General features: G+C 46.0%; 1 protein-coding gene across 1 annotated transcript; it reads left to right on the forward strand.

The window, feature by feature from the left end:
- Nucleotides 1-1,484: 1,484 nt before the first annotated feature.
- On the forward strand, nucleotides 1,485-110,551 carry LOC132836704 (gremlin-1-like). Its single transcript, XM_060856108.1, has 2 exons — nucleotides 1,485-1,647; nucleotides 110,061-110,551. The coding sequence occupies exon 2, from the start codon at nucleotides 110,062-110,064 to the stop codon at nucleotides 110,548-110,550; it is 489 nt and encodes a 162-aa protein (XP_060712091.1). The 5' UTR covers nucleotides 1,485-1,647; nucleotide 110,061; the 3' UTR covers nucleotide 110,551.
- Nucleotides 110,552-144,179: the final 33,628 nt, after the last annotated feature.

Genomic DNA, 144,179 nt, shown 5'->3' on the forward strand with positions numbered 1-144,179 from the left:
CCTCCCTTTTTTTTTTGCTATGTTTTGAACGAGGATGCTTTTTATTTAAAGAAAAGCAAGTTCAGTGAGCAAGTTGAAGGCCATGTGAGAAGGAGTGGGTAAGGGGCAAGCAGAGATTTACCTCACCCTGACGTCAGGAACCTGGAATCCAGTGCAATCTCTGACCCAGGTGCCAGCGCATACCGTCAAAAATTCTCAATACTCAAACTCAAAAACAAAAATAAAATGCAGGAAATATAAGCCTGTGACAGCTTTAATCGTTTTCTCTGAGGCGGAGTCACCAAACTGCAGGGTAATTGGGTTTGTTCTGCTCTAGTTGCCATCCAATTCAGTCTGGAATTTCCAGCATTTTACAGTCTTTCCCATTTGAGGTTTACGACTTGCTCAGGTTTCTGTTTGGCTCTGTGATCCTGGCCAATATTTCATAGAGTCACAGAACCATACTGCATGGAAACAGACCCTTTGGTCCAACCAATCCACGCCAACCATGTTCCCAAGCTAAACTAGTCCCACCTGCCTGCTCCTGGCCCATATCTTAGATTAGATTAGATTCCCTGCAGTGTGGAAACAGGCCCTTTGGCCCAACAAGTCCACACTGACCCATTCTCCTCTGACTAATGCACCTATTTAGCATGGCCAATTCACCCTGACCTGCATATTTTTGGACTGTGGGAGGAAACACCCCCAAATATTTTTTATTCATGTATTTGTCCAAATGTCTTTTAAATGTTGTAACTGTCCCCGCATCCAGCACTTCCTCGGGAAGTTCATTCTGTACGCAAACCATTCTGTGTGTTAAAAAGTTGCCCCTCATGTCCTTTTAAAATATTTAAACCACATAAAAGCAAAGATCTATGCTCATTGATATTTTAATCAGTACATTTTAATACAGTTATCCATACATTTCAATATAACTATCCGCATTGATAATCAGAACTCATAGCTAGAGAATTCCTATAGGGAAGAAAATCTCATCTCTTTCTGAAGCGGCCCCCAACCCCTATTACTAAAATTTAGCCCATGTTCTAGACTCCTCAATCAGGGCAGAAGTAAGCAGATTATTCTGACAGGGTTAGATGGCTGGTGTGGATCATACACGCTAGCACAGACAAGAGGGGCCGAATGGTCCTTTTGTGTGTGTGAGTGTGTGTGTGAGAGAGAAACCTGTACATATTTGCCGGGTAATGTCGTGTAAAATCTCCACCGAATGAGACGGTCACGTTGCAATCTTTAGATTTCACTGGGAAACTCTGTTCCAACGTGAGTCGAGACGAGCGTGGGCTGTGGGGGGTGGGAGGTACGGCAGACGGATCTGAACAGTGTCCTGGCGTTTGCCTTGAGTTAATTTTGGTTTTGGGGAGGGTGGTGTGGGGGGTGTTATAGTGGGAATGGGTGAGCCCTGAGGGCTGGTGAGGGACAGAGAGCCACAGGTGAAAGTAACAGCAGGAACCCAGTACTGTCTAGGAAGTGGGAGGTGAAATCGGACACTAAGAAGGGGAGGGAGAAGGGTTGCTGCCTTTAAGGATTGTTGATCCACACTCAAGACACTGTCTCTCTCTCTCTCAGTGCGGGATACATACAATTCAGGCAGTCCCACCTTGAATTACAGGCACACATCTGTGGGGCTGTGTCCCAGTCAAATAACAGGTGAGCTCTGAAAATAATTGTCTTATTCTAACTGGAAAAGTAAACATTCATCCTCTCCTAGAATTAACACTCCTTTTAGTTTTCAGGAACGTAGCAAATGCTGCAGGACAGCTTAAAATAGCAACGTGTGTTTATCAAAACATTGACTTTGCTAATCATAACTTCACTGTTTACCACAAATATCTTATAAAAACAAAACATCTTGCTTTTTGTGAGCAGATGCCAAATTTGTTATCATTGTCACACTTGGATTTGTTTTTCCATTGTAGCAGTATATTTTCCAAATGAGCCGCGTTTAAAGTTGGCATTGTCAAAGAGGTGACTTTCTGTGTTGTGTATGTCCCCCCACCCCACTCTCCGCAGCGATACTGAGCAGGATCTGTTGGATCCGTGACCGTTCCTGCTAATGTTTTTTCTCTCTCTAGCCGAAGTTCTGTCTCAGCTCCTGTCTTAAGGATGATCAAGTGTACAGCCGCGCCGCCCCCCCTCCATAGATATCGGTCGTTGCTCTGCACCTCCTTACAGCGTTGGACACGGAGAGCTTATAATAGTTTGTACTGTTCCCCCTCCAGCCGAATACGTTCCCAGGTAGAGCTAGGAAGAGATTTACAGTTTTTTGCTCAGAACTCCTTGTACCTGGATTGTTCAATCAGTTCTTTTCTATTTCTCTCTCTCTCTCTCAACTTCCATCTGAATTTCTCACTTCTATCTCTCTCTCTCACTCTTCTACTGCTTACTTGTCCCTCTGACTGACCGTCCCTCCCCATTCTCTCTCTTCCCCTGCTCTCTCCATTTGGTATTTCTGTGAAACAGCCCCATGGGATCCAGGTGACCAGGTTGTGAAAGGATGGGTTTTCCAGGTACAGGTTCATAGTCCCTTGAGGGTGCAGTCACAGGGAGATATGGTCTATATGGACTTCAGTAAGGCGTTCGACAGGGAATGGTTAGCAAGGTTAGAGCACGGTGGCACAGTGGTTAGCACTGCTGCCTCACAGCGCCAGAGACCCGGGTTCAATTCCCAACTCAGGTGACTGACTGTGTGGGGTTTGCACATTCTCCCCGTGTCTGTGTGGGTTTCCTCCGGGTGCTCCGGTTTCCTCCCACAGTCCAAAGATGTGCAGGTCAGGTGAATTGGCCACGCTAAATTGTCCGTAGTGGTTGGTAAGTAGGGGAATGGGTGGGTTGTGCTTCGGCGGGTCGGTGTGGACTTGTTGGGCCGAAGGGCCAGTTTCCACACTGTAAGTAATCTAAAGCATGTGGAACACAGGGAGAACCTTGTAGGATAAAAGGTTGGCATACCATGAAGGGCCTGTGCTGTGCTGTACTGTTCTATGTTCTAAACTTGGCTTGAAATTAGTCATGCTGGGGGATCATGTTGATTTTCATTCTGTGACTAGCAGTGTGCTGCAAGGTTCGGTGCTGGGTCCACAGCTTTTTGTTATTTCCATGAACGATTTGGATGTGAATACAGAAGGTATGTTTAGTACGTTTGCAGCTGACACCAAAATTGGAGGTGTAGTGGACAGCAAAGGAGGTTAGCTCAGAGTACAACGAAACCTTGATCAGATGGGCCAATGGGCTGAGGAGTGGGCAGATGGAGGTTGATTTAGATAAATGTGAAGTGCTGCATTTTGGAAAGGCAAATCAGGGCAGGACGTATACGTTTAATGGGTAAGACCCTGGGGAGTGTTACCGAACAAAGAGACCTTGGGGTGCAGGTGCAGCTAGACAGGGGGAGTGAAGGAGGTGTTTGGTATGCTAGCCTTCATTCATCATTGCATTGAGTACAGGAGTTGGGAGGTCATGTTGCACTGGACCTTGGCTGGGCTACTTTTGGAATATTGTGTGCAATTCAGGTCTCCCGCTATAGGAAGGATGTTATGAAACTTGAAAGGGTTCAGAAAAGATCTACAAGGATGTTGCCTGGGTTGGAGGGTTTGAGCTATAAGGAGCGGCTGAAAAAGCTGGGGCTGTTTTCCCTGGAGCGTCGGAGGCTGAGGGGTGACCTTATAGAGCTTTATAAAATCATGAGGTGCATGGATAGGATAAAGAGACAAAATCTTTTTCCTGGGGTGGGGGAGTCCAGAACTAGAGGGCAAAGGTTTAAGGTGAGAGGGAAAAGATTTAAAGGGGCAATTTTTTTTCACACAGAGGGTAGCACGTGTATGGAATGAGAAAGTGGTGGAGGCTGGTACAATTGCAACATTTAAAAGGCATCTAGATGGGTATATGAATAAGCGGGGTTTAGAGGGAATGCTGGCAAATGTGACTGGATTAGGTTGGGCTATCAGGTCGGCATGGACGAGTTGGACTAAAGGGTCTGTTTCTGTGCTGTACATCTCTATGGCTCTATGATCCTATGACGAGAGAAGAACAATGAATGGTGACCCGGCTAGTGATACCTACGTTCAACGAGTGAATAAAAAGTGATCAGTTTGCCCCCACCCACATCCCATTCCAGCACTGACCCATCTGGATCAGGGGTCATTTGAAGGGTTGGGTGGCTGGGTGACATAGGAGAGGGTGTTATGCTCTCCCTCCCACTGCCTCGAGTCTCTCCATGTGTTCCGTGCCCTTTCTGAGGGACATAGACAAGGTAAATGGGAAGAAACATTTCCCCTTGATGGAGGAATCAGTGACCAATGGGGCAAAGACGCAGAAGGTTTCAAGGAGATGTGAGGAGAGTATTTTTCACCCAGAGGGTGGTGGGAATCTACCAGCAGCGGTGAGAGAGGCATCACATTTAACAAGTATTAAGACGGGTGCACTTGTGATGCCAAAGCTATAGAGCAAGTGCTGGAAAATGGGATTAGAATGGTCAGATACCCCCACTGAATGTCAGGGGGTGGGGGTTAGCATACTGCAGATGGGCATTGCCTGGCACTTGCTAATCGTCAAGAGTGTGGCGCTGGAAAAGCACAGCCGGTCAGGCAGCATCCGAGGAGCAGGAGAATCGACGTTTTGGGCATGAGCCCTTCTTCAGGAATGAGGTAAATGTCTTTCCTCATTCCTGAAGAAGGGCTCATGCTTGAAGCGTCGATTCTCCTGCTCCTTGGATGCTGCCTGACCTGCTGCGCTTTTCCAGCAACACATTTTCAGCTCTGATCTCCAGCATCTGCAGACCTCACTTTCTCCTTGCCAGGGTCCCAGGTTCGATTCCAGCCTCAGGCAATTGCCTGTGTGGAGTTTGCACTTTCTCCCTGTGTCTGCGTGGGTTTCCTCCGGGTGTTCCGGTTTCCTCAGGCAGCATCACACTCTCGCCTCTGATCTCCAGTATCTGCAGTTCCTCACTTTCACCTAGTTGCTAACTGTCAGCCATTTGTTTTTAACTGGCATAGACCGGATGGGCCAAAGAGTCTTTTTCTGTTCTATGACTTCATTGCCTACTCCATTTACATAAGCCAGGGTCTCCCATGAGAGGTCTGGGATGGGATGGGAGGTTTGGGGTTGGTGTGGGAGTGGGGTGTGGGGAGGGGGGATGTGTGAGGAGCAGGGTTGAGAGTCTCCTGCTACCCTAACCGAAATCCTCATGGTATTTGTTGCTGAGATCGAGATCTGAGTGGAGCAGTGGAGGTCAGAATGGAAAGGGGCAGGCTATGCACAACGAGTGCCCTGATCCTGGGTGTTTCGACTCGGGTGAGAATACTCCAGCTGGATCATCTTTCCAGCTCCCAGATTTGGAGGATCTAGTGATCGCTAATTGTCGGTGCTTCTCCAGTGCCTGAAGGTTCATGTTATCCACACCATGGGACAGCACGGTGGCTCAGTGGTTAGCACTGCTGCCTCACAGCGCCAGGGACCTGGGTTCGCTTCCAGCCTTGGGCGACTGACTGTGTGGAGTCCCCACATTCTCCCCGTGTCTGTGCGGATTTCCTCCGGGTGCTCCGGTTTCCTTCCACAATCCAAAGATGTGCAGGTTAGGGTGAATTGGCCATGCTAAATAGCCCATAGTGTTAGGTGCATTAGTCAGAGGGAAATGGGTCTGGGTGGGTTGCTCTTCGGAGGGTCAGTGTTGGGCCGAAGGGTCTGTTTCCACACTTTAGGGATTTTAACCATTCCAAACAAATCTAACCTAATCACGTGCAGGTTCGGGTGAACTGGCCATGCTGCATTGCCCATAGTGTCCAGGGATGTTTAGGCTAGGTGCATTAGTCAGAGGTTAATATAGGGTAGGGAAATGGGTCTGGGTGGGTGACTCATCGGAGAGTCGGTGTGGACTTGTTGGGCTGAAGGGCCTGTTTCCACACTGGAGGGATGCTTATCCTAATTCTAATTCAGCTCTGATGCCACAGACACATGGAGATCACTGCTAGCGCCCCCCGCCTCCCCCCCCCCCCCCCCCAAAACACACAGCGTTCATCTCAGGTTTGGTTCCCAAATCCAATTCTCCTCGTGTTTGGAGGGGTAGATTCTCAAATCTGAGAGTAAGGTCTCGTACACCATAAATGAGGGTGGGACTCTCACAGGAACCTATAAAATTCTAACAGGACGAGACCTGGTAAGCACAGGATGGATATTCCCAATGACCAGGGAGTCCAGAACTTGGGGGGGGGGGGGTCACAGTGTAAGGATACGGGGGGAGGACTGAGATGGGGAGAAATGTCTTCACTCAGAGAGTGAGGAGCCTGTGGAATGCTATGTCACAGAAAGTGGTTGAGGCCAAAGCATTAAATGTTTTCAAGAAGGAGTTAGATTGAGGTCTAAAGGTTAAAGGGTATATGGGGAGAAATTGGGAACTGGGACTGAGTTGGATGATCAACCGTGTGATCTGGTACTACAGGCTTGAAGGGCAGAATGGTCTACTCCTGCTCCGATTTTCTGTATTTCTATGAATGTATGATAGAGAGCACCTCACAAACCAGAGTGTTCCGCAAACCATTGTTTCTAATTCCTCCCCACCAACACTTCAGTGATCCAAAGACTAACCAATTCTCATTGGTACCTTTTTACAAATTCACCCATGGGATGTAGGCATCGCTGGTTGGCAAACCTTTGACTGCCTGTCCCTAATTGCCCCTTGAGAAGGTGGTGAGTTGCCTTCTTGAACCGCTGCAGTCCACCTTTTGTTGTTTGACTCAAAATGCCACTGGGGAGGGAATTCCAGGATTTTGACTCAGGGATAGTAAAAGAACAGTGATATATCTCTAACACAGGATGGAGAGTGGTTTGGAGGGGAACTTGCAGGTGGTTGTGTTCCCATGCTCTTATACTTCTAAATGGAAGTGGTCATGGGTTTGGAAGGTGCTACCTGAAGATCTTTGGTGAATTTCTGCAGTGTATCCTGTAGATGGTACACACTGCTGCTCCTGAGCATCGTGCTGGAGGGAGTGGCTGCTTGTGGATGTTGTGCCAATTAGGTGGGGGCTGCTTTGTCCTGGATGGTATCGAGCTTCATGAGTGTTGTTGGAGCTGCCCCCATCCAGGGGCAAGTGGGGAGTATTCCCTAACACTCCTGACTCATGCCTTGCAGATGGTGGACAGGCTTTGGGGAGTCAGGGGGTGAGTTACTTGCTGCAATATTCCTAGCCTCTGACCTGCTCTTGTAGTCATTCTGTTTATAATGGTAGCCCCAAGGATGTTGATAGTGGGATGTTCAATGATGGTAACCATGAGCATTGAGTGTCAAGGGATGGGTCTTAGCTTGTTTTTAATTCATTCCCAGGATAAGGACATTGTTGGATAGGTGATATTTATTGCCCATCCCTAATTGCCCAGAGGGCAGTTTGAGAGTTAACCACATTGCTGTGGGTCTGGAGTCACATGTAGGCCAGACTAGATAAAGATGGTTGTTTTCTTCCCTAAAGGATATTAGTGAACCAAATGGATTTTTGCAACAGGTCAACAATGGATTCAAGGTCATCATTAGACACTTAATTCCAAATTCCTTTTTATTGAGTGCAAATTCCACCATCTACTGGGGTGGGATTCGAACCCTAGCTTCCAGAACCTTCCACAGTCACTGGATTCACAGTCTTGCAATAGTACCAATAGGCCATCACCTCAAAAATGATCTGACTTGAAATTTGATGGTGTCTTATTGGTGATGTTGTTCGGATATTGTTCGGATCTTATAGTATTTGAACACAGGCTGCTGAACAGTCTAATGCCAGGAGTAACTTTGGTGGTGCCTTTGGGAGAGTTTTACCTCAAAGAGATGTTTGAGATGTCGGCTGAGATGCTGTTTTCCCACTTTACCGTGGAATCGAGCAGCTTAAGTAAAGAAAATGACTTGCTCATTCTGACCTACGTTCAAGAAACTGAACTCCGCACTTGTAAATACAGGAAGCAATTAATGATATTCAGCACATGAGTGGAGGTGAGGGGCAGGGAATTATGTAAAGCATATATTACATGGAAGAATATACCGTGATGTTTCAGGGTGATGTACCAGATGCTGAAGGGGAGAAGTGGGCAGCATGTTTGCTTTTCTGGGAGATGCACTAGGAGTCAGTCGCTGTTTAAGAATCAAGGGTTGTCCATTTAAACAGAGGCAAGGCTCGCAAAGTTCTTTCAGATGGTCATGAACTCTTAGAATCCATCTCCTGAAAAGGGGTGGGGGTGCAGTCTTTGAGTATTTTTAAGGCAGAAGTAGGTAGATTCTTGTTCAGCAAAAGGGGATATGAAAGGTTAATGGTGTGGGGTTGGGGGAAATGTGGATTTGAGGTTATGATCAGATCAATATGCTTGAGAAAAACAGGGTGCCATGGTGGCTCAGTGGTCAGCATTGCTACCTCACAGTGCAAGGGACCTAGGTTCAATTCCACCCTTGGGCGACTGTCTGTGTGGAGTTTGTACGTTCCCCTCATGTCTGCCTGGATTTCCTCCCACAGTCCAAGATGTGCATGCCAGGGTGCATCGGTCATGGGAAGATGTCCAGGGATGTGATGGCTAGGTGGTGTAGCCATTGGAATTACAGGGATAGGGCAGGCCTGGGTGGGATGTTCTTTGGCCAGGGTGGGGGGGGAGGTCAGTAGTAGGGGTTCTATGATCCGTTGTATTGAATGGCCAAGCAGATTGACCTACTCTCGCTCCTTGGTCATATATTCATAGCATTGCTACACTGACATTGTCTTAAAGTAGTTTCAGAGCAGAATTTTCACAACCAAAGATTGGAGAGATCACATGTAGACAATTCTTCGAAGTTTACATCACATGTAGACAGGGTGGTTAAGAAGGCATTCAATTGCCTTCATTGCTGAGACCTTTTGAATATAGGAGTTGGGACGTCATGTTGAGGTTGTACAGGATGTTGGTGAGGCCTCTTCGGGAGTACCGTGTACAGTTCTGGTTGCCCTGCTATAAGAAGGTGATTATTAAATTGGAGAGAGTTCAGAAATGATTTACCAGGATGTTGCCAGGTATGGAGGGTTTGCATTATAAAGTAAGGCTGGATAGGCTGGCACTTTTTCCAATGGAACATAGGAGGATGAGAGGTGACCTTGTAGAGGTTTATAAAATAATGAGGTATGGATAGAGTTAACAGTAGTTCTCTTTTCCCTAGGATGGGGGATTTCAAGACCACAGAGTCATTTGGGACATTTAAGCGCCTGCAATTTCTCCAGAGGGGAAATACAATGAACCAAGGACTAATTAAAAGAGGAATGGCCAATGCTGCCTTTCTAGGCGGGTAATTCTCCAGAACTCTGCTGGGGTCGGTCAATGGGAGATGTCTCTGGCAGAGAGGGCCAGGCTATTTCTTTATATTTTTAAAAATATACTTTATTCATTAAAAAAATCTTTATACGTACACAGTCAGTAGAGCAGTTCAGTTCTGTGCATTCCTTGCTTGCAGAATAATCAAAATCCCAAGACATTTCTTGCTTGTACCAGACCATATTTATATACAGCTGAGGCACCGGGAGGGTCCAATAACTGAATGGACCCCCATTGCACTTTGGTAGAAAGATCTCAGTCAGTCGTCTTTTCCCACTGCGCTTTGGCGGCAGCTGCCCCCACGTTTGAGTGCCTCTCTCAGCACCTTGGAGTGTGCCAGTCTGCAACACTGGGTTGAGGTCAACTCCGTGTTCTGGAAGACCAGCAAGTTTCGGGCAGAGCAAAGAGTGCCTTTCACCAAATTGATGATTGCCCAGGGGCAGTCAATGTTTGTCTCAGGGTGCATCTCATGCAACAGGGCGTAGAGCACAGAGTCACAGAGCTGTTCGAGATGAACATCACCAATAACCACTGCATCTCCCTCCAGACTTCCTCTGCAATGGCACATTCCAGACAGGACCAGGCTAATGCCCTGGGGATTAGATTAGACTTACAGTGTGGAAACAGGCCCTTCGGCCCAACAAGTCCACACCGACCCGCCGAAGCGCAACCCACCCATACCCCTACATTTACCCCTTACCTAACACTACGGGCAATTTAGCTTGGCCAATTCACCTGACCCGCACATCTTTGGTCTGTGGGAGGAAACCGGAGCACCCGGAGGAAACCCACGCAGACACGGGGAGAACATGCAAACTCCACACAGTCAGTCGCCTGAGGCGGGAATTGAACCCAGGTCCCTGGCGCTGTGAGGCAGCAGTGCTAACCACTGTGCCACCGTGCTGCCCACACTGTGCCACCCTTGTGTGGAAATAGGCCCTTCGATCCAACAAGTCCACACTGACCCTCTGAGGAGTACCCCAACCAAACCCATTTCCCATTACTCTACATTTACCCTGATTAATGCACCTAACCTACACATCCCTGAACACTATGGTAATTTAGTGCAGCTGCAAATGTGTTGCTGGTCAAAGCACAGCAGGTTAGGCAGCATCTCAGGAATAGAGAATTCGACGTTTCGAGCATAAGCCCTTCATCAGGACTTTCCTGATGAAGGGCTTATGCTCAAAACGTCGAATTCTCTATTCCTGAGATGCTGCCTAACCTGCTGTGCTTTGACCAGCAACACATTTGCAGCTGTGATCTCCAGCATCTGCAGACCTCATTTTTTACTCGGTAATTTAGTGCAGCCAATCAAGTGTATTGAGTATAGGAGCTGTGACGTCATGTTGCCGCTGTACTGGACATTGGTGAAGCTACTTTCAGAATACTGTGTTCAACTCTAGTCTCCCTGCTATAGGAAAGATGTTGAACAACTTGAAAGGATTCAGAAAAGATTTACAAGGAATTGGAGGGCTTGAGCTATAGGGAGGGGCTGAATAGGTTGGGACTCTTTTTCCTAATCTAATCAATCTACCCTAACCTACACATCCCTGGACTTTGGGAGGAAACTCACGCAGATACAAGGAGAATGTGCAAACTCCACACAGATGGTTACCTGAGGCTGCAATCGAACCCAGGTCCTTGGCGCTGGGAGGCATCTGTGCTAACCACTGAGCCACCGTGCCACCCCACATGGGTTCGAAACCCACCGGGGCAACCAGGATTTAAATTAAATTAATCAATAGAATCAGGAATTTGAAGCTAGTTTCAGTGACGGTCTCCTTTGAACTATCATTGAGTGTTGTAAAAACCCATCTGTGTCACTAATATCCTTCAGGGAGGGAAATCTGCTGTCCTTACCCTGGTCGGGCCTACACATAAATCCAGGCCCACAGTGATGTGGCGGACTCTTAACTGCCCTCTGAAGTGGTCTTGTCAGTCACTTAGTTTAAGGGCTATCGGGGATGGATCATGAGTGCTGGCTTTGCCAGTGAGACCCGCATCCCATGAAGGAACAAGTTGAAAGGAAAGGATTGCATTCTCGGAGTATTGTGGCCCAGATGTTAGACTGAGAGTTTATCTCACTGTCCTGGTGATCGTCTTCAGAAGGCGCTGGGAGGATTTTCTGAAAAGGCAAATCAAATTTGAAATTCGTATGTCACATTGAATCAGAACGCCTTAAATAGGTAACATCTCCTCGCTCACACTAATGTCCCCAAAAGGGGCTGTTCAAACCCATAACAATACAGAGAGTCAGAAGCAGTCTCCATTAAGGTGAATCATTCATTGTTTATATGCTAATCAGAGACCTAGAAGCATTCAATTGTAAAAATTCTGTTCTATATTTTCGATGAATTAGTGCAGCAGTAGGCCATTCAGCCCTTCAAAGTCAAAGAGTGTGGTGCTGGACAAGCACAGCCGGTCAGGCAGCATCCAGGGAGCAGGAGAATCGACATGCTCAAATCGTTGACTCTCCTCCTCCTCAAATGCTGCCTGACCTGCTGTGTTTTTCCATCACTGCACTCTCGACTCTGATCTCCAGCAACTGCAGTCCTCGCTTTCACCCATTCAGCTCCTCAAACCTGGTCTGCCATTCAAGAAGATTATGTGTTACTGTTCCAAATCCCACATTCTCAGCTACCCTTTCATTCCTAGTTAGTTGTTGTGTATCTGGAGTCACATGTTGGCCAGATCGGTTAAGGACGGCAAATTTCCCTCCCTGAAGGACAATAGTGAATCACTATTTGTTGGAAAAGATGTCATTTGAAACACAGTCACTGTTAGACTAATTTTCTGCATGAAAGTCAAATTTCATAGTTTGCAATGGTGGGGTTTGAACCCTTGTCCCCAGAATTAGGGGCTAGATTACCAGCCCATTGCTTATCACCTCTATATTACCAGGTCCCTATTGGCACAGGCCAGATGGCTCCTGACTGAAAATTGTGGATGAGCAGATTCTATTCCAAGGTATTTGCTTCTTAAAATAAAACAAAAGAAAAATTGAATCAGAAATTCCCAGGAATTTGACGCAAGTTCAAAAAATGCTAGGAATGCGAAATAGATCCCTTAACATTTGAGTCAAGGGAACTGATTTCATTTCACAGAGTCATCGAGTCATACAGCACAGAAACAGACCCTTCGGTCCAACCAGTCCATGCCGACCACAATCCCAAACTGAACTAGTCCCACCTGCCTGCTCCTGGCCCATATCCCTCCAAACCTTTTCCTATCTATGTACATATTCCAATGTCTTTTAAATGTTGCAACTGTACCCTCATCCACCACTTCCTTTGGCAGTTCCTTCCATATACAAACCACTCTGTGTAAAAAACAACAGTTGCCCCTCATATCCTTTATAAATCTTTTGCTACCCACCTTAAGAATGTGCCCCTTAATCTTGAACTCCCCCATCTTAGGGAAAAGACCCTTGCTACATACCTGTGCTCCTCATGATTTTATAAACCTATACAGTCCTCAACCTCCAGTGAAAAATGTCCCATTCTATATTTTTATAACTCAAACCTTCCATACTGGGCAACATCCTGGTAAATCTCTTCTGAACCCTCTCCAGTTTAATAATATCCTGCCCATAGCAGAGTGACCAGTAAACAGTACTCCAGAACAGGCCTAGGAGAAAGTGAGGACTGCAGATGCTGGAGATCAGAGCTGAAAAATGTGTTGCTGGAAAAGCGCAGCAGGCCAGGCAGCATCCAAAGAGCAGGAGAATCGACGTTTCGGGCATGAGCCCTTCTTCAGGAAGAGGCCTCACCAACATCCTGTACAAACTCAAGATGGCGTCGCAACTCCTACACTCAAAGGTCTGAGCAATGAAGGCAAGTGTGGATCGATCAGTACATCTTAAGAGCTAGGCGAAAGTGAGGTCTGCAGATGCCTGAGATCAGAGTCAAGATTAGAGTGGTGTTGGAAAAGCACAGCAGGTCAGGCAGCATCCGAGGAGCAAGAAAATGCAGTGCGGCAGATTATTTTATCTGCAGTCACTATCAGTTTGTTAAACTAATTAGATTGATAATCTGTCGTTTATTGAATTTACCGAAGTGTCCTTTTGACATCAATACAATTAATACACACAATGGTTAGCCAGTTATTTCCCCACTGCCTTAGGAAGGTTATATTATCAAATGGAACATTTGGAAGTCATTCCGAACGTGATGTTGCGAACTTCAGATGACAGCAGATAATTCCTGTCCTCACTTGAAACGTTGGTGTGGAATTTAGAAATGCCGAACAGTCAAATTTGATTCAGTGAATATCACGTAGGTGAATTGAAAACATTCTTCCTATATTTGTTTCTCATGGTTCCCTCCCTTTTGGAAATGTTAATAATTCAAAATGTGGGAATTTCTTTTTTTTAAAGTACCCATGAAAGAGATAATTTTTATGCTCTGAAAGTCAACTCCACTGTTACCTTGTTCAGTGACATTCTCACTCCAATTCCCCTCTTTCATCAGTTTTCAGATCCTATTTAACCTCCCCAATTCACTTCTTGTTTTTTTCTGTCCTATGGTTATACTGTGTTTAGCTGTAATGTAACTTTTTTAAAAATTAATTTCTCTATTCTGTAATTAAGGATTTTACCGAAGTACTCTCAACCTAAGATGGTGGCATGTGTAGGTGACATGGTTAACCTGTGACTGAAGAAGCTGTACCCAGCTACTGTTGTACCTAAGATGGCGCTGTTAGTGGTCACTTAGCAACCTTTCATTTGAAGACATGTGACAATGAAGCCAATTCAATTCAATTCACTTGTCTGTTTGATTCTGAGACTGTACATCAGGTTGTAGAGCAGGAATAGGCCACTCAGTCCCAGGAGGGCTGAGATTCAATAGGATCATGGCTGCTCTGTGACCCAAGTCCCCATGCTATCTTCTTCTTAACATCTTCCTTTCACCAAAATCGATCAATCTCAGGTTAACTTCAACAATTGACTCTTTGGAGGGTCGGTGTGGACTTGTTGGGCCGAAGGGCCTGTTTCCACACTTTAGGGAATCTAATCTAATCTACAACAATCACCAATGTTTCTCAGACTGGGTCTTCTAAGACCTTCACTCTTGAGAAGGACAAGGGTGGTATGTACACAGGAATACCACCTGCTGGAAGTTCCCTTCCAAACTGCACACCATTCCAACTTGGAAATATGTCTCTGTTCCTTCAGCTTCACTGGGTCAAATTCCTGGAATTCCCTCCTGGACAGCCCTGTGGCTTTCCGCAATGCAGCTCATGACCATCTTCTCAAGTGGCAATTAGGAATGGGTGATAACCAGCCAATGTTGTCCAGGTTAAAAGGATGATCCAAACAGATGTAATGCTAACTTGTGTGACTCTTCTTGAATTAATGTTTTTGGAAAACCGCGTTGAATTCTTTCCCTGCCCTAGGAAAGATGCTGTGAAACTTGAAAGGGTTCAGAAAAGATTGACAAGGACCATGCATTGACAAGGACCATGCCAGGGTTGGAGGGTTTGAGCTACAGGGAGAGGCTGACTAGGTCGGGGCTATTTTCCCTGGAGCGTCAGAGGCTGAGGGGCATGGAGAGGGTAAATAGACAAGGTGTTTTCCCTGGGGTGGGGGAGTCCAGAGTTAGAGGGTTTAAAATTAGAGGGGAAAGATTTAAAAGGGACCAAGGGGCAGCATTCTCACTCAGAGGGTGGTGCATGTATGAAATGAATTGCCAGAGGAAATGGTGGAGGCTGGTACAATTGCAACATTTAAAAGGCATCTGATTGGGTATATGAATGGGAAGGGTTTAGATTAGTGACTTTTTTGGCCACAGCCCCACCCCAGGAGCTATTCTCACGTTCCAGGGCTCCCCTTTTCAAAGAGGGATACAACATGACCAGATGGACAGAAAATCATCTGTTATTGGACACCAAGAAACACGTACGTTCTGACATACTGGACAAAACTTCAAAAAGAGACTTTATAAAATTAAACATCTCTCAAGGCCGAATGCGATCCTTGAGCCTGGTGATTTTTCTGCAAGTTTAATGATATCGGGCTCCAAATCCGACAATGACAGTTGGAGGTCGCCTCTTGTTCCAATACCCTTTCTGTTCCTGGATTTTTGTCAAGGAAATTACCTTGCAGAATTCGCTCTCAACCAAATATGTCGAGGGAAAGGAAATAAAAAATATTTGGGCATTTTCCGTACAGTGTTGGAAATTTATTTGGCAGATCACTCTTGATCCAATAATCTTTTTGAAACTGACTGAACTGACAACAGGCAGTTATATCACAGTTATATAGCTTGGAAGGTCATAAAACTCCCTTGATTTTCTGCCTCAACTTGGGTGGATTGTACTTCAAATGGATGCTACTATGAATAGAAAGATATTATAAATGGGAGGGAAACTATTGACTCCAATGAAGGTTGTTGCTTGGGTATTTCATCGGTTCAGTTACCAGGGCTCACAAACTCTTGGGGCTCCCCTTCTCACAGTTTTCAGTCTGTGGCCCCCTTCAAATGTGCCAGGGCCCCTAAGGGGGCCATATGGCCTCCATTGAGAAGGGCTGGTATGGAGGGATATGGTCCAAATGCTGGCAAATCAATACAAGTCAGACACACAATGGTTAGCCAGTTACTTCACTGCTGCCTTAAGAAGGTTATGTTATGAGACGGAACATTTGGAAGTCACTAGGATTAGGTTAGTTTAGGATCTCTGTTCGGCATGGACAAGGTCTGTTTCCATGTTGTACATCTCTAATTACTCTAAAATTCTGTTTCGGCATGATTCTGGAAGACTACATCTCCACCAAGGTCAGTCAGTCCTTCCTAAGGTGCAGGGCACAGAACACAATGCTATCAGCTCCATCTGGAGTTCTATACAGTTACCCCACAACTCCTAACTCCATGTGCTCTAGTCTACTCGATATAAAGGGCAGCACAGCACTAGTCTCTTAGATTAAACTCTCTACCTGGCAATAGTGAGGACTGCAGATGCTGGAAACCAGAGTTTAGATCAGAGTGGTGCTGGAAAAGCACAGCAGGTCAGGCAACATCTGAGGAGCAGGAAAATCGACATTTCGGGCAAAAGCCCTTCATCAGGAATCAGGGTCGATCAGGAAACATCGATTTTCCTGCTGCCTGACCTGCTGTGCTTTTCCAGCGCCACTCTGACCTTGATTTGATTTTGGTGGTTGGTCAGTTGAACTGTAAGCATCCACCAGACATTCTTCCTTAAATGGTGCTACAAGTATCCATAGCAACCCTCTAACCAGGGTGGACAGTGCCTCAATTCTGTAAGGAGGTATCTTTGACAATGAGGCATTTCTTAGGGACTGTACTGAAGTGTCAACCGAAATTGTGTGCTTGACCTCAAACTCAGCCATCAGTTGATGACCACAGAAGTAGTCAAAATGCCAACTGATTTGATCTGAGGCTACAATTGCCCAGGTGTCACTCAAGCCAAATTAACCCAAATGTGTAAACTTCCATAACATTCAGTTGTGGAAAAGTCGAAGGCTGCTCGCTGGCAGAGGGTCAGGTGGCACTACTGGGGAGTGAAAATTCAGGGCAGGTTTGAGATAAATAGGCCACTTACTCATACAACTCCTGTAACACAATGAGCCTGATGTGACAATTGGTCATGGTTTCATGGCTAACGTGATTGGGGCTAGCTGTCAGTTTTAGATTCTTATTCATTGAATTTAAACCCCACCAGCTATTATCACACAACACCAGGTTTTTTTTTAACTTTGTACACCCCAGTCCAACACCAGCATCTTCAAATCATGACCAGCTACTATGGCAGCGATGGTGGGGTTTGAGCCCCTGGCCTCAACTTGCTGGCCTAGGCCTCTGGATTATTGGTCAACAAGGCCATCATCTCTCCCTAATGTGGCCTAGTGCTTGAATTATGGAAGGATAGTTTGCAGGCATAGCAAGTAATCAGGAAAACTAATAGGACATTGTGCTTTAGAGTGAGGGGAATTGGAAAAAACTCATTATCCCCCAGTTTTACAGAGCACGGGTGAGCCCACATTGGGAATACTGTTTATGGTATTGATCACAGAAGGATACTAATATGTTGGATGAAGTTCAAAGAAAGTTTTCTAGACCAGTCCTTGGAAGAAGCAAGTTATGGGGAAAGGCTGGACAGGCTGGGCCAGTATCCTCTGGAGTCTGGAAGATTTAATTGAAACAGATAAGATCCTGAGGGGAGTCGACTCTGTGGATGTGGAAAGGATGTCCCCTTCTTGTGGCAGAATCTAGAACTAGGGTACAACGTCTAAAAATAAAGGACGCCCATTTAAAACAGAGATGAGGATCCCATTTTTCTCTTTGGAATTCCCTTCCTCAAAAGGCATTGGATGCAAAATCTTTAAACGTTTTGAAGGCCGAGGGAGATGGATTCCTGAGGAGCGAGGGAATGAAAGGTTATCAGGGGATATGCAGGAATGTAGAGTTGAAGAACAAATCAGATCAGCCATGATTTTATTGTATCGGGCGAGCAGGCTTGAAGGGCAGACTGGCCTCCTCTTATTCCTCGCTCATGTGTTTCCTTTGCCCTCAGTTCGTGGGACCGAAGGGGTAACTTTTTCACACAGAGGGTGGTGCGTGTGTGGAATGAGCTGCCAGAGGAAGTGGTGGAGGCTGCTACAACTACAACATTTGAAAGGCACCTGGATGGGTATATGAATAGGAAGGGTTCAGAGAGATATGGGCCGAATGCTGGCAAATGGGACCAGATTAGTTTAGGATATCTGGTGGGCACGGACAAGTTGGACCGATGGGTCTGTTTCCGTGCTGTGACTCTCTGAATCTGTGCTCTGTCCGGTGTGTTTTTTTAAAAACACTTTTCATTTGCTTTAGTGGAAGTTTACATATTGTTTGAGATTTTTCTTTTTGTCATGGTGTGTTTAAAGATAAAGGCGTTACATCCCTTTGACAACTTTGAGATAGTCGTGAAGTGGAGATGACATAGATATGCAATTTTGCAAATTAAAAACAGGGCGAGGCCATTTGGCCCTTTTAGCCTGTTCCAACACTCAATAAGCACATGGCTGATCCAGTACTGGCATTGGCTGCTCAGTTGACATTAACAGCAATTCATCTTCATTCCAGAGGTATTTGTGACGTCTTTCTGTGCACAGTTTTCTCCCACTTTTGGACAACACTTTTGGAAAGGGCGTTGGCATCTTTTATTTGGCTCTGTGCGAATTGTGAATCTTTCTGCCTTAGATCCCGTTCTCACCAAACAATCACCACACTTTACCAAGAATAGTCACTGGCTATTAATCAGGCAGGGGAGCATAAACTAATTTGACCCTCTCTGACTGTTGTATCACCCCTGCAATGTCACCCTGTGTGGATTAATTAGCAATGGTGGGGATGGGACCTCCACCTGAAATTTGGCCACCCTGAAATGTTAAGTCCAATTTATAAACGAGAGAAGACTGCAATGTGTTATTCTGAGGCCACAACATAGTCCCTGAGCGGCTAGAGAAAAGAAAATAATGCAAATGCCCATCGGATCACCTCCTCTCCCTTCCACTCTTCCTTGTACCAAGATAGGGGCAGACATCGTGGGTCCAAGTGCTGCCCAAGGCCTCAACTTGAGCACGACAGGTGTCCGAGAGCACCAGTTATTGAGCCCTGACGCACTCTCCAGTTTCCCTGTCCCAGACCCTGGCCCAAGGGTCTGTGTCCAAAATGCAACCTGTTTTTCAGGCCACTGATGTAGTCTGGTGTAACAAATGGACAAGGAACAAAAGGAGGACATTTGGTCTATCAAGTCTGCACCCCTATTCAATAAGATCGGGGCTGGTCTGATTTTAATTTCAACTCGACATTCCCGCAGATCCCCCAATAATCTTTCACCCCTTGGTCGTCAAGAATCTCTCTCCCTCTGCCTTAATAATATTTAAAGATCTTGCCTTTGAGGAAGGGAATTCCAAAAATTTACATACAGACAGGGAGGGTTAAGAAGGTGTTTAGCATGCTTACCTTCATTGCTCAGACCTTTAAGTATTGGAGTTGGGACGCCATGTTGAATTTGTACAGGACATTGGTGAGGCCTCTTCTGGAGTACTGTGTCCAGTTCTGGTCACCCTGTTATAGAAAGGATATTATTAAACTGGAGAGGGTTCAGAAGAGATTTACCAGGATATTGCCCCAGATTGAGGGTTTGAGTTATAAGGAGAGGCTGAATAGACTGGGACTTTTTTCACTAGAGAGTAGGAGGTCGAGAGGTGACCTTATAGAAGTTCATAAATTCATGAGGGGCATAGAAAAGGTGAATGGCAGATGTCTTTTCCCTAGAGTGGAGGATTGGAAGACTGGGAGATATTTTTAAGGTTAGATTAGATTAGATTACTTACAGTGTGGAAACAGGCCCTTCGGCCCAACAAGTCCACACCGGCCCGCCGAAGCGCAACCCACCCATACCCCTACATTTACCCCTTATTTAACACAATGGGCAATTTAGCATGGCAATTCACCTGACCTGCATATCTTTGGACTGTGGGAGGAAACCAGAGCACCCGGAGGAAACCCACGCAGACACGGGGAGAACGTGCAAACTCGTGAGAAGAGAAAGATTTATAAAGGACATGAGGGCAACTTTCTTTTCGGAGTCGTGTGTGGAACAAATTTCCCGAGGACGTGGTGAAAGTGGGTACAGTTAGGAGGTTTAAAAGGCATTTGGATAAGTACAGGAAGAAGAAATGTTTGGAGGGATATAGGCCAAGCGCGGGCAGGCCGGACTAGTTTAGTTTGCAATCGTGGTCAGCATGGAGTGGTTGGACTGAATGGTCTGTTCCCATGCTGTATGACTATGACTCACAACCCTCAAAGAAAAACTGTTCCCTCATCTCTGTTTTAAATCGGTGTCCCTTATTTTTAAACATTGCCTCCTCGTTTTACAGTCTCCCACAAGAGGAAACATCCTTTTCACATCCACCCAGTCTTGTCCCCTCAAGGTCATTTCTGTTTCAATTAAGTCATCCTTGATTCTTCTAAACTCCAGAGGATGAAGGGCTTTTGTCTGAAATGTCGATTCTTCTCGTCCTCGGATGCTGCCTGACCTGCTCTGCTTTTCCAGCAACACACTCTCAACTCTAATCTCCAACATCTGCAGTCCTTACTTGCATCCAGAGAAGATAGGCCTAGTCTGTCTAACCTTTCCCCATAAGGTAATTCAAGCATTTTAGTAAATCTTCTCTGAATTACTTCCAATGCATTAACATCCTTCCACAAGTACTGCACACGTAGTCTCACCAATGCTCTGTACAACTGAAGGATAAAAAAAATCCCATTCTTGCATTAAATTTTGTAATAAGATTCTATTGAGCTGAGTTAGGAAATTTTGAAGGGATGTACTAAGCAGAAAAATAAAATATGCCAAAGATATTTTACGTCAGAGCAAATGAAGTCATTAACAAAGGGCCAAATGTAAAAACTTTGCAGGGAGTGGTTAAGAAATAGTCGGGAGCAGGGTGTGTGACGAAGGAAAGGCAAGATGATTAGAGAATGGCTTGAACAGAAAATGTGGTTTAGATTAAAATTGCTGATTTGAGCTGAAAGCCGAACTAGTGTACACAGGTTGAAGAAGGTCAGTTTTGTGCGGACCGACTTGAAACTGGGAGCAAGTGAAAAATTGGTCAGGGTGAAGAATGTCGTGAACAAATAAGATTGGGGAGCCAATGTGCGGATAAAGAATAAGGCAACAATTACATTTTAATTGTAAGTGAACATAAATATCTTTGGATGAAAGTGACTAAAGTGAGCTGGAGAAATGAAGTTCTGGGTTGCTAAGGCAACATGTGGCACAGCGTCGCCTAATGGTCAGAAGCCTGCATTGACAGTGTGACGGACAAAGTGTTTACATACAGTTTCAATCTCGATATAGGATTACGTGGTGGATGATGTTCTCCTGATTATGGAAACTGCAGAGAGCACCATCGACTAAAATTTCCCTATTTCCCAACGGCTCTATGAGTTTTCTGCCAATGTGTGGTGAATAATTGGAAGATCTCCACAAAACTGTTCTCTCCCCTGTGTTTTATATTATAATTCTTGATGGGGGGGGGGGGCATTGTTCTCATGCAGTCATGGCACAGTGAATAACAAATACACAGTGTTACAAGACGTTATAGAGATATAGATATTAATATTACATTGATGCATTGAATTTCCCTAATTCACTACAAGGTTGCCAGTAGAAGTCTGGTGATAGTCATAGAGTCATAGAGATGTGGCAGTATCAAAACAGCCCCTTCGGTCCAACTCATCCATACCGACCAGATATTCTATGTTAATCTAGTCCCAATTACCAGCATTTAACTCATATCCCTCTAAACCCTTCCTATTCATGTACACTGATATACATCAATTCTCCTGCTCTTCAGATGCTGCCTGACCGATTGTGCTTTCTCAGCACAACACTCTTCAAACCCCATATCCCTCTGAAACCTTCCTATTCATATGCCCAACCACTTCCTCTGGCGACTTGGTCTGTACACACACCACCCTCTGGGTGAAAAAGTTGCCACTTAGGTCCCTTTTAAATCTTTACCCTCTCATCTTAAACCTATGCCCTCTAGTTCTGGACTCCCCTACCCCGGGGAAAACACCTTGGCTATTCACCCAACTGTGTCCCTCATGGTTTCATAAATTTCTGTAAGGTCACCCCTCAGCCTCCGACGCTCCAGGGAAAACAACCCCAGCCTCTTCAGCCTCTCCCTAAAGCTCAAACCCCCCAACTCTGGCAACATCCTTATAAATCTTTTCTGTACCCCATTCAAGTTTAACAACATCTTTCCTGTAGGATTACCACAGATAAGTTTTGTGATAATAATGTGAGATGAGGGGACTAAGAGCATGTGGCATCTGGGTAGATGGAGTTAAGATCCAGATCAGCATGTTCTGATTGAATGGGGGAACAGTATCAAGGGGCCGAAAGGTTGTGTCCTCACCTTATGTGTCCTTAAATAATGCCTCTATGTTCAATTTTGCAGTGGAGGTTATAACTGATTATAGTATCGGTTTTGACTCCCGTTGTTTGCTATTTGCTATACCTCCATTTTGGGAAAGATAGCAGGTTCTTGCAGTGAGAATATGCTGAGATATTTCACCAACAGATACGAGTATGGAAGGACAGATAAACGAAAGCCTAGTCCATGAGATGGATTTTAATGAAGAAGATAAATGTGTAAAGGAGAGGGAAGCTTAGGAAAAGGATTGGCAAGAGTAGGATCTGAAGGCATAACTGGTACTGGTGAGGCTGCAGTGTTCAATGGTCCAACTGATCTGTGTTTGATTAAGTTAGTCTCCAAAGTCCAGGTTCAATACACGGTGGGAGTTGAGTAGCCAGAGACCAAACATTATGTTAAAGCCATTGAACAATACAGAGGGAAAAAGGAAAAAGGTTGTCCAAGTGTTGGCAAATGGAACAAGATTAATTTCAGATAACTGGTCAGCATGGACGAGTTGGACCGAAGGGCCTATACATCTCTATGACTCTAGATATTCGATAACCATTCTGTAAACAGTTGGTAGCTTTACCCAGACCCTATGAGAAACATAACACACCTGGGGGCATTTCCAATGGGAATGACAATAGAACATCATGCACTTCCATTGAGTTACTAAGACCATTCAGTGGAATAACAATGTTACATTTCATGTTCGGCTCACCATGTGTTTAACATGCACGGAAATCTGTCATTTTGATGGGTCGGGTGGCAATACAAATCAAAACATTTTGAGATATTCTGTTTCTAAAAACTGTGCTTTTACTTTCAACGATGTGGTGAGGGGCACAGCAGGCTCTATAATTTGTTATTGATGCCTTGCAAGCACTGAACCTCCCATTTTGGGTATCTTTTATCAGTAAGATGTTTGCAATTATGAAATAACTTTCAAATGTTTTATATGAAAGTGAGGATTGCTGCATTGAATGTGAACTTCAGTGAAAACTGTTTTATAATGTTAAAAATCACGCAACACCAGGTTATAGTCCAACGGGTTTAATTGGAAGCACTAGCTTTTGGAGCGTCGCTCCTTCATCAGGTGGTTGTGGAGTACACAACTGTGAGACACAGATTACTTAGATTAGATTACCTACAGTGTGGAAACAGGCCCTTCGGCCCAACAAGTCCACACCCACCCGCCGAAGTGCAACCCACCCATACCCCTACACTTAACACTATGGGCAATTTAGCGTGGCCAATTCACCTGACCCGCACATCTTTGGACTGTGGGAGGAAACCGGAGCACCCGGAGGAAGCCCACGCAGACACGGGGAGAACGTGCAAACTCCACACAGTGAGTCGCCTGAGTCGGGAATTGAACCCGGGTCTCTGGCACTGTGAGGTAGCAGTGCTAACCACTGTGTCACCGTGCATCCCACAGACTTTATAGCAAAAATTTACAGTGTGATGTAACTGAAATTATACATTGAAAAATACCTTGATTGTCTGTTGAGTCTTTCATCCGTTCGAATACCATGATAGTTTTACTTCTTTCATGTGTAAATCACAAAACGCCAAATCATGACTGTTTTATAACAGTTAGCATTTCTTCAGAATATGCCGAGCTCCCTTTAAGTGCAGCACAGGATAGTGATGGACTAGTTGGCTGACTTAATCCATGCTGGTGTATAGGCTTCACAAAAACCTCTTCCTTCCCATTTCAACACAGCGGTATCTGTTTCATTTTCCTTTGTGTGTTTATTGAGCTTTAATCTTAAGAGGTTCCAGAAATATAGAGGGATCTAAACAGGCAGGAGTTTTACTTACCAATGCAATTATTGCCGACCTAAGTATAGAATAAAGACAAGAGCAGTACTGCTGTATGGCAGTAGTGTAGGGGAAACAAACAAAAAATTGAGATAACTTGCCAATTTGAAAAGGGAAAGGGGTTAACCAAATGCATGCAGGTAGTGGTTTGGACAAACTGGACACTGTACAGTTTACCCTGAGTTCTGATGAGCTTCCTACTGCTTACAAAGCCTCCTAAATCCAGGACTATCTGCACTATCATGATCAACGTTGCAGGCTTGCAGAGATTAGCCATTAGAACATTGGGTTTGCCACAATAGAATTGATTTGGTATCAAATGCCCGTTGCTAACATTTCTTCCGAGTGCTATTACAACATCAAAGCTAACCTCTACCTTCAGCCCAGGAATGGCACTGCTGGGTAGCACAGCTGCCTCACAGTGCCAGGGACCCAGGTTTGATTCCACACCCTCCTGGAGTTTGCACATTCTCCCTGTGTCTGTGTGAGTTTGCTCTGATTTCCTCCCACAGTCCAAAGATGTGCAGGTCGGGGTGGATTGGCAGTGCTAAATTGCCCGTAGTGTCTGGGGATGTGCAGGCTGGGTGGGTTAGCCAAGGGAAATGTGGGGTTATAGGATGGGATGGGGTGCTGTTTGAGGGTCAGTGTGCACTTGATGGGCTGAATGGCCTGCTTCCACACTGTGGAGATTCTATGATGGTCACTTCTCGGTCATCGAGCAACTGTTAAGTGGTTGATGTTATGAAGCAGCCATCTGCTAGCTATTAGCATCTCCTTATGAATACCTTGCTGGGCAGTGTGACTATGATCACATGGTGCTTTCAGAGTGTAGCCCAGGACTTGGCCCAAATCCTTTTCTGCCGTGAGCCCTTTGGATTGAGTTGTACCATGGAGTACAGCCTGGACACAGAGTCTTTAATATGGGGAGACTGTGAGCCTCCACAATTCAATAATTGGTATCACCAAAGCTAAGCAAAATAAGGAATGATCTAGCTAACCAGAAAACATTCTTGCTCTTATTAGATGTATCAAAAGGACTAACAAATTGATAATTAACTTGCTTGGCCACTTCATAACACATTTTCCCTGACCGTCAAGTCCTGGAGTGGGACTCGAACTCAGAGATTCTGTTCCAGAGGTAGGGACGTTGCCTACTGTCCCACAGGAGCTTTGCTGATCAAGAGAGATAGTGGAGGCTTCTGGATTCTATGCATGTAGGATTTCCCTTACTGGAACTCACAAACAGGATGAATAAAGGGGTGAGTTTATCCTGAAGAGATACTTCCCCACTCCTTTTCACCTCAGCAATAAAGGGCTGCCTCACAAGGTCCCACTGGGAACCTTCTCAGCCCACCATCGATTAAAGGTCACCTCAAGACTTCAACTCCCAACTGGCCTCAATACCTGCCTTTCCAACAGCTGGGAAGAGAATGGAAGAGATCTAGAAGACCCTTCAGCCCATCAAATCAGAAACAACCACCTCACTATTTCCCAGCACTTGGCCCATTATGTTGGCATGGCAAATGCATGTCTGAACATATCTCCAATGTGATGAGGCTTTTTGCTTCTCCCAGCCTTAGAGACAGCAATTTCCAGATTACCACCACTCTGAGTGAAAAAAAACTTCCTCACATCCAGTCTAAACCTCCGGGCCCTTCCCTTAAATCGATGTCTCCTGCTCATTGATCCCTCCAACCAGGGGTAAAGTTTCTTACTCTTTGCCCTGCTTATGCATCTCATCATTTTATCCATCTCGATCATGTCTGTTCTCAATCCCCTCAGCTCTGAGGAAATCAGTCTCAGTCTGTCCAATCTCTCTTCATAACTGAAACTCTCCAGGCCAGGTAACACTCCTCTCCAATGTGATCACATCCCTCCTAAACTGAGGATTCCAGAACTGAACATGATGCAAAAGAGGTTGGTCCTTTGTCTAGTGAGATCAGACGATCTGCCGACCATTTTGGGAGTTGGGGGGAGGGGTTCTATTTGCCCAACCTAAGGCCAGTTGGAGGCAAGAATGTGGGACAAAGGTGTGGTGAGCAACTCTGGGACCCACAGGATGCTGGCCTCTGATTGGCCATCAGCTTCTGGTGAGGCAAGACTTTAGCATCGAGGTCTGTGAGTCACCGAGAATCTCACTGGTCATCTCCCGAGTACCTGATTGGAGCTCGATCTGGTGAGACCTCCCAGTGGGGACAGGGAGTCAGTTGCAAGTGAGCACGCCTGTCCTTCACACACCCAGCATCAGCCTCCACAATCCAATCTCGCCGAAGCTCAGAGAGATAAGCAATAGTCCTCAAGAACTCAAAATTCCTCCGGTTCGGGGATTTACTTCATAAATCGCTCTGTTTCTCTTTCCTCTCCTTGTAAATCTAGTTGTTTGATTGCCAACTTCTCTGGCAATGTTATGAAGGAGATGCGATTAAATCTGTTCCAGGTGCTATATCAATGTAAGTTGGCTTTGTTTGATTTTGTACATTGCGTCCAGATGAAGTTGTCCATCAGATGTCACCCTGTGTCCTGAGGAGAAGTTGAGACAGCTCTTATCAGGGACAGTAGTTCAGTGCCACACAGATCACTGGGGGGAGTGGTGTTGCAGGCCAGAACTCCCAGTTCAAATACATTCTAAAAGTGATGTTGGTCGCAAAAATAGGAAGGCAGGTTATTATTGGAATGGCTGTAACTGAGAGGGAGGAATGTTTGGTGAGACCTGGGACCCCAAGTGCACCAGTTGCTGGAAGTAATAGTTAAGATCTTAAGAAACAGAGAGTTCACAACCCAATACATGGTAGAATTCTCTGATTAAAAAGCTAGTCTCATGGTCATTGTTACACAGGCCCACCAAGTGCGTGCGGGTGCAGCGGGCAGTAGAGAAGACACACGGTCTGTTGGCCTACACAGCGAGAGGATCCGAGTCCAGGAGCAGGGATGTCTCACTGCAATTACACACAGGGCCTTGGTGAGGCCACACCTGGAGTATTGTGTGCAGTTCTGGTCTCCTTATCTGAGGAAGGATGTTCCTGCTACGGAGGGACTACAGTGAAGGTTTACCAGGCTGGATGCTGGGATGGCAGCCCTGACGTGTGAGGAGAGGTTGAGTCGGTTGGGATTGTACTCACTGGAGCATGGAAGGACGAGGGGGATTCTCAGAGAAACCTATAAAATTCTAACAGGGGCTAGACAAGGTAGATACTGGAAGGATGTTCCTGATGGTGGGGGGGTGGGGGGGGTGGGTCTGGAACCAGAGGTCATAGTTTAAGGACAAGGGGTAAACCTTTTAAGACTGAGATGAGGAGAAATGTCTTCACCCAGAGAGTGGGGAGCCTGTGGGATTCACTACCACAGAAGGTGGTTGAGGCCAAAGCGTTGTGTTTTCAAGAAGGAGATAGATATAGCTCTAGTGGCTAATGGGATGAAGGGATGTGGGGGGAGGGTGGGGTTAGGGTATTGAGCTTGATGACTGGCCATGATCATATTGAATGGCGGAACAGGCCCGAGGGGCTGAATGGCCTACTCCCGCTCCTATGTTTCGATATTCATATGTCCGTGGAGTACCCTTGGCATACAGCGATTGACAAAACACCACTCAGTAAGGATCCATTAATTCCGTAAATCTGCTTATAATTTTTAACCCTTGGTCTTGTCACTTTTACGATGAGTTTGTTGCTGTCAGTTTCTGTGAAACTTGGAACATTTCCGTGGAGAGTGCGTCAAACCGAAAGGGACCATTAAAGTATGTCTGCACTCTCAGCAGTTCAGAAAGAGCCAATTTGACTCTGTCTCTTGCCCTGTCGAGGACTGTCACAAGAAAAAAGCGGTTCCTTTGACCTCCAATCTGGCAAATGCGTCCTCTTGGCTTCTCCTGGTGAATCAGTTGCACAGAGCCTTTGTTGTGAAGGAGATAAATGTAGACAATTTTATGAGCTTTCGTCTGTGCCTCCTCCTTGATCATGTATTTTTGAGCCACATGCCTTATGACTGATATAAGGTTGTTTATTAATTTAATAACTTGTGATGCTTTGTTTAGTTGTCCTTTCTTTTTAAGTTCTTAAATGGGATGTGGACATTTGTTGGCCTGTCTTAATCAGGAGGCCATCCTCATTAGTGTGGGACTGGAGTCACCTAGGCCCGACCAGGTAACAGCAGTAGATTTACTAAAAGACATTTGTGAATCAGGTGAGCCTTTGTAACAATGGCTGCGTGGTCACGGCACTAACATTTTAATCAGAGAATTCTACAGGGTGCGATTTGATCTTAATTATTACCAGTCATTGAGTCAAAGAGCACGGAAACAAACCCTTCTGTCCAACCCGTCCATACCGACCAGATATCCTAAACTAATATAGTCCCATTTACCAGCACCTGGCCCATATCCCTCTAAACCCTTCCTATTCATATACCCATCCAAATGCCTTTTGAATGTTGCAATTATACCCAGCCTCCACCACTTCCTCTGGCAGCTCATTCCATACACGCACCACCCCCTTTGTGAAAAAGATACCCCTCAATTCCAAATTAAATCTTTCCCCTCTCACCTCAAACCTATGCCCTCTCAAATTGGATTCCCCGGTGAAATAAACCTTGGCTATTAAACCTATCCATGCCCCTCGTGGCTTTATAAACCTCTATAACCTCCCTCAGCCCCCGACGCTCCAGGGAAAACAATCCCAGCCTATTTAGCTTCTCCCTGTAGCTCAAACCCTCCAACCCTGGCCACATCCTTGTAAACCTTTTCTGAAACTTTTCCAGTTTAACATCTTTCTTATAGCAGGGAGACCAGAATTGAATGCAGTATTCCAAAAGTGGCCTGTACACGTGCAGTATGACCTCCCAACTCCTATCCTTAATGGACTGACCAATTAAAGACAAGGGTACCAAACACCACCCTCACCACCCTGTCTACCTGTGACTCCCCCTTCCAACTCAGTTAAAAATCATACAACACCAGGTTATAGTTCAACAGGATTATTTAGAAGCAGGTGGTGGATGAAGGAGCAGCGCTCCAAAAGCTAATGCGTCCAAATAAACCTGTTGAACTATGACTTGGTGTTGTGTGATTTTTAACTTTGTATATCCCAGCCCAACACCGGCATCTCCATATCATGACCTTCAAACTACTACCTCTCCTATTGTTAGCTTGTAGACACCAGGCTGAGATAATAGTAGATTGTTATCATTTACCATCGATTCTCTTTGGCCAACGAGCTAGTTAGTTTACTGAGTTCGTCCTCCACAAATGCAGTGCCCCCTTTATACAGCAGGCCCGGGATCTGTAAGCTCACAGAGCAGTATGACAATGGATTTCCTCCCCTACATGATGTGAATTAAACTGTTAAGTTTTTGCAACAAGCAAACAGCTTTACGCTTATTTTAACTCAACACAAACCCCCACAAACTGCAGACTCACTCACCCCTTCATCCACCCACCCTGACTTGAATTGAATGATTTATTGTCACTCGTATTTAACAAATAAATACATTGGAAAGTGTAACATGGCGACGTGTTCCGGTGCCATTTTGAATTAGAGAGAAGATTAAGATATAACTAAAAACAGAGTTCTTCCTCCCTTCTCATGCTCCACTCAATATTGGGGTGTGAAGTCTCCATATCGGGCTCCGTGCCCACCAACTCCCACCCACCCCCACACCATGACATCATAGTCCATTCCAGGCATCCCGCTCTAGGGCCACCATCGCCATGACCACACTGCCACCAGGACCACCGCATGGGGCCTACCACGCTGCTGCCAATGCAACTATAACGGCCGTCAGTTTGGCCGAAGGACTGATGTCGGGTCTAATGCATCACCGCAGCTAGACCCCAATGAAATAACCCCCCAGAAGCCGGTATCCCATCACCAAGTCGCCCTTTATTTACACGCGGAGAGTCCTTGGCATTGATCTGGCTCCCTCAGAGCCAACTGTAATGGCATTGTGGGTCAACAGTGGGAACTGCAGTGATTCAAGATGGCAGCTCACCACCACCTTCTCAAGGGGCAATTAGGGTCAGGCAATAAATGCTGGATCCAGCCCACATCCAGAAAATTCAAAATATTGGACTGGGTTGTTAATCTAACATTTAGCAGTGTCTCAAAGACATTTTTGTTGTGGTAATGTCACTGGATTAGCAATCCAGCGGCTCAAGTGAAATGTTCTGGGGCATGGGTTCAAATCTCACTGTGGCAATTTTTAAAAAAAATGTTGACTTTTTTTTCTAATCAACCTGTTCCAAAATGCTATTACACACCTCTGCTGCAGGTGAGACCTGAACCTCCGAGTCTAGGGACAGAGGCACTATACCACTTTTATTTTACCAACCAACTTGTTCAGAAATGTTGTTACACAGCTGTGGAGTAGGTGAGACTTGAACCCTTGCCTCCAACCCTGCTGACCTCCTTCTTCAAAGACCACAATTTCCCCCAAGACGTGATCGACGATGCCCTCCACCGCATCTCCTCCACTTCCCGCTCCTCCGCCCTTGAGCCCCGCTCCTCCAATCGCCACCAGGACAGAACCCCACTGGTCCTCACCTACCACCCCACCAACCTCCGCATACAACGTATCATCCGTCATCATTTCCGCCACCTCCAAACAGACCCCACCACCAGGGATATATTTCCCTCCCCTCCCCTATCAGCATTCTGAAAAGACCACTCCCTCCGTGACTCCCTCGTCAGGTCCGCACCCCCCACCAACCCAACCTCCACTCCCGGCACCTTCCCCTGCAACCGCAAGAAATGCAAAACTTGCACCCACACCTCCCCCTTACTTCCCTCCAAGGCCCCAAGGGATCCTTCCACATCCGCCACAAATTCACCTGCACCTCCACACAAATCATTTACTGCATCAGCTGCACCCAATGTGGCCTCCTCTATATTGGGGAGACAGGCCGCCTACTTGCGGAACGTTTCAGGGAACACCTCTGGCACACCCGGACCAACCAACCCAACCACCCCGTGGCTCAACACTTCAACTCCCCCTCCCACTCCACCAAGGACATGCAGGTCCTTGGACTCCTCCATCGCCAGACCATAGCAACACGATGGCTGGAGGAAGAGTGCCTCATCTTCCACCTCGGAACCCTCCAACCACAAGGGATGAACTTAGATTTCTCCAGTTTCTTCATTTCCCCTACCCCCACCTTGTCTCAGTCAAATCCCTCGAACTCAGCACCGCCTTCCTAACCTGCAATCTTCTTCCTGACCTCTCTGCCTCCTAACCTGCTCCGGCCTATCACCCTCACCTTGACCTCCTTCCACCTATCGCATTTCCAACACCCCTCCCCCAAGTCCCTCCTCCCTACCTTTTATCTTAGCCTGCTGGACACACTCTCCTCATTCCGGAAGAAGGGCTGATGCTCGAAATGTCGCCTCTCCTGCTCCTTGGATGCTGTCTGACCTGCTGCGCTTTTCCAGCAACACATTTTCAGTCCTACCACTGCACCACAAGAGGGCTCTGCTAGCAATCGTAGGCCATTTGGCCAGTCAAACCCATTCTACCATTCAACATGGTACTTTGACAGTGAAGTAATTAGAAACTCATTTTATTAATAGTGACAACTGTGAATGGTTGTGAAATTCAACTTGTTCACTAAATCTACTGTCCTCAACTGGCTTGATCAACGTATGAGTCCCGACCCAGAGCAGCGTGGTTGACTCTCTTAAGTTCCTTCTGTAATGGCAGAGCAAGCCATTCATGCAAAGGCAAGTAGGGATGGCCAATCAAGGTTAGTCAAGCCAACGATGGCTACCTCCCAGCAGCCACCACTCTGCTGTACCCAGGCATTGAGATGTGCATGAAAGCCTCACGCATGTCCAGTTGGTCCAAAGGCCCATTGCAGTGCAGTGCTGCATTTCCAAATGGGCCAGTCCACCTCAGATTGACCCTGGTGTTGGAGAAAGACCCTCAGGCCTCAACAGTACATCGGCCCTGTTGGATCTCTCAGGAGCCGTATTTACAGCTCCTCGCTCAGAACTGGCAGGATGACAAGACTTTTGGCAGGTTACAAGAGAAAAGTTTTCTCCAAGATTTTTTGGGTAACACAGTGCAGACAAAAGAAGATGCCAGGTTTCCTGTAACAAGATAGCTCCTCCATTAAATACTGGAAGGAGCACTTTGGAGAATAGGGAACAGTCTCTGGGTTTTAAGGACACTGGCGTCAAAATGCCTTGCAGTGTTGTTCTCTGAGATAATAATCCGAATTCCTGCGTTTTACTGGGGAAACCGTGTCTGAGTTTAACACAAAGAGGAAATAACCACAACGCCCGCGATCGAGTCTTTGCTCTTTTACTGCTTTCACAAAGTTGAGGAGAAGTGGTACGAAGAAACCTTTTTATGCAGAGTTTTGCAGGAAACCTGCTGTCACAAGCAACAGTAGTATCTTAAAGAGGATGCTATATAGACTGAAGGAGGAAATAGAGGCCTAGATGACACAGGGTAACACGACGTTTGGGTGGACTATAAACACTGACACACTACCGTTGAGCTGCTGCTGAACTAGAATCACAAAATCCCTACAGTGCGGACTCAGGCCATTCAGCCCTTTGAGTCCACACTGACCCCCCCATGAGCATTCCACCCAGACCACCCCCTTATCCTATCCCTGCAACCCTGCATTTCCCATGGTTAATCCACCTAGCCTGCATATCACTGGACACTGTGGGCAATTTAGTAGGGCCAATCCACTCTAACTGTTGCTTCATTGTAATTCAAAATTGAAATTGATTTTTATTCATTTGTGGGATGTGGGCGCCGCTGATTGGGCCCAGCGTCTATTGCCTGTCCCTATTGCCCCTTGAGAAGGTTGGGGTGAGCTGCCTTCATGAATCGCTGCGGTCCACGTGCTGTGGGTTGACCCACAATGCCCTGAGGGAGGGAATTCCAGGACTTTGACCCACTGACTTTGAAGGAACGGTGATATATTTCCAAGTTAGGATGGTGAGCGGCTCAGGGGGAATCTTGTAGGGGGTGGTGTTCCCATGGATCTGCTGCCCTTGTCCTTCTAGATGGAAGTGGTCGTGGGTTTGGAAGGTGCTGCCTGAGGGTCTTTGGTGAGTTGCTGCAGTGCATCTTGTAGATGGTACACCCTGCTGTTACTGAGCGTTGGTGGGGGAGGGAGGGGATGTTTGTGGATGTAGTGCCAATCAAGCGGGGGCTGCTTTGTCCTGGATGGTGTCGAGCTCCTAGAGTGTTGTTGGCGCTGCCCCCATCCAAGGGCAAGTGGGGAGTATTCCCTCACACTCCTGACTTGTGCCTAGTAGATGGTGGACAGACTTGGGGGAGTCAGGAGGTGAGCTGCTCGCTGCAGGATTCCCGGCCCCTGACCTGCTCTAGTAGCCAAATTTGAAGGGAAGCATGGACTAAGAAATATTGAGATTATTATTGATATAGCATGAGAATATATGCTTGTTAAAAGTTCTGTTGCAATAACATTAACCCACATCCTTTTGTGAATATTTAAATATTTTGAGTAAATGGCGAATCCTGATGATTTCACAATTAATATATTTAGAATGTACAAGGTTGCTTTTTTTACCTCTTCATTCTTTCATGAGATGTGGGCGTTGCTGGCAAGATCAGTATGTATTTATTGCCCATCCCTAGTTGCCTAGGGAACTGAGTAACCTGTCAGACCGTTTCAGGGGGTAGTTCAAAGTTAACCCCATTGCTGTAGGTCTGGAGTCACACGTAGGCCAGAATGGGTAAGGATGGCAGATTTCCTTTACTAAAGGACATTAGTGAACCAGATGAGTTTTTTTTGTTGGCAGTGATTACACAATTAGGAAATGTTAAAGTCCAGACTTTAGTGAATTAAAATTGCACCATCTGCCATTGTTAGGATTTGGACTCATGTCCCTCAAATGGTACTCTCAATTACTAGGGTATTGTCCCCCAAATGCTTTAATTTTATTTTTAAAAGGCCTGCAAGGACTGAAAATGTCAACTTCTGAGTAAATTTGGGTGATGGTGAGTTATTTGTCATCCTAGGCAATGAATTAGCCAGGCTGTCCCACTTTCTAGGAACAGGTGGGGGGGGGGGGGGTGGGTTTGACTCAGAGTGTCACGTTTATGGAGGGAGGTAGGGAGTCACTGTCGTCAAGGGGGTTTGGTATTCCGAGACCGGACTCCGCTGCAAAGCACTTGAACATCCCCAGCCCTGTTCTTCCAGTGGACTATTCTGCTTCTCAAGAGGTGCAATTTTTTTTTTAAGCTTCAAGCATAAGGTGCTAAACCCACCGTGGACCACCGTCATATCCATGACAGACTGCACACAGAGTTAAAGCTCATAAAAATAGCTTCCAAAACTTTAGCAAGGCCTTGGTCAAGGTTCCCCATGCTAGACTGAATAGCAAGGTTAGATCACATGGGATACAGGGAGAGCTAGCCAATTGGATATGACATTGGCTCAATGGTAGGAGATAGAGGGAGGTGGTAGAGTGTTGTTGTTCAGACTGGAGGCCTGTGACCCGCGGTGTGCCACAAGGATCGGTGATGGGTTCAAGGTTGCTCATCACTCCTTTAAAGGATTGGGATAAGAATATGGTTCATAAGTTTGTGGTTGACACCGGAATTTGTGGTACAGTGGACAGTGAAGAAGATTAACTAAGAGTACAAAGGGATCTCAATCAGCTGGACCAGTGGGTCGAGGAGTGGCAGTTGGAGTTTTAATTTCGATAAATGTTACGTGTTGGTAAGGCAAACGAGGGCAGAACTCACACAGTTAATGGTCGGGCCCTGGGGAGAGTTGTCAAACAGAGAGATGCTGGAATGCAGGTACGTAGTTCTTTGAAAATGACGTCACAGGTAGACAGGGTGGTGAAGAAGGGGTTTGGCATACTTGCTTTCATCAGTCAGTGCATTGAGGTGGGTTGTCATGTAACAGCTGTACAGGACGTTGGTTAGGCCCCTTTTGGAATATTGCTTAAGATTCCGGTTGCCCTGCTATAAGAAGGATATCATTAAATTGGAAAGGGTGCAGAAAAGTTTCCAGGGATGTTACCCAGACTGGAGGGTGTCAGTTTTAAAGAGAAGCTGGGTGGGATGGGACTTTTTTTTTACCGGAGTGTATGATGTTAAGGTGTGGCCTTATAGAGGTTTATAAAATTATGAGAGACATGGGTAGAGTGAACAGCCAAGTCTTTTCCATAGGGTGGAGGAATCCAAAACGAGAGGGCATAGGTGAGAGGAGAAAGATTTAGAAGGGATCTAAGGGGTAATGTTTCCTCACAGAGGGTGGTGCTTGTATGGAATGGTCTGCCAGCGGAAGTGGTGGAGGCTGATACAATTACCGCATTTAATGCATGGGTATATGAATAGGAAGGGTTTGGAGGGATATAGGCCCAACGCAGGAAAATTGGACAGGTTGAGTTTGGGATCATGGTCGGCATGGATACGTTAGGCCAAAGGGTCTGTTTCCGTGTTGTATGACTCTCTGACTCTAATGGTTTAGATTAGATTACTTACAGTGTGGAAACAGGCCCTTCAGCCCAACAGGTCCACACCGACCCACCGAAGCGCAACCCATGCATTCCCATTCCCCTCTATTTACCCCTTCACCCAATACTAAGGGCAATTTAGCATGGCCAATTCACCTAACTGGCACATTGGCGGCATGGTGGCACAGTGGTTAGCACTGCTGCCTCACAGCGCCAGGGACCTGGGTTCAATTCCTGCCTCAGGCGACTGACTGTGTGGAGTTTGCACATTCTCCCCGTGTCTGCGTGGGTTTCCTCCGGGTGCTCCGGTTTCTTCCCACGGTCACAAAGATGTGCAGGTCAGGTGAATTGGCCATGCTAAATTGCCCGTAGTGTTAGGTAAGGGGTATATGTAGGAGTATGGGTGGGTTGCGCTTTGGCGGGTCAGTGTGGACTTGTTGGGCCGAAGGGCCTGTTTCCACACTGTAAGTAATCTAATCTAAGTAATCTAATCTAATTTTTAGATTGTGGGAGGAAACTGGAGCACCCGGAGGAAACCCACGCAGACACGGGGAGAATGTGCAAACTCCACACAGAGAGTTGCCTGAGGTGGGAATTGAACCCAGGTCTCTGGCACTGTGCCCATGGTGGGGCAGATGAACCCATGAGGAGTATTACGTTACCACTACGGCCCCTAGTCTGCTGCTGGTCTGAGTAAATTAATCATAGAGTAGTTCCAACATCAAAGGAGGCCAATCAGCCCATTTTGAGCAAACTATCTCTCTGCAAGTGCAACTCTTGGACTCTCACTCCTCTGCATTTGACTCAGAGCCCAATGCACATTTTCTCGTCTCATAATTATCCAATTCGCTTTTGAAAACCTCCACTGAATCTATCTTAACCCTAATCAGGTAGTGCATCCCTCCCCTAAACACTCAGGATTGCCTCTGGGTCCAGAGGACTACTGCTGACTTGCTTCTGACAATGCTTGCTGGGAAGTACTATCAGCAGGAGAAGATGGCCGCTGTGACAATAGCCCATTGATTCACTGATGGGACTTACAGCCAAATGGGGTGGGCTCATCAATCGAATCAGATCCTGACGCAGTGGGGCATCCTGTTGGCATGCTATCATCTGGATAAGCTCATCATTTGCTGTCCATTCCTTGTTACCCTTGGGAAGGAGAGGGTGAGCTGTCTTTGGCAGTTCATGTGATTGTAAGGACACCTGCAATTCTGTTATGGATGGAATTCCAGGATTTTGACCTAGTGAAGGAATGGTGAGGTGTTTCCAAATCAGGATGGTGCCTTGGAGGGAACCTGTTGGATGGTGTTCCCATGTACCTGCTGCACTTGTCCTTCTAGCTGGTAGAGATCATGGCTTTGGGAAGGTGCTGTCTAAGGGGCCTTGATGATTTGCTACAGTGGATCTTGTAGATGGTACACACTGCTGTGACTGAGCATTGGGAGTGGAGGGAGTGGATGTTGAAGGTGGTGGATGGGGTGCTGATTGAACCAGCCATTTCATGTGAAAAGGTTGCGTCTAATGTTAGGAGAGGGAGAAAACAGTTTTTAATGGTGGAAGGATCCAGAAACCATGGACACTGATGTGGCGCAGCTGTGGTGCAGTATTGTTTGGGAGTAGTTAGGAATGGAATGTGTTGCCAGAGAGTGTGGCAGAGCCAGACATAACCATGGCTTTAACAGGAGAATTTGGAAATTATTTGAAGAGGGCAAATGGGCAACACCGCAGGTAAAAGGCAAGTCAGGGGCGAGGTATCCTTGGTGGGGGAAGGGTGTGTGAAGGGCGTTATTAGTTGGGGGTTTAAGAGTTGAGGGGTTTGAGAGGATGAAGGGAAGGTTGAGGGATGACTGAAGTAGGAGTTGGGGGATGAGAGGGTGAGGAGGGGGGGTTGAGGTGGTGGGGGTTGGGGGTGAGTGAGGGATTGGAGGGGTGAGGATTGATTTGGGATGAAGGAGCCGCGGTTCGGGGTGGTGAGGGAGGGGGCTGGTTCAGTGGTTTCTACCTCCAGAACCTCAGGGACTTCCCAGCGGATGTCATTACCAAAGAGTTACTCTCAAAGCCGAGGTACCTTCGTAACGTCTCCAAAGGAGCTTGGCCTCTTTGTACACAGCAAGATCCCACATGCAGCACTGCATGAAGCACACAATGTGTTATAAGGAGGTTATGATTAAAGAAAAGATTGTCCGGGACGTTACCGAGAGTGGAGGGTTAGAAGGAAAGGCCAGATAGGCTGGGACTTGCTTCCCTGGAGCGTCGGAGGCTGAGGGGTGACCTGATAGAAGTTTATAAAACCATGAGGGGCATGGATAAGGGAATGACAAGGGTCTTTTCCCTATGGTGGGGGAGTTGAAAACTGGGGAGCATGTTATTAAGGTGAGAGGAGAGAAATTTAAAATAGACATGTGGGGCAACCTTTTTACGCAGAGATGGAATGCACTTCCAGAGGAAGTGGTGCATTTGGGCAAAGTTACATTGTTTAAAAGACATTTGGTTAAGTCCATGAATAGGAAAGGTTTGGAGGGATGTGGGCCAGGAGCAGGCAGATGGGACAAGTTTAGTTTGGGATTGTGGTCAGCATGGACTGGTTGGACCGAAGGGTCTGGTTCCGAGCTGTATGACTCGATGACTGTGACCTCCTGACAGCTCTGCCTGAGAAACTCATGAGCAAGTGGGAACAGTCAGGTTCATCAGGCTGATGTCTAAGAGCTGGTTACTAATAAAGTCACAGTTGAGATCAAGCCCTGTGCTCTCATATCATCTGCACAGGAGGTGGCTGCTGACAGATAAGTGGTGTTGGGGAGTACAGGCGCTACTTGGAAAAAAAACCTGGAAAAGGGGGTGGTCCTGGAATCTCTTATTTCTGAGAAGCAATCTTATCTCCTCAAACTAAATTTCAAAGCACCCTGCCCTGGGATACATACACATTGAAAGAAATAGTGACGAGGAAATGGTACTGGAGTTAGTGTGGCCTCCTAACAAGCTGGGGATTAAAACTAGAATGAGAAAAAATGAAGGTCTGTCAAAATGGATTTTCCATAGATATTTATTCTGCTGTGGGAAAACTGACTTGATTTGCACCAAACGTACAAATCTGTGCGAATTAGGCAGAGGAGTAGGCCATTCAGCCCTTCCATTCAGATCATGCCCAGTTTCTCAGCTTCCTGCTGCTAGCCACTAACTTCCTCAAGAACTGACCTAGCTTAGTTTTGAAAATATTCAATGTCCCCACAGCTCTACCAATCTCTGGGGAAGAGCGTTTCAAAGGATCATGACCCCCTAAGTGAAAAGAAGTCTTCCTCACCTTTGTCTTCCATGAGGGAGCCTTTATTTTTCAATTTTGCCCTCTATCTCTAGCCTCTCCCGCAAATGGATATCCATACTGTCAAATTGTTTCCAGATCTTATATTCAATAAGAATATCCTTTCATCCTTCTGAAGACAAGTGGATGTAGGTCCAAACTGTTCAAGCTTCCAACAGTAGATAACCCCCAATCCCACTCTAGAGGGGATATATTTGCATTTACTTGGACATTAAGTAGCAATGACCCATTCAATGGTTATCCCAAGCTCAGTAGCAAGAGTCAAAAAGTGTGGTGCTGGAAAAGCACAGCAGGTCAGACAGCATCCGAGGAGCAGGAGAATTGTCATTACAGGCATAAGCCCTTCATCAGAAGAAAGAGTGGAAAAGATCTGTCACATGACTGAGCTGTGATGGCTAATCTCAACTTGGGCGTTATTGGTTTTATGATTCCCCCTGAATGAGTGCGGAGAGAATTTGTCCCAGCATCCCTCTGATGACCACCAGCTCAGATGGAGGTTCCTGTAGGCCGAAGGCTCTTTGGTGTCCACCATTCCACATGATTTACCGATCTAAGGAGGGGAGGTTAGGTGGTGAAATATTTCCAGGGTTAATTCCAGTTGGGTTGGCAACCCATGTCGCAGGAGAGAGGAGAATTGGCCAAGAGAAATGTAGCAATGACAAGAAACAACGCAGGATCTTTCAGGCCCGAGGAGGTGGACCTGGTGGTGGGAAGGCAGCCAATAGGTGGCATCGTAATGCGATGGCATCATGAAATCCTGACACCAACCGGCCGCCACCCAAATTAATTTCCGGACAGGAAGATCTGAGCTTCCTTCCCAACCCAGTTCCTGCCTGGGCTGTAGGGATCACAGCCTCCAGGTAGAAAGAAAGTGGGCTGCCCATCTGACTGGCAGATTTGAGCAGCTTGCCCATTGTTGGCATGGGGTAATGGGAGCATTCAGTCCGTGCCAATTTGTGAACGATTGAGGGACAGGGACAGAGGGAAGGGGGTTAACCACGAGACCTGCCCTGGGTTTAACTCAACCCAACTGTAACCTCCCCTCACCCACAAAGCAGCTACCTGACACCTGGTTTCTCAAGGTGTTTTTTTTATTATTGTCCTCTGGTGACATTTACCAGTCTCCTCTGTGGTGCTCCCCAGGGTGTGAGTTGTGAGCCTCTGATTGGCTGCCCACTGGGTGGAAATTCTGCCCCACCCACCACCTCCTCTCCACGGAGCCGGGTGAGGGTATAGGTGCCAATTCTAGAGAAAGACCCACAAGTGCCCTCCAAACTGCCTGATCGGATGCAGAGACTTCCTGTGATGAGTGAGATCAGATGATCAAGGGGCAAGCCACCCAATGAAAAGGGAAAAATGGAAAGTTCTAGAAAAAAGCTCATTCCAGCAGTAACTGCGGAAAGGGAGAAAAACAGAGTCAATATTTCAGGTGGGAGCCATTTCGTAAGAACTGGGTAGAAAGGTTTCTGTGCCTTGGACAAAAATACATCTCCTCTTTATTTAAAAAGAAAATGCACCTATTTGCATTTTGAGGTGTACCCCTAGTGTACAGAAAGATGTTATTTATCATCAGGAAATGTTTCTTCCCCCTCGTATTAAGGTTTTATTCCTGGAAGGATATCTTCAGTGATGGGACCCAACTGCTGTAGCCAAACAGAGGGACGCGAAGTAGGTCAAAATCAAGTTTGCAAAAGTACTGCAGGGAAGCTGCAAGAAGTGTAACAAATCAAATGGATTCAAATTTGGCAGGTGGCGCATAAAGTGAGAAAAATACAAAGTCAATTTTGGCAGGAACAGCAGATAAAAAAAACAGTATTTAAATGGAGAGGGGTACAGAATGAAATGATCGAGAAGGATTTGAATATCCTCATACAGGAATCGTGCAAAAACAATGCAAATTATTCAGATAGAAACTATAATATGGGCTGTTTGTCCAAGCAGGATGGAGTGTAACTGTAGGGAAATCTTGCTACAACTGTCCAGGCCATTCACATCCAGAAACACCTGACTTGAGAAGTGTGAAAAAACAGTCTGGTGAAGTTCCAGGTCTCTGATTCCTGGGAAGATTGGGTTTATCTTATGGATAAAGGATAAGCAGGTTGGAGACAATAGGAATTCGGCACCAGCAGGAATGTCAGAAAGCCACAGTCAGAAGGACAGTGAACCAAACACCTGGAGAAACTCAGCAGGACCAACGTGACCATGATCTTTTTGAATGGTCGTTAGGGTTTTTTTTTCCATTCATTCATGGGATATGGGGGTCACTGGCTGGGCCCAGCATTTATTGCCTGTCCCTAGTTGTCCCCTTGAGAAGTGGGGGTGAGCTGCAGCCCACCTGCAGTAAATTGGCACAGATTGTTCTGAGGGAAGAAATTCCAGGATGTTGACCCAGCGACACTGAAAGAACGGCGATATATTTCCAAGTCAGGATGGTGAATGGCTTGGAGAGAATCTTTCAGGAGGCGGTGTTCCCATGTATCTGCTGCCCTTGCCCTTCGAGATGGAAATGGTGATGGGTTTGGAAGGTGCTGTCTGAGGATCGTTGGTGAATTTCTGCAGAGCATCTTGTAGATGGTAGACCTACCGCTGCCGAGCGTCGGTGGTGAGCGGAGTGGATGTGGTGCCAATTGAATGGGCTTCTTTGTCCTGGATGGTGTCGAGCTCTTTGAATGTTATTGTTGAAGCTGCCCCCATCCAGGTCAAGTTGGGTGCATTCCAAAAGGCCTACTCCTGCTCCTGGTTCTTCGGATCCTATGTTTTAGTCAGGTCCTCATCAGAAATGGAGTGATAGGTTGAAGTAATTTTACAAAACAATTGTGAAGATGTGTGATTTAAGCTTTATTGAAGGGAACTAATTTTGAGGTGGATGCAGTTTGGGATTCTAATGTGATGCTGTGTGGAGCTCAGAAGTGGATTTGACCCCAGATTTACAATGTACCCATCCTCTCATTCGACTGATTGGGGGCTTCATAGTCAGATTGCAATGCTCTCTCCTTGCTGGCACCTCTTCCTCATGTATCATGAGGATTATTGGCACTTCAAGACAGCTCTGAATCTGCACACTCAGTCTGTTGCTTTGTACATTCTGTTTAAATACAGTTATCTTCTGAATTCCCCTCCTGTGCTGTCACAGTCCAGTGCAACACACCATGTTATCAGAAAAAAGGTGACATTAGTTCCTGTTTTGGGGGGGTGGGTGGGGGGGGGGGGGGTAACTGCTTCCCCTTGTTCCAGTCAGGAGACAATTCGATCATTTAGGACTGAGATGAGGAACAATTGGCTTGTGACTCTTTTGAAATCTCTCACCGCATAAGATCCAGGGAGTTGAGTTATTGAGAATGTTCAAGAGTATGGTTGATGGATTGCCTAATAATAGACTTCAAGGGAGATGAGGAAAGTGCTGGAAAATGGCTTTGAGATAGAACTTAGAAACCCGACAGTGTGGGAACAGGCCATTTAGCCCAACACATCCACACCGACCTCCAAATAGTATCCCACCCAGACCCATTCCCCTTCCCTAATAGTCTACATTTACCCCTGACTAATGCACCTAACCTACACTATGGGCAATTTAGCATGGCCAATCCATTCTAACTTGCACATCCTTGGATGTGGGAGGAAACCAGGGCATCCAGAGGAAACCCACACAGACACGGAGAGGATGTACAGACTCCACACAGACAGTCATCTAAGGCTGGGATTGAACCCATGTCCTTGGTGCTTTGAAGAAGCAGTGCTAACCACTGAGCCACCATGCTGCCCTATAGAATCTCTACATTGTGGAAACAGACCATTTGGCCCAACAAGTCCAAACCAACCCTCCGAAGAGTATCCCACCTTGACCCCTACCCAATTACTCTACATTTCTCATGACTAATGCACCTAACCTACACATCCTTGAACACTATGGGCAATTTAGCACAACCAATTCACCTAACCTGCATACCTTGGACTGTGGGAGGAAACCGGAGTACCTGGAGGAAACTCACCCAGTCACGGGGAGAATGTGTAAACTCCACACAGACAGGCGCCTGAGGCTGGAATCGAACCCAGATCCCTGTGGTGCTGTGAGATAGCAGTGTTAACCACTGAGCCAACATGCTGCCCTGTTGAGGATCAGCCATGAACTAGATAAATGACAGAGCAGGCTGGGGGGGGGGCCCTAAATGGCCTATTTGTATTCCATCTTCCTTCCCATTTTTGTGTTTAGTGGTAAATAAGGCCTTCCTTCGTTCGATGGCCGACTGTACAAGACATATCTGGCAGTAGCATTATGAAGCCAAAGGAAAATGAAGTAGGCCTCATCTAATATATTTTGTCCAGTTCTGGCTTCCCAGTTATAGGAAGGATATTATTAAGCTGGAGAAGGCTCACAAAAGTTTTACCAAGATGTTACCAGCTGTGGAAAGTTTGAGTTATAAAGAAAGCCTTGATAGGCCAGGGCTTTTTTTTACTGGAACATAGAAAGTTGAGAGGTGACAGTATAGAGGTTTATAAAATCATGAGGAGTATAGGTAAGGCTAATGGTAGTTGTCCTTTCCCTAGGGTGGGGGAATTTCAAGACCGGGGGCACATTGTTAAGGTAAGAGGAGGGAGATTTTAAAAAGACACGAGGGACAAATTTTTCACACAGGGGAGGGTTTGCGCGTGGAATGTACTTCCTGAGGAAGTGGTGGATGTGGGGACAGTTACAAAGACATTTGGATAAGTACATGAATGGAAAAGGTTTGGAGGGATATGGGCCAGGAGCAGGCAGGTGGGACTAGTTTAATTTGGGATTATGTTCGGTGTGGACTGGTTGGACTGAAGGGTTTGTTTCTGTGCTCTATGACTCTGACTCTATAACCAAGAGATGGGTCATATACAGACAGGAGGGTGACAGTACATCCTTCAATCTCCTAAATGACTGACACTTGCTCCAAGTTCAAGGCCTCAGCTCTAACGCTAACCACAAATGGCTTCATTTAACAGCAAGATAAGAGACATCACTAGCACCTAACCTTCCTGGAAATCTGAAAATCAGAGTTTATTTAGAATCGCCTATGCTACTCTTCTGGGAATCTTATCTGCTAAAAGCACAAATAGAGTTCCAGTTATATGAGGGCAGCTTACTGAGAAAATTTATACAATAAACAGTCAGTGAATTAAAGCCAACAGGAGAAACACATTCACAGAAAAAATGACAGTGTTTGGGAGCCATTCAGATATGACACAAGGATAATGTTGATTCAATTGTAAACAAACAACCCTGGTGTAGATAATAAGCTCAGTTCCCACCCCTTGCTGAAATAACTCCACAGAAGGCTGGTATTCCTGTCACCAAGTCCCCCTTTATTTACACATGGACAGTCCTTGACACTGGTCCGGCTCCGTCAGAGCCAGCTCTCAGAGTGAACAGAATCTCTGACCCTCCTGCATCTATCTGTCAGCCAGGGCTCCCTTATTGGACCAGGTTAACAGCCCCAATCAGGGAACTCACATTCTATGCGGTCACCCGGCTAAGCCCGTTGCACTCGTCAAGAGTGTGAATGGCCTGCTGTTCTGTTCACAATGCTCTTGCAAGGCAGGTTGGCCAAGAAACTAGGAGCTTTCACTGCTCTTCATGAAATAGCAGAGAATCAAAACCCAGCTGTAAAAGAAGACAGGCTCTGGGCCTTATTGTGTCCTTCGTGAGGTTAGCGGTGAGGGGAACAATGCACTGCCCCCTCAGGTGTGTACAATAGTCTAGGCTCTAATGTGGGTCTTCATCCTGTAGCCAACAACCTTCAGTGAGTGGACAATAGCTCATATCGATATCATGCTTTAAGATTACTTACACTGTGGAAACAGCCCCTTTGGCCCAACAAGTCCACACCAACCATGGCCAATTCACTTGACCTGCACATCTTTGGACTGTGGGAGGAAACTGGAGCACACCCACACAGACACAGGGAGAACGTGCAAACTCCACACAGTCAGTCACCTGAGTCGGGAATTGAACCTGGGACCCTGGTGCTGTGAGGCAGCAGTGCGAACCACTGTGCCACCGTGCCGCCCACAGGTTATCAAGTAAAATGTGATAGAGTCATACAGCACGGAAACAGATCCTTCGGTCCAACTCACCTGTGCTGACCAGATATCCGAAATTAATTTAATCCCATTTGCCAGCACTTGGCCCATTTCCCTCTCAGGAGAAAGTGAGGCCTACAGATGCTGGAGATCAGAGTCGAAGAGAGTGGCGCTGGAAAAGCACAGCCGGCCAGGTAGCATCTGAGGAGCAGTAGGGTCAATGTTTCAGGCATTTCCTGATGGAGGGCTTATGCCTGAAATGTCGATTCTCCTGCTCTTCAAATGCTGTCTGACCGGTTGTGCTTTTCCAGCACCACATTCTTCGAACCCCATATCCCTCCAAACCCTTCCTATTCATATACCCATCCAGATGCCTTTTAAATGTTGCAATTGTACCAGTCTCCACCACATCCTCTGGCAGCTCATTCCATACACGTACCACCTTCTGTGTGACAACGCTACCCCTTAGGTCCCTTTTAAATCTTTCCCCCTCTCACATTAAACCTGTGCCCTCTAGCTTTGGGTTCCCTTATACTGGGGATGTTGGCTATTCACCTTGGCTATGTCCCTCGTGTTTTTGTGAACCTGTGACTCCTCAGAGACAGCAGCTTGAACTCAAGGGTGGTTGAAAGTTGTATCGCAGAGAAAGCCAAGCTGTATTTACACGGAAAACCCAATGTCAGAGAATGGGTTCATGCCAATAATTTCATCTCAGTTCCAGCTCTTGTGGTTTATGGTGTTGGCTGTGTTTTCATGATTAGATCAGAGGGAAATCATCTTTTCCCAGTCTTTCAGTCCATTCTATATTGAACACAACAATTTGAAGCTTCACTGCTTGTTCCCTGGCTCTCCGAAATCATAGGGTGAATTATCATGAACTGTCCCGAAAGCCATTATATCTTTTTCTTGACTCGCACTTTCTAGGGCAATCCAGGGCAGGCAAATTGTGAGCTCTGTCTTATCAGAAGTCTGTTCCTCAGAGATAGCACGCAAACTCAAGTTACAGAGATGTAGGGACATGTGAGGTGGAAAACATCTCGTGAATCATCCTTTACTTCCTCATTTCACTCTGCAACATTTCGATCTCATGCCTATTTTACCACGCACTCCCAACTGCTCTGCAATCTCTTTCTTAATAATGGACTCCAAAATCACACCAACAACTAAGGTCTCTAATTTCCCACCTTCTGCCTCCCTCCCCTCTGAAACATTAGCCATCCTCTGGGACCCTCCCTGACTCCAGTGACTCCTACAATCCTTCCGCAATCTCCTCAGTTATCTCCTGCAGAACCCTGGGGTGCCGTCCATCCAGTCTGTGTGATTTGTCCACCTTCAGACCTTTCAGCTTCCCCAGTACGTTCTCCCCATTAATGATCACTGCACCCATCTCTGTCCCCTGACTCAGTTGAAATTCTGGTAGGCTGCTGGTGTCTTCCACTGTGAAGTACCTGTTCAAATTCTCCACCATTTCTCTGTTCCCCATCACTCCTTCTCCAGCCTCATCTTTCAGTAGCCGAATGTCCACTCTTGCTTCCCTCTTACCTTTTAGATACCTAAAAAAGTTCTAACAATCTTCTTTTGTATTACTAACTAGTTTATCCTCATATTTCATCTCCCATTTATTGTTTTTTTTTAAGATTAGATTAGATTACTTACAGTGTGGAAACAGGCCCTTCGGCCCAACAAGTCCACACCGACCCGCCCAAGCGCAACCCACCCGTATCCCTACATTTGCCCCTTACCTAACACTAGGGGCAATTTAGCATGGCCAATTCACCTGACCCGCACATCTTTGGACTGTGGGAGGAAACAGGAGGAAACCCACGCAGGCACGGGGAGAACGTGCAAACTCCACACAGTCAGTCGCCTGAGGCGGGAATTGAACCCGGGTCTCTGGCACTGTGAGGCAGCAGTGCTAACCACTATGCCACCGTGCCACCCACGGCGCCCCGTGCTGCCCCTGTTGTCCTTTTGCTGCTTTTTCAAGGCTTGCTAATCCTTTGGTTTCTCACTTGGCATGATTTTCCTTTTGCCTTTATGCTGTCCCTGAGTTACCTTGTCATCCATGGTTACCTCTTCTTCCTTGAGAGAAATTTCTGCTGTGCCTCCTAAATTACTCCCTGAAACTCCTACCGTTGCTGATCCATCATCTTCCCTGCTAGGCTCCCCTTCCAATCACCTCTGGCTCCACCTTTATGTCTTTGTACCTACCTTTATTCAATCGTAATGCCATTATATCTGACTCCAGCTTCTCCCTCTCAAGGGGGAGTTCTATCATATTGTAGCCACTGGCCCCTAGGGATTCCTACACTATAAGTTCCCTAATCTAGTCTAATTTATTACACAATCCAGAATTGCCTGTTTCCTAGTGGACTCTACCACAAGCTGCTTCAAACAAAAACTCTTGAAGAAATTCCAGAACTTCCTTTCTTTGGAATCCACTACCAAGGTGATTTTCCCAATCCACCTGCATATTGAAATCCCCAATGATTATTGCAATAGTGCCTTTTTTTAACAAACCTTTTCTAGCCCCTGATCTATTTCCACCCCACATCCTGACTACTTGTACACATCTCCTATCTGGATGTTTTTTTAGATTAGATTACTTACAGTGTGGAAACAGGCCCTTCGGCCCAACAAGTCCACACTGACCCGCCGAAGCGCAACCCACCCATACCCCTACATTTACCCCTTACCTAACACTACGGGCAATTTAGCATGGCCAATTCACCTGACCCGCACATCTTTGGATTGTGGGAGGAAACCGGAGCACCCGGAGGAAACCCACGCAGACACGGGGAGAACGTGCAAACTCCACACAGTCTGTCGCCTGAGTTGGGAATTGAACCCGGGTCTCAAGCGCTGTGAGGCAGCAGTGCTAACCACTGTGCCACCATGCCGCCCATCCCCCTGCAGTTCCTCAATGCCACAGATTCTCTGTCTTCTGAACCTGTATCAGTTCCTGCTGTTGCTTGAATTTCAATGCTTATTAGCAAAGAATTGAATCCCTGCACTGTGGAAACAGGCCATTTGATCCAACACGTCCACGCCGACCCTCCAAAAAGTTACCCACCCAGACCTATTCCTCAACCCTATTACTCTGCATTTACTCCTAACCTATACACCCCTGAACACTATGGACAATTGAGCATGGCCAATTCACCTAACCTGCACATCTTGTGGAAGGAAACCCACACAGACATAGAGAAATGTGCAAACTGTACACAGACAGTGGCTGGAATTGATCCGGGGGGGGGGGGGTCGCTGGTGCTGTGAGGCAGCAATGCTAACCACTAAGCCACTGTGCCACCCCAGGATAGCAAAATAGCCCCAAACTCCCTCTGCCCATAGGCCAGCCTTTTTGATCCTTGGATATCTTTCTCCCAGCCCTGATCCCCTTGTGGACACGTCCGTGTGATACCCACAATGTGATACTTGCTAATCTGCACTACAACCTCATTTACCTGGCCTTGAATCTAATCAGAAGGTTTTTCGCACAGCCTCCTATCATAATTCAGGATCATAGGATGACAGGTCAACGTGTCTCCCCCTTCTACCATCTGCCACTTTCAGACTCAAGTTGGTGACTGGCATTGTGGGCCTTAGCTCCTTACATGGGTTTCTCAACCGACTAGAGGGGGACTTGGCATATGCGACTATATACTTGCCATATAGTGGCATATCCACAATCCAGCATATCACCAATGAAGGTCTATGATTCCAGATCTTATAAGGTTTGGATGTTGGCCTCTTGGATGTAAATTAGGGAACTGCCCAAGTACAGAGCAAGCTAGATGGGAAACTTAGAGCAAACAGTAATAACATGACACAGAATGGAACAGTCAACCAGTTGGTTTCCACCTGTAGAGTCAGTAGGTGATGCTGTTGCTCCTATCAGGTATTGCAACCACGCTTGTGATTTGTAGTGTCGTATCATCATACAGCACGGATATGGACCTTTCGGTCTAACCAGACTATATCAAACATGTTCCCAAATTAAACTAGCCATATCCCTCCAAACCTTTCCTATTCATAGTTAAAAATCACACAACGCCAGGTTATAGTCCAACAGGTTTCGTTGAAAGCACACTAGCTTTCATAGCACTGCTCCTTCATCAGGCTCCGAAAGCTAGTGTGCTTCCAATTAAACCTGTTGGACTATAATCTGGTGTTGTGTGATTTTTAACTTTGTACACCCCAGTCCAACACCGGCATCTCCAAATCATTTCCTATTCATGTACTCATCCAGATGCCTTCACAACTGTACCAACATCCACCACTTCCTGTGGCAGTTCGTTCCACACACAGACCACCCTCTGCATAAAACGTTGCCCCTTCAACGTCCTTTTTTAAATCTTTCTCCTCTCCCCTTAAGTTTTGAGCTCCTCCACCCTTGGGAAAAGAGCCTTGCTATTCACCTTATCTATGCCCCTCATGATTTTATAAACCTCTGGGAGATCATTCCTCAACCTCCAAAGAAAAAAAAATCCCAGCCTATTTTTTTCACTTGTTCCTGGCGACTTCCTGGTCATTTTGTTTTCTGGGCCCTCTCCACCATTCAAGAGATTGCCGCTGAGCTGATCGTCCCCAACTCCAGCTGCCTGCCTTTTCTCTCAATCCCCTTACTGATTAAAAATCTGTCTCAGCCTTGAACATACTTAATGACCCAGCCTCTATACTGAGTAAGATGGTATGGGAATGGGTCTGGATGGCCTCAGAGGGTCGGTGTGGGCTTGTTGGGCCGAAGGGCCTGTTTCCACACTGTAGGGATCCTATGATTCATTGATAACGAATGAAGGTCCAATCAGGATGGAGCGTGACTTGGATCGGAACGTAGAGCTGAGTGATGCCACCAACGTGCCCACTGCCCTTGCCCTTCTAAGCAGTGGGAGTCTTGGATTTGGGAGATGCCAAGTGGTGAACCTCAAATTATAACCTTTGTAATCACAGAAACTGCTTGCACTCCAGATAGCAGAGAGTACCAACTCCGACGGGATCTCAAATTGAGAAATCAGCCACGTGTTTAATGCAGAAGGTTCAGTAAAGAACGACAAGCAACGTCAGGAGTGCAGCGGGAGTTCCAACTGGACACTTACGTGAGATCTGTCTGACCCCTGCTCTTCATCGCTGTCCTACCAAACAGTTTTGTCCTGATCCAATTCACCCAATCCAGCGCCTGCTTTAAGAAGGATGTTATTAAATTGGAGAGGATCCAGAAGAGATTTACCAGGATGTTGCTGGGAATGGAGGGTTTGAGTTATAAGGAGAGGCTGGGATGTATTTCACTGGAGGGGTGACCTTATAAGATCATGAGGGGTGTAGATAAGGGAAGTAGCAAGGGTCTTTTCTTTAGAGTAGGGGAGTTCCAAATTAGGGGAAATATTTCTAAGGTGGGAAGAGAAAGTTTTAAAAATGACACTAGGGGCAACTTTTTCTTCACAGTATGTAGGATGAACTAGCAGAGGGAGTGGTGGATGTGGCTACAGTTATAATGTTTGAAAGATATTTGGAGAAGTTCATGAATAAGAAAGATTTAGAGGGATATGGGCCAGTAGCAGGGCAAGTGGGGCTAGTTTAGTTTGGGAATGTGGCCAGCATGGACTGGTTGGGCCGAAGGGTCTGTTTCCATGCTGTATGATTCTATGACATTAGATTAGATTAGATTCCCAACAGTATGAAAACAGGCCCTTCGGCCCAACAAGTCCACACCGATCCTCCGAAGAGTGACCCACCCAGACCCATTCCCCTACATTTACCCCTGACTAATGCACCTCACACTAGGGGCAATTTAGCATGGCCAATTCACCCTGACCTGCACATCTTTGGACTGTGGGAGGAAACTCACGCAGACACAGGGAGAATGTGCAAACCCCACACAGACAGTTGCCCGAGGCGGGAACATGTCCCAAGACATATCGAGTGAGAAGAGATCCGCAATGAGGGTGGATGCTTTATGTGTTCATCTTAAATTCTTTGCCTGAGCCACAGCCTTTGTGACAGCGAGACAGATCCTGAATCCACCTCTGGGGGTGGGGGGGAGGAATGGGGGCCAATCTGATTCACGCCGGGATACCTATTAGCTAACCCCCTTTGCCATGGCAACGTGCATGTTTCCATGCGTGTGTTAAACATGAAGAGTAACAGTCGAGACTGCAATGGGATAATGGTGTGTACAGCGTAATCTGCCCCACTGTTGGCACAATATCTGTTATAGTCGTGGTTAGCAGAGCAGTTGAGATACTTTCGGTAGATACACTGACACCAATCCTAACATTGGTGTTTGTCTAACTGCCTGATACCACGTCAGGAAAGATGCCTCTCAGCAGAAGAGAGGCTGTTTTACAAAACAGTAAGAGTTGATTACATTGCTCTTAATAACTGTTTACATTACATCTGAGATATATGAGAGTCTCTTGTGAAATTATTAGGCTCACATTAAGAGTAAATACACACACTAGAACAACAACTGTAGCACTCAAATGTACAATTTAACTCTTTTCATGATCAATGCTGATCTCTGGAGCTTAGTGAATAATAGTTAACCCTTTCAGGCCCTTCCTGCCAGCGACAACGCTCTCCATCATGGGGCTGATCAGGAATCTTTCCTGCACCCACTGCCCACCCTCGGTGTGTGTATGTATGTGTTGGAACAATATACCCATCGACACTCAACTTGTGATCAGTGAAACATAGTTGGTGAACAAGTCCTGGATTGGAATCTCAACTCAGAGTTTCTGTCTCAGAGGCAGGGACACTACCGACTGCACCATCAAACCTCCTGATAGTGTATTTTAGTGTGAATAAATTGAATATTTTCTTGCTTTCCGTACAGAATTATAGAATCCCTGCAGTGTGGAAGTAGGCCATTTAGCCCACCAAGTCCATATCCGCCCTCCAAACAGCATACCATACTGACCCACCTTCCCTCCCCCTGTAACCCTGCATTTCCTGGACACTTTAGGCAACTTAGCATGGCCAGTCTACACTAAGCTGGATATGTTTGGAGTGTGGGAGGAAACCGGAGCACCCGTAGGAAACCCACACAGACACGGGGAGAATGTGCAAACTCCACACAGACAGTCGCCCGAGGCTGGAATTGAACCAGGGTCCTTGGCACTGTGAGCCACCGTGCCACCCCAGAGCGTTGCCAGGTATTTGGATTAACAAACACATGAATGAATATGGTGGCACGGTGACTCAGCAGTTAGCACTGCTGTCTCATGGCACCATGGGCCCGGGTTTGATTCCAGCCTCAGGCGACTGTCTGTGTGGAGTTTGCACATTCTCCCTGTGTCTGCGTGGGTTTCCTCTGGGTGCTCCAGTTTCCTCCCACAGTCAGAGGTTGTGCAGGTTTGGGTGAATTGGCCATGTTAAATTGTCCATAGTGTTCAGGGATGTGCAGGTTAGGTGCATTAGTCTGGGGGATATGTAGAGTAGATTCCCTACGATGAGGGCACAGACCCTTTGGCCCAACAAGTCTGCTATGACCCTCCGAAGAGTGACCCATTTCCCTTCGACTGACTAATGCACCCAACCTACACATCCCTGAACACTACGGGCAATTTACCCTGGCCAACCCACCCTAACTTGCACGTCTTTGGATTGTGGGAGAAATCAAACCACCCGGAGGAAACCCATGCAGACACAGAGAGAATGTGCAAACTCCACACAGCCCGAGGCTGGAATCGAATCTGGTGCCAGGAGGCAATAGTGCTGACCACTGAGCCACCATGCCACCCTGAAGCATTGCCATGTATTTGCAATAACAGCCCAGCGATAATACCAGTAGGCCATCACCTCCTCCCCAGTAGAATAGTAGGGGAATGGGTCTGGGTGGGTTACCTTTTGGAGGATCAGTGTGGATTTGTTGGGCCGAAGGGCCTGTTCTCACGCTGTAGGGATTCTATGATGATAAACGTGACTCCCTGCCTGAGCAACACTCAGTGACAGCCCAAAGCTGCACTCCTTGTGCTTAATGTCCATCAAGTAACGTGGTAAGATTTGAACCCAGGACCCCCCTCAGGCATTGGCACTAGGCCTGGGCGCTGCTTGCCCAGTGATTTTAGCACCACACCAACATTGCCACTGCAATGTGACAAAGGAGAATCAACCAGAACAACAAAGGGCTATCTGAGACATTTTAAAGGGACCGGCTATATCAGGTCCCATGACACTGACTGGTCAAGGCACAGTTGCCTGGTGATCCCAGAGGACAGAAAGGAAGAGTATAGATTTCCAGCACATAACCCCATGCCTCAGGACCTCCCAAAGTGCTGTGTGGGCCATTGAAATGCTTTTGAAGGGTGATCGCCATTGCACAGCGATCTCTGTGCACAGCAAGATCCCATAAAAAGCAATAAACCAATCATCAGCACCTGCACTCTTTTGAATAAGCAAGGATGCGTTGTGTCATAGATTGCGAAGTTTGCTTGTGGGCTTCATGTTTCCAAACGCTGCTATAACATGTGGTTTCTGTGGTTACTGAGGTGAGATACTATGCATGGCACTGTCCCACTTCCAGCGTTAAGGACGTTCTTGCCTGAGTTACCATTGTGTCTTTTGAAGAGCACTGGGCAATTAACGCGACAGCATCAGACTCCTTCTGTCTGCCATCACCCCCAGAGCAGATTCCACAGTTCATCAGTAGGAAAGGCCTGCTCCCAGAACTCCTCAGAGAAACACCTCTCGGACACTATCCCAACCTCGGGGCACTCAGTGTATCCACTCAACTCGTCTGAAAGCCCTCTTTAGGAACGATCAGTCAGTTCTTATCTCATGCTACCTTGGAGCTGAATTGTTTCATAATCTTTGTCAGGATGTGGGCTGGCTACTTAATGGCATTTGTTGCATTTGAATATGTTGCCCCGTCCCTAACTGCTCCTGGAGTAGGCTGGGATAAGGCCTTCTTGAACCGGTGCAGTCCACGTGCTATAGGTAGCCCCCAAGGGAGGGAATTTCAGGATTTTGACCCAGCGACAGTGAAGGAACGGTGATTTATTTCCCAGTGGGTACGGTCTGTGGTTGGAGGTAGTGTTCCCATGTAGGCCTCATCCATCTCGGTGATAGTCGGGGTTTGGAAGGCACTGTCTCAGGGACATTAGTGATTTGCTTCCATGCACCTTACAAATTGTGTGATGGTGTTGAAGGGAGTGTATTTTCTCCAGTTTGACACAACTCCGTGATTTGGAAGACCTTATCAGACAGCAGTAAAAAGTCAACCAGACAGTTGTGGGTCTGGAGTCACATGTAGTCCAGACCAGGTAAGATTTCCTTCGCAAAAGGACATCAGTGAACCAGATGAGGGTTTTAACAATAACAAAACCTGGCAGTTTTGTGCTCATCATTACCAAGAGTAGTTTTTTTTAATTCCTGGTTTACAAACTCTTAATCATCTGATCAAGGTGGGTGATTGGGCAAGTTATTTTGGTGTTGGAGGGGGAGGGAGTTGGAGTGTTGGCAGCTCCCAAACTTACAAAAATATGAGAAAATCATTGACTATGTTCAACTCAGACTTCCAGGTCTTAGAGAATCCCAAGATACCTGGATAAAGCAGAGGGTGCACCTGGTTATCCATGACTGCATTGAATGATGGAACAACTACAAAGGGACATATTTTATGCTCTTGTTCCTATCTCTTATGTTCTTATGTTACCCCCTCACTCCCCTCACTGGCTTAACATGTTCCCCATTATATTGGAGTTGCTTGTTATGCTGCTAAAGCATATTGAGAGAGTGTGGAATCATTAAGTTAAATCACACAACATCAGGTCATGGTCTTAGAATCCCTACAGTGTGAAAACAGGCCCTTCAGCCCAGCAAGTCCACACTGACACTCCGAAAAGTAACCCACCCAGACCCGTTTCCTTATTTCTCTACATTTACCCCTGACTAATGCACCTAACACCATGTGCAATTTAGCATGGCCAATCCACATAACTGCACATCTTTGGATTGTGGGAGGAAACCGGAGCACCCGGAGGAAACCCAGACAGACACGGGGAGAACCTGCAAGCCCCACACAGACAGTCGCCCGAAGGTGGAATTGAACCTGGGACCCTGGTGTTGTGAGCCACCGTGCCCCAACCACCTGATGAAGGAACAATGCTCCGAAAGCTAGTGCTTCCAAATAAACCTGTTGGACTATAACCTGGTGTTGTGTGATTTAACTTTGTATACCCTAGTCCAACATCTAAATCATGGAATGATTAAGAAACTTCTTATTGTGGTTTAAACTTGCCATGAAGTTGCAAGGAAGACAAAGGTCACATGACATCACATCACTTTCTATGATGATGTATAAAGTGTCTCATTAATATACCACACTCAGATGTAACCACTTATTTCCATAGGGATCAAATATTTTGCATCTGAAATTATGCAGTCATGTTGAAGTGATTGGTTTGGAAGGAGTTTTGGTGAATTTCTGCAGCGCATCTTGTAGATGCCGCTACTGAGCGTCGGTGATGGAGGGAGGGGATGTTTGTGGGTGTGGTGCCAATCAAAGTGGACTGCTTTGTCCTGGATGGTGTCAAGCTTTGTGAGTGTTGTTGGAGCTGCCCCCACCCAGGGGCAAGTGGGGAGTATTCCCTCACACTCCTGACTCGCGCCTTGTAGATGGTGGACAGGTTTTGGGGAGTCAGGTGGTGAGTTATTTGCTGCAGAATTCCTAGCCTCTGACCAGGTCTTGTAGTCAATGTATTTATATGGCTAGTCCAGTTCAATGGCAACCCCCCCCCCCCACTCCCCCACCCCCTCCACGATGTTGACAGTGCAGTATTCAGCCATTGAATGTTAAGACCAACTAGAGATGCAGAGGACGCAGAACGGAAACAATTTAGCTGGACAGAGCAGCATCTAAGAGTGCAGTATGGACACCCAATGTTTCAGGGAACTCGGAGATCTGTAGCAGAGCTGCAACAGAGTCCCATAGAAGCTAAGAAACACGATCGCACCACCATCCATAAGGTCAGGTCAAAGCAGGAGTGTTGGAACTCAATCATCACTGGAAACATTATCAGAAGAGGTGGCAGGGTGGCACTGCTGCCTCACAGCACCAGAGACCCGGGTTCAATTCCCATCTCGGGCAACTGCCTGTGTGGAGTTTGCACATTCGCCCCGTGTCTGTGTGGGTTTCCTCCCACAGTCCAAACATGTGCAGCTTTGGTGAATCAGCCATGCTAAATTGCCTGTAGTGTTGGGTAAAGCGTGAGGGGTGGGGGGGTGGGTTGCTCTTCAGAGGGTCGTTGTGGACTTGTTGGGCCTATTTCCACGCTGTGAGTAATCTTAACAAAAAAGCCACTGAAGGAAGATAACATTTAGGACCAGAATCCATCATTATTACAATGATCAAAAGGTTTGGCTGATCATAGTCAGATACAATACTTGACATGGCACTTTGGCAAGGTCATTGATTCTAAATGTTATGCTGAAGTCTCTCAGAGGGATTTAAATCCACAACCTTCAGATTCAGAACTGAGAGTTCCATAGCCCCGAACGGTGCAGCTCTGATCGAAAATGGGAAAGGTCCACTTTCAAAGTCTTCAGCTGGGAGCATGAATGGAGGAGTCAAAGTGGAGAGAAAGATTAAGAAGGCCTCTCGTATCATTGTGAAAAATGTATTGAATTGAATTTTACAATCGACAGTAAACACCACTTTGGAGATTAGATATTGCAGTTACTAAGAAAATAGACGTGCCAAGAAAATCGAAAGGGAAGTGACAAAATCAAACATTCGCGGGTTTTGGGGGCGATGAGGCCATGCAGCACCACTCGGTGGTCAGACTGTGCAATTACAGAGTCTATGGAGTTCATTGCAATGTGGACATGGCAAGTGATAATAAATGCAGGTCGATTCAACAGGATTGGAAAGCAAGACAACACAAAATAAGGTGTTTTGTGCGCGCAGACTGAAGAACCCTGAAATTCTCCAAGAACCAGACCTGAATCTGATGTAATTTTTAAGAGACTGTTAATTCAAGTTGACCTTTGGTTGACCAGGTTTTGCCTGCTCTGGAGGGTTTTAGTTATGAGGAAATGTTGGATAACTCGGATTGCTTTAACTGGAAAGACAGAGGGCGTGGGGTGACCTGATAGAGGTCTCCAAAATGATGAGAGGCATGGACAGGGTGGATAGTCAGAGGCTTTTTCCCAGAGTTGAAGGGGAGGGAGGGAAAGTTGAGGAGGTGCTGGGTACCTGGAATGCCACTGGAAGTGGTGGAAGCAGGTACATTAGCAACATTTATTGCTTATCTCGATAGACATATGAATGGGAGCCAAACAGAGGGATGGAAAACACGTATGGGTCTAAATAAGGACTAGGAATCGGTACAGGCTTGGTGGGCCGAAGGGCCTGTTCCTTTGTTGTATTGTATTGTATCGAATTGTATAAATTGAAGGCATGTGTTTATACTGGTTAGAATATTGGTTGGACATCAGGGGACAGTTAATATAGAAAATGTTTCGGGCAGGATGTGACTGGTGTTATTCCACAAGAGTCTGTGTTGAGTCTGAACTATTCTGGATGAGTAAGATCTCATGTTCAGCGTAGTCTATAGGTTACCAACTAATGGGAATCACGTAGAGCTAGAGGTTTGCCAGCACTTTACAGAGAGGTTCAAGACTTGTTGGGTAGTTATAACAAAGTGCTTAAATAATAAGTATAGACAGAACCATTAGTAATGTTAGGGGCAGGAGGGGCAGGGGGTCCCATGATTTATTCAGGAAAAATGCCCACAGCCCAATGGGACAGGAGATACTGCTAGACCAGGGTCTGAAGAATGAGATGGACTGAATGAATCAAGGGTAAATGGGAGAAGGTTTAAGGAATAGTGACCATTATATCGTAAGGTTAAGGATGGCTATGGAAAAGGATAGGGAACAATCCAGAGTGAGAGTGATTATCTGGGGAACAATCAAGTTCAAAGGGATAAGTTTTGGTCCAGATGGGGATGGCACGGTGGCTCAGTGGTTAGCACTGCTGCCTCACAGTGCCAGGGACCTGGGTTCGATTCCAGCCTTGAGTGACTGTCTGTGTGGAGTTTGCACATTCTCCCTGTGTCTGTGTGGGCTTTCTTCGGATGCTCCAGTTTCCTCCCACAGTCCAAGGATGCGTAGCTTAGGCAGATTGGCAATGTTAAATGACCCATATTCTGCAGGGATCTGCAGACTAGGTGGATTATCTGTGGGAAATACCCAGTAATAGATCTAGAGTGTGGTTGGGATGCACTTCAGAGGGTTGGTGTGGACTCAATGGGCCCAACAGCCTGCTTCCACACAGTAGGGATTCCATGAATTGGAATCAAAATTTATTTGGCAAACCAGTAAGTGAACAATGAAATGAATTGAAAAAACCCTTTGGATTAGAATTGAGGTTTGTTCTCATGGAGAAAAAAGGGAAGATAAAGAAATCCAGAGCTCCTCTGGATTCCAAAAGAGATGCATACAAAAATCAGTTTGAAAGACTGTTCTTATGACAGATCTCAAATGGATATTACAGCCATGAACCAGGCTGAATGCAGTGTGTTTTATTAGTTTTTCTGATTTTGGGCTTAAATGGGAAAAGAACTGGTTTAAAACCAGTCAGAAGAAGAGAAAAACAAGGCAGAAATTGTGGAGACCCCTGCCATAACATTACAGCTTTCCTTAAATGTTAGAGACTGGAGAATTGCTAAACATTTGTTCAAAATAAAATAGTGCAAAGACTAACCAAGGCAACTGTGGGCCATTCAGTTTACACTTTTAGATATAATCGTTTGGGGCAAAATTGACAATCAGTTGGGCAAAGACAGATTAATTAAGAAAAGCTGGCAAGTACTTGTTAAGAATAAATCCTGTCGAACTCTGCTAATTGGATTTATTGAGAAATGAACAGAGAGGGTTGATGAGGGCAGAGCAGTGGATGTGATGAACACGGACTTCCAGAAAGCATTTGACGACATGCCGCAGAACAGACTTGTGAATAAACATAATGCTCTTGGAATTCTGCTGCACTGCCAACATCGGATGCAAAATTGGCGGAGTGTCAGCCAACAAAATAAAGGTGCGTGGTCACTTTTAGCACTCAAGGAGAGGTTTATAGTAGAGGGACCTGTGTTAAAAGGCTCTCTTTTCCTTATACTAATAGAGAAATAGAGTTTTAGAGGTTTACAGGCCTTTCAGCCCAACTAATCCATGCTGTCCACTTTTCACAATTAATCTAGCCCCATTTGCCTGCATTTGGTCCATATCCCTATAGACCTATCCTAACTATGTATCTGTCCAAATGTTTCTTAAATGACAAAAATTGTACTCGCCCCCACCACTATGTCTGATAGCCTGTTCCAGGCACTAACCACCCTCTGTGTGGAAAAAAAACTGCCCGCTGACCCCTTTGTATCTCTCCCCTCTCACCTTAAACCTATGCTGTCTAGTTTTAGACTCCCCTACCCTGGGAAAAAGCTATTGGCTATTTACCTTATCCATACCTCTCATGAGTTTATAGACCTCTATGGGATCACCCCTCAGTCTGCTGTGCTCCATGGGAAGAACATCCCAGCCTATCCAGCCTCTCCTTGTAACCCAAACCTTCCAGACCAGGTCAATCTTTTCTGCACTCGTTCTAGTTTAATAATATCCTTTCTGAAGTCGGGCGACCAGAACAGCATCAGCACTCCCAATGTGGCCTCGCCAACATCTTGCCTAGCTGCTCCCCTAGCTTGTGTTCTGCGGGTTATAGTTTCAGTAACTGCTGATGCGAGCAAGCTGGGCCGGAAGAAAAGGACATAGACAAATTGCAGTTGATGTTGAATATGGAGTTGTGCACCGATTCACCTTGGTAGGAAGAACATGGAGCGGCAATCTGAAATAAGGGGTACAGGATATGCAGGAACAGAGGGAGCTGTGTGTATATGGACGTGGAAGGTTATAGGTGGCGAAACAGGGTTAAGAAAATAGTTAATATAGTTAAAACAAGTATGAGTACCAAAAGCATGATGTTATGTTAAACTTATATCAATCATGGGTGGCTCAGTGTCTAGCACTGCTGCCTTACAGCACCAAGGGGACTCTCTGTGTGGAGTTGACCATGCTGAATTACCCATAGCATTAGTCAGGGGTAAATGTTGGGGGTGGATTACTCTTCAGAGGGTCAGTGTGGACTTGTTGGGCCAAATGGCCTGTTTGCACACTGTAGGGAATCTTATCATTATTTTGGACTTACCTGGAGGATTGGAGCCAACTCTGAGGTACTTTGGGTGAAACGTGACGGCATTGAAAAGAGGTGCAGGAGAGATCCGAAAAGCATGATCTAAAGGGCTGGGGAATTGTAATGACAGAACTGGAGAAGCCGGGGCAGTTTGCCACCAAACATTGACAGCTGAGAAAGGACTTGTGTTCAAAATCATAGGGGACCCGCGCATACAAGGTCAGGAACAATGTTTGGCTAAAGAAGCAACAAAAACATGAGGGAAGGCATTTTAAAATGGCAAGTGTTCAGGGTCGAGCGACGCACTGTTTGAGAGTATGATGTTCACCTGAGGCGATAAAATGGAAATGAGATGATTATCTGAAAAATAACACATTTGGACATGCACTTGCAATGCCAAGGCATACAAGGCTATGGGCCGCGTGCTGGGAAATGGGATTAGAATAGTGAGATGATTGTTTCTGACCAGCATGGATGTGAGGAGTTGAAGGGCCTTTTTCCTGTGTTGGAGATCTCCCTGACTCTAAGACCTTATGGCATTCTTAGGGCTGAAGGGTATGGGATACAAGTGGGACCAGGGGTCTGAGTTGGATTTACAGCCATGATCCTATTGAATGATGGAACAGGCTCGAAGGGCTGAATGGCCTCCTCCTGTTCCTGTTTCCAATGGCAGCCATTACCAGAAATCCGCACAGTCATTAAGAACACCCGGGAGCCCTGAAAATGTGAGCACTTGCATAACCAGTTTTTGCAGCCAATGTGTTTTAATAGAAAGTGGCTGGTGTTTGCCAACCATAATGCCTTGGAGTATAACAAACTAGACATTGTCTACAAATATAATGCACTACATTATTTTCAATACCTAAAAGCTTCCTGCATGTCACATAACATTACATCGTGAAATAGGCACATGAATTCCTTGTTGTTTATGCTAAACTCTGCTACCCTTGATCCAAACCTTGGCAAAGTCAAGATCCACAGCAACAGGGGAAGGCTTGTCTTACTAACACAGAGGGAGAGGAAACACTTATGACACTAAACTTGATGTTATGTTACACCTATACCAATCACGGGTGGCTCAGTGGTTAGCACTACTGCCTCATGGGTCCTGGGTTCGATTCCTGCCTCGGGTGACTCTCTGTGTGGGGTTGGCCATGCTGGTGGAGTTGCAGCTACTGAGGAGGATTGGGGTGGTACGGTGGCTCAGTGGTTAGCACCGCTGCCTCAGCACCCAGGGACCCAATTTCGATTCCACCCTCGGGTGACTGTCTGCGTGGAGTTTGCATGTTCTCCCCGTGTCTGCATGGGTTTTATCCGGGTGCTCCGATTTCCTCCCACAGTCCAAAGATGTGCAGGCCATGCTGAATTGCCCGTAGTGTTCAGAGATGTAGGTGCATTATTCAGGGGTGAAAATGTGTTGCTGGAAAAGCATAGCAGGTCAGGCAGCATCCAAGGAGCAGGAGAATCAACTTCAGGAAAGAAGGACTCATGCCCGAAATGTCGATTCTCCTGCTCCTTGGATGCTGCCTGACCTGCTGCGCTTTTCCAGCAACACATTTTCAGCTCTAATCTCCAGCATCTGCAGTCCTCACTTTGTCCTCACATTATTCAAGGGTAAATGTGAGGGAATGGCTTTGGATGGAATACTCTCTGGAGGGTCGGGGTGTGGACTTGTTGGGCTGAAGGGCCTGTTTCCACACTGTAAGGATTCTATGATTGTCAAAGGGTATGGTGGGATTCAGATAGATGGCAGATGGAGTTTAATCCAGACAAACATGAAATGATGCATTTTGGAAGATCAAATTCAGGTCCAAATTAGACACTCAAAGGCAGAACCTTTGGGAGCACTGACGTACAGAGAGATCTGGGCGGACGGCTCTACAGAGCCCTGAAAGTAGCAGCACAGGTGGATAAGGTGGTCAGGAAGGCTTACAGTACTCTTGCCTTCATTGGCTGGGGCATTGAATATTAAAGTTAGCAGGTTATGTTACAGCTGCGTAAAGCTTTGGTTAGGCCACCCTTGAAAACTTTGCTCGCAGTTCTGGTTGCCACCCTACCCAGAAGGAGGCGGATGTTTTGGAGAGGGTGCAGAGAAGGTTTACCAGGATGCGGCCTGCTCAGGAGGGCTTCAGTTATGGGGCGAGGTTGGATCAACCCGGATTGTTTTCACTGGAAAGATGGAGGCTTGGGGGGGTGGTGGGTGGGCGCTGGGGACTGGATAAAGGTCTACAAAATTTACGAGAGGCATAGATAGGGTGGATAGTCAGAGGTTTTTCCCAGGGTGGAAAGGTCAACTACAAGAGGGCACAGGTTCGAAGGGAGAGGGGGAAATGTTCAGGGGAGAAATGCAGGGAAAATGTTTCACCCAGAGAGTGCTGGGCGCCCAGAATGGCCTGCCTGTGGAAGCGGTGGAAGCAGGTACGTTAACAACATTTAAGGCATATCTCGGTAGACTCTATGATGAACAGAGTGATAGAAACCGTGTATACGGGTCCTAAAAGACGCAGGTTTGATGGGCCGATGGGCATGCTCCCTGTATTGGATCATATTTCTGAGTTTAATCGGAGAGATCTCATCATATTTCTCGCTTTCTTTGAACCATACTTTCCTGTGGCATTGCCATCTACTCAGGGCTGACCTGAAGGAAAATGGCAGAATAGGCAAATATCTGGCATTTGCCAGATCAGATGCCAGTTTGGTAAGAGGGGTCGTTTTGTCAGTTTATCTATGTGGTAATGCCAGTAAGAAGGCACCCTGCTCTTGAAGGGCTAAACCACCTTGTCTTGGTTCTACACAAAGTCAAACTGCCCATTGATTCTTAGAGCCATAGAGCTGTGCAGCAAGGAAACAGACCCTTGGGTCCAACTCGTCTATGCCGACCAGATATCCAAAATTAATCTAATACCATTTGCCAGCATTTGACCTATATCCTTCTAAACCCTTCCTATTCATATACCCATCCAGACGCCTTTTAAATGTTGTAGTTGTACCAGCCTCCACCACTTCCTCTGGCAGCTCATTCCATACACGCACACCCTCTGCATGAAATAGTGCCCCTTAGGTCCCTGTTGCGGTTCTGCTCGCCGAGCTGGGAATTTGTATTGCAGACGTTTCGTCGCCTGTCTAGGTGACATCCTCAGTGCTTGGGAGCCTCCTGTGAAGCGCTTCTGTGATCTTTCCTCCAGCATTTATAGTGGTTTGTCTCTGCCGCTTCCGGTTGTCAGTTCCAGCTGTCCGCTGCAGTGGCCGGTATATTGGGTCCAGGTCAATGTGCTTATTGATTGAATCTGTGGATGAGTGCCATGCCTCTAGGAATTCCCTGGCTGTTCTCTGTTTGGATTGTCCTATAATAGTAAGACATCAACGTGGACCCAATATACCGACCACTGCAGCGGACAGCTGGAACTGACAACCGGAAGCAGCAGAGACAAACCACTATAAATGCCGGAGGAAAGATCACAGAAGCGCTTCACAGGAGGCTCCCAAGCACTGAGGATGTCACCTAGACAGGGGACGAAACGTCTGCAACACAAATTCCCAGCTCAGCGAACAGAACCACAACGAGCACCCGAGCTACAAATCTTCTCCCAAACTTTGAACCTTAGGTCCCTTTTAAATCTTTCCCCTCTCACTTTAAACCTATGCCCTCTAGTTTTGGGCTCCCCCATCCTGGGGAAAAGACCTTGGCCATTCACCCTATCCATGCCCCTCATGATTTTGTTAACCTGTATAAGATCACCCCTCATCCTCTGACATTCCAGAGAAACAGGATTTAAATGGACCATGGAATGATTTTATTGAGATCACCCATCAGTGATATCTTATGATTTTCAGGGATACTGGGTATTGGTGAAACCACATCTGAAGAGCAGTACTGGTCACCGTACTTACAGAAGGATGGAACTGCTTTGGAAGAAGCTCAAAGACTAGACCCTGGGATGGGCAGATTGTCTTTTGAGGAAAGGAAGGCTGGGCCTGTATCCTCTGGGGTTTAGATGAAGCAGAGGTGACTTAATTGGGCGGCATGGTGGCACAGTGGTTAGCACTGCTGCCTCAAAGCACCAGAGACCCAGGTTCAATTCCCGCCTCAGGCAACTGTCTGTGTGGAGTTTGCACATTCTCCCCGTGTCTGTGTGGGTTTGCTCCGGTTTCCTCCCACAGTGCAGGTTAGGTAGATTGGCCATGCTAAATTGCCCGTAGTGTTGGGTGTAGGGGTCTGGGTGGGTTTCTTTTTGGACTTGTTGGCCTGTTTCCACACTGTAAGTTATCTAATTTAATTGTGATTTGGAGATGCCGATGTTGGGCTGGGGTGTAAAAGTTAAAAATCACACAACACCAGGTTATAGTCCAACAGCTTTAATTGGAAGCACTAGCTTTCGGAGCGACACTCCTTCATCAGGCGATAGTGGAAGGCTCGATCGTAACACAGAATTTATAGCAAACATTTACTGTGATGTAACTGAAATTATACATCGAAAAATTGATTGTCTGTTAAGCCTGTGATTGTCTGTTAGAATACAGTGATAGTTTCACTTAATTGCAACAGATAAGGTCCTGAGAGGAGTTGACCATGTGGATGTGGAAAAGATATTCCTGCTCATAAAAGAATCTAGAACTCTGGATCATTGTTTAAAAATTAAGGGGTACCCTTATTGAAAACAGAGGTGGGGAAACGTTCTAACATGATGGAATAAGAGTAGCGTGGATCCTGCAGCTGCTCCTGAGATTCCGACTTATTTCTAGATTTACTTCCAGATTTCTCACAATTAAGTATTTGAATAAACGTTTGGGAGGATATGGGCCAAGCTCAGACAGGTGGGAGTGGTTTAATTTGGGATTACGGTCGGAATGGACTGGTTGAACTGAAGGGTCTCTTTCTAGCCTCTCTGACTATGTCTCATTTCTTTCTCTCAGAGGGTCTTTGGAATTCTCTTCCTCAAAAGGCAGTAAATGCAGAATCTTTAAATATCTTGAAGAATACCTTTTTACATTTTATAATTTACTAAAGCTTTTGAATATATCGACAGATTCTTGCTGACCAAGGAGATAAAAGATTATCGGGGGGTGCGCAGGAATGTGGATTTGAGGTTAAGGTCAGGTCAGCCACAATCTTATTGAATGAGGGAGCAGGTTCTAAGTGCCATTGGGACTCCCCTTGTTCATCGTTCATCTCTGAGCAGCCCCTCCTTGGGGACAGAATGGAATGGCTGTCAGGAAGATTATCACAGAGCACATGAAATTGTCAGAAACATCCTGATTTACTGAGGTCCACTCAGGTTGTAAGCTTAGGTTCCCTCACCTAAGTTTGGAAAATGTTATCGACCACAAAAAGAACTGGAACGCTTTGCATTTCCAGTCTGGAGCCATCTCGAAATGAAGAATTCGACATCATAGGTTGATCTCCTGGAATGGTTTTGATTTGCCTGAGGGGACTCGAGAGGAATTTTCCAGAATGTTTGCTTTTTGTTTCCCTTTCCTGTGTTTCTCTGGTTGCCTTTTGGCTTCTGATGAAGGCTACGTGGAAGGTATGTTGGGAACAAGGTCAGGGCTCGATGAGAACAAGGTCCCCACAGGATTGACAAACCAGCTGCCCCTCTCCTGCCTGCTTCAGTTTCACATCTTTGCAATATTACTTGACAAATTGCTACTGACATGAGTGACAACACAATAATTCCAAACAAAAATCGCCTGTTAGTGAAAAACCACCAAGGTGAAGGAACGAGAGATTTCCCTTTCTGTAGCACCTGTCACGTTCTCAGATTGCTTTACCAGCCAATTAAGTGCCTTTGACTAGGCCTGGTAAATGTAGGAAGGATGATCCCGAGAACCAGGGATCAGAGTCTAAGGATATGGAGTAGGACTGATGTGAGGAGAAATGTCTTCACTCAGAGAGTGGGAATCCTTTGGGATTCACTCCCACAGAAAGTGGTTGAGGCCAAAACATGGAATGTTTTCAAGTAGAAGTTAGATATAGTTGGATTAATAAATTCTTAATCTTGCAAGGAATTAAGGGATACGGGGAGAGTGCGGGTAAGTGACATTGAAATGCCCATCAGCCATGATTGAATGGCAGAGTGGACTCGATGGGCCGAATGGCCTTACTTCCACTCCTATTTCTTATGGTCTTCTTTCTTATAGTTCTTTAAACTTAAGGGATCAAAGGGTTTGGGAGAAAGCAGGGACAGGAGTTGGATAATCATTCATGATCATATTGAATAGCAGAGCAGGCCTGAAGGGCTGAATGGCCTGCTCTCTATTTTTCTACATTTTGAAGTCACTTCAAATGTTAGCATTAGAATTAGAATTCCTACAGTTTGGAAACAGGCCCTTTGGCCCAACAAATCCACACCAACACTCCAAAGAGTAGCCCTATTCTACATTTGTCCCTGACTAATGCACCTAATATACACATCCCTAATAGGCAATTTAGCATGGCCAATTGACCTGACCTGCACATCTTTGGACTGTGGGAGGAAACCAGAGCACCTGATGGAAAACCACGCAGACACGGGGAGAATTTGCAAACTCCACGCAGTCGCCTGAGGCTGGAATCGAACCTGGGTCCCTGGCGCTGTGAGTCCTGTCCCAGTAGAGCATTTCTGCCTAGCAATCTCCCACAGTGAATAGATAATCTGTTTCAGTGACGTTGCCATGGAGAAGGTGATGGTGAGGCCTTCATGAACTACTCCAGGAGCTTGGTGTAGGTTTTTTAAATTCATTCACAGGATTATAGGTGTCGCTGGCTCGGCCAACATTTATTTCCCATCCCTTGTTGGGCAGAGGGCAGTTGAGTGTCAACCATATTGCCATGGGCTTGGAGTCAAGTGTAGGTGAGCAGTTTCCTTCCCTAAAGGGCATTAGTGAGGTAGGTTACCTCTGACAATTAATTATTAGATTTAAATTCTACTGTCTACTATCTGCCATGGTGGGACTCAAACCCAGGTCCTCAGAACGTCACCTGGGGGCCTCTGAAGTAACAGCCCAGCGGTAACACCACTAGGCCATCACCACCCCAACATGCCTTTAGGGGGATAGTTCCTGGTCACTCTTACACCTTGATTTGGTGGGAGTTGGTGTGCATTCGCCACGTCCACCCCCCCCCTCCTCTAGTTTTATTTGGTGAGGAAGATGTAACGGGGTTTTTTGGGGCATTTAAGCAGTTTTAATGACCTGGCAAGAAAATGGCAGGTGGAAGGTGGAGAATTGTGGGGTTATCCATTTTGGTAAGAGAGGTAGGTGTGCATGGAATCTCTTAAACGGCGAGAGGTTGGAAACTGTGAATGTACGAAGGCAGCGAGACTTCCTGGTCAAAAAATCACTGAAGTCTAACCTGAAGGAACACAAGCTATGTGGACAACTAATGGACTGTTAGCCTTTATTGCAAGAGAATTTGCGTGAAGGATGAGTGAGGTTGTGCTCACATTGCATAGAAGGTTTGATTAGACCACACCTAGAGTACTGTGCACAGTGTTGCTCTCCTTATTATCACCACAAACGGAGTGCAGTGAAGGTTCACCAGATTGGTCTGGGATGGTGGGACTGTCCTGTGAAGACAGCTTGAGCAAACTGCTTCTGTACTCTCTAGAGTTTCAAAGAATCAGCTCTGATCTCATTGAAAACTACAAACTATTTAAATGTTTTAGACGGGGTGGATAGGAGTAAGATGTTTCCCTGTTGCGTGAGTCTAAAACCAGGGAACACAGTTTAAAAATGAGGGTCTCGCCACTTAGGTCTGAGATGAGATTTGTTTTTACTTAGAGGGTTGTGAAGATTTGGAATTCTGTATCATGGAACGCTGTGGTAGCTCAGTTTTTGTGTATGTTTAAGGTGATGATTGATAGGTTTCTGATTACCAGTAATGTACAGGTTCTGGGGATAGGGGTGAGTAAACGGTATTCAATCTGCTATGACTATATTGAATGGTGGGGCATGTTGAATGGGCTGAATGGCCTATTCCTGTTCCTATGTTTCTATGCAATTATCTCCCATAACATAACAGAAGGACATGGCTCTCATGGTATTGAAGATTACGACAGACAGTTACTATAACTAACTTGTTGAAAATGTGTTGCTGGTTAAAGCGCAGCAGGTCAGGCAGCATCCAAGGAATAGGAAATTCGACGTTTCGGGCATAAGCCCTTCATCAGGAATGAGGAGAGGGTGCAAGGCAGGCTAAGATAAAAGGTAGGGAGGAGGGACTTGGGGGACGGGCGATGGAGATGTGATAGGTGGAAGGAGGTCAAGGTGAGGGTGATAGGCCGGAGTGGGGTGGGGGCGGAGAGGTTAGGAAGAAGATTGCAGGTTAGGAGGGCGGTGCTGAGTTGAGGGAACCGACTGAGACAAGGTGGGGGGAGGGGAAATGAGGAAACTGGAGAAATCCGAGTTCATCCCTTGTGGTTGGAGGGTTCCCAGGCGGAAGATGAGGCGTACTTCCTCCAACTGTCGTGTTGTTATGTTTTGCCAGTGGAGGAGTCCAAGGACCTGCATGTCCTCGGTGGAGTGGGAGGGAGAGTTAAAATGTTGAGCCACGGGGTGGTAGGGTTGGTTGGTCCGGGCGTCCCTGAGGTGTTCTTTGAAGCGTTCCGCAAGTAGGCGGCCCGTCTCCCCAATGTAGAGGAGGCCACATCGGGTGCAGCGGATGCAATAGATGATGTGTGTGGAGGTACAGGTGAACTTGTGGCGGATATGGAAGGATCCCTTGGGGCCTTGGAGGGAAGTGAGGGCCTCAACTCAGCACCGCCCTCCCAACCTGCAATCTTCTTCCTAACCTCTCCGCCCCCACCCCACTCCGGCCTATCACCCTCACCTTGACCTCCTTCCACCTATCACATCTCCATCGCCCGTCCCATTTGTATGCCTTGGCATCACAAGTGCATAAATGAATGCTTCTTAAACCTTCTACTCTATCATCCTTACAGGCAGTGAGTTGAGCTGAACAGTGAGTCAGGAGTGTGATGGAATACTCACTTACCTGGATGATTAGAATGAGGGCAAAGCAGCTTGTTTGATCAGTAACCCTTCCAAAACTCAAACAATCCAACACAGATGCAATGTGGCTAGAGTGTTCACAAAATAAGATGCATCAGATAATCTTGCCAAGGTTTATTCAACACGTGGCCTCTACCATTTCAATTGCTGAAGGATAGAACTGGAGCCAATCTTTACATATTGAGTCATAGCGATGTACAGCACGGAAACAGACCGTTCAGTCCAACTTGTCCATGCTGACCCGATATCCCAACCCAATCTAGTCCCACCTGCCAGCACCCGGCCCATATCCCTCCAAACCCTTCCTATTCATATTCCCATCCAGATGCCTTTTAAATGTTGCAATTGTACCAGTCTCCACCATCTTCTCTGCGTGAAAAAATTGCCCCTTAGGTCTGTTTTATATCTTTTCCTTCTCACCCTAAACCTATGCCCTCCAGTTCTCGACTCCCCCACCCCAGGGAAAAGACTTTGCCTATTTACCCTATCCATGCCCCTCATGATTTTATAAACTTCCATAACGTCACCCCTCAGCCTCCGACGTTCGAGCCCCAGCCTGTTCAACCTCTCCCTATAGCTCAAACCTTCCAACCCTGGCAACATCTTTTGAATTTTTGCTGAACCCTATCAAGTTTCGCAACATCTTTCCGATAGGAAGGAGACCAGAATTGCACGCAATATTCCAACAGTGGCCTAACCAATGTCCTGTATAGCCGCAACATGACCTCCCAACTCCTGTACTCAATACTCTTGGAGATCAGAGCTGAAAATGTGTTGCTGGAAAAGTGCAGCAGGTCAAGCAGCATTTCTGAAGAAGGGCTTATGCGCTCCTTGAAAATGGAATTGCAGATAGATAGGATAGTGGAAAATGCGATTAGCGTCGCTGAGTGCTTGGTTTTGACTGGTGCAGATTCGATGGACCGAAGGGCCATTTTTTGCACTGGAAATCTTCATGACTTGTGCTTTGTAGATGGTGGATAGGCTATGAGTGGTCAGGAGGTGAGTTATTGGCTGGCAAACTCCCACCCTTTGAGCTGATTGCAATATCTGGGATATCTGGCCCCAGTCATTTCCTGCTTCATAGTGAGGTAGGAGAAAGTGAGGACTGCAGATGATGGAGATCAGAGCCAAATAAATGTGGTGCTGGAAAAGCGCAGCAGGTCAGGCAGCATTCGAGGAGCAGGAGAATCGATGTTCCGAGCATAAGCTGTTCAGGTGGGGATGTGGGGATGAAGGGCTTATGCTTGACACGTTGACTCTCCTGCTCCTCGGATGCTGCCTGACTTTTCCAGCACCACACATTTTGACTCTGCTTCATAGTGAGCCCAAGAATGATGCATATACATGGACTTTAGTACAGCGTTTGATAAGGTTCCCCATGGTAAACTAATGGAGAAAGTGAAGTCACATGGTGTGCAGGGTGTTCTAGCTCGGTGGATAAAGAACTGGTTGACCAACAGGAGACAGAGAGTAGTAGTTGAAGGGAGTTTCTCAAAATGGAGAAAGGTGACCAGTGATGTTCCACAGGGATCAGTGCTGGGGCCACTGTTTGTGATATACATAAATGATCTGGAAGAGGGCACTGTTGGTCTGATCAGTAAGTTTGTAGATGACACGAAGATTGGTGGAGTAGCAGAAAGCACAGGGGACTGTCAAAGAAAACAGGAGAATGTAGATAGACTGGAGAGTTGGGCAGAGAAGTGGCAGATGGAGTTCAATCCGGACAAATGTGAGGTGATACATTTTGGGAAGTCTAATTCTAGAGCGAATTATACAGTAAACGGAAGAGCCTTGGGGAAAGTTGATGGGCAGAGAGATCTGGGAGTTCAGGTCCATTGTACCCTGAAGGTTGCTGCACAGGTGGATAGAGTGGTCAAGAAGGCATATGGTATGCTTACCTCCATCAGATGGAGTATTGAGTATAAGAGCTGGCAGGTCATGTTAAAATTGTACAAGACTTTGGTTCGGCCGCATTCAGAATACTGTGTACAGTTCTGGTCGCCACATTACCAAAAGGATGTGGACACTTTGGAGAGGGTGCAGAGAAGGTTTACGAGGATGTTGCCTGGTATGGAAGGTGCTAGCTATGAAGGGAGGTTGAGTAGGTTAGGTTTGTTTTCATTAGAAAAAAGGAGATTGAAGGGGGATCTGATTGAGGTCTACAAAATCATGGAGGGTATAGACAGGTGAGATAGAGATAAGCTTTTTCCCAGGGTGAGGGATTCAAGAAAAAGAGGTCACGTGTTCAAGGTGTAAGGTGGGATACATGTGGCAAGTACTTTACACAGAGGGTGGTAGGTGCCTGGAACGTGTTGCCAGCAGAGGTTGGAGAGGCAGGTACGGGAGATTCATTTAAGATGCGTCTGGACAGATGCACGAGTAGGTGGGGAGCAGAGGGATACAGATGCTTAGGAATTGGGTGACAGGTTTAACATAGAAAAATACAGTGCAGTACGGGCCCTTTGGCCCTCAATGTTGTGCCGACCCAAGCCCACCTAACCTACACTAGCCCACTATCCTCCATATGCCTATCCAATGCCCGTTTAAATGCCCATAAAGAGGGAGAGTCCACCACTGCTACTGGCAGGGCATTCCATGAACTCACAACTCGCTGAGTAAAGAATCTACCCCTAACATCTGTCCTATACCTACCACCCCTTAATTTAAAGCTATGCCCCCTCGTAATAGCTGACTCCATACATGGAAAAAGGTTCTCATGGTCAACCCTATCTAAACCCCTAATCATCTTGTACACCTCTATCAAGTCACCCCTAAACCTTCTTTTCTCCAATGAAAACAGCCCCAAGTGCCTCAGCCTTTCCTCATACGATCTTCCTACCATACCAGGCAACATCCTGATAAATCTCCTCTGCACGCGTTCCAGTGCCTCCACATCCTTCCTATAGTATGGCGACCAAAACTGCACACAATACTCTAGATGTGGCCGCATCAGAGTCTTATACAACTGCAACATGACCTCAGGACTCCGGAACTCAGTTCCTCTACCAATAAAAGCCAGTACGCCATATGCCTTCTTCACAGCACTATTTACCTGGGTGGCAACTTTCAGAGATCTGTGTACATGGACACCAAGATCCCTCTGCTCATCCACACTACTAAGTATCCGACCATTAGCCCAGAACTCCATCTTCTTGTTACTCTTACCAAAGTGAATCACTTCACATTTACCTACATTGAACTCCATTTGCCACCTTTCTGCCCAGCTCTGCAGCTTATCTATATCCCGCTGTAACCTGCCACATCCTTCCTCACTGTCAACAACTCCACCGACTTTCGTATCATCTGCAAACTTGCTCACCCAACCTTCTAGCCCCTCCTCCAGGTCATTTATAAAAATGACAAACAGCAATGGTCCCAAAACAGATCCTTGCGGAACACCGCTAGTAACTGCACTCCAAGATGAACCTTTACCATCAACTACTACCCTCTGTCTTCTTCCAGCCAGCCAATTCCTAATCCAAACCTCCAACGCACCCTCAATGCCATACCTCCGTATTTTTTGCAGTAGCCTGCCATGGGGAACCTTATCAAACGCCTTACTAAAATCCATATACACCACATCTACCGCTTTACCCTTGTCCACCTCCTTAGTCACCCTCTCAAAGAATTAGACAGGGGATTTGGATCGGCTTAGGCTTGGAGGGTCAAAGGGCTGTAAATTTTCTTTGTTTCTTGTTTTTTATCCAGAGGTAGTAACTGCATGGAATGTCAGTGGGAGATGATCCTGACTCTCTCTTACTGGAGAAAGCCATTGCCGGATATTGATGTGGCATGACTGTCTCTGGTCTAAATCTAGACTGATGCATTAGAACGTGGTCTTGCTTCAGTATCTGAGGGGTCAGGAATGGTGCTCAACATTGTACAATCATTGACAAACATCCCCAATTCTGGCTTTATGATGAAGGGAAAATCATTGATGATGGAGCTGAAGCTGCCTGCGGATGGTTACACATTAACAGACTGTGATTTGCAGTAGGTGACCTGTTACACCATCGAGTAAGAACGTAGCAATGCACATTTCTGTCATTGAGAGGAATGGTTTAAAAATACAAGCAACAGATGATTTGGAGATGCCGGTGTTGGACTGGGGTGTACAAAGTTAAAAATCACACCATACCAGGAGGAGCGGCACTCCGAAAGCTAGTGCTTCCAATTAAATCTGTTGGACTATCACCTGGTGTTGTGTGATTTTTAACCAAGTAAGAGATGACCTTGCTGTCCACAGGAGTAGCTAACATAGAAATGTCAAGCTGAATGGCTCCCTTTTTGTTACCAGTCACGTTATAGAAATTCAGTGTGTTTTCAATGTCACTGGCTCACAGTATCTACTCAAAAAGATGCCACTTCCAAAAAGATGTCTGACCATTTAATTCACTGGTGTTTCATTAGGCTTTGTAGTTCCGTCGATTCTGTAATCATCTGATTGCTTATGTGAGACCTATTGCAATCCTGCAAGGGTTAACTGATATCACGCGATAAGCTTCACCCATCCAGATATAAAGGTCTGTTCCTGGGAGGAGCTAAGCAGTGAGAGTATCAGGCCTAACCAGTTCTGTGTTTGGTATCAAGTGGTTGTCAGAATGTTCAGTAGCAGTAACACGTGCTTCCTCCTAAGTTGAGTTTAGAATCAAAGCGATGTACAGCACGGAAACAGACCCTTCGGTCCAACTTGTCTGTGCTGACCAGATATCCTAAACTCATCTAGTCCCATTTGCCAGCATATCCCTCTCAACCCTTCCTATACATATACCCATCCAGATGCCTTTTAAATGTTGGAAGTCACATGACACCAGGTTATTGTCCAACAGCCTTATTTGAAATTACAAGCTTTCAGAGTGCTGTCCCTTCATTAAATGTTGTAATTGTACCACCTTCTCTGATATCTCATGCCACACCCTCTGTGTGAAAAAGTTACCCCTTAGGTCCTTTTCCAATCTTGCCCCTCTCACCCTAAACCTATGCCCTCTAGTTTTGACCTCCACCAACCTGGGGAAAAGACTTTGCCCCTCATGATTTTATAAACCTCTATAAGGTCACCCCTCAGCCTCCGACGCTCCAGGGATAACAGCCCCATCCTGCTCAGCCTCTCCCTATAGCTCAAACCCTCCAACCTTGGCACCATCCTTGGAAATCTTTTCCGAACCCTTTCAAGTTTCCTATAGCAGGGAGACCAGAATTGTATGCAGCATTTCAGAAGTGGTCTAACCAGCTGCAGCATGACCCCCCAACTCCTGTACTCCATGCACTGACTGATGATGGCAAACGTACCAAACACCTTCTTCACTGCCCTGCCTACCTGCGACTCTACTTTCAAGGAACTTGGTAAACTCATAAAAAGCTGTCAAGTATCTGAGATGTAATTTGAGTAGGGATTATGTATAATGTGATACTGCTTATCAAGATCCACACTTAACTTTCCTCATGTTTATTTCTGCCCTATCAGGGGCAGTGACTTGCTATTTTAATTGGTGATTTGGTGACAGTTTATTTATATATTTTTTTAAAAAATCACGTTTCAGTCGATCTTCTGTTGAATGCTTAATCCTTCCTGTCATGGTCTCAGTAATTTAACCTGTTAGCAACACGACGGGTTGATGGCCATTGAATCCATCGAAGCCATCTTGGGCTCTTCCAGCATATGTGACCATATTCAGAGTGGCAGGTGAATTAACTCATCACTGTTTGGATCGGGCACTGTGATTGGTGACTCTCCTGTAGGTTTGATCATGTGACCTCCCTCTTTTCAACTGCCCCACAAACCCCCTTCCATTGGTCATCTCACATGCCAGTCCTTGCAGAGCTCCCATTGAATTGGAAAGTGGGGTGAGTGGGGGGGGAGGTGGGGATGGGGAGGGGAGGTGGTGTGATGGGGGGCTGGTCTCCCAATCTGATTAATTGACTGAATGGCCAGGCATCATCTATTCACCGTCCTACCTCCACTGTTTCATAATTGGAGAAAGAAGCTGAAAGACGATGATCAAAAGCAGGATTATTTTCTCCTCAGTTGTGTTGCAGTGATTTAGACATTAACCTTTTGATCTTGAAGACTTTAGAGCCATTCTGGATGGTTACGTCTCAGTATCACCCACATCATGGTATCAGCAGCTGAGCTAGCAGGAATGATGTGTGAAAAGGGACTGGATTGGTTGGGACAATATTCACTGGAGGGAAAAAGATTGAGAAGGGAGTCTCATACAAACTTATAAAATTATAACAGGACAAACACAGCAAGGATGTCCGTAGAATCCCTACAGTATGGAAACAGGCCCAAAACTGACCCCCCCCCAAAGAGCAGCCCACCCAGAACCATTCCCCTATCGTACATTTACCCATGACTAATGCACCCAACCTACACATCCTTGGATACTATGGGCAATTTAGCATGGCCAATACACCCTAACCTGCACAGCTTTGGATTGTGGGAGGAAACCCACACAGACACGGGGAGAACGTACAAACTCCACACAGACAGTCACCCGAGGGTGGGATCGAACCCAGGTCCCTGGTGCTGTGAGGCAGCAGCGCTAACCACCGTGTCATCCAATGCCACCCTGGTCATGTTCCCAATGACCAGGAAGCCCAGAACCATGAGTTACAGTTTAAAGATATGGGGTCAACCATTTAGGACTGAGATGAAGGGAAGTGTCTTCACCCAGAGAATGAGAGGGCTGTGCAATTGTTTGCCACAGGAAGCAGCTCAGGCCAAATCACTGAATGTTTTCAAGAGCAAGTTAGACAGAATTCTGAGCTCTAAAGGGGTAAAATAGTATGGGGAGAAAACGAGAACAGAGCACAGAGTTGGATGATCAGCCATGATCATATTGAATGGTAAAGCAAGCTACTAAGGGCCGAATGGCCTACTCAAGCTCATATTATCTATGATTCGATGATTATTTTATCTTTGATTAGTGCTAATGAAAGGAAGTGAAGATAATTGATTACTTTCCACTTGAGCAATCTCATTCTGTAATGACAGTAACAACGTCAGCCAAGTGAACATTATAGATTAGGAGTTCTCTAATTGGGAGTGTTCAATTAGGGAGCTCAGGCTGACAGATATAACCAAGAGCGTCAGAGGTATGTTCACTCTGAGGGCTGGCTCTGAGGGAGCTGGGTCATGTATTACCTGTAAATAAAAAGTGACTTGGTGAAGGGAGACCGGCCTCAATGGAGTCATTTTGCATTCTTTGACTGACTGGGCATGTTTTAGAGTTCTAGTTTATTGGCTTATGCATCACTTTGGTATCAACAATGTGAACAGGTTCCATTGCAGTTCTCGAGAAATCTGAGAGAAATGTGTCAGTATTTGCTGATCAGAAATTCGGATACTTTTACCTCTGGGAGACTTGGGGAAAAATATTACAGGAAAAATATAAAGCCAATTCTGTTAATTTTAACAATGTTTGGAAGCGAAACACAAATCTTGCATTAAATGAGTTTGTCCACAATTTAGGAGACTCTGGTACCAAACCTGGACCAATCAGGACACTACTTTAAACTCCGCCTCCATCGAACAAGGACAGCTTGCCAATACGGCTTATTTTACAAGATTGTCTGCAGTGATCTGGAAAACATGCACAGAAATACAATTTAGATAAAAGAAAATTCACACTGCCAGAATTGTGAAATGAAAGCAACATGAGAGTTAGGCACCAATCTTCTGTCAGAATATGTTGACATCTGAATCAAAGCCTCTGTACTTTTTGTTTACATTTCAGTGAAGTGAGGAAGAATCTGGCTTGGGTAAATGCAGAGTCAATGACTGAAGGATAAGTTAGCATCACCATCACTGAATCCCCCACTATCAACAGCCTGGGGGTTACCGTTGACCAGAAACTGAACTGGACTCCACACATAAACACATCAACTACAAGAGCGAGTCAGAGGCTAGGAATACTGCAGTAAATAACTCACCTCCTGCCTCCCCCAAAGCCTGTCCTACAAGGCACAAGTCAGGTGTGTGAGGGAATACTCCCCACTTGCCTGGATGGGTACAAATGAAAAATGTGTTGCTGGAAAAGCGCAGCAGGTCAGACAGCACCCAAGGAGCAAGGGAATCGACGTTTCGGGCTTGTCAATTCCCCTGCTCCTTGAGTGCTGCCTGACCTGCTGCACTTTTCCAGCAACACATTTTTCAGCTCTGATCTCCAGCATCTGCAGTCCTCACTTTCTCCTGGATGGGTGCAGCTCCAACAACACTCAAGAAGCTTGACTCCAATGCCAGCATTAAGAGAAGTGACCATGTTGAGGAGGGATACCTACCTTAGGATAGTTTCAATCCTGATGACCAGTAAATAGGTTTATTACAGATTACCTGCTGGTTACAGAATGGTCTCTTGTGAGATGTTAGGCTCACATGAAGAATAAGTTCACATTACTGTTACCAAAACATTCCTGCACAGTTCTGGTAACCAACAGAATCGAAGCGAAACTGAACACTGAACAGACCTTCCTGCCACAGAACCATTATACTGCATAAGGAGGCCGTTCAGTCCATTATGCCTGCACTGGACTGCTCCTGATGGGTGGAAGTTACTCATGATGTCAGTTAATGTTTTCCAGTCTTATGCATCCGGATGGGTGCATGACTAGGAAGGATTTGGAGGGATAGGGCCCAAGTGCTAGCAAATGGGACTGGAGCAGCATGGTGGCTCAGTGGTTAGCACGGCTGCCTTACAGCACCAGGGACCCAGGTTCGATCCCAGCCTCAGGCGACTGTCTGTGTGGAGTTTGCACATTCTTCCCGTGTCTACGTGGATTTCCTCCAATGGTTCAAAGATGTGCATGAGATGAATTGGCCAAGTAAATATGCCTGATGAGTCTGGATGGTGTGGGCGAGTTGGACCCAAAAGTCTGTTTCCATGCTGTATGGCTCTGTGACCATCCAGGACAAAGCAGCCAGCTTGTTTGGCACCACATCCACAAACATTAACCCCCTCCACCACCAATGCTCAGCAGCAACGATGCGTACCACCTACAAGATCACCAAGGCTTCTTAGACAGTACCTTCCAAACCCACAGCCATTACAATCTGGAATGATGAGGGCAGCAGATATACAAGAACACTTGCAAGTTCCCCTGCAAGTTACCCACTAGCCTGACTCAGCTACACTGGATGTAGGTTTGCTCACTGAGCTAGGAGGTTCATTTCCAGATATTTTGTCACCCTTCTAGGTAGCATCTTCAGTGGGCTTTGCCCAGAGGCCCACTGAAGATGTTAGCTAGTATGGTGACAAAACGTCTGGTCATGAACCTTCCAACTCAATGAGCTAACCTACATCTAGAACCTCAACCTGAGCTTCAAATCTTCTCAAAACTCACTCAGCCATACTGTTCCTTCGACAGTGTAAAGCATACACCCTTGTTCACTGCTGAGATGGCAGTGCTTCTGTGAGATGAAGCCTCGAACATACTTACATTGGTGAGCTGTTTAAATGACAGCTTGATCAAAGCTGTTGCAGTTGATCCAGATCTCCAACGTTGTGATTTTGTCTCGAGATCGGCCCCTTCTGAGCTGTTTCATTTTATATTTTGCGATACCATTCACTTTTTCTGACGGACAGTGTGTGTGAACAGTATGGATTCAGAGAGCCAGGACAGACCTAGAAGTGAAACTGTTTGATGAGCTGGATTGGAGAGGGAACAGAGAGGGTGGGTGAGGTCAGTGCAGGCAAGGCTGTGCAAACAGCTTTCCAAACGCACTTGATAAAATGGCATATTTCAGCTTATTTGAGGAACTGAAATTCACAGGGCGAAAGGAGCAGCATCAGATTGGATTGGAAAACGATCGAGAGCTAGGCAATAGGGAGTTCAGGTGAACCTGTGTCTGCTTTGTGAAACTGGACAGAGAGAGATGCACTACGGTTTTGTTCAGTGTTCAGTCATCAGGACTGTTGCTACTGTTGAGATTAGGCTTGGGGCTACAAGATACAATTTTGAAACTTACAGATGATATGAAGCTGGAGAGTTAGCGAACAGTGAGAAAAATATTGACAGACCTTAATGTTGGGGTGGGACGCATGGCAACACCTCACAGTACGACGTCTCCTCATGGCCACGAGTTTCTGCTGTGGTGACTGATCCATGGTTCAGGATGTGCCAAAGGATCATGGGATGCAAACAGCAGGACTTACTGCCTCTTACCCTCTCTGTTGCCCTACGGCCTGACCATTAAAGCATTTCACCTCAGAGTGTCTTGTGGCCATTCTGAACACTTGGTAGCACATCTCTCTCAGTCATTGATGTCAACGGTGCTGTACTTCAAGGAGAACCCGAATGTATCTGTGGCTGTGGGTTTGGAAGGTGCTGTCTAAGAAGCCTTGGTGATCTTGTAGATGGTACACATTGCTGCTGCTGAGCATTGGTGGTGAAGGGAGTTAATGTTTGTGGATATGGTGCCCTGGAACGCTGGGTATGTGAGTTGAGGAAGCCAGAGCCGGCAGGGAAGACATTTGCTGGCCATTCGGATCGCAGCATTTAGTGGTTGAGTTTACCGTTTAGTTTTGGCACAGAAACCTAGGAAGATTCCCGTCCAGGCAGACTTGCTCACACTAAAGGGCCGTTAATCTTTGACAGAGTGAATAACCATTGCCACAGAGACTGTAATTTCTATGGGATCTACTGCACAGTCTCACTTCAAATTAGAATTAGATTTTATTGTCATGTGTACTCAAGTGCAGGGATACAGGAGTACAGTCGGAAGTGTACAAAGTCACCATTCTCCAGCCCCATCTTAAAACGCAAAATTCAAAGTCAGAACTTAAAAATAAACAAATGAAGGGGTTCAGGGGTGAGGGATGAGAGGGATACATGAAGAGATTGGAATAACTGGGAGCTGTTTTCCTCAGCGCAGAAAAAGGCCAAGTTTTGATAGAGGCGTTCAAAATCACCAAGCAAAACAAAAAAGAATAAAGAGAGGCTCTTCCTGATGGGTTTGTATCCAGAGGACACAGATATGAAGCAATTAGCAAAAAAAAACCAGCAAGAGGTGTGGGAATGGGTGGTTAAGATTTGGCAGGCACTGGTTGGTGGGATGGGTCTTTGATAAATAATTGATGGGGTAAACATTGCGGAGGTGCTGGGAAAATATGGGACACGGGATGGCCTCGGTCTTTGCAACAGCCAATGCAGTGGGCCAAATGCATGGAGAGGGTGAATAGCAATCGTTGTTTTTCCCCAGGGTCGGGGTGTCCAAAGTGAGAGGGCATTTGTTTAAGGTGAGAGGGGAAAGATTTAAGAGGGATCTCAGGGGTAACTTTTTCACGGAGATGGTGGTGCGTGTATGGAATGAGCTGCCAGAGGAAGTGGTGGAGGCTGCTACAATTACAACATTTAAAAGGCACCTGGATGGGGACATGAATGGGAAGGGTTTAGAGGGAATGGGCCAAATGTTGGCAAATGGGACTAGATTAGTTTAGGATATCTGGTCAGCATGGACCAAAGGGTCTGTTTCCTTGCTGCATAACACTATGACTCTATAACACAACGAACGGCTTCTTCTGTGCTGGGAGAAAGTGAGTACTGCAGACGTTGGAGGTCAGAGTTGACAAGTGTGGCACTGGACAAACACACCCGCTCAAGCAGCATCCGAGGAGCAGGAGAGTCGACGTTTTGAGCATAATCACTTCATCAGGATTCCTGCTTGAAACATTGACTCCCCTTCTGCGCTGTCCTACAATTCCATAAATGTTCGTTTTCCTTTACGAAAATTAAACCTCTGCTCCTTTCGGTCTTCTTCAAGAAGAATGCTCGGAGAGAATTAACAGGCAACCGAACGTTAACTCTCGTCCAGCAACTTTCACAGCCTTAGGACATTCCCAAGGTGCTTTCCAGCCAATGCAGTATTTCTGAAGTGTAGGCCTCAGTTGCGCAGTCAGGGATCGTGGGTAACTGTTCTGCCCATAAACCCTCACAAACAGCAATACAATAATAGCCAGGTCAGCTCGTTATAGCGATGCTGGCCTCACACTGAATGTTGCTCAGGACGCTGTGAAGAAAATCGCCCATCGGAATGGCGAGGGCTGAGGAATTAGCAAGTTCTACAAGCGTTCTCATGCTTGCTTTTTCTCTCCCCGAGTGCTGCATTGTGTATGTGTGCAATCGGGTTGAAGGGAAAACAGAAAGTCACACCGAACGCCTGTAGGCTGATGTTTTCAAACTGTTTCATCCTTGGGCTTTCAATCAAGGGTTTTCCAGATGAATGAACGTGTTACTTTCATGACTAGTCTCCAGCTGCTGAAACATATACAGTTCATGGATTGAAAACAGGGACAGTTTAAACAAGGTATAAAAATCATTTGAAGATAAACAGTCACAGTAGTATTTAGAAGGGGGAATGACATGGGATTGAAAACAGCAATTTGCTCTGTCCTTGTTGAGAAGGCCAGGCAAATTCATTGACTCTTCTACTGCCTCCTACATACATCTTGGTACACCTGGGTGTGAAGGCAGCATCACCATTGAACGTACCCTTCTCAAGGGTGACGTGCTGAGTATGCTCACACAAAGCAAGGCTTGGCCGTCTTGGGTCTGTACCCCAATGGAAGGTGACTGTATCACCAAGGCTGCACCTTGGCCAGGGTTTTGGTTTCCGACGCTCTTAAGCTGGTAATGTTTAAGGTGGCACAGTGGTTCGCCTCACAGTGACAGGGACGTGACTGACTGTGACTGACTGTGTGGCGTTTGTACATTGTCTCCTCCCAAGGATGTGCAGGTTAGGAGGGCTGCCCATGGAAATGTGGGGGGGGTAGATGCTTTTTTGGAGGCTCTGTGCATACTCAATGGGCTGAATGGTCTCTGGTTGCACTGTAGGGATTCTACAATTCGAAGTGCCAGGGAATGCCAGGGAATACAAGCTTACAAGCCAAGTTGTGGAAAATGGAATCGGTGTGAGCTGTTTTTGACTGGCACAGATTCTGTAGGTCAAAGGGCCTTTTCCTATGCTATAGACCTCGATGACTCTATGCCAAGGTTACGGGCTAAAGGTAGGGGCATGGGATTAGCTCTCACAGAGAGCTGGCACAGTTGCAGTTGCCTGAATGGCCCCCCGTGTGTTGTATCTATCCTATGATGAATCCTAATCCACAATCTATCCCCCGTGGCCTTGCAGGAGAAGGTGAGGACTGCAGATTGACTCTGATCTTCTCGGATGCTGCCTGACCTGCTGTGCTTTTTCAGCACCTCAGTCTGGACCCATGGCCTTGCGACCCATTCCATTCTAGATCACTTGGACCTTGCAAATGAATCCGTCTCCAGCCTCCCACCCTCCCCTCAGGCACATCTACTCCTGATCATTCACGGTGAGGGCTTTTGATGATATAAACCAAAAGGTGTTGCAGTTTACTTTTTGGGAGTTGAGTACACTGACAGCTGGGGTGGTGCAGTGGCACAATGGTCAGCGCTGGTATCTCACAGCATCAGGTTCGATCCCAGCCTCAGGCAACTGTCTGTGTGGCGTTTGCACGTTCTCCCCTGTGTTTGTGTGGGTTTCCTCCCATAGTCCAAAGATGTGCAGGGTAGGGCGGATTGACCGTGTGTGGTGCAGTCTTGCAAGCTTTCCCCAAATCTTTGCCACCTTTAATTCTTCAATTATTTATCCAAGTCTCTTTTGAAAGCTGCTGCGTCCCACTCCTGGCTTAGTTCTGACAGGGAAACGTGTGCACAGGGAATTTCCTGGACAGGAGAGGCTTGTGATATCGCCACTTCGAAGCAGAACAAAGATGTTTGAAACTGGTAGTCCCTGGACCACAGAGTTCAGGCTGCCAATTACATGCAGCTAGTAATTGGTGTATAGTACTGAAACAAGTTGTTGGAATGTTTCTGAATCCTGTTCTAGAATCTTGCTTTAAAATTGATCCACTTTTTCTCAGTGTTATATTGGATGCTAGTAAAATGGTTTGGGACACAAGACTTTACAACAGAATTTTTTTCTCAGTAATTTCTGCTCGGGCAATGCATTAAAGTTTCTCACTGTTAAACAAAACACTTGCCCCTCCTCTGATTTTTATCCGTGTCCTTTGGTTCCTGACTGTACTGTCACTGGAAGCGGTTTCCCCCCACCAATGAAGTCAAAAGCCCTCAGAAGTTTTGAACTCATCTATCGAATCCCCCCCTGTGTCTTCTCTACTCCCAGGGACAAAATTCCCGCTTCTCCGGTCTCTCCATGTTGCTCATTGTCAGTACCATTCCAGGAGAAAATGAGGACTGCAGCTGCTGGAGAGTCAGAGTCGAAAAGTGCAGTACTGGAAAAGCACAGCAGGTCAGGCAACGTCCGAGGAGCAGGAGAATTCAGGCATAAATCAGGAATCAGTACCATTCCAATCAAATTTCTCTGAGCCTTTTACTTCTCAAGTACTACCTCAAAAACATGTGTACCTGCCAAAGCCCACAATCTCTAACCCCATAGAAGGACAAGGGCAGCAGCTCCACGGGAACATGACACAGTGTCCCATTGCTGCCTCATAGTGCCAGTGATCTGAGTCCAATCCTACCCTCGGGTGACTGTTTGTGTGGAGTTTGCACATTCTCCCCCCACCTGTGTGGATTTCCTCCCACAATCCAAAGGTGTGCAGGTTAGGTGAATTGGCTGTGCTAAATTGCCCGTAATGTTCAGGGATGTGTAGGTTGGGTGCATTGGCAGAGTAATAGGTTTAGGGAGTGGGTCTAGGTGGGTTACTCTGCGGAGGGTCTGTGTCGACTTGTTGGGCCGAAGGGCCTGTTTCCACACTGTGGGGATTCTATTAAAATAAAAACACCATGCCCTGCAAGTTCTGTTCACCATTCTGACTTGGAAATACATTGCCGTTCCTTCACTGTTGCTGGGGCAAAATCCCTAAATGCATTGTGGGTCTACCTACAGGCACCTAGTTTACATAAATATAGATATTGCATTCTGGAAAGGCAAATCAGGCCAGGGTTTCTACCCTTAATGATAGGGTCCTGGGGAGCGTTGCTAAACAAAGAGACCTTGAGTGCAGATTTATAGTTTCTTGAAAGTAGAATTGTAGGTAAACAGGAAAGTGAAGAAGGCATTTGGTATCAGTTAGTGCATAGAGTATTGGAGTTGGGAGGTCATGTTGCAACTGTACAGGACATTGGTTAGGCCACTTTTGGAATACTGCGTGCAATTCTGGTCTCCTTGCTATAGGAAAGATATTGTTAAACTTGAAAGGGTTCAGAAAAGATTTACAAGGATGTTGGCAGAGTTGGAAGGTTTGAGCTACAGGGAATGGCTGAATAGGCCGGGGCTATTTTCCCTGGAGCGTTAGAAGCTGAGGGGTGGCCTTATATAGAGGTTTATAAAATCACAAGGGGCATGGATGGGGTAAATAGACAAGGTCCTTTTCCTGGAGTATGGGAGTCCAGAACTACAGAGCATAGGTTTGAGATGAGAGGGGAAAAGATTTAAAAGGGACATAAGGGGCAACTTTTTCACATAGAGGGTGGTGCGTGTATGGAATGAACTGCCAGAGGAAGTGGTGGAGGCTGGGACAATTACAACATTTAAAAGGCATCTGGATGGGTATATGAATAGGAAGAGTTTAGAGGGATATGGGCCAAGTGCTGGCAAATGGGACTAGATTGGGTTGGGATATCTGGTCGGCATGGACAAGTTGAACCAAAGGGTTTGTTTCTCTTGCTGAACAACTCTATGACTCAGTAAACTGGAGCAGCTTAGGAAGGTTAGCACCATGATCCTCAAATGGTGAAAAGGTCTGCAGAGGGATACGGACAGATTAAGTGAGTGGGCAAAACCTTGGCAGATGGAATATGATATGGGGAAATCCACACTTGGGCAGGAAGAAGAGGAGCTGAGAAATGGTGAAAGACTGCAGAATGCTCCAACACAGAGGAATTTGGGAATCCTTCCGCATGAAAAGAGGAAGTGGTGGAGTCTAGTACAATTGTAACATTTAAAAGGCATCTAGATGGGTATATGAATACGAAGGGTTTGGAGGGATATGGGCTGGGTGTTGGCAGGTGGGACTAGATTGGGTTGAGATATCTGATCGGCATGGACGATTGGACCGAAGGGTCTGTTTCCGTGCTGTACCTCTCTATGACTCTATGCTCGCATCCACGTTCAGCAGTCAGGGAAGAGAACTGGAATGCTGCCTTTCATTTCAAAGGGAATGGAATGTGGCATAGAGAAGTCTTACTAAACTTTAAAAGACACTAATCCAATCATATCTAGAACAGTTTCAGTCCACTTCTGGAAGGAGGGGGAGACTGGCCCTTTGGCGAGATGGTGCTGAAGATGGGTGATTTTTGTTCCCGCAATGGCAGTGCAGGTCTTACACCTGACCTCAAGCCCCATGACAGAGGACTGTCACAGTGGACACTTGCTTTATTTCTTCATTTTTCTGACTCTATGTTCTAGGTTTTGGTTTGTTTTTCGGTGTTTTAAAATGGCGCTGGGAGTGGTGGCACTTTTCACTGTATTTTGTAACAAGGTAATGCATGACAATAAATGAATCAAATCAAATCAGAACATTCACTGGGTCGATCCTGTGTTTAAAGGGAGAGTTTGAGAAGGTTGGGCCTGGACTCATCGGACTTTAGAAGAATGAGAGGTGGTGTTATTGTAACAGACAAGATTCTTCAAGGACTTGACGGGGGTGGGGGGGGTGGGTGTTGTGGAGAGGGTGTTTCCCCTTGCGGGAGAGTCTGGGGCCAGAGGGGCAACATCTTAGAGTAAGGAGGCATCCACTGAAGATAGAGATGAGGATTTTGTTTCTGTCAAGATGGAAGGTTGGAATTGTTCGCTGCAGAGGGCTGGCGAGGCTGAATTATTAAATGTACTCAAGGCTGTGATGGAGTTTTAACCAGCAAGGGTATGAGGTTAAGGCAGAGTTGAGGCTAGTCATATTGAATAGCAGAGCAGATTTAATGGGTCTACTCCTGCTCTTACATCTTAAGACAAATAATTCATCCAAGATTATACACCACAGTATTCAGATTTTACAGGTTCTGGTGAGAGTGTGAACTTATACTATGAGAATCTTCAGGGTGTAAATAGTACAGTATAAACCCTGGATTCTAACAAGCCATCTTCAAGCAGAGGCTGGATTTTTAAACGAGTAAACATGCCTCGTTTTCTTTGTATCTGGAGTCAGAAGCAGGGAAGCACATGATCATCCAGAAAAAAAAGTTTGAGAAAGGCAGCGTGGATCGACAAGCCTGACTGCCGTGTTCCTCAGCACTAAACTGGCTAACACCTGGCCTGTTGAAGGGTTTTTGCCCGAAACGTCGATTTCGCTGCTCTTTGGATGCTGCCTGAACTGCTGTGCTCTTCCAGCACCACTAATCCAGATCCGACATCTTCAGTGGGACTTGCAGTCACCAGGCACCCGCTGGCCAATTCTCTGTCGTCGCCCAGAGACCAATTCCCTCCCAGCTTCCAGATCGTCTTGGGATTAATGTACAGCGAGGGGTAAAATACTCCGATAAATTAAGCCAGAAAAAAAAACCAATCCCAAAAAGACCGTATTCCAGTGGGAAAGAGGAAAGTTGAATAATATGGAGTGGGACTGTGAGAATTCTGAAGAATATTAGTGCAGCTATGCTGGATTGTTTGTTGATTCTTTTGCCAAATGGGTAATGGCCTTGACAATTGACTGAGTCTCATCAATTAAGGCTTGTCTACTGTTTGGCACCAGGAATTCTGTATCGGTGCCTTTTCTTTCCCCTTTTATTTACTGGACGGTAAATAACAGTGCAGAGCTGGATGAGGATCTGTGCTGAGTTTTATCTGCTTCACGTGTCCTTCATTTCTATAATGGCACACATATGTGAAAAGTTCAGAAAGGAGAGATCTTGGTGCCAGTGTAAATACAGACTCCAGTTCATCCCCAAGGCATTCAGTTCAAAGTTAGAAGTGGGCCCATGCGCTCGGCAAGTTCACCCTTGGACGACTGGGAGATGAATTCTTTTATTTTCTCTTGCGTTTTGAAACTTGGTTGGGGAGAAAGGAGTCGGAATGTTTTGCATTAGAGGCGAGCACGCAACCTGCTTCGACGGCCTCCATTCGATTCCGTCTGGAAGTAAACAAGTCGACTGACCTCAATCCGGATCCAACAATTGCGATCACTTCTTCCCTTTGCTTGATGGCAAGACTTGGCTTGAACGGCCAGCTCCTGCTCCTTGCCAGGCTTCCCAATGCAAAACGAGCCACAGAAATAAAGAAAACAAAGCCATTAAATCAGGCCCTCCCAAGTTCCAATCGAGGACCACTTGGACTCCATAGAGTCATTCAGCATGGAAACAGACCCTTCGGCCCAACCAGTCCATGCCAACCATAATCCCAAACTGAACTAGTCCCACCTGCCTGCTCCAAACACTTCTTATTCATGGACTTAACCAAATATCTTTTAAATGTTGTAACTATACCTACACCCACCACTTCCTCTGGAAGTTCATTCCACACATGAACCACTCTTTGTGGAAAAACGTTAGAAGGATATATAATCCCTACAAGTCCTTCAGCAACAAGTCCACGTTGACCCTCCACGAGACCCATTACCCTACGTTTACCCCAGACTAATACACCTAACCTCCAAATCCCTGAAAGCTATGGGCAATTTTAACATGGCCAATCCACCTTAACCTGCACACTTTTGGATTGGGGGAGGAAACCGGAGCACCCAGGTGAAACCCACACAGAGAGTTACCCAAGGCAAGAATCAAACCCGGATCCCTGGTGCTGTGAGTCAGCAGTGCTAACCACTGAGCCACCGTGCCGCCCCCTCATCTCCTTTGTAAACATTTCTCCTCTCGTATTAAAAATGTGCCTGACATTCACCTCACAATTCTACAGTCACCTCTCAACCTCCAATGCTCCAGGGGAAATGTAGTCCCAGCCAATCTAGCCTCTTCCATCAAAGCTTCCATTCTCAGCAACATCCTGGTATATTTATTCTGAACCCTCTCCAGTTTAATAATATCCTTTTGATAGCAGGGCGACCAGAACTGAACACAGCTGTCCAGAAGAGGCCTCACTAATGTCCTGTACAACCTCAACATGATGTCCCAACTCCTATACTCAAAGTTCTGAGCAATGAAGGCAAGCGTGCTGAACGCCTTTGTAACCGCCCTGTCTACACGTGATGCAAACTTCAAGGATTTATGTGCCTGAACCCCTAGGTTTCGCTGTTCTACAACACTACCCAAGGCCCTATTTTTAATTGTATAAGCCCTGCCTTGGTTTGTTTTACCAAAATGCAATGCCTCGCATTTATCCAAATTAAACTTCATCTGCCACTCCTCAGCCCGTTGACCCAATCGATCAAGATCTCTTTGTAATCTTAGAGAACTTTCTTTACTGTCAGCAAGTTGTCCCCATTGAGTTCAGGATGGAGGGATAGGAGAGACATGGGCTGTGGGTCTTTCATCTAGGGGATGCTGTAATTTCTGTTTCACCTTGAGAACCATAAGGATTGCCTGAGTGTTATTAAGTGAGATGGGAATCTCTCCAGGCTTCATTTTGAATTGGAATCTAATAATGTGAGTAGCAGGTGAGGTCATTGAGATTCTTAGATAGTGGTACAGACGCCGGAATAGCTGACTGGATCTGAACATTAATGTCAACCAAACAAATTGATTCCAGGGCCCCCTTTTGAATGTAACAACTTCAGTAGTTGATAACATCGTGATTAACTTCAATAAAAAGGTCAAGGTTGAATCTTGCTATCTCCAGTAATGAGTGGAGACAGTGCCCACATTGGGTTGGTGATTACTGTGGAGAAGAAAGTGAGGACTGCAGATGCTGGAGATCAGAGCTGAAAATGTGTTGCTGGAAAAGCGCAGCAGGTCAGGCAGCATCCGACGAGCAGGAGAATCGACGTTTCGGGCATGAACCCGAAGAAGGGCTGAAGAAGGGCTCATGCCCGAAACGTCGATTCTCCTGCTCGTTGGTGATTACTGTTCCAATCACAAATAATCGTTAAGCGAGGGGTGCGGAAGGGGGTTGCTAAAGAAAACAAGGGGAACCAAAACAGACAAGGTGTCTTATTAACAGGTTGATTTTGTTTTTGGGCCAGACTTTTCAATCGAAATAAATGCAAGGCTAATAGCATAACCATGTAATAATGGTGAGAAGCGGCAAGTCTTGTTTTCTGATGAGGAAGTGTCTCTGAGGTACAAGTGAGGAAGGCTTGTTAGTCCATATTTCCTAAAGCTGGGCATCACTGTCTAGGCCACTGTTGGCTGGTCCATCCCAACTATCCTGGAATTGATGGCTCACTTCACAGAACAGTTAAGAATCAACCATTGGCTCTGGAGATCCACATAGGCTTTAAAGATGGCAGATTTCCTTCCCTAAAGGATATTAATTAACGGGGTGGGTTTTTGCAACAATTGGCAGTGGTTACCATGCACACCTTTTAATTACAGACTCCAGCCCCCACCCCACCATTGGCCAGGATGGGATTTGAACCCATGTCCGGAGACCATTAGCTCTTGGTTCTAGCCTGCTCCCCCGGTGACATTATCATGCCGTCAGCTCCCCCGCAGCAGGCTCATTCTTTCATCCAAACAAGCCCCATCCCTCTCATCACAACATGGAACTAATTGTACTGTCATTACAGAGAGAACATGAGGACTGCCGATGCTGGAGATCAGAGTCGAGAATGGGGTTGCCGGAAAAGCACAGCAGGTCAGGCAGCATCCGAGGAGCAGGAGAATCGACACTTCAGGCAAGAGCCCTTCATCAGGAAACCTAATGAAGGGCTCTTACCCGAAATGTCGATTCACCTTAACCTCAGATGCTACCTGACCTGCTGTGCTTTTCCAGCAGCCCCATTCTCGTACCATCATTACAGCACAAGAGGAGGCCATTCAGCCCATGTAGACCCTGCCAGCTCTCTACAAGAAGAATTTAGCTATTTGCAATTGAGCCAAGCTCCTAGCCCTGCAGATTTCTTCCAATGACTATCTATCCAATTCCCATTTGGAAGCCCTGATTGAATCTCCTTCTGATATGCACTTAAGCCGTGTATCTTAGATCATTGACAGGTTTTGATTGGACAAGGGAATCAAGAGAATGGGAGACAGGACGGAAATGAAGATAAACTCAATTCGGAGAATGCGAGGACTGCAGATCCTGGAGATCAGAGTTGAGAGTGTGGTGCTAGAAAAGCGCAAACAGTCAGGCAGCATCCGAGGAACAGGAGAGTTGACGTTTCGGGCAATAACTCTTCATCAGAAATGAGGCTGTGAGCTGAGGGCATGGAGAGTTAAATGGGAGGGGAGTGGGCTGGGGAGAAGGTAGCTGAGAGTACAATAGGTGGATGGAGACGTGGGGGAGGGGAGGATCATGGTGATAGGTCAGAGAGGAGGTTAGAGTGGATAGGAGGAAAGAAGATGGGGACAGGTCATGAGGACGGTGCCGAGCTGGAAGGCTGGAGCTGGGATAAGGTGGGGGAGAGAGGGAATGTGGAAACTGGTGAAGTCCACGTTGATGTCAGGGGTTGGAGGGTCCTGAGACAGAAGATGAGGCATTCTTCCTCCAGGCATTGGGTGGTTAAGGAGTGGCGATGGAGGAGGCCCAGGACCTGCATGTCCTTGGTGGAGTGGGAAGGGGAGTTGAAATGTTCAGCCACAAAATGAAGTCAAGGCTAGTATCAGATCAGTCATGACCTTATGAGATGGAACAGAAGGTTTGAAGGGCCAAATGGCCAGTTCCTGATCTGACTCTTTGTTGCTAACCAAAAAAGTTATTCCTCATATTTTTCTTTTGCTAATTACTTTAAATTGGACCTTTTTTTTACAACCTATCTTCCAGTGGCAACAGACTGCCTATCTACTTTGTCCAGCCCCCTCATGATTTTGTGCACCTCAACCATGTCTCATCCTAGCCTTCTTTGTTCTTGCTGTAAGGTGAAACACTTTGCTTTCTCCAATCTGTATGCTAAACTGGAGTCCTCATGCCTGGAATCATTCTCATGAATCTTTCTGTGTTGTCTCACATCCCTCGTAAAGTGCAGTGCCCACCACTGGATGCAATACCCCAGCTGAGACTGAGTCAGTCTGCGAAAAAACATTCACCGCAGTGCCATTTCTTGAGTACCTTTTGCCTCTTGAATAATTCCAGGAAAATAGGAATAGGAGGAAACCATTCAGCCCTCAGGTCTGTCTGCTATTCAGATGGATCATGGCTGATTAACTGGAGGCCTTCCACCCACCTTGCTTCCAATAGCCATTTGCCTCATCAATTCATTTAACAACTTACTGATTAATGTTGCCTTATCAAGAAGAGTTGATTTACTCTGTGCTTCTAACTGAATAGGTGCTCGTCACCATTGTTTCTCACTGTCCTCTTCAATGCTTCCTTTCCATATGGGATAAGGAATTTGTATTCATATCACTCTCAGGATAGTCAAAAACACTTCATTGTGTTAATCCCAATCACTTCTCCCCAGAGGGAAGTGTCAGCCTTTGTAAACGCTGCTATTGTCCACAAACTAATTGATCTGTTGTTAGTGGTGATAGTCAGAGAGGAATGGGACAGCACAGAAACTATTCCCTCTTCATCTAGTGTAATCTCCTACATCTAGAGCGAAAAAGGTCAGAGCAGGAGTAGACCATTTGCTCCGTCACTTTATACAATCATGGCTGAATTTGGGCTTTTCCACTTTGATTACTTGATTACTTGGGATCTTTCTCTCTCTCTGTCTCACTGTCTCTCTCTCTCTTTTTCTTTCTCTCACTCTCTCTCGCTCTCTCTCTTGCACTCTCTCGCTCTCTCACGCTCTCTTGCGCTCTCTCTCTCTTTCTCTCTCTCACTCTCTCTCTCTTTTTCTCTCTCTCTCTTGCTCTCTCTCTTGCACTCTCTCGTGCTCTCTTGTGCTCTCTCTCTCTTTTTCTCTCTCTCTCTCTCACTCTCTCTCTCTTTTTCTCTCTCTCTCTTGCACTCTCTCGCACTCTCTTGCACTCTCTCTCTCTCTCTCTCTCGCTCTCTCTCTCTCTTGCACTCTCACGCACTCTCGCGCTCTCTTGCACTCTCTCGCTCTCTCGCGCGCTCTCTCTCTCTCTCTCTCGCTCTCTCCCCCTCTCAGCCTGGAATATACAGCATTCCACAGTGGTCTGGAATATTTATTGATTTCTCCTCAGCCCCACTTTAAGTGATCAGCCCCTTATCCTCAGACCTACCAGAGGGCAAACACCAGTGAAACAATAAATGTATTGGGCCTCCATTTTGAAATGCAGGTGATGTGTCAGATTAGGACGTGTCTCTTGACAATTTTGCTGCTTTTGCCTTCTGTGTGGAGCCCCGTTTTGCAGAAACATCTTCTCAGTACCCAGTCTGTCAAACCCCTTCAGAGTCTTGTGTCTCTCAATGAGATTGACTCTCACCTTCCAGACACCAGACAACAGAGGCCCCAGTATCCTCAATGTCCCCTCATAGGTCAGCCCCCCCTCATCCCAACAAAAGCTCATTTTCATATCTCAAGTCTGACATTGCAGCTCCACCCTCGGTCATACCTGGTCAACCTACTTTTCTGGCCTGGTGACTGAACTCTGACCTTTCAGCCCACAGGTGAGAGTGAGACTGACTGAACTTTGACCTCTCAGCCCACAGGGGCAAGTGCAACTGACTGGGCTAAGTCATAGAGTCAAACAGCACGGAAACAGAGCATTTAGTACAACTCAGGGGAGTGAGTAATAAATCTTGCAAGCATGCCGTGTTCTCCTGTTGGTCTGAGGGAGATCCAGTTATTTATAGAATCCCTACAGGTGGAAACAGGCCATTCTGCCTCTCAAGTCCGCATTGACCCTCTAAAGGACACACCACCCAGACCCTATCCCTGTAACCCTGTGTTTCCCATGGCTAACCCACCTAGCCTGCACATTCCTGGACACTATAGCTAATTTAGCATGGCCATTCTGCCTAACCTGCACATCTTTAGATTGTGGGAGGAAGCCAGAGCACCCGGAGGAAACCCGCAGAGACGCGGGGAGAATGTGCAAACTCCACACAGACAGTGACCCGAGGTTGGAGCTGTGAGACAGCAGTGCTAACCACTGAGCCACTGTCCCGCCCTGTGGAGCACGGAATTAATTCCTCTCGATGGAAAGCAGCATGATTAAAAGTTTCAAAGTTTTCCTGGAAAAGGATAGACTTATGTTTGCCATCTTGTGCCAATCGAGGGATGCCCGGTTCGCAAAGCTACAGGGCAGTCTGCTGCCTGTCTCACACTGAATTTCACAAGGATACTGGAGATCTTGTGATGGCAATTAAAGACAGCCTTTATCAGACTCCACGAGCAATTTACTGTACAATGTGATTGACCCACTCACACACAAGTTATTACTTCAGATTGCGCCAGACAAGGGAGTCACCTCTGGCCTCAAACGAAGGGCTCTTCTGATGGTCTATTTGCTATTCAAAATGAAAAATAAAAATCAGAGGAATGCAAGTTATTACTTGGCAAAGCGCAGCTCCAGGAAGAATTACTCACCAAGAATTAAAACCAGCAACATGAATGGTAAATAGTCCTGGGTCTTCACTGGGCCAAATTTTAATAGCTGGACATTGAAATGATTATGTGAGTGTGACCACCTTCCAGAACAGGACGGATAATGAGGTCTTATTGGAAAATTGTCAGGCAGCGCTCCAGTTCAAGGAATCAGATTGTATCACGGCTGTAACAGGAAAGTTTAATTAGTGTGCCCACAGAGTGAGATTAAGACATTATCGGAGATTTATTCTTTATTATCCCTATCTTTGAACATGAATTAGCTTCACTTATTTTCTTGGAATCATAGCATAATGGAGCAGAGGAAGAGGCCATGTGGGTCTTCAGCCTTCTCTGAATTGCTTCCATTGTAATTATATCCGTCCTTTATCAAGGAGACCAAACTGTACACAGTACTCCCAAGGGTGGACTCACCAATGCTCCATACAGCTGTAGTAAGACTTGTCTACTTTTATAAGGGAAGGGGAGGACTGCAGATGCTGGAGGTCAGAGTGGAGAGTGTGGTGCTGGAAAAGCACAGCAGGTCAGGCAGCATCCGAGGAGCAGGAGAGTCAACTCTTCGGGCAAAAGCCCTTGCTCAAGAATTCCTGATGAAGGGCTTTTGCCCGAAACATCGATTCTCTTGAATCTTGTCTAATTCCATTCCCGTGGCAGTAAAGGGAAACATTCCATCTGATTTCCCAATTCGGTGTTATCTGTTTGAGGGTGGAGTCTTATGCCTTTGTCAATATGCGTCAATCCAACCCCCACCCTCTCCAGCCATCTTGAGCCAGTCTATCTGCATGCTAGTCGGAGGAACTATGTAAGAGGCTCTTTTGGGAGCCTTGCCTTATGTGTTAATGAGCCAGAGTGGTTTCGATACTGCTCAAAGGTTGCAGACTGCATGCACACAAATTTTATTGCCACATACTTACAGAGAAGGGAACACTCTCTTACACTCGCTTTGAGTTATAGCCTCATACAGCAAGGAAACAGGTCCTTCGGACCAAGTCATCCATGACAACCAGGTTTCCAATCAATCCCATTTGTCGGCTTCTATCCCCCTTTTAGAGGCCACTGAGTTGGTTATCCATTTATGGGGCATTGTCTAACATACTCCATGCCCATTTAAGGGTGGCGACAGGTTCCTGCAGTGGACCAACCCAATCATTTGGAGATCTGTCAGCTCATACCTCGAGGAGAGTGAGAGGTCACTTCAAGTGAAACCACCCTTCGAAAGAGTTATACGTGTGAATAAGAGCCAAAGATAATAGGGGCCTTAACCAAAGGATTTCATTCACGTTAAATGATAAAACCATTAAGCTAGAAACACAGCCAAGTGATCCCCAAATCATAGAATCCCTACAGTTCAGAATCAGGCCATTTGGCCATCAAATCTCTGAAAGGCATCTCCCCAATTGCTGCATTTCCCAAGGCTAACGCATCTAGCCTGCACCTCCCTGGCCACTGCATACTCCCTGGCCATTAGCATGACTAATCTGTCTAACCGACACATCTTTGGATTGTGGGAGGAAACCTGAGTGAATCCACACAGACACAGGGCGAATGTGCAAATTCCACACAGATGATTGCCTGAGGCTGGCATTGAACCTAGGTCCCAGGCGCTGTGAGGCAGCATTGCTGACCACTGTGCAACCGTGCTGAATCATTGGATCAGATCAAAGCTTGGCCACATTCGGTCATGAGCAATGTTCCCTCTAAAGGTTATTTGGATAAACATATGGATGAAAATGGAACAGTGAAGGATAGCTAGGTTTCAGATTGGTTTCACAGGTTGGCACAACATCGAGGGCTGAAGGGCCTCTACTGCGCTGTAATGTTCTATGTTCTATTTGCTGGGCATTTTTTTTGTGTGTGTGTTTTTTCATTCTCAGAACCAGACCTGTGTGATACCTTGCAGGCTACTGCACAATTATACATCCCATCAACTCAGCAGGAACACTGCTCATAAATGACAGTGAACAATCAGACAGTTACCACAGGAGCAGACCCCACAAACATCCCCACCTTAAAGATAGTGAAGCCCTGGGCAGTGAGTTCAAAAGAAAGATCATAAAAACGTAAGAAATTGGAACAGGACTAGACTATTCAGCCGATGTTTATATGAATAGGAAGGTTTTGGAGGGATATGGGCCGGTGCTGGTAGGTGGGACTAGATTGGGTTGGAATATCTGGTCGGCATGGACGGGTTGGACCGAAGGGTCTGTTTCTGTGCTGTGCATCTCTACAACTTTATGACTTTCCAGCTTGTTCCGTCAGTCAGTCCAGTCATGGCTGATCTGATCAAGGCCTGCATTTCACTTTCCTGCCAATTTCCATAATCGATTAGCTGCTCATTCAAAAACCTATCCATCTAAGACTGGGTGACTCAATGAGCCATTTACTCAACTGAAGAGAATTCCACAGACCAAAAATCCTCAGAGAGAAGAAATTCCTCTACATCTCTGTCTTAATTGGTAGACACTTTATTTAAACAGCTCCTAATTCTCAATTCTTCCAAGAGGGGAGACATCCAATAGATTTGGGTGAGAATATAGGAGGCATAGTAGTAAGTTTGCAAATGACATTAAAATTAGTGCTGGAATGGATAGTGAGGATGGTTATCCAAGATTACAAAGGGATCTTGATCAATTGGGTCAATGGGCTGAGGAGTGGCAGATGGAGTTTAATTTGGGGAAATGTGAGGTGTGCTAGTAAGTGGGACTAGATTAATTGAGGATATCTGATTGGCATGGACAAGTTGGACCGAAAGGTCTGTTTCCGTGCTATGCATCTCTATGACATTCTGACTCTGTTGCATTTTGGTAAAACAAACAAGCCCATTCTTGTAGAATTAATGGTTGGGCCCTGGGTAGTGTTGAGTGAGTGGGAAGTGCAGAGGTTCATAGATCAGGAGGATGAGATGCATTGAGGGAAGATGACAGCGATTAGAGCATGAGTCTTGGTGGGAGGTGTGTGCACTGGCTGACTTTGAGAGAATGTGAGCCGGCTCCTTAAGGAGTACCAAAGGGCATTGACCTTGTTATGGAGCTACTGCACAATTCAGCTGACCATGGACCTGCCTGTGATCTGGAGTTAGAATTGTAGCTGGGTACAAGAGGAGGCCATTTGACTTGGGCATGTATCTCTGTCCACACTGGGTGTGTCTGGTCTCGGCTGTCTCCTCTCCACCCCAAGCTGAGGGTCTCTGTCTGTGAGCTGGAGGGTCAAATTTCTCCTATCTCAGCCATTTCCTTTGCTCTCAAGATACACTTGGAATTGATGGTTCTTGCCTCACAACCTTTGATATGAGAGCAGCTGAGGTTTAAGATGCTGCCCACAGTGTCAGATGGACCTAGTGGGCAGAAAGAGGCCATTCAGCCCATCCAAGTTTGCATCAACCCTCCGAAGAGCATCCCACAGACCCACCTCATCCTGTCCCAGCAACCCCACATTTAGCATGGCTGATCTACCTAACTTGCACGACTTCGGACTGTGAGAGGAAACCAGATCACACAGCAGAAACACGGGGAAAAATGTGCAAACTCCACCCAGATGGGTTCCCACCAGGTGGAGTCAAACCTGGGTCCTTGGCAGTGTGAGGTAGCAGTGCTAACCCCTGAGCCATCAACAAATTTGTCAAAATACAGATTGTGTCATCATTCAAATCATTCATATAACATTGTAAATACTTGAAGCCCCAGCGGTGATATCAGGGCTGTTCTACATTTTAAAGTTAGCCACCCTGAAAATAAATCATTTATTCTAACTCTCTGTTGCCTTTTAGTCAGCCAATCCTTTACTGATGCTGATGGATCTCTCCTAAAAGCATGAGGTCTTATCTTGTGGGGTAGCCTTTTATAGAGAAACTTATTAAATGCCTTTTGGACATCCAAACAAGCTAGATCTATAGGCTTCCCTTTATCCACGTTGTTTGTTACTTCTTTGAAGAACTCAAATAAATTTGTCAAACATGGCTTCCCTTTCACAAAACCATGTAGACACTGCCTGATTGCTTTTCCATTTTCTACAAGCCCTGCTACCTAAACCAGAGCAGGCATGAATGGTCTCCTGGAGCAATTCTGTAGTAAATAATCAATTCTGAGACTTTCTCAATGGTGGATGTGACCTCTAGTTTCCAGCTTTCTATCATTCTCCTTTCTTGAAGGGAGATACTATCTTCTGTGGCCCCCCCGATCCATTAGGACCTTTCTACACTTGATGGAATTTTGAAAGATTATAGCCAACGCTTCTACCATCTCCACAGCCACATCTTTTACATCACACAGCATTAGTTATCGGGTTCAAGGGACCTGTCAGCCTTTAACATCATGAATTACCTGGGTGCATTAGCCCTCTTGATCTACTGATTGTGTCAAATTCCTCCCTCTCTTTTGTTATGGAACAGACCAAATGCCCCTCAAACTATCTTAAGAAGATAGCCTGGACCCTAATACTTTCTTATATTAAGGGCAAGTGCAAGGCATTAGGTTCCAGATGCAATTTGACTGATAAAACGACCGGGCTTGAAGTAAAACACACTTTATTCAAACACTATAGTTAAAATTCATCAAAAGAAAGAAGAAATTGGAATAACTTAACACTATTGGAAAACTTATCAGAATAACGAATTATTTAACTACTAACCAGTAACTGTTCCAATACAGTAACATCCCATAAACACACCCTTGGCAAAAGCAAATTCAGTAACATAGATTGTCTCACAGGTAATTCCCAGTCCAGGCGGAAAAACATCAAGAGAAAACTCCGAGAGAAAATTCTGAGGTGGAGAGAGAGAGAGAGAGAGAGAAAGAGAGAGAGAGAGAGTAGCAGGGAAAGATGTACAGCAGCTTCCAAACTCAGCTTCAAGACCCCAGCAACTGCTACTGAAAAACAAAAACTAAAACTAGAGGGCAACATGGTGGTTCAGAGGTTAGCACTGCAACCTCACAGCACCAAGAACCTGGGTTTGGTCCTAGCCTCGGCTGACTGTCTGGATGAAGTTTGCACATTCTCCGTGCGTCTGCGTGGATTTCTTCCAGGTGCTCCACTTTCCTCCCACAATCCAAAAGATGTGCAGGTTAGCCAGATTGGCCATGCTAAATTGCCCGTTACTGTTGGTGCGTTAGTCAGAGGGAGATGGATTTGGGTGGGTTGCTCTTTGGAGGGTCAGTGTGGACTTGTTGGACTGAAGGGCCTGTTTCCACACTGTAGGGAATCTAATCTAAAATTCCTGGTTCTGTGGGAGCTGGACCTCACCCATTCAGGCTGCTTCTATTGTTCCAACTTTTGAAAAATCCAATGGCCTCATAAAGTTGTTTACTTTATTGGATGCAAGTAAGCAGCTCTGTACCTCATTATAAAACCTCTGTTCAAATGAAAAAAACAGGACAATATACCATTTAAAGCCATGATATTGTCACACGTTTTCATCTTGATTTTTGACCATTCTTGAAATTTTTTTTGTCTCCTATAAAGTTTAATGCAAAATACTTTTTTAAAGTCTCGGGTTGGCTTGTTTGTTTCTTATTATTCATTCCTCCGTCTCACCACCTCACTTTAGCCATTCTTTTCCATGTTAGATACAGAAATGAAATAATTGCACAGAGATCAGGTCCCATCACCAAGTTACCTTTTCTTCACTAGTGCACAGTACACTGGTAATGGCCAGCTAGCTCAGAGTCAATTCTCAACTGAGGAGATGCACAAAGGAAAGTGCAGACACTGAAAACCATAGCACAAGAATTGAGCCCTGCCACAAAATCACCAGTAGCCTTGCTGGAAAGAAACCAAAATGAATAGCACACAGGCTACCACCAGCCGGTGAAACAACAGTTCCCTGGTGAGAACTGCAGTACAACAGTAACACGCTAACTGTGAAGATCAGCCATCAGGTCTCAAAACAGAACCCATAGTAACAAACTGGCAGTGTCCAGCCAGCTCAGAATCAGTCCTCAACTGAGGAGATACTAATCTCCTAGTTATATTTTTTTCCTGAGGAGATTTTAATCTTCTGGTTTTTTTTCTGAGGAGATTTTAACCTTCTGCTAATATTTTTTTTCTGAGGAGATTCTAATTTTCTGGTTATTTTATTTCTGAAGAGATTTTAATCTTCTGCTAATACTTTTTTTCTGAGGAGATTCTAATGCCCTGGTTATTTTTTTCTGAGGAGATTCTGATCTCCTGGTTATATTTTTTTTCTGAGAAGATTCTAATCTCCTGGTTATATTTCTTTCTGAAGAGATTTTAATCTTCTGGTTATATTTTTTTTCTAAGGAGTTTCTAATGCCCTGGTTATATTCTTTTTCTGAGGAGATTCTAATCTTCTGATTATTTTCTTAAAATGTTTTTGTTTCTTCTGGTTATACCTTTCTGCGCAGTGGTGGTGGTGGTGGCTGCTTCTGGTTATACCTTTCTGAGCAGTGGTGGTGGTGGTGGCTGCTTCTGGTTATACCTTTTTGAGCAGTGGTGGTGGTGGTGGCTGCTTCTGGTTACACCTTTCTGAGCAGTGGTGGTGGTGGTGGCTGCTTGTGTAGCTGAATACAGCTTAGTGAAAAGAAAGAAATCCAGAAGCACAAAAACAAAGAAAGAGAAAGGCAAATGTCTCCTTGTTCAAGAGAAGTCTGCTCCAGCAGGACACTGGCTGTGGCCAGCCATCTCAGAGTCAGTCGCCTGAACTGAAAAGATTCTAATCTCCTCGTTATATATTTTTAACATTTTTTTTCTTCTGGTTATATTGGTCAGCCAAGGCTGTCCTGATTGGACCAGGTTAACAACCCTAATCAAGTACTTCATAGCTAACAAGGTCAACCTGATCCTAATCGTTACAGAAATTTTAATTGACTGCTGTAATATTTCTTTATTGTTCTCTCTCAAGTTCTATTTTCTCCCTCTTTATTAGTTTTGATCATCTTTTGCCAGTTTCTAAAATTCCACTAAATTTCACAGCATTGTATTTCTTTCAATTAAATCCCATCCTTAACTTTCTTAGTAAATGGCATATCATTCTCATATGGTCCTTCTTTCTCAAGGTAATTTCTTAAATAATAATTTATTAAATATTCCCACAGAGTCTGCCACTGTTATTCTATTATTGTTCCAATTAATCTATTTTGCCATTTCATTTCCCTCAACTTTGTTTACATAGTCCAATAATTATCTTTATTTATATTAAAAATCCCAGTTTCAGACCCACGTTTCTCACCCTCCAATTGAATGCGAAATTCTATCATGTTGTGATCAATTTCACCAACAACTTTCTTTGCCTTGAGGTTTACAGTCAAACTAAGCGTAAGATAAAGTCTAGATTAGAGTGGTGCTGGAAAAGCACAGCAGGTCAGGCAACATCCGAGGAGCAGGAAAAATGATGCTTAAGGCAAAAGTCCTTCATCAGGAATCACTTCTGCCTAAGTATAAGATAACCTATTCTCTGGTTAGTTTCAGAATGCACTGTTTGAAGAAATCCTCCAACAGATAGTCTCTGAACTAATCCTCAAGGCTATTTTTACTAATTTGATTTGTCCAATTTATGTGAAGATGAAAATGATGATTATAATCATTTCAAAAACGTTCTTGATGTATACTTGGCCTTAAAGTGCTTCTTCTCGCAGGGGTCTCTGAATCATTTCCAAGAGTGATTTTATGTCCAATGCTTTTTCTGATTCGAGTTTGATCCTCTGACCCAAGACCATTTCTCACTCTTGTATTCCTATCATCCTTTATTAACAGAGCTACATGGCCTCCTGTTCCTTTCTCCAAACTGTCAAAAATCCTTGAATATTGAAGTCATACTCAATCTGGAACCAAGTCTCTCTCACACAGTGCTAATTTTCTTGTGGTTTGGATAGTATTGAGTGATTCTGCTTTTGAATTTAGCCGCGAGCTGCCCATATTGTCGAAGCAGAATCTCTTTAAGTTTTGCACCTACATCATTGGTGCCTAATGGGCTGCAACAACTGAGGGCATGGTGGCTCAGTGGTTAGCACTGCTGCCTCACAGGGACCCAGGTTCAATTCCCATCTCGGGCAACTGACTGTGTGGTTTTTGCACATTCTCTCTGTGTGGGGTTACTCCCACAATCCAAAGACGTGCAGGTTCGGTGAATGGACCACGCTGAATTGCCCATAGTGTTAGGGGAAGTGGAATGGGTCGGTGTGGGCTTTTTTTCGATTAGATTACCCACAGTGTGGAAACAGGCCCTTCGGCCCAACAAGTCCGCACCGACCCGCCGAAGCGCAACCCACCCAGACCCATTCTCCCACATTTATCCCTTCAACTAACACTGCGGGCAATTTAGCGTGGCCAATTCACCTGACCCGCACATCTTTGGACTGGTGGGAGGAAACCGGAGCACCCGGAGGAAACCCACGCAGACACGGGGAGAACGTGCAAACTCCACACAGTCAGTCACCTGAGGTGGAATTGAACCTGGGTCTCAAGCGCTGTGAGGCAGCAGTGCTAACCACTGTGCCACCGTGCCGCCCATAGTTTGTTGGGTTGGCTGAAGGGCCTGTTTCTACACTGTAAGGAATCTGATCTAATCTTTTCCTTCCTATTCCAAGTTTCATTACAGCCCCAAACAGATGTTCTGGAATCAGACAGGCAATAGAGTCATAGAGTAATACAGCACGGAAACAGACCCTTCGGCCCAACCAGTCCATTCCGACCATAATCCCAAACTAAACTAGTCCCACCTGCCTGCCCCCGGCACATATTCCTCCAAACTTTTCTTATTCATGAACTTATCCAAATGTTTTTTAAATGTTGTAACTGTACCCACCTCCACCACTTTCTCTGGCAGTTCATTCTGCACAGGAACCACTGCAATTCAATTCTCTCTGGGTAAAAAATTGCCCCTCGTGTCTTTTTTAAGTCTTTCTCCTTGCCCCTTAAAAATATTCCCCCTAGTTTTGAAATCTCCTAGCACAGAGAAAAGACACCTTAACTATGCCCCTCATGATTTTATAAGCTTCTATAAGGGGGAACGAGCTGAGATTAGTTCACAGGTCGGCACAACATTGAGAGCCGAAGGGCCTGTTCTGCACTGTATTGTTCTATGTTCTATAAGGTTATCTCTCAACCTCCTACACTCCAGGGAAAACTACCCAACTTTTATTTTTGCTCAAACCCTCCTTTCCTGGGAATATCCTGGTAAATCTTGTCTGAACCCTGCCCAGTTTAATAAACTGTCTTGTACAACCTCAGCATAACGTCACAACTCCTATACTCAGAGGAAGGCAATTGTACTCAACACCTTCTTAACCACCATGTCTACCTGTGAAACAAATTTCAAAGTTTTATGTATCTGAACCCCTAGCTCTCTTTATTCTACAACACTACCCAAGGCCTTAGTTTTAATTGTATGAGTCTTGCCTCGGTTTGTTTTACTAAAATGTAATACCTCCCATTTAACCAAATTAAATCCATCTGCCACTCCTCAGCCCATTAACCCAATTGAATAGGTTTCTTTGTATCTTAGAGAACCTTCTTCACTGTCCACTATACCATCAACTCGGTGACATCTGCAATCATTCTTTCTATAATTCTCATCTAAATTATTTGTATAGATATATAATTTATATTGATATAGATTACACAGCCACTCCCACATACTACAGCTGCTAAGCATCAACAGTGCTGCCACTTTTGTTCTGTTTCATTTCACCAGCTAGGTTTCAATTAATTCATCTTGCTAGTACCAGATTAAACAGCTGGGCCAATCTGAAGAGAGAGAGAGAGAGAGAGAGAGAAAATTAAAAAAAACATCAGCAACCCATCTAATTAAGGTCTCTCCAGACTTCTGTTCTTGCCTCTTATGAAGTCTATCTCCCTCTTTTGGCCAACTTGTGTATGTTAAAGGCCATTCAGTACCTCTGCCTTCAAATGCTCTCACTTCATAGAATCCCAACAGTGGGGAAGCAGGCCATTCCGCCCATTGAGTCCATACCGACCCTCTGAAGAACATTCCACCCACCCCCTGCCCTATCCCTGTAACCCTGCATTTCCCATGCCTAATGCACCTAGCCTGCACATCCCTGGACACTGTGGACAATTTAGCCAATCCGCCTGAACCTGCGTATCTTTGCATTATGAAATATCAAGGGTCAAGCATTTGACCTCTGCTCTCAGACAAGCTGCTTCTCGCTTTGTGAGTCTACTTTCATAGAATTACAGTGTCATACACTACAGAAGGGGGCCTTTGGCCCACTGAGTCTGTACTGCCCAAAATACACTATTCTCAACATTATTCCCACTTTTCCACTCTTTATGTTCACTGAAATCCAAATGGCCTGAGTCAGCCATTGACAACCACTTCTAACAATACATTTAGTCATCTAAAAGGGCCCTCTTGTGGTACAGTGATAGAGTCCTTATCTCCCAGACTGGAAGATCGAGATTCAAAGTCCTACTTCCTCCAGAAGATGTGTAATAACATCTGTACAGACCCAAAGAGATCAAGAAAAAGTTTTATTAACTAATTGTAGTGTTCTTCTCATTGCAGAACTGATTGTTCCTGATTAACACTGCCGTTTATTGCAACAGTTAATTAAAATGATCAAGGCGAATTTAACTAGATTTTAGAGAGAGCTGTACACCTTAAAATTGTTCTCACTTACCATAGGCCTTGAGTTAAGCACCAGGCCTTGCTGCAGTTAGAAACAGCGCCTTCATTCTACTAAGGTGCAGTCTGATGTGTTGAGTAGATGACCCATCTTGGATTCCCACTGAGATCTCCACCACCACAGGAACCAATCTTCAACTAAACCGATTCATCACACACAGTGTCCTGGGCACTGCCAAGGTTCTATACCTGACCACATCCAGAATGAGCTGCACTCCCAACAAACTGCTCTGTTTCACTGAAGCAGTGTCATCCCACCTGCTACAGTGTAAAATGGTCGAGTTATTGAAATGTCCATGAACCTAATCCAGCCAATTAATGTGCCACCACTCTATTCTTCACCATAACCAAAGTGGCAGAAGGTCCCATTGGTGGTGCCATCATGTGGCACTTCCTCAGTGATAATTTCCTGGATGATTGTGTGCAGTTCTGGTGCCACGTTTTAGGAAAGATGTGAATGCATTGGAGAGAATGCAGAAACAATTTACTAGAATGGTTTCTGGAATGAGAAGCTTCAGTTCTGAGGATAAACTAAAGAGCTTGGGGCTGCTCTTATCCAGCCATCGAGTCATAGAGTCACATAGAATGGAAACAGACCCTTTGGTCCAACCAGTCATAGAGTCATACAACATGGAAACAGACCCTTCAGTCAACTAGTCTAAGCCAAGCATGTTCCTAAACCAAACTAATCTCATGCCTGCATGTGGCCTATATCCCTCCAAACCTTTCCTATTCATGTACTTATCCAAACGTCTTTTAAATGTTGTAATTGGACCCACATCCATCAATTCCTCAGGAAGTTCATTCCACACGCAAACCACCCTCTGTGTGAAATATTTGCCCCTCATGTCTTTGTTAAATCTCTCCCTTCTAATCTTAAGAATGTGGCCCCGGTCTTAAAATCCCACATTCTTGGGAAAAGACAATTACCATTAATCCTATCTATACCCATCATTATTTATAAATCTTTATAATGGCGTCTCTCAAACTCCTAGGTTTCAGTGAAAAATGTCCCAGAGGGCAGTTCAGAGTCAACCACGTTGCTGTGGATCTGAAGTTGCATATAGGCCAGAACAGATGGGATGGCTGTTTCCCTCCCTAAAGGGCATTAGTGAACCAAATGAGCTTTTCCTGACAATCAACAACAGACTAGTAGTCATCATTCGATTCTTAATCCCAGATTTAACGTCTACCATCTGCCTTAGCAGGATACAAACCCAGACATTACCTGGGTCTCTGAATTAACAGGACCTAGCAATAAGATCACGAGACCATCATCTCCCCTTTGTTTATTGTTGGTGTTTCTTAGCAGAGTGGCCAAGTCCCAGCCATCTTCAGCTGCTTTATCAATGGCGATCCCTCCACTGCAATGATAGGATTGGGGAAATGTTTGCACACAGCAAGACCTGGACAGCAGTTAGCTCGAGCAACAGCATTGATGTGCAAAGGGATCTTGGGGTTCAAGTCCATAGCTCCCTGAAAGTCGCCATGCAAGTCGATAAGTGGTAAAAGAAAGCGTATGGCATGCTTGCCTTTATTGGTCGGGGAATTGAGTACAAGAGTCAGGATGACATGTTGCAACTTTGTAAGACTTTGCTTAAGCCACACTTAAGTATTGTGTTCAGTTCTGGTCGCCATGTTACAGGAAGGATGTGGAGGTTCTGGAGAGGGTGCAGAAGAGGTTTGCCAGGGTGCTGCCTGGATTAGAGGGTATAAGCTATAAGGAGAGGCTAGAAAATGTGGGTTGTTTTCTCTGGAGTGATGGAGGCTGAGGGGAGACTTGATAGAAGTCTATACAATTATGTGAAGTACAGATAAGGTTGATGGTCAGAATCTTGTTCCCAGAGTTGAAATGTCTCAAACCTGAGGGCATGTGTTTAAGCTGAGGGGGGGATGTTCTAAGGAGATGTGAGGGGCAAGTTTTTTACACAGAGAGTGGTAGGAGTCTAGAGCACACTGCTGGGGGTGGGGGTGGAGGCTGATACAATAGGGGTGTTTAAGAGACTTTGAGATAAACACATGACTATGCAAGGGTTGGAGGGATATGGAGCAAGGGCAGGCAGAAGGGATTAATTTAATTTGGCGTCATGTTCGGCACAACATTATAGGCCGAAGGGCCTGATCCTGTGCTGCGCTGTTCTATATTCTATGTTCTAACAGTGAATCTGCCACCATCAACATCTTCAGGGTTACCTATGGTCAAGGGTTAACTGGACCAGCATATTAATAGTGTAGCTGCAAGAACAAGTTAGAAAGTGAATAATTTGCAGGAAGTGACTATCCTCTTATTCCATCCAAGTCAGGAATATGAGGGAATACTCCCCACTTGCCCCTTGGTGGGGGCAACTCCAACAACACTCAAGAAGCTCAACACCATCCAGGCCACAGCAGTCCGCATGATTGGCACCACATCCACCACCTTCAACATCCACGCCCTCCACCATCAATAGCAGCAGTGTGTACCATCCACAAGATGTGGAGGTGCCAGTACTGGATTGGGGTGAACAAAGTTAAAAATCACAGATTATAGTCCAACAGATTGATTTGGAAATACAAGCTTTCGGAGCGCTGCTCCCTTTTAAAGACTTCAGGTTATTTTGTTTGTCTTTGTAGTTTGTGGCTGCATCAATTCATTTCAGTAGGCCCATGGCTTAAGAAAGGACGAGAATGTTTAATATTATTTCTTTATTTTTCCACTTTTATGTAAAGAAGACTGTAGTAAGGAACTTTTTAACGTATTTTTTTTATTTCTGCAACTAAGATTTTGTACCTCAGATGGTGCCATGTGTGGCAGCATTGTACACTATTCTCATACTCCTGCATCCCATACTTGAATACACGTGAAATTGAAACCTAAATCCAGATCTAAAGCTAAATCATCATTCTGATTTAGAAATCCTGAACTTACCGTTCATTATATCTGAAACTTTGTGCCTGGCATCGTAACAGAAACATGAGTGATTTCAGCGTTTACCAAATTGGGATTTTAGACGTTAATGTGTCGGCTGGGGTTAACTCTCAAGGGATGACGAGGTCTCTGCATGCTCCTGCACTTCCATCGAGAGAAATGGGTTCAAATAAATACATGAGTTGTGTGACCCTGGAGTGTGTCCAAGTTGAACAAACAATGGGACTTCTCATTTTCATTCTGACATAAATTACAATCAAAGAGGATGTTTTATTTGACTTTGACCTATCCTGATTAATGGCAAAGACCAAAGATGACTGGAGGTAGGACAAATTACAAATAAGCAAATCATCTATTTCACTGAAAGCCTTTCAAATTAAATTCCAGGGACCTCATTTTGGAGGAACAGAAGAGAGTTTGGATTTTGTGAACTCAGAGTCGGAGACACATGTGGTCAGAGTATCAGTGCAGAAATCCCAGGATTAAACTTTGGTGGGAAACATGTTATCTTGTGATTACATGACACATCCAGTTTCCTCGCTCTCTTAGGCCTGTCTATCAATTTGCATCCTCAACAGTATTGTAAACCCACCTGTGAGCATGAAAACAGATCCTTCGGTCCAACTTGTCCATGCCGACCAGATATCCAAAATTAATCTAGTCCAATTTGCCAGCACTTGGCCCATATCTCTGTAAATCTTTCCTAGTCATCTACCCATCCAGATGGCTTTTAAATGTTGTATTTGTACCAGCCTCCACCACTTCCTGTGGCAGCTCATTCCATACACCCACCACCCTCTGCATGAAGAAAATTACCCTTTCAGTCCCATTCCCCTCTCACCTGATACCCATGCCCTACCTGGGGAGAAAAACCTTTGCCTGTTCACCCTAGCCATGTCCCTCATGATTTTATAAACCTCTATAAGGTCACCCCTCAGTCTCCAGTGCTTCAGATATAACAGGCCCAAGCCTCTAAATGGACACAATGGGCCAAAAGACCTTTTCCCATGCAGTAATAATTCTATAAATCATAGAATCGCTATAGTGTGGAGATGGGCCCTTCGGCCCAACAAGTCCACATCAACACTCTGAACAGTAACCCACCCAAACCCCTACCCTATGTTTACCCCTTTCTAATGCACTTAACTACTCATCCCTGAACACTACAGGCAACTTAGCACACCCAATTCATCTAACCTGCACATCTTTGAACTGTGGGAGGAAACCCTCACAGACAATGTTCAAACTCCATACAGACAGTCGCCTGAGGCTGGAATTAAACCCAGGTCCCTGTGAAGCATCTGTGCTAACCACTGAGCCACCGTGCCACCCCTAACTTTGCAACTTTTCCCTGCTCTTTTAAGGTTCTCTTTAAAATCTACCTCTTTGTCCCAGTATTTGATCACCATGTCTTCCTAGTCTCTTATATTCCTCTTGGCCTTGTGCTACCTTGGAAGTTAAATGCTACAGCTCATTTTGGAACGGAAGGCATGGGGAATATTTTGTCTGTATGTGTGTTAATCTTTCATGGGATGTGGGCATCGCTGCCAAACCTAGGCCCATCCCTCAAATGCCCAAGGCAGGATTGACTGGTACGAGAAGTCATAGCTTGAAGATATTAGGAGGAAGGTATAAAAGGAGACATCGGAGGTAGGTTCTTTACACAGAGAGTTGTGAATGCATGGAATGCGTTGTCAGTTGAGGTGGTGGAAGCAGAGTCTTTGGGGACATTTAAGCGACTGCTGGACATGCACATGGATAGCAATGAGTTGAGGGGTGCGTAGATTAAGTTACTTTCCTTTACATTAGGATTAAATCTCGGCACAACATCATGGGCCAAAGGGCCTGTTCTGTGGGGTACTTTTCTATGTTCTGTGTTCTAAATGCCCCTGGACTGAGTGGCTTGCTCGGACATTTCAAAGGGCACTTCAGAATCACCCACATTGCTGCGGGTTTGGAGTCACATGTAGGCCAGACCGGATAGGTACAGCAGCTCTCCTTCCCTGATGGTGTTTTAACGACAATTGATAGCAGTTTCACGGTCAGCATTAATGTGACCAGTTTCCAATTCCATAATCTTGTTAATTACATGGACATTTCACTCATGCCTACTGAGGGATTTGTACCTATGTCCTTAGATAATTAGCTGGAGCCTCTGGATTATGAATCCAGTGAGGATGCAACTCACCCCACTGCCCCCTCCATTCCCCCCACTGTCCCTGATGCAAGTCAATATGATGCTGAATATCCCTTTCATTGAGACTTGCAGCAGGAATGGCTCAATGGTTAGCACTGCTTAGGCTGATAGTCTGTGTGGAGTTTGCACTTTTTCCCCATGTCTGTATGGGTTTCCGCTGTGTCCTCTAGTTTCCTTCCACAGTCCAGGCATGGTGTATACTTGGAAGCATGAGGGTGGATCCAGTTGAAACTTACTGAACAGCCTGGACAGAGTGGATGTTGGGATGGTGTTTTCATGGGTCGCAGAGACTAGGGCCTGAGGGGCACAGCCTTAGTTTGAAGAGAAATTTAGAATGGAAATTAAGAGAAACTTCTTCAGCCAGAGAGGGGTGAATCTATGGAATTCACTGCCACAGAAGGCTGTGGAGGCCAGGTCATTGAGTATATTTAAGACTGAGATAGATAGGTTCTTGAGTATCAAGGGGATCAAGGGTTACAGGGAGAATGGGGTTGAGCAACTTATCAGCCATGATTGAATGCCAGAGCAGATTCGATGGGCTGAATGGCCTAATTTCTGCTCCTATGTCTTAAGGTCTTATAGGTTAAGTGGATTGGCCAAGCTAAATTGCCCATAGTGTCCAGGGATGTTCAGGCTAGATGGGTGAGCCATGGGAAATGCAGGGTTTTATGATAGGGATGTACGTCTGGGTGAGATGCTCAGTGTAGACTCAATGGCCGCATGGCCTGCTTCCACTCTGTAGGGGTTGGATAGGCACATTGCATTGTAGCTGTGAGGCATAACACATCAGTTTTAATATTCTCCCTGGTTTATGTTTCTCTCCCTACAGCATGTTTTACAGTATCCTGACATTATTAATAATTTCCGGCCTATCCTGCGCTGAAGAGACCACTGAACGTGGAGGGGCTCCCGGCGCAGTCCCGTCTCCGGGGAAAGGTCACCGTGGTGACGCGGGCCGGCCACGCAAGGCGAAGGACAAGGAAGCCATCTTGGATTCGAACCAAGCGCTGATCGTCACGGAGCGCCGGAACGTGCGGCGGGACTGGTGCAAGTCCCACCCGCTCACCCAGACGCTGAAGGAGGAGGGCTGCATCAGCCGCACCGTGATCAACCGCTTCTGCTACGGCCAGTGCAACTCGTTCTACATCCCGAGCCACGAGCACGGTGGGGAGCCCTTCCGCTCCTGCTCCTTCTGCAAGCCCAAGAAGTTCAACAGCGTCACCGTCACCTTCAACTGCCCCAGCCTCCGGCCTCCATCGAAGCGCAGAAGGATCCAGCTGGTGAAGGATTGCCGCTGCATCTCCATAGACTTGGATTAAAGGGGGCGGGGGTCGGAGCGGGGTTGGGGGGAGTCTGGGGGCGGTGGGCGGTGTCGTTTTCTAAAGGGGTTGGGGGCGGGTGGTGCACGGGGTGGGGTGGAGAGCTGGGAGGGGAGCGGAGGGCAGGAGTCATCGGAAAGCTTGCTGTCTGTTTTCAGAATAGCACTTTACAAACCCGGGGCTGTTGGCGCAGCGGCGGGCAGGGGAGTGAGCCGAGGTGGGTCGGAGCGCCACCCTCCACACATTGGCAACTGTGTAAAGACGTCCCGTTAACTTATGTCAATGTTAAATCCGTGTCGAAAAGAGTCTAGTAAGCGTTTCTTGCCAGCGTGTTGATGTGCCATGGAAGGATTGCCATTGGTAGGTCAAAGAGAGAGAGAGAGATAAGTCATTCTAAGATATGTATTTATGATTGAAAAGCAATCTTTTTTTTAACAGTCGAGTTGGTTCTATCAAGCTACTTCTGAGCGTTCACTTCAGCTTCCCTCTGAAGGACTCCAGAGCACTTGCTCAAGACCTGCTGAACATACGCCGAGTTCAATTTCACACCATGCTTTTAACCTTTTGCAAACGTGCGGCTCTATATTGTCCTTCCGATGCTCTGAGGGGATTGCTGTGCTGTCGTTTGAGATCATAAATAGTTAATAAAATGCAAACTACTTATTTTCGAAGTGAGGATGTCCTGTCCATGCCTTCGATGGGATTCGCTATGGTCTCAGCGCGCATGGGAGGCTTGTCTTATTCTTAGGCCCGGGAAGGTAAACGTGTGCTTAAATGACTCCGATCCCTTGCAGGGTCTTTACTGGGTGTAACGAGTGGTCAGTCTGACTAATGGGCACCCCTTATTTTGAAACGGTGACCCCCAGTTGTACATTGTCCCACAAGCAGGGACATAATTTCCACAACCATCCCATCAGTATGGAAGCAGGCCGTTTGAAACAGAGATGGGGAAAATAATTTTCTCTCAGACCGCCGTGAGCCTTCGGATTTGCCTTCCTCCAAAGGTAGTGGATGCCGGATCTTTAAATATTATTAAGGCAGAGGGAGAGAGATTCTTGATGACCGAGGGGTGAAAGATTATCGGGGGTGTGCAGGAATGTAGAGTCGAGGTTAAAATCAGATCAGCCACGATCTTATTGAATGGGGCAGCAGGTTTGAAAGGCCAAGTGGTCTCCTTGTTTGTACGTTTGTGTTAGGCAGACTGGCCATTTAGCCCATCAAGTCCACACTGATCCTTCAAAGCACATCCCACCTCATCCCCATGCATTTCTGATGGCTAATCCCCCCAGGTTGCATATCTCTGGATGCTACACTGCAATTTAGCATGGCCAGTCCACCTAACCGCACACCTTTTGGACTGTGGGAGGAAACCAGAGCACCTGAAGGAAATCCACAGGGAGAACATGCAAACTCCACGCGGATAGTGCCAAGGCCGGGTTGTGAAGTATATTCGAAGCTGAGTTAGATTTTTAATTGGCAAGGGAATCGATAGTCGGGGGAAATTGCAGGAAAAGTGGAGATGAGGATTATCAGGCTGAATGGCCTACCATTACTCCTACATCTCATCATCTTATGGCCGAAGAGGTAAAAACAGAAAGGATATGAGCTGGTGAATTGTTCCTAAATTGTCTGTTGTCTGAAAAATAAGTACCGAAACAGACAAACAAGGTAGTATCGCTACGCATTCGAAGGGGCAAAGTTATGGCTCCAGTCTCTACGGAGGTGTGGGTTTGTGTCACATTCCTTCTGGGAAAAAGTTATGCTGCATTGTGGGTGATTCAGTGGTTGGCACTGCTGCCTCACAGCACCAGGGACCCGTTTTGATTCCTGCCCCGGGCGACAGTCTGTGTGAAGTTTGCACATTCTCCCTGTGTCTGCGAGGGTTCCCTCTGGATGCTCCGGTTTCCTCCCACAATCCAAAGATGTGCAGGTTAGGGTGGATTGGCCATGTTACATTGCCCATAGTGTCCAGGGATGCATAAGCTAGGTGGATTAGCCATAGGGCTTGCAGGGGGATAGGGTGGGTTTCTCTTTGGAGGGTCAGTGTGAATGCTTGGGGTCAAATGGCCTGTTTCTACATTATAGAGATTGTATGGAAAGGACAAAAAAACTGTAGATGTTGGAATCCAAAGTAGACAGGCAGGAGGCTGGGGGAACACAGCAAGGCAGGCAGCATCAGGAGGCACAGAAGTTGATGCAACATTGAGTTTCCTAATTTCAAATAACCTCCCTTCCCAGCCGCCGACTCCCTTCCCAGCCCCTCCCCCTCACTTCCACTCCTCCCAGCCACCAACTGGATTCATTCCTCCCATTGACCAACCAGGTTGTAGCCTCTATCTGTCTTCACCTATTCCCACTTCACTACCCTGCCCCCGCCAGCCCCTTTATCTGCAGCTCACCCCTACACCACCCCACCCCCCAGTCCTGAAAATGGATTAACCTGAAACGTCGACTCCTCCACCTCCTGATGCTGCCTGCCTTGCTGTGTTCCCCCAGCCTCCTGCCTGTCCCTCCTGATGCTGCTTGCCTTGCTGTGCTCCCCCAGCCTCCTGCCTGTCCCCCTGATGCTGCCTGCCTTGCTGTGTTCCCCCAGCCTCCTGCCTGTCCCTCCTGATGCTGCCTGCCTTGCTGTGTTCTTCCATCCTCCTGCCTGTCCCTCCTGCTGCCGCCTGCCTTGCTGTGTTCCCCCAGCCTCCTGCCTGTCCCTCCTAATGCTGCCTGGCTTGCTGTGTCCCTCCTGCCTCCTGCCTGTCCCTCCTGATGCTGCCTGGCTTGCTGTGTTCCCCCAGCTTCCTGCCTGTCCCTCCTGATACTGCCAGGCTTGCTGTGTTCTTCTAGCCTCCTGCCTGTCCCTCCTGATGCTGCCTGCCTTGCTGTGTTCCCCCAGCCTCCTGCCTGTCCCTCCTGATGCTGACTGCCTTGCTGTGTTCCCCCAGCCTCCTGCCTATACCCTCCTGATGCTGCCTGCCTTGCTGTGTTCCTCCAGCCTCCTGCCTGTCTACTGAGGTTCTATGGAAAGCTGATAACTTTGAAGTAAGATATTGTCCTTTGCTTTTGGAAGTGAAGTTACTAACTGTGATTAAATCTATTCCTGGAAGTTTTTTATTACTCAATCTCCTCCCCTGCCTCATCCACCATTGGTCAGCCAACACATCAATCTTTCTGATACCGCTGTCTTCCTACACCAGTCAGAAAACAGAAAGACTCCATATCCAACAGGACCATCAGCGAGACAGTTTTTATCCCATTTTCACTAGGTCGTGATCCAGAGATGAGAGATGTTCAAAGACAAGGAAAAACAGAAAAGTATTTAGTATTCGGATGACAGGGTTGCACATCATGGAAATGGACCTTCAGACTTGGACACTCTTAATGCAATCGTCCAGGGGTTTGGTGATACCACCCTGGGAACAGTACCTACAGCTTCTGTTCCTATGTCAAAGAGACACCGTGGAGGTATTGCAATGACAGGCTTCAGTCTTATTTCCAGACTGGATTGTTCTGTTAGTGAGGTTGCACCTGCATTAACCAATACTGTGTGGGGTTTACAACATTAGTGGCGACCTTGTTTAGGTTCTGAGGGGCTGTGTTGGTCGCCTTCCTTCCCACTTATTAATGGGAGATAGGCATCACTGGGAAGGTCAGGATTTGTTATCCAACCCTTAATTGCCTGGTGACTGAATGGATCGCTCAGCCATTTCAGAGAGTATTAAGAAGTAACGTGCTTTGCCGGAGTCATAGAGTAATAGAATCATAGAGTCCTACAGCATGGAGACAGGCCGTTTGATCCAAACTGGTCCATGTGTAGGCCAGACTGGATACGGACAACAGGTTCCCTTCCTGAACAGTTATGAGTGAACCAGATGGGTCCTTACAATAATCAATGATTGCTTCAAGGTTGCCATGACTGAAAATAGATGAACGTTCAAATAAAAAGTATGGACCCAGAGGAAAAAAAGAAGGAAAAAAGGCACCAGTAATGCTTTGAAATTGTTTGGAGGGAATGGTGCAGTGGTATTATTACTAGACTGTCAAACCAGAGGCCCACATAATGGGCTGGGGACCTGGGTCCATAATCCTGCCATGGCAGATTGTGGAATTTAAATCGAAAAAAAAATTGGAATGAAAAGTCTCATCATGACCATGAATTGATTGTCAGGAAAAATCCGTGGAGCAGGAGAATTGACGTTTCGGGAAAGAACCTTTCATCAGGAATGAGGTCTCAATCCTGATGAAGGGCTCTCGCCAATGTTGACTCTCCTGCTCCCCAGATGCCGCCTGACTGGCTATGCTTTCCCAGCACCATACTCTCAGCTCTGATACTTCAACATCTGCAGTCCCCACTTTCAATTTTGTCAGGAGAAATCCATCCGGCTCACTAAAGTCCTTCAGGGAGGGAAACTACTGTCCTTACTAAGTCTAGCCTACATGTGACTCCAGACCCACAGCAATGTGGTTGACTCTTAGCTGCCCTCTGGGCGATTAGGGATGGGTAATAAATGCAGGGCCCAGTCAAAGATGTCAATGTCCCATGAATGAATAAAAATGTCGTGGAGCATTGTTCTGAGGTGTGCAAAGCCAGTTGAATTATTTGAGTATTCCCTATGTATTTTTCTCCCCTTCTGGCACAATGGGATATTAACCCATATCCCCAGTGCTCTGAATGGCTTGTTAGTCAACATTAACAATGGCAGAGCAGACAATTAGATTAACTTCCCTACAGTTACTGAGTGCGGAACCAGTAGATAGTGTCTCGGGATAAAGGAATGGCCAGTTAAGACTGAGATGAGGAGGAAGCTCCTCTTTAAGCCAGTTGTGTATCTTTGGAATTGTCACCTGCCAAAGCAACTTCGTCATTGAGCATGCGAAACCAATACCAACAGAAAGTGGCATTAACATCAACTCTTAATGAATGCGAGACAGCCTGAGTGACCCATCCTCCCAGTTCTGATATTTTAAGTTCAGAAAATCATCTGCTTCTCGATCTGATTTTAGACTGGGTTCGACAGTGGAATGCACACATTTAAACAAAATCTTTCTGTCCAGCTTTCAAGAGTTTTATGCACTCATTATTCTGACAAGTTATATGGAACAGCACAACATCCTGATTATTGGTGGGCTGGATTTGGGATGTTGGTTTGGAATCCCAGAGCAATTTTAAAGTCCAAACAATTAGAAGTCACATGTTCCAAAAGGTTACAATAAATTCCAGATTTGTGATAGCAAGAGTGAGGTCCCTGGCGTTACAAATGGACTCTCTAGTTATGAACCTAAATTGGTAGTCCATTGCTAATTGCCCTTGAGAAAATGGTGGTGAATCACTTTCTTGTACTACCGCAGCCCATCTGGTGTCAAACAGGATTATAACTTTAACCCTAACCCTAACCCTGACCCTAACTTTAACCCTAAACCTAACCCTAAATCTAACCCTAATCCTAACCCTAACACTAACCCTAATACTAATCCTAAACCTAACCTTAACCCAAGCCCTAACCTTAACCTTAATTCTAACTCTAACTCTAATTCTAATCCTAACCCTAACCCAAACGGGTTAGTGAGCAGCACGGTGGCACAGTGGTTAGCACTGCTGCCTCACAGTGCCAGAGACCCGGGTTCATTTCCCGACTCAGGCGACTGACTGTGTAGAGTTTGCACGTTCTCCCCGTGTCTGCGTGGGTTTCCTCCGGGTGCTCTGGTTTCCTCCCACAGTCCAAAGATGTGCGGGTCAGGTGAATTGGCCATGCTAAATTGCCCGTAGTGTTAGGTAAGGGGTAAATGTATGGGTGGGTTGCGCTTCGACGGGTCGGTGTGGACTTGTTGGGCCGAAGGGCCTGTTTCCACACTGTAAGTAATCTAATCAAACTCCAACCCTAACCCAGCAATGATAGAGAGTGAGCTGAGAAAAATTTAATGAGATCTAAGGGGCAACTTTTTCACTCAGAGGGTGGTGTGTGTATGGAATGAGCTGCCAGAGGAAGTGATGGAGGCTGGTACAATTACAACATTTAAAAGGTATCTGGATGTGTATATGAATAGGAAGGATTTGGAGGGATATGGGCCAAGTGCTGGCAAATGGGACTAGATTAGGCTAGGATATCTGGTGGGCATGGACGGGTTGGACTGAAGGGTCTGTTTCCGTGCTGTACATGTCTATGATTCTAAATAGTTTGAATCAGAATGGCATGTGGCCTGGAGGTGGAGACAGTTACAACACCCCTGCATCCTACTGACTGGTAAAGGTAATGGGAGTTCTTTAGAAGAAGGCTTGCTGAGTCACAGCCCCTCTCGTAGACAAGGTCAGAAGTCACAAGACTTCACCTGATGCAGGAACAGCGCTCTGAAAACTTGTGATTTCAGATAAGTCTATTGGACTACAGCCTGGTGTTGTGTGATTTCTGACCTTGTCCATCCCTTGTCCACCAACACTGGCACCTCCACATCATGGCTACCTCTTGTAGACAGGCGGTGGAGGGATAGGATGGTTGAAGATAGCGGACAGGCTGCCAATCATATTGGCCTGTCTACCTGGGTCAATAGATTGTCCTCCATAACATTTCTCTTGATGTACATCGGACCATGGTGGCTCAGTGGGTAGCACCGCTGTCTCAGGGACCCAGGTTCGATTCCCCATACATGTGCATACATTTGCACTTTCTCCCCGTGTCTGCATTGGTTTACGCTGAGTGCTCCGGTTTCCTCACATAGTCCAAAGATGGATTTTTTTGGGGTGGCATGGTGGCTCAGTGGTTAGCACTGCTGCCTCACAGCATTAGGGACCCAGGTTCAATTCCAGCCTCGGGTGACTGTCTGTGTGGAGTTTGCACTTTCTCCCCGTGTCTGCGTGGGTTTCCTCCAGGTGCTCCGGTTTCCTCCCACAGTCCAAAGATGTGCAGGTTAGGGTGGATTGGCCAAAGTGTTAGGTGCATTAGTCAGAGGGAGATGGGTCTGGTTGGGTTGTGCTTCAGAGGGTTGGTGTGGACTTGTTGGGCCAAAGAGCTTGTTTCCACACATTAGGGAATCTAATCTAATCTAAACATAGGTCCAGGAGGAGGCCATTCAGCCCCTCAAACTTGCTCCACCATTCAATGAGATAATGACCAATCCATGACCTAGCTCTACTCACCAATCTTTGGGTCATATACTTTAATGCTTTGGCTTAGAAAAAGACATATCTATCTCAGACTTGAAATGAACTGATCCGGTGTTCACTGTCACTTGTGAAAAGGAGTTTCAAACCTATCTCACCCTTTGTGCGTAGAAGGGTTTCCCAACATCGTCTATGCCTTGTTGGTGATTCAGAAGCAGTTGGGAGTCAAAAGACGTTGCACCCAAAACAAAATTCACTGCCTCTGACCTGTTCTTGTAGCCACAATTTTCAATTTGGGCCAGTTGATCAGCCTTAACTCCTGGAATATTTCGGGCAGGGGAATGTCACTGAATGTAATGTTCGTGGAGATGTCGCTATCTGGTATTTGTCAGGTAAGAATGTTACTCACTCCTTATCGGCCAAAACTTGGATATCGTCCAGGACTTACTGCACAGCGACACGGACCACTTCAGTATCTGAGGAGTTGCGAATGGTACTGAATGTTGTTCAAACATCCTCACTTCTGACCTTATGATGGAGGGAAAATCATTGATGTAGCAGCAGTGATGGTTAACTAGAGTCAGAATGCCCTGGGGTTGAGATGTTTAGAATGACAACTGTCTCTATTTTTATGCCATATATCATTTTCAATTCATTGGGAAGACTTTTTTGAAACTTTCTTTCACAGGATATAACTGTTGCTGGCTAGACCAGCTTGTAATGGGTAGAGGATAGTTAAGAGTCAACAATGCTGTTGTGGGTTTGGAGTCACGTGGAGGCCAGAATGGGTAAGCATGGCGCATTTCCTTTCCTGAAGGATACTAGGGAACCCGATGGACCTTTACAACAGTTGACAGGGGTTACATGACACCAGGAGGGCTTGATGTGTTGCATTAACTCCAGTTTCATTTGTATTCGCATTTCCACCATTAGCCATGTTGGAGTTTGTACCCACATTCTGTGTACATCCATCTAGGGTTCTGAATTACTAACCCAATGTCTGTACCATAGCACCACTGTTTTCCATTAGTATGGATTCCAAATGTGATTGTCAGGATAATATGTGTGAGATATTCGATTTGATTTGACTTATTTACTGTCACATGTGCCTGAGTACAGTGAAAAGCTTTGTTCGCAAGCAGTACAGGCAGATCATAGTAAGCAAGGAATAGACAGATCATCGAAAAACATAGAGGCACAGAGGTTACATCGCACAAGGCATGTGTTAAGCAAGATCAACATTCGCAAGATCAGCATTATTTGAAGTTTGAGAATCCATTCATTAATCTAATAACGGCTGGGAAGGAGCTGTTCCTGAACTTGCTGGTGCGTGTGTTCAAGCTTCTGTATCTTCTGCCTGACGGACGAAATTATCGGAGATCATTGCCCAGTGTGATGGGTCTTTGATGATGTTGGCAGCCTTTCCATGACACTGAGCTGTGTAAATGGAGTCCATGGATGAAAGGTTGGACTCTGTGATGGCCTGGGTTGTGCACACCACCTGCTGTCATTTCTTACAGTCCTGGGCAGAGCAGTTGCCATACCAGACAATAATGCACCTGGACAGCGTGCGTTCAATGCTGCTCTATAAAAGTTGGTGATGGAGCTGCCAAACTTCCCAAGCCATCCGAGGAAGAAGAGACGTTGACCTCTTTATGATAAATGGTATTTATGTGAGCACATATTTGCTATTGTATATAATTAACACTGCCCATGTTATCTTCTCTATGATATGCATCAATTTTTCTTCAATTGAGCAACAGCATTATCTGAGCAACAATAAAGACATGCTATCCAATCAGAACAGTGTGTGACCTGGAGGGGGATGTGAATGTGATGTTGTAGCAAGTGTATGCTTGTTTTTGTCACTCTCCCCATTGTAGAGATCATAGTGGGAGCTCTTACTGTTGAAGTAAGTGTTGCACAAGGACTTTAGGAGCCTGGAGCAACCTAGTGAGGACATCACAGAGTTGCTCCTCAATGGGCATAAATAGCACAGTGTGGGTAAAATTAAATGAAAAACAGAGATGCACATGGAGTGTTCTGCAGCAGCTGTAGTTGGTGGCATGGTGGATCCATGGTTAGCACTGCTGCCTCACAGCATCAGGGTCGCAGGTCCGATTCCACCCTTGGCCGACTGTCTGTGTGGACTTTGCACATTCTCCCCATGTCTGCATGAGTTTCCTCCGGGTGCTCTGGTTTCCTCCCATAGTCCAAAGATGCGCAGGTCAGGTGGATTGGCTATGCTAAATTGCCCATAGTGTTAGGTGCATTAATCAGAGGGAACTGGGTCTGGGTGGGTTACTCTTCGGAGGGTTGGTGTGGACTGGTTGGACTGAAGGGCCTGTTTCCACACTGTAGGTAACCTAATCTAACCATGATTTGGAGATGCCGGTGTTGGACTGGGGTGTACAAAGTTAAAAATCACTCAACACCAAGTTATAGTCCAACAGGTTTAATTGGAAGCACTAGCTTTCGGAGCGTCACTCCTTCATCAGGTGGTGAGCGGCGCTCTGAAAGCTAGTGTGCTTCCAATTAAACCTGTTGGACTATAACCTGGTGTTGTGTAATCTAACCATGTGAACATTAGAAATACATTTTGATTTGATTTATTATTGTCACTTATACCAAGACGTGGGCAAACCATACCTTACATAAGTATGTCAGAATGCAGAATATAGTATTATAGAAGATGCAGAGAAAGATCAACTCTAATATATGCGATGCCCGTTCATAAATCTGATAACAGTGGGGAAGAAGCTGTTCTTGAATCTGTTGGTATGTGTTTCCAAGTTGGGACGGAGAAACACACAGAGTAGGCTGACTAGGTTTAGATGATAGACTTTATGGAGTAGCCTTTCAATAATATAACATGAAGATTAGGGCCTGATTTATCTCTGAATCCTGTGTGTTGTAATATTTAAAAAATAAACATGGTGATATAGAAGCCCAAGGTTGAAGACGGTTCTTACCTTGCTTTCTCCCCAACCAGTCTGTTCTGAATCCAGACTCTTGGGTGTGGGCATAAAATCACAGAACTAAAGAGTATGTTACTACGTGTGGGCACGACATCACTGCAATCACAGTGCAGTGTGGTGGAGAGTGGGAAATGCATCAAGCCTAGTGACAGGAGTGCTATTCAAACAAATTGCTCTGTGCCAGATGGCGGTTAGCTTCCTTAATTTTTTACACATGGTAAGTAATCCATCACAATCCTGGTTTGAACCTTGTGGACAGTGAAGAAGCCTTGAGGGTGTTTATTTTAGACAAAATGTACCACCTCTTCTCTGTTTTATGCAGTTGATGTGGTAATCCGTCTAGTCAAAGAACAAAGAACAAAGAAAATTTAGATCCCAGGAACAACGCTTCGGCCCTCCAAGCCTGAGCCAATCCAGATCCACTGTCTAAACCTATCACCCAATTCCTAAGGATCTGTATCCCTCTGCTCCCCACCTACTCATGCATCTGTCCAGATGCACCTTAAATGAACCTACTGTGCCTGCCTCTACTACCTCTGCTGGCAACGCATTCCAGGCACCTACCATCCTCCGTGTAAAGTAGTTTAAACTTTTCACCTCTCACCTTGAATGCATGACCTCTCGGTATTGATTCCCTCACCCTGGGAGAAAGCTTACCTCTATCCACCCTGTCTATACCCTTCATGATTTTGTCGACCTCCATCAGGTCTCCCCTCAATCTCCTTCTGATGAAAACAATCCTCACCTACTCAACCTCTCTTCATAGCTAGCACTTTCCATACGAGGTAACATCCTCATAAACCTTCTCTGCATCCTCTCCAAAGTGTCCACATCCTTTTGGTAATGTGGCGACCAGAACTGTGTACAATATTCGAAATGCGGCCGAACCAATTTTAACATGTTCTGCCAGCTCTCATACTCAATACCATGTCCGGTGAAGGCAAGCATACCATATGCTTTCTTGACCACTCTATCCACCTGTGCAGCCACCTTCAGGGTTCAATGGACCTGAACTTCCAGATCACTTTGCTCATCAACTTTTCCCAAAGCTCTTCCTTTGACAGTATACTTTACTCTAGAATCTATAGTCAATAAATAACCCCTCAAGAATTTGATTCAGGCCTAACAGAAAGGCAAAACAAAGAAGGAAGTCTTTTCACTCACGTTCCTTAGAATTATTACAACTCATGGAAGGCCATTTGACCCATCAGGTCTGTGCTGGCCCTCTTCAGGAGCAATTCATCGATTGTATATCCACTTGTCCTCTCCTCACATCCCTCCAATTCAGACATTTCGAATATTCAGAAAAATGTGCAAGCTGAAAAATGAGGCAATCTTCCTCCCCTACCCCAGCCGTATCCAGCACTTTGTCCATACTCTAGGATGGTCTTTTTAAATATTGAAAACAAAAAATGCTGGAGATCACAGTCGGTCAGCCAGCATCCATGGAGAGAGAGCAAGCAACGTTTCGCGTCTAGATGACTCTTTATCGGTGTTGTCTCTGGGTGAAGATATTTCCCCATCTCCTGTGTAAGCCTTCCAGAAATCACTAAGTCTATGACACCACTGAATGACCCTTCTGCTGATTTGGACATAGGCCGATCCCATCCACTCTACCCAGGCTCCGAGCAATCTTGCATACCTCTATCAAATCTCCCCTCAACCTCCTCTGTTCCAGTGACAACACCGGCCCAATCCAATCTTTCCTGGAAATTTTCCCCTCATGACAACATCCTCTTCTGCACCAACATCTCTCGTTGACACCTCGTTAGCTCATGGCTGTATTCACACGCATCAATTGAATGCATGGATCTTTTTAAACATAGGCTAGAATTTTCAGGCCCTGCCAAGAGGCAGGAACACAGTGGAACCTGAAAAGAGCACCCAGGTATGTCAATTCTCTGACGGTGATGTCACCGGCAGACATTTTAATAAAGGCAGATTCAGTACCCTCAGGCCTCCTGAATGTCAGCCCCTGGGGAGTGTGTAGCGAATTAGCCTCATTACTCTTTTTAAGGAGGCCAATCAGGATTTTCCATTTGGCCTCCTGTAGTGATGGTAACAAGATCAGCCTGTTGGACCTCATACTATAGGAGTTCCTGATTGGGGCTGTTAATCTGGTCCAATCAGGGAGCCCTGGCTGATAGATATAAACAGGAATGTCTCCCCATCCCCACTGTGCTCACTGACTAACACAGTTCCCTGGTGCAATGAAACTGCACAGTCAATATTTCCAATGTTGTGTTCAAATCCCACCACTGCCTCACCTTTCTGATTCATCCCACTCAACTGCTAACCATGTTGCCTGAAAAATAATACACATCAAGTATTTGATCACGTAGCACAGCTTGTCACTGGCCACTCAGGTGTTTCCTTTCTTCCTGGTGGTGGAAACTGAATAAAGATTCGTGCACCTTGTGTCTTTCACTGTGTCTCACACCTGCACACACACAACAGGGGTGCTGAGGAAAATAAGCACTGCTGCAGTTAGATGGGAGTGTGAGGGTAAGATTAAAACAAAACAAAAAATGGGGAGTGTCAGACATTCTTTTCACTCTAAAGAAAAAGGAGTGTCAAAGGTGGGCACTGCAGGGAGCGGAGTGCATTATTTCCCCCTCTAACTCTATTTTGATTTAATCCCCGCCCTTCCCTTCACTGTTTGATCACACAGCATTGCCCTTTGAGAAGGGCACTGCTTGTCACTGGCCACTTGGGTGTTTCCTTTCTTCCTGGTGATGGAATATAAATATTTAGGCACCCTTGTTGTTTTTCACTGTGTCTGATGCCAGCACACATGAAAAAAAGAAGAAAATTAAAAAATAAAAAAGTAAAAAATAGCCAGGAGGTTTAGATTAGATTACTTACAGTGTGGAAACAGGCCCTTCGGCCCAACAAGTCCGCACCGACCCGCTGAATTGCGACTCACCCATGCCCCTACATTTACCCCTTTCCTAGCACTACAGGCAATTTAGCATGGCCAATTTACCTGACCCACACATCTTTGTGACTGTGGGAGGAAACCCGCACAGATACAGGGAGAATGTGCAAACTCCACACAGTCAGTCGCCTGAGGTGGGAATTGAACCTGGATCTCTAGCACTGTGAGGCAGCAGTGCTAACCACTGTGCCACCGTGCTGCCCACCAGAATCTCCTCAGTTTAGGGAACTGACTCTGTGCTGGCTAGGCCACAGTCATTGCGTTACTTAAAAAACAAGAGTGTCAGGAGTTCTGTCCACTCTAAGAGCTGACTCTGAGGGAGCTGGATCAGTGTCAAGAACACTGTAAATAAAGGGTGACTTGGTGACAGGATACCAGCCTTCACGGTGTCATTTGATCTAGTTTCTCAAATTAACAAGGAACGATTTCTCAAACTCACCCTCGCCTGAGGCGTGCTGACCCCTCAGGTTAAACTCACCCCCAGTCATCTCTGTCTGTGAGAGCAGCCCCTATACTCTGCTGGGACTATGGTGGCTTTAAGTGTTGAGGGCTCTTGTAACAGAGTGGTGGTATCCCTACCTCTGAGCCAGGAAGTCTGGGTTCAACTCCCACTTGCTCCAGACTACTGTCATGAGCGTGTTGATTCAGAAGTACCTATAAGGGGCAGTTTTGCTGTCTGAAGATTTCATGGCGACATGGGCTGGAAGTTCTATACAATTACCTCCTAACTCCCCAAAGCCTGGCCACCATCTACAAGGCACAAGTCAGGAGTGTGAGGGAATACTCCTCACTTGCCCTGGATAGGGACAGCTCCAACATCACTCAAGGAGCTCAACACTATCCAGGACAAAGCAACCCACTTCATTGACACTCCATCCAATGCCTTAAATTTACACTCCCTCCACCACTGGCAATCAGAAGCAGCCCAAATGTCTACCATCACCAAAATGCACTGCAGCAGCTCACCAATGCTGTCTCAAACTTCGACCTCTGCCATTGCAGAGGTCAACTGCAGCAGATACATGGGAATTCCACTATCTCGAATTACCTTCTGAACTACTCATTATCCTGACTTGAAAATATATCCCCGTTCATTCACTGTGTCTCTGGGTCAAAATCCTGGAACCCCCTCCCTCACAGCATTGCGGATATCCCTACACCCCGTGCTGTCAGTGGCAAGGCCAGTATTTATTGCTCACCCATAGTTGCCTCTTTGAGAAGGCGTGGGGAGCTGCCTTCTGAAATTGCTGCAATTACCATTTGCTGTCCTTTCCTAAATGTTACTCAAGATCATGCTCCCAACAGGGGGCATGGTGGCTCAGCACTTCGCACTGCTGCCTCATAGTGCCAGGGACCCGGGTTCAATTCCACCCTCGGTTGACTATCTGTGTAGAGTTTGCATCTTCTCCCTGGGTTTCCTCTGGGTCTTCCATTTTCCTTCCACAACCCAAAGATGCGCAGGTTAGGGTGGATTGGACCGACTATGGTGTGCCAGCTGGGTGGACTAGCTATGAGTAACGCTATGAGGGATGGGTGGGATGCTCTTCCAAGGGTTGATGTGGACTTGATGGGCTGAATGGCCTGCTTCCACACTGTAGGGATTCTACGTAGTGATATGATGAAAGATTGGATTCTGCGTCAAATGTTCAATTCTGAAATGTTAACCCAATTTTTACAGTGTGGCCTCAAACCACAAACTTAGTTTAATTCTGATTTGTTGAGGAGACAGCAATCTTGAGTGTATAATGTTTGCTGATTTGGAGAGTAGGGGTTAAGCTCCAGTATCGCGAGATTGGTGTGAAGGAATATTGTTGAAGTGAGGTAATTGGGAGGTTCTCTTTGAATCTGGTCTGGTATATATCCAGCCTTCGATTGGATAATTGTAGGAAAGTTGCAAAAAGGAAATGGATCATTCTCAGTTTTCATTCTCGACCATGAGACCATAGCTCTCATAGAAGCATCAAACAGTAATGACACTCAAGGAAGCCATTCCTTCCATTGAGCCATTCCAGTTCTCTTGTCTTTTGTTCTTTCATCAGGTGTTCCTGCAGTTATCTTCTCAAAGCCATGTTTGAACCTATCTCTGCTGCTTATTTTAGGGACTAGTTCAGTTGAGGTGACCTGGTTAGCATGGACGAGTTGGGTTGAAGGACCTGTTTCCATGCTCTATATCTCCACTGTTTGTTCAGGGGAGATGCTGATAAGGGGTAGTGTCACTGGACTAAGAATCCAGAGATAGAAAGTGAGGACTACAGATGCTGGAGATCAGAGTCGAGAGTGTGGTGCTGGAAAAGCACAGCAGGTCAGGCAGCATCCAAGGAGCAGGAGAATCGATGTTTCGGGCAAAAGCCCTTCATTCACTCCTGGCCTAATAGGTGCTGAATAATGAAACATCGCATGATGGCATGGATTTTACTGGGATGAGAGTTACTTTATTCCATGCTAACGTGGCCTGACTGTTGGAAAACTGGTGGAATCAGTGGTGACATTGGTTTTACATCCTGTTCGATTTCATTCATTTTGAGCTATGGAAGGTTTGAGTTATATAGAAAGGCTGGATAGGCTGGCACTTCTTTCATTGGAGTGTAGGAGGTTGAGAGGCGACCTTCTTGAGGTTTATAAAATAATGAGGGGTATAAATAGAGTTATCCCCCTCGGATGGGGAATTTGAAGACCAGGTGACACATTTTTCAAGTTCAGAAAAGATTTTAAAAAGACATGAGGGGCAAATGTTTTACACAGGAGGTGGTTTGCATGTAGAATGAACGTCCTGGGGATCTGGGTACAATGTTTGGATAGGTACATGAATAGGAAAGGGTTGGAGAGATATAGACCAGGAGTAGGCCGGTGGGACTAGTCTAGTTTGGGATTATGTTCAGCAAGGACCCCGAGGATCTGTTTTCATGCTGTATGATTCGATGACCCTATGAAATGGAAAAACAACTTTCCTGTCATCCTTGTTGAGTCTTTCTCTTTCCCCGGACCAGCTCAGGGTCCATTTTGGGTTGCGGTGTTTATTTGACATCTCTAAGGGCTGCAGGATTGAGAATGCTCTTTATTCCTGGTCGATTCCCTTGGGACTGAGTGGGATGTGCCGAGAGTAATTTCACACAGATTTCACACATGACTCGCCCGCTCATGTGAGGCCAAGCCCCAAAGACATCGAACCAACAGCGAGCTTTGATGTCGGGTGAAGTGATTACGAGTCCCACTGAGTACCACACTTCAACCTCCCTCTCTCCCAGATCACGTTTCGTCAGGGTTCAACTCCTGCATGCGCATTTTTTTTCAGGCGAAATTGCATTCAGCTGGATGAAAGGGCTGATCCTTTATCCAAACAAGTGCCTATCAAAGACCTGTTTACACCAGTGGTTTTAAATTGTTTCCTAGCCAAATGCAGGAGACATGCAGTATACTGTGACAAACCACATGCACCAACTCTAATTGAGTTGGCCTCTAAGTACAACATCAAGTATGAATTTTGTCTTTCCTGTTTGAAACAGCAACTAACATTATTTAGCACAGTGGTTTATATTTGTGAAGCCCATTTAACATATTAAAACATGTCAAAAAGCTTTACAGGAGTTTTATACAACATAGAATCCCGACAGTGTGGAAAGAGGCCATTCAGCTCATTGAGTCTGTACCAACCGTCTGTAGAGCATCCTACCCGATCGCCATTTTTACATTAACTAACTCACCCAGCTTGCACATCCCTGGACACCAAGGACACTTCAGTAAGGCCAATCCACCCTAAACTGCACATCTTTGTGGATTCCATGGTTTGGAGGTGCCAGTGTTAGACTGGGGTGTACAAAGTTAAAAATCACACAACTAGGAGAAAGTGAGGACTGCAGATGCTGGAGATCAGAGCTGAAAAATGGGTTGCTGGAAAAGCGCAGCAGGTCAGGCAGCATCCAAGGAGCAGGGGAATCGACGTTACAGGCATGAGAAGGGCTCATGCCCGAAATGTCGACTCTCCTGCTCCTTGGATGCTGCCTGACCTGCTGCGCTTTTCCAGCAACACATTTTCAGTAAAAATCACACAACACCAGGTTATAGGCCGACAGGTTTATTTGGAAGCACTAGCTTTCGGAGCAATGCTCCTTTATCAGGTGGTTGTCCTGCTGAAGGAGCAGCACTCCGAAACTTAGTGCTTCCAAATAAACCTGTTGGACTAGAGCCTGGTGTCGTTTGACTCTTATCTTTGTGGACTCTCAGAGGAACAGGAGCACCCGAAGGAAACCCATGCAGACACATGGAGAATGTACAAACTCCATACAGACAGTCACCCCCTGGTGGAATTGAACCCAGGTCCCTGGTGCTGTGAGCCACCATGTCACCCCAACATAGTATAGGATTTCATTTAGATTAGATTAGATTCCGTACAGTGTGGAAACAGGCCATTCGGCCCAACCAGTCCACACCGACCCTCCGAAGAGTAACCCACCCAGACCCATTTCCCTCTGACTAATGCACCTAACACTACAGGCAATTTAGCATGGCCAATTCATCTGGCCTGCACATCTTTGGACTGTGGGAGGAAACCGGAGCACCTGGAGGAAACTCACGCAGACACGGGAAGAATGTGCAAACTCCACACAGACAGTCACCCGAGGCTGGAATCGAACCCGGGTCCCTGGCGCTGTGAGGCAGCAGTGCTAACCACTGAGCCACCTTTACTTTATCTTAGAACTTCAGAACTCAGTTGTCATGCCCTTGTCAGTTAAAATTGTGTTTCATTTGTTACAGAACCACAATGCATGATGCACAAGTTCAGCAAATGTTAGCTATAGTCACTACGTGTGGACAACTTCAGCCAAGGACTAATTCAGATCCACACAAAGATCCTTTGTTTGCAAGTTATTAGAATGTGGGTTTCCTCAGGGAGGGTTTTAACCAGTAACGGCTGTAAATATGTCAAGCTAAATAGTCGAAAAGGGTGGCGCTGGAAAAGCACAGCAGGTCAGGCAGCATCCGGGAAATAGGAGAGTAGATGTTTCAGGGATAAGCCCTTCATCAGGAATGCTGACCCGTGCCAACCTTTTCAACTGACTCTCCAGCACCTCACTTTCTCCATGTCAAACTAAATAACTCTGCAGTGGGGGAAAATGTGCATTAATCTTGTTCAATGCTTATTGTCACAACTTTTAGGAAATACAGTAAACTTGTTATTATCTGGCACCTTTGGGACCAAACATGTATCGATTGATTGAATATTCTGGAGAATCAAGGAATCTGCATAATCAATGTAAAAACACACACTAAGTAATAGAAATGTAACGCAGTGGGTCTGTTAGACTTTAGTTAGAGCAGAAATCACTTCAACAATAACGCAACTCTGCCTTAAATAAAACTTACTAAATAAAACTCACTTGCACCCTCAACTGACCACTTGGACATAGCAATAGGTCACATGATTTGAGGAGAAATTGACTTGAAATTGAAACCACTATTGATATTTTGAGTGGCCATTTCATTCAGCAGTAAGAATTTTACATTGAGCGAAATAAATTGAAACTATAATAATTAGACAGAATACTACAGTAAACTTCACAGTATTTCAGATATATAATTTTTGTTGGTTTATTGAGAGTGCCAGTTCATAAAGTGTCAGTTAAAACAAAGTTTGGTGTACTCAGTTAAACACTTGAAGTGTCATTATATTCAAGGCTATGAGTCTAGTGTGGGAAAGTGGGTTGTGGTGTATGATTAGGTTAGATTAGATTAGATTACTTACAATGTGGAAACAGGCCCTTCGGCCCAACAAATCCACACTGACCTGCCGAAGCGCAACCCACCCATACCCCTACATTTGCCCCTTACCTAACACTACGGGCAATTTAGCATGGCCAATTCACCTGACCCGCACATCTTTGGATTGTGGGAGGAAACCGGTTTGCCAGTATAGGCTCAATGGGTGGAAGGATTTCTTCTGTACTGTATGATTCTATGATTCGATGATGAACAAACAGCAGACAAACACAAATCTGGGACTGACCTATTCCAGATTCAAGGTACCATCATGGAAGACCCATTTGAGGAATGACTACCCAACCAATTGGGCAGAAACAGAGTTTTGACCAAAGTGGCACAGAGCAAAGCGGACAACTGCAGACAAGGTGATGAAATTACTCAGTATCATTATCAACAAAAGAAGACAGTAGATAACCTTCAATCAAGAGACAAGAGTCTCATCAATTAGAGGGTGAGGATTAAAAATGGCTGTTGAGCACTGGCCTTTTGCGAAAGATCATGATTTGGGGCTTAACGTAGAAAATTGAACAAAGTCTGTGACGTGTGTGTATACATCATGGAATCATAGAATCCCTACAGTGTGGAAGCAGACCATTTGGCCCATCGAGTCAACACTGACCCTCCAAAGACCATCCCACCCAGATCCACCCTATCATATTCCTCATGGCTAACCCACCTAACTTGCACATCCCTGTGGGCAATGTAGCATGGCCAATCCACCTGAACCTGCTCACCTTTAGAATTTGTACATCCTTTTACCATTGTCTGAGCTGCAGGTCCAGTTTTGTACTTAGTTAATTTTTAACTGTAGTTAATCACTGTCTTAATGTTAAATTAAATCAAACCGAACAGATCTTACAGGTTGACACCAGCCCACATTGGGAGATATTAGGTATGATGACCAGAAACTCAAAGAGGTAGATGGAGGAAAGAGAAGGAGAGAGCGAGAGACAGAGGAGGAAGATGTTCCAGGGCATGGGACCAGGTCCAGCCACTGAAAGTGGAGTAATTAAAAACTGGAATGTGCAAGGAGACAAAATTACAGATGGTCAGATATCTCAAAGAGTTATGGAGGTGGGAAGACCAAGCCACACTGTCCATATGTCCGGCACAAGATTTCCAAATTAAGTTCTGAACTCTGAGCCTCATCCAAGCGAATAGTCACTAAGAAGGTGGAGGAAGTGCTTCGAGAGCACTCCCTGAAAAACAGCAGGAATATTCCCTGTGACACATGGGAATCTGCAGTTCATTGCCTGCCCAGGCTGAAGAAGAAACATTCACAAAAGGGAGCAGCAATTTCAAAAGGCTCTAACAGTCTCAGATGTGAAAGGACAATTTCTTGCCCTTGAATAAACACAGCCTGACACCCCCATCCCCAATAGGGTCTGCACATCCAAATATTGGACTATTTAGAATTAGTATCCCAACAGGGTGGAAACAGACCCTTCAGCCCAACGCGTCCACAATGACCATCCACAGAGTAACCCCACCCAGACCCATTCCCCCAACTAATGCACTTAACCTATACATCCCTGAATATGACGAACAATTTAGCTTAGCCGATTCATCCACCTGCACATCTTTGGAGGAAACCAGAGCACCCCGAGGAAACCCACGCAGACACGGGGAGAATATGCAGACTCCACACAGACGGTCACTCAAGGCTGGAATCGAACCCAGGTCCCTGGTACCGTGAGGTAACAGTGCTAACCACTGAGCCACCATGACCTCAGCACTCACTGCAACTAGACTGGAAGATAAACATCCTCAAACAGAACTATTTAGATTAGTTTAGATGGAGATGTAGTGGACAGTGGAGAAGACCGTGATGAGAGGGGCTGAGGAGTGGCAGGTAGAGTTTAATTTAGATAAATGTGAGGTGCTGCATTTTGGAAAGGCAAATCAGGGCAGGACTTATACACTTAATGTCAAGGTCCTGGGGAGTGTTGCCAAATGAAGAGACCTTGGGGTGCAGGTTTATAGATCTTTGAAAATTGAGTTGCAGGTAGATAAGATAGTGAAGAAGGCTTTTGGTCCATTTGCCTTTATTGGTCAGTGCATTGAGTGTGGAGTTGGAAGGTCATGTTGCAGTTGTACCAGACATTGGTTTGGCTACGTTTGGAATACTGCGTGTAGTTCTGGTCCCCCTGCTATCGGAAGAATACTGCTAAACTTGAAAGGGTTCAGAAAAGATTTACAAGGACGTTACTGGGGTTGGAGGTTTTGAGCTATAGGGAGAGGCTAAATAGGGTGGGGCTGATTTCCCTGGAGCGTCGGAGGCTGAGGGGTGACCTGAGACAGGTTAATAAAATCATGAGGGGCATGGATAGGGTGAAGGGCCAAGCTCTTTTTCCCAGAGTTTGGGAGTCCAAAATTAGAGGGCACAGGTTTAGGGTGAGACAAGAAAGATGTAAAAGGGACCTAAGGGGCAACTTCTTAACGCAGAGGGTGGTGCGTGTATGGAATGAGCTGCCAGGGGAAGTGGTAGAGGTGTGTCCAATTACAGCATTTAAAAGATATTTGGATGGGTATGTGGATAGGTAGGGTTTTGAGGGATATGGGCCAAATGCAGGAAAATGGGGCTAGCTCAGTTTAGGATATAAGTTCCGCATGAATGAGTTGGACCTAAGGATCTGTTTCCATGCCATACATCTCTGAGACTCTATTATAGGATTGGGCAGCACTGGCTTGGCCAGCTTTATTGGCAATGCCTTTGAGAAGCTGGAGGTGAGCTTCTTGAACAACTGCAATCCACCTGCTGTAGACATACCCACCCCTGAGGGAGGGAATTCTGGGATTTTGATCAGTGACAGTGAGGGAACAATGATATATTTCCAAGTTGGGATGACAGACAGTATATATCATTGCAGGAAGTGATGCACTGTTATACAATCTTGCTCTCTCTTACAACTTTGAAGACTCTTCCTCAATAAAGTGAATATTTTCCTCACTCCAACACAACTTTGTGCATGTTCCTCAGCACAACATGACCCAGAATATTATAAATTAGACTGGAGCTTTCAAGGTGCTGTGAATATGTTAGGGTTAGGTTAGGGTTAGGATTAGGTTGGGAGATGTCATTTTAGTTTCAATTTTAGAGTTGTTTTTGTGACCTTGGAATAGGGAGGTCTGGAAGCTTGTTTCTGTGCATTAAAAAACTTGAAGAATCAAAGAGCTGTAGATGCTGGAAATCTGAAGCAAAAACAGGAAGTGCTGGAAATATTCTGCACGACTGGCAGCATCTGTGGGGAGAGAAAGAGAGTTAATGGTTCAAATCCAATAAGGCTTCTTCAGTTCTGATGAAGGCATCAGACGTGGAGTGGTATGGTGGCTCAGTGGTTAGCACTGCTGCCTTGCAGCATCTAGGACCCAGGTTTGATTCCAGACTCAGGCTACAGTCTGTGTGGAGTTTCCACATGCTTCCCCCTGAGTCAGTGTGGGTTTCCTCCCTTAGTCCAAAGGTGTGCAGGCTAGGTGGACTGGCCATGGGAGATGCAGGGATGGGGCCGGTGTGGGTGGGATACCTTTCAGAGGGCCAGGATGGGCTGAATTTCTAGTTTTCACCATGTAGGGGGTTCTAAGACCTGTATATGTGGAAAAAGCAATGCTGTTTTCCAGTGGTATGTGTTTAGACACACGCTCAGACAATCATTATGAGGAAGCAAGAATGCTGAAAGCAGATCAAAAGTAGAAAATCTTTCTTTCGTAAGAAATCCTGCAATGCTGCTCAACACCGAATTTTGAGATCGTGCATATTTACTCTGAAGTTGAAGTGATAGTGGATTGAATCACATCATACCTGAATGACACGTGCAACAGAGAGAAAGTTGGGTGAATCGTGTGAGATGAGCAGTGAGGAATTTGTCGTCACCTAATGTAAAGTGCCCTATTGTCCCATCAGGTGTTATTTAGCAAGATTCTTCCAGGTGAGCAGCCTATTTTCATGAATTTACATTCTCATTACCACACCTTGTATCAATGCAAAACACAATATCCTGTTCTCCCACCAGTGACACAGAGTGATTACTTAGAGTCATGGTTAGATTACTTCAGTGTGGAAACAGGCTCTTTGGCCCAACAAGTCCACACCGTCCCTCTAAAGAACAACTCACCCACACCCACTTCCCTACATTGACCCCTTCACCTAACACTATGGGCAATTCACCTAACCTGCACATCTTTGGACTGTGGGAAGAAACACCAAACTACATTAATCCCATTTGCCTCCATTTTGTCTGTAGCCTACTATGCCCTGGCACTATAAGTGCTCATCCAGAAGCTTCTCAAATGTTGCCTCCCCGCCCTCTCAGGCAGCATGTTAGATATCTCTACCACCCCCTGGTGAAAGAGTGTTTCCTCAGAGCTCATCCAAACCACGTGTTTGCCTGGAAATTCCAGCATTTCGCTTCAATATCCATCAATACCAACATCTCAGGGCATATGCCATGGGCAGCCCAATATAACAGGGACCATGGGCAGAGACTATGCTGAGGATTGCCCAGCACTTGGCTGGGAGCATGACTGGGCTTTAAAGATGGTACCGGAAATCCAAAGAGACCCTGGCATTGGCCAACATGTCCACCTGTGGCGAGAGGGAAGTTGCAAGGAGTGGGGCACCAAATGGGCGCAGTGCCAAGGTAGTGAGGCGAATTTGGGAAGATGTGACATGCAAAAATCCGCCAGGCCATGAGGAGAGAAACCCTCCTCATTGTCACTTGGCCAACTTCTAGTCAAATTTGGCCTCGTTGTGTTCAGTTTGCAGTTTGTTGTTGGTGCCTCGGGGAACTGAAGAAAACTGATTTGTGAGTGCGCAGTAGTTTTCTGGAAGACAGCCTGCTTTAGCTGTGCCAGCCGTAGCTGGCAGTTAGTTAGCTCAGTTGGCTGGGCAGCTGGTTTGCAATACAGTCAAAGCCATCTCCTTTCCCAGTCCTCCACCTTTTTCTGATCTCCCACAGATGCGGGCCCAGGCAGCAGGCTCCCTTTTCTGAAGGGGAGAAACTGAGGACTGCAGATGCCGGAGATCAGAGTTGAAGAGTGTGGTGCTGGAAAAGCACAGCCGGTCAGGCAGTATCCGAGGAGCAGGAGAATTGGCGTTTCAAGCACATGCTCATCGTTTTTGATTCCCTTTTCAGAACCAGTTGTGTTTTTATGACAATCCAGCAGCTTTCATGGTTACATTGTTCTTTGCTAGCCCCGCATTTGCCACGTTTATTGAGCTTATTTCCTTGTTTCATTTTGCAGGTGATTAGATGTGTAAAAGCTGACAGCATGGGCTCAGTTCCTGTACCAAATGAAGGTGTCACCTTTTTAGTTTCCCCCTTGCCCAAGGTGTGGTGACCCTCAGGTAAATCTCCCCACCATTTCCCTCTCTCTGTTGAGGGTGTGGGATATGGTGACTTTAGCATGAAGCCCAAGTGAGGTTTTTTTTTGACGTCTGTAAGGATGCTTCTGGGAAGAATCTGAGTTTAAATCCATTCGCAGGTTAGAGTCATACTTTCATAAAACTCCCTCTGGTTCACCAATGCCCTTTAGGAAAGCAAATCTCTTTACCTGGTCTGACCTATATGTGACACCAAACCAATAACAGTCTTGTGGACTCTTAAGAGCCCTTGGAAAGCCAATCAGGTCAAAGGCAATGAGTGATTGGCAGCAAATAGAGTCATAAAGTCATAGAGATGTACAGCACAGAAACAGACCCTTTGGTCCAACTCATCCATGCTGACCAGATATCTCAACCCAATCTAGTCCCACCTGCCAGCACCCGGCCCATATCCCTCCAAACCCTTCCTATTCATATCCCCATCCAGATGCCTGTTAAATGTTGCAATTGTACCAGCCTCCACCACTTCCTCTGGCAGCTCATTCCACATACATACCACCCTTTGCATGAAAAAGTTGTTCCTTAGGTCTCTTTTATATCTTTCCCCTCTCACCCTAAACCTATACCCTCTAGTTCTGGACTACCCCAACCCAGGGAAAATGCTTTGTCTATTTATCCTATCCATGCCCCTCATGATTTTATAAACCTCTATAAGGTCACCCCACAGTCTCCAACGCTCCAGGGAAAACAGCCCCAGCCTGTTCAGCCTCTCCCTGTAGCTCAAATCCTCCAACCCTGGCAACATCCTTGTAAATCTTTTCTAAACCCTTTCAAGTTTCACAGCATCTTTCCAATAGGAAGGAGACCAGAACTGCATGCAATATTCCAACAGTGGCCTAACCAATGACCTGTACAGCTGCAACATGACCTCCCAACTCCTGTACTCAATACTCTGACCAATAAAGGAAAGCATACCAAACGCCTTCTTCACTATCCTATCTACCTGCGACTCCACTTTCAAGGAGCTATGAACCTGCACTCCAAGGTCTCTTTGTTGACTTAACAAAAATGGCTGAATAAAGTAGTCCTTTATTTATGAGAGTTTAGGAGACTGATGGGGGATCTTATTCTAATGCACCAACTCCTGAGGGGGAAAAAGAGCTGTGGATGCTGTAAATCAGAAACAAAAACAGAAATCGCCAGACAAACTCAACAGATCTGGCAGCATCTGTAGAGAGACAAAGCAGAGTTAACGTTTCAGGTCCAGTACTCCTTCAGGATTCCTGAGGGGGCTTGATAGGGAAGATGTTAGTGGGGGAAAAGCACAGCAGGTCAAACAGCATCAGAAGAGCATGACTTTCCAGTCTGAGTGAAGGGACCTGCCTGAAACATTGACTCCCCTGCTTTCCTGATGCTACCTGACCTCTGTGCTTTCTCCAGCTCCACATTTTATTGAATCTGACTTTCCAGCGTCTGCAATCCTCACTGTCTCCAAATTAAGGCGAAGGGAGTTGTTGCAGAAGGAGAGGACGCTCACTTAAAACCGAAGGAGACGATGGAGAATTTACTACCTCAGAGAGTTGTAGAGGCGAACCATTGACAGTTTTTGGAGAGCAGGCAGGTAGAGTTTTGAAATATTGGGGATTTGAGGCCATTGATGAGCTGGCATGAAAGCGGAGTGACTTTGTGAGATGGTGGGGCAGGTTTGAGGGGCCAAATGGCCCACTCACATTCCCATTTCCTGTGGTTTGTGTTTGCTTCTGGCAACCTTGTTTTCTACTCTAATGTCGTTCATGCTTCTCGCTGGATAAACACCTTTTTTGTTCATGGTAAAAGTATGCTATGTGAATGTGTTCAGTAAGTGGCCTCCACGCTCATAAGAGAAAACCAGGTTAGGGTCTCACTCTGGGATCCAACATTTCCATTATTAGCATCAGTTAGATTCATGCCATGAGGTCCATTATTTTCTAACAAGATACAAGGGGACCTGTGTGTACCGGTCTTCACTCCTAAGGACTATTGACATATTCCCATCTACGCCTATGTGACATCTTCAGATTGGGTGGTGCTTAATTCAGCTTCTAACTTTTCAGAAGTACAATAACCAGGATTTGAGTTAAAGATGTAAATGAGCCAAAAAAGGGTAGTTTCTTCTGACTGAGAGCCCGCGATGAATTTATCAAACAGTTTGATCTCCTGTTATGAAGGGGTGGCACGGTGGCTCAGTGGTTAGCCCTGCTGCCTCACAGATTCCAGCCTCAGGCGACTGTCTGTGTGGAGTTTGCACATTCCCCCCCATGTCTGCACGGGTTTCATCCGGGTGCTCCGGTTTCCTCCCACAGTCCAAAGACGTGCAGGTCAGGTGAATTGGCTGTGCTAAATTGCCCGTAGTGTTCATAAATATGTAGGTTAGGTGTATTAGTCAAGAGTAGTAGGGGAATGGATCGGGGGGGGGGGGGTTACTCTTTGGAGGGCTAGTAAGGACTTGTTGGGCCAAATGGCTTGTTGTTTCCACACTGTAGGGCTTCTAAGTAAACAGCAATGTTAGGTTAAAAATCATACAACACCAGGTTATAGACCAACAGGTTTAATTGGAAGCACCCTAGCTTTCGGAGCGACGCTCCAATCACCTGGTGAAGGAGTGACGCTCCAAAAGCTAGTGTGCTTCCAATTAAACCTGTTGGACTATAACCTGGTGTGTGATTTTTAACTTTGTACACCCCAGTCCAACACCGGCATCTCCAAATCATGAGCAACATTAGGCTAAGTTTGGAGTGGGCTTGAAAGACAAAAGCTCGAAAAGTTAAGAGATGGATTTGGGCGAGAGACAGAAATCACTTCCTCTGCAGGGACAGGGTAATTATCGTTCGACGAAGCTGCAGTACCCAGGGTTACTGACTAAATGAGATTGCAAGCAGGCATCAGGTTAACTCGAGATGTTTCAGGCTGAGGAGACTGCTGGGTGTGGTCAGCAGGGAAAAAGGAGAATGTGTGGTTATTGCACAGTCTCACAATGACCCTGGTCACTCTACAACAGAAGAACATAGGAACAGGAGTAGGCCATTCTGCCCTTTGAGCCTGCTCCAGCATTCAACATGATCATGGCTGACCCTCTATCTCATTGTCATCTAATCGCTTTCTCTCTTGAAGGTCTAAAATCTGATCAAACCCTTTGTTGAATATATCCTGTGACTTGGCCTCCACAGCCTGTGGTGGTAGAGAATTCCACAGCCAGTGGGTTTGCTATCAGTGAAGAGATGTTCGGAATGTTGCTGTGGTAGCCATGTTGTACCCAGCAAGATGCCAGAAGAAATGAATAAATGATGGAGTTTTGGTGGCGTTGGTTAATTGTGGATGGTCACCAGGACGGCATCTCCCAACCATCTGTGGCAATATTCGGTGGCACAGTGGCTCAGCGGTTAGCATTGCTGTCTCACAGTGCACGGGAGCTGGGTTCAATCCCAGCCTTGGGCAACTCTCTGTGTGGAGTTTGCACATTCTCCCGTGTCTGCATGGGTTTCCTCCTGCAGCTTAAGAGTATTGGCCATGGGGAATGCAGGATTACAGGTGGGATGCTCTTTGGAGGGGCATTGTGAATGCGATAGGCTGAATGGTCTCTTTCCACACTGTAGGAATTCTATGGTAAGTAAAGCCACAGCTTCCTTCTTGTAATCTAATTTTGAGACAATCCAAACCTGTCTGGGTGGGGGGGAAGCGGTCAAGGCTTATAAATCAATCTTCTGTTGATGAGTGATTGTACTGTCGATAACATACACACATCCGAAAACCTGCTCCCACCAATTTTTATCAGTGTCCGCATGAACGGTTCACTTTAACTCTCTGTAGTTTCATTCATTCACCCCAATGGTAGCCCATCTTACACACTGATGCCCATGGTTACCTTTGCAAGTCACGCCCTCTGCCTCTTCAATTATTTCTAACCCGGTTGGTATCCGAGATGGGTGACTGAGAGAGAGGCAACGCTCAGGAGTTATGGGGTGGAAGCATACAGAGGGTCGGCAGACAGCTCACTAATATTATAGAATACTTGTTCAGACACATACCTTCAGGACAGCCAGGATTTAAACCCAAGACTTTAGTTCCACAGCATTCGGCCATTGATCTACATGACCTTTCCCTCTGCCTTCTAACGCACACTTCTTACATGCACACACATAGCAGTGATTTGTCCTTTTTGTGTTAATTCTGGGGGTAGGATTGACAGCAAGAGTTTCTGAGTTGACAAAGGTGGCGAGCACTGCTGCCTCACAGTGCCAGGGACCCAGGTTCGATTCCAGCCTCGGGTGACTGTCTGCGTGGAGTTTTGCACATTCCCCCCCGTGTCTGCGTGGATTTCCTCCGGGTGCTCCGGTTTCCGCCCACAATCCAAGGTTGTGCAAGTTCGGGTGGATTGGCCCTGGGGAATTATCCATTGTGACCCCAGGGATGTGTAGGTCAGGTGGGTTAGCCAAGTGAGGACTGCAGATGCTGGAGATCAGAATCGAAAAATGTGGTGCTGGAAAAGCGCAGCAGGTCAGGCACCACCTGGTGAGCAGAAGAATCGATGTTTCAGGCTTAAGCCCTTCATAAGAAATGTGCGTGTGTTTGGGGCGGTGGGGGGGGGGGAAGTTGGGTGAGCTGGGAGAATGGTAGCTTGAAAGGCGCTAGGTAGATGCAAGTGGGGTGCGATGTTGATGGGTCGAAGGTGAGGCTGGAGCGGATAGGTGGGACAGGAGACGGACAGGTAGGACAGTTCAAGAGGGTAGTGCCGAGTTGGAGTGTTGGATCTGGGACGGGGTGATGAGTAAACTGATGAAATCGATGTTGATGCCGTGTGGTTGGAGTGGGAGGGTAACTAGTAGTGGTCAGCCACAACAAACAGCCCACCGCCCTGTCGCCCACCACTTCAACTCCCCCCTCCCACTCCGCCAAGGACATGCAAGTCCTGGGCCTCCTCCACCCCCTGATTAACTCTGATTTCTCTCCACAACTGCTGCCCAGACCAGCTGAGTTTTTCCAGCAATTCCAATCTGACCTAGACCCATTTGCCAGTACTTGGCCCATATCCCTTGAAACCCTTCCTATTCATATACCCACCCAGGCACGTTTTAGATGCCGTAATTGTACCAGCCTCCAGCACCTACTCTGAAAACTTGTCCCATGCTGGAACCACTCTCTGTGTGAAAAATTTACCCCTCAGGTCCTTGTGTTGTTGTAACATTCTGTGTCCAATAGATAAGCTTATCTGGAGTTTCCAGGATGAATTTCAGATACATAGAGTCAGGCTTTTTGAATATGAACTGGAATTGTCTATTTAGATTTATCTGTTTAGATTTTCACCACATCAGGTGGATTTGTTCCATGCTGTAGTGCAGTTTTCAGTCTGTAATTATGTTTGTGCAGTTTCTGTGTTCAGTATATAGTTCGGCAATAGGCCTGCTGTGTTATTTGTAATTGTTTTTCTGTCCTGCTTAGCGTCCAGTCCCTAATTGTCTGCTGTAAATACAGGTAAAGCTTTTTTTTGTTCTGCTGGATTAAACGCTGCCTTCTCATTAGAGGGATAGTCCTGGTGATTTAACCTGACGGTCGCCATACCTCAGGGTTAGAGTGATGCTGGAAAAGCACAGCAGGTCAGGCAGCATCCGAGGAGCAGGAAAATCGACATTTCGGGCAAAAGCTTATGGGCGGCATGGTGGCTTAGTGGTTAGCACTGCTACCTCACAGCACTAGCATCTCAGGTTCCATTCCTATCTCAGGCAACTGTAAGGGTGGTGTTTGTACGTCCTCCCTGTGTCTGTGTGGGTTTCCTCTGGGTGCGCTGGTTCCCGCCCACAGTCCAAAGATGTGTCGGTTAGGGTGAATTGGCCATGCTAAATTGCCCATAGTGTTAGATGCATTAGTCAGAGGGAAATGGGTGACTCTTTGGAGGGTTGGTTGGGCTGAAGGGCCTGTTTCCACACTATAGGGAATCTAACCAGGGTTCCTGATGAAGGACTTTTGCTCAAAATGTCGATTTTCCTGCTCCTCGGATGCTGCCTGACCTGCTGTGCTTTTCCAGCGTAACTCTCATCTAGACGCTGATTTCCAGCATCTGCAGTCCTCACTTCTGCCTGGTCGCAATACCTCAGGCAAGGGGAGAGGTTGAGAAGGAGAATCCTTCTTGATAACGTCAGCTAGTACAAGAATTGAACCCATGCTATTGGCATCATTTTACACCCTGAACAAAGTGTCCACCTGATTGATCGAACTGACCCACTCTTTCTGAAATGTGAGATTGCTATTATACAAAATATGTGTAACCGCAACAGTAGGTGGAATCAGCAGGGAGGGTGAATTAGTTTCACATCAAGAGATTTCCTTACCTGCATATGAACAAAGTTGGAAGTCACGTGACACCAGGTTATAGTCCAATGGGTTTATTTGAAACCACAAGCTTTTCGGAGCACTGCTCCGAGGTCAAAAAGCACGCGACACCAGATTACAGACCAATGGGTTTATTTGAAAATGTGCTGAAGGAGCAACGCTCTGAAAGCTTGTGATTTCAAATAAACCTGTTGGACTATAACCTGGTGTCAAATGACGCCTAATCTTGTCCATCACAGTCCAAGACTGGCACCTCTACATCCTGGGTATGAACAAGACAGACATAGACTTGAATAGTGTAAAATGGGAGTATGTCATTGCTAAATGTCACACTATCATAACGACTGCAAACTGATCCTTTGGCAATTTAGTTCTTGGGAGGTTCAGTGACCCTGTTGGATAGGGAGGATAAAATACACTTTGAAACATGTTCTGATCCAGCACCGCCATGCAGGATAGATCAGAGACTTTCACTGAGTTCCCTCCCCCTCTGAAAACAGTGAGCAAGTGCCTGCTCACCCATAGCGACCTATTGTTGTGTTGTATTATTTCCAGGTCACAGTGGACCTACAGCAGGGTCATAACATTACCTTCACTTGGGAGTCGTTTATTGTCATCTGATACTGCTGTGCAACGCTGTTGTATACATGAAGGGGGAACAGCTAAAGTTCAGAAGAAAGTGAGGAATGCTGTTGCTATATTTCACTTAACTTTTATCTTTGAGTTATGATTCTGCCCTTATCTAAGGAAGGACATACACGTTGTAGAGGGACTGTGACAAAGACCATTCCTGGGCTTGTCTCGGGAGGATGGATTGAGGAGATTGGGCCACAACACTTTGGAATGAGAGGAGGTCTCTTAGAAACATGGAAATTTCTGCCAGGGTTTGACAGGGTAGGCGTGGAAAAGATGGTCTCCAGTTGATAGTGGAAGAGGGATACGCAGAGGCCTACAACCAGAGGACTTGGTCTGCGAGCAAGAAGCAGGCCATTTAGGATTGAGCTAATGAGGGATGTCTTGACTCGGAAGGAGCTGAATCTTTGGAATTCTCTACCCTGAAGGCAATTGATGGTCAGTCATTGAGATTTCTAGGTATTAATAATATTGAGAGATAACGTGGGAGAATGATAATGAGGCAGATGATCGAGTTGAAAGCTGAGCAGATTGATGGCTCAATGTTCTATTCCTGCATCTCTCTCCCCCTTATTCCTGTAATTGTGAATACATGTTTAATACCACTTCATGGCACTCACTTTAATCATTTTATGCCTTTGCTTTCACAGAGATTTTAAATGGTCATTCATAAAGAGGTAGAATCATAGAGCTACAGGGCAGGGAAACCCTTCGACCCAACTTATCCAAACTGACCGGGTTTCCAAAACTAAGCCGGCCCCATTTTCCTGCATTTAGTTCATCTCCCTCTATACTCCATCCAAGTGTCTTTTAAATGGTGTAATTGTATCAGCCCCCACCACTTCCTCTGGCAGCTCATTCCATACACGCACCACCCTCTGTGTGAAAACGTTGCCCCTCATTCCCCTTTTAAAATTTTCCCTCCTCATCTTTAACCTTTGTCCTCCAGTTCTGGATTCCCCAACCCTGTGGAAAAGATCTTGTCTGCTTACCCTATCCATGTCCCTCATGATTTTATAAACCTCTATCAGTTCACCCCTCAGACTCCTACACTCCAGAGAAAAACTCTGGAGAAAACTCCAGAGAAAAACTCAAACCTGCTCGTCTGGGTAACATCCTTGTAAATCATTTTTGCACCTTTTCCAGTTCAATAACGTCCTTCTTAAAACAGGGATACCAGAATTGCACACAGCACTCCAAATGTAATCTTACCAATGTCTTGCACAGCCGTAACATGATGTGCCAACTCCTGTACACAATGCTCTGACTGCTGAAGGCAAGTGGGCCAAATGCCTCCTTCACCACCCTGCTGACCTGTGATGCCACTTTGTCAACAATAGGATAGGGAGGAAGATGCAATAATTTGTTGCTTCTACCAAGTGCACCTGTTAATTCATGGAGAAAATCTTTGGAAATTGGAAAATGAAGATGTGTGAAATAGTGAGGAGGAGGTGGCACAGTGGTAATATCTCTGAACTCGTCACCCAGACAACACTTCGCTTTTCCAGATGAATCTGGCTAATTATGGCCTTCGCCAATGACGACTTTTCCCTAACAGTTTTATTGAATTAATCCCACTGCCGGCAGCTTTAACAATGATTCTTGGCTCTGAGTAAGACCCTCACTCTGAAGTTGTTTAAGAAGAACCCCTTTTCTTTATTGGTCTTGCCTCACTGTTGCCCTCTGTCTGTCGTTGTTTTTGTAGCTTGGTTTCTGGATGTGTTCCACTATGCGCGATTTAAGTAAATGCATCATGCCTTTACCACAGCTTTAAGTAATGGATCTTCCACCTTATCTGGACCATTGATGGTTTCCTAACTTCCTCTTTCCATTAAATACAATCTGCAAAAGCTGTTAAACTACTCCCTTATTACCTCAATTTAGATGTTCCAATAAGAAATTCTTATTGGAGCAGTGCCTCATAGTACCTAGTCTAAGTTGTAAATCTCTTGCCTTATTTCCAGCTTTCCCAATGTGTAAATTATGCTTTCACCATGTTTAAATGATTCCCCTGCCCACTGGGCAATTCAACTTTACTTCTGGAAGCTCGATGTCTGTTTGGTTAGATCTCGACTGGGGAAAGCTCCTGCAGAATGTTGGAGCCTGTTGCCATTGATAACTGCCTTGGTGTGATTGGCTCTCCAACTCTTCCAAGGTCTGCAACGTTTTTCCCAATGGCAGGAGATTTCTCCATGCCATAATGTTCTCCTCCGCTGGTTTTGCAAGCGTTCAGCTCTTCCAGCCTTCCCGGAGCCGTGCCTGAAGAATCATCATGTCTCCAACACTGCCACCATGTTATAGGATGAATCCGCACCTTAGCTCATGGTGCTGTGTGAGTTATCTGCAGATTTGTGTCACCAACCTGGTTGGGATTTATAGGGGCTGCTTTTGCCTTGATGTAGTGGAGGATAGCTACTTGGTAATTTAACAAGGATAGCTACTTGGTAATCTAATGAGAAGAGGCAACTTTTCTTAAACATGACAGCAATCAGTTCCAGTCACATTTGCACAATAGACATTGTGACAGAAATTGTGAGAAAAACCCTTTAACCC

The sequence above is a fragment of the Hemiscyllium ocellatum genome, chromosome 47 (genome assembly GCF_020745735.1).
Source record: "Hemiscyllium ocellatum isolate sHemOce1 chromosome 47, sHemOce1.pat.X.cur, whole genome shotgun sequence".
Classification (NCBI taxonomy): domain Eukaryota; kingdom Metazoa; phylum Chordata; class Chondrichthyes; order Orectolobiformes; family Hemiscylliidae; genus Hemiscyllium; species Hemiscyllium ocellatum.

Bases quoted from the DNA above. Each gene is read 5' to 3' on its own strand.
- LOC132836704 (XM_060856108.1), top strand. From the start codon at position 110,062: ATGTTTTACAGTATCCTGACATTATTAATAATTTCCGGCCTATCCTGC.